At 46.3% G+C, this 144179-nt stretch overlaps 2 protein-coding genes across 2 annotated transcripts in view; both read right to left on the bottom strand.

Annotated features, from left to right (window-relative positions):
• Tango6 (transport and golgi organization 6 homolog) overlaps nucleotides 1-63298 on the bottom strand; it is a 170298-nt gene extending 107000 nt beyond the window's left edge. Inside the window, 14 exon segments of the mRNA XM_028857728.2 lie at nucleotides 3149-3607; nucleotides 10084-10218; nucleotides 22181-22372; nucleotides 26068-26197; nucleotides 29312-29488; nucleotides 31049-31161; nucleotides 46751-46833; nucleotides 50192-50354; nucleotides 51390-51526; nucleotides 52632-52773; nucleotides 55826-55942; nucleotides 56657-56806; nucleotides 56808-57298; nucleotides 63121-63298. Coding sequence (XP_028713561.1) covers nucleotides 3149-3607; nucleotides 10084-10218; nucleotides 22181-22372; nucleotides 26068-26197; nucleotides 29312-29488; nucleotides 31049-31161; nucleotides 46751-46833; nucleotides 50192-50354; nucleotides 51390-51526; nucleotides 52632-52773; nucleotides 55826-55942; nucleotides 56657-56806; nucleotides 56808-57298; nucleotides 63121-63223 — 2592 coding nt within the window. The 5' untranslated portion in view covers nucleotides 63224-63298.
• A 6754-nt stretch (nucleotides 63299-70052) lies between these two features.
• Nucleotides 70053-143071, bottom strand: LOC114683440 (cadherin-1). Its single transcript, XM_028857747.2, has 16 exons — nucleotides 142889-143071; nucleotides 141989-142109; nucleotides 93008-93231; nucleotides 85484-85627; nucleotides 85238-85393; nucleotides 84193-84337; nucleotides 83370-83545; nucleotides 82978-83106; nucleotides 81475-81657; nucleotides 80074-80318; nucleotides 79235-79380; nucleotides 77558-77782; nucleotides 77032-77259; nucleotides 75288-75418; nucleotides 74446-74586; nucleotides 70053-71965 (listed from the first exon to the last, which is right to left on the bottom strand). Exons 1-16 carry the CDS (start codon nucleotides 142934-142936, stop codon nucleotides 71756-71758), a joined length of 2652 nt encoding a protein of 883 aa, XP_028713580.1. The 5' UTR covers nucleotides 142937-143071; the 3' UTR covers nucleotides 70053-71755.
• Nucleotides 143072-144179: the final 1108 nt, after the last annotated feature.

Below are 144179 nucleotides of genomic sequence, written 5' to 3'. Positions count from 1 at the left end.
GGGAGCAAGGGAAAGACAGCAGCATGTGCTCACGTTTCTCCACTTGCTGTCTAGGGAAGGTAGGCATGCCTACTCATATACCACTCAGTGTCCTTTGCTCGACAAAGTCTTGATTTCAACTTCATGCTACCGGTGTCTACACTACTGTGGGAGAGATGAAGATGAGTCTAGACGGGATGATGACTAGAAGACATTGGGGTTGCATCTGGAGTGAAGGACACAATACAAAGTAACAGCCAGGAGAACAAAAAATAGGAAATATTCTCAAGTCTTCACAGAAAAAGAACTGACAGGTGTCCGGGCTATTCAATTTTATTTTATTTTATTTTATTGTCAACTTGACACAAGCTGGGGTTATCTGGGAAGAGGGACTCTCAATTGAGAAAATGTCTATCATCAGTTCGGCCTGTAGGCAAAGTTGGAGGCATTTTCTTGATCAATAACTGATGTGGGAGGGCCCAGTCCACGTGGGTGGTGTCACCCCTGAGCAGGTGGTCCTGGGTGCTGTAAGAAAGCTAGCTGAGCAAGCCAAGGGGAGCAAGCCAGTAAGCAGAACTGTTCCATAGTTTTTGCCTGACTCTACAGTTCTACCTTAAGCTGCTGCCTTGACTTCCCTAAATGGACTGTGACCTAGGATATGCAAGCCAAACAAACCCTTTTCTCCTCAAAGTTGCTTTTGGTCACAGCAATAGAAACCCTAACTAAGACAAGAGGTCTAAAAGGCCGAGGAAAGAGAGGAACAGAGAAGGTTATAAAATATACATGCCATGAAAGCATGGGTTTCGTTTGTGGGAAGAAAGGGGTCAGCAAGAGTTGAGATGGGGGGCCGGGCGGTGGTGGCGCACGCCTTTAATCCCAGCACTCGGGAGGCAGAGCCAGGCAGATCTCTGTGAGTTCGAGGCCAGCCTGGTCTACAGAGTGAGTTCCAGGAAAGGCGCAAAGCTACGCAGAGAAACCCCGTCTTGAAAAAAAAAAAAAAAAGAGTTGAGATGGGGACCAGGAGGACATCTGTGGGAGGGACGATAGCTAATCCTGATTGCCAACTTGATGAGATTTAGTCACCACAGAAACAAACCTCTGGGCACATCTGTGAGGGGATTTCTAGATTGAATTCAATGAGGTGGAAGACCCACCCTAACTGTGGGTGGCACTCCTCCACAAACTGGGGTCCTGGACTGAATCAAAAGGAGACAGGAAGCCAGTGAGCCAGGAACAAGTAAAGGTGGCTGCTGCTGAGGCAGACGATCTGGGCTCAGTCCCTGGAAGCAGCTCCTTACAACTGGTTCTCCGATCACCACATACTCACTGTGGTGCCCACACCCCTCACCCATCCCACTGCACAAAATACAAATTTAAATGTAACAAAAAACCCATTTCCTTGCATGATAACCAAACACTAATTTAAAAAATAAAAGGGACAAGAGTGTGGTAGTGCATACCTGTGATCCCAGAACTTGAGAGGTAGAGGCAGATGATCAGGAGTTCAAAGTCAGCCTGGGCTACATGAGACTCCATTTCAAAAATTCAAAAAATAAGTCTGGCATGACGGGACATACTTGTAAACCTAGCCCTTTGGAGACAAGTCAAGAAGATCCAGGTTTCAGGATCACCCTTGGCTATGTACCAAGTTCAAGAATTGCCTGGGCTACCTGAGACTTTGTCTCAAAAAACAGAAAAAAAGAAAAACAAAACAAGAGATGGATCGGGGCTAGGAAGATGACTTGGGTGGGGAAAGCACCCGCTGTGCAAGTATGAAGACCTGAAGATGTTCGGCATCCTTTTCAAAGCTCAGCACCGACAGGTGGAGACAGAAGGACCACAGAAGCTTGATAGGTAGCCAGTTTAACCAACCGGGAGTTCCAGGTCCAGTGAGAGACTCTCTCAAGATAAGATGTAGAGTGACAGAGGAGGACACCCAGTGCTGACGTCTGGCCTCTACACCTGCACACACAGACATACACACGCATCACACACATACACACACACACAAATCACAAGTAAGAGCCATTTTTGTGAAGTTCTTAGTAAAAAATAATTGGCAGAACTTGGTAAACATAGCAGATGAAGATTAAATGCAGTTAAAGGAAATTCCAAAGGTGATTCCAGCATGCACTATCTAAACTAGCATTCCACAGGATGTTTGCGGGATAACAGTCACTCAAAGAAGATTTGTGAGTTTCAATATTATTTCCCTGCCAGAAAAATCCTTGGAGTATGTCTTCACTTCATCTATAAGATGAGGCTAACACAACATTGCAGTTGTGAGGATGAGAGAAAGTCTCAGTAGGGTACATGGGTTGGTTCAACAAAGAGCAGGCATTATTATACAATACTTCCAGTATCGTACTAACTAAAATAAATGTTTTCCATCAGAATTATAATTTGCAGTCAAAGGGCTAGACAAATAGCTAGATCACCATCATCACTACCAAGGCTCAGAAAGGTTGAGTGTGCTACCCAGGAGTTGAGATTGGGTCTCAGACAGAAGTTTCCACACCCCTTGTTCTTACTGTAGCCCTCACTCAAGTCCCAAAGACTTCCAGAAAAGGGAAAGATCCTAAGCAGTATGCACTCGTCAGTCTAGAACATCAAGGACAACTTTTTTGTTGTGATGGACAACAAAGAGTGGAGGAGACCCGATAGATCCAATGCTGCTCTAAGAGGGACCCACTCAAGGTGAGGCTTCCCTAGGAAGGGTACCTGCCCATCTCTGCGAATTGGCTTATGCTGGCCCACTGCCTGTCCGTTACACGCTCACACTTGGTCAGTGTGTTAAAGTCCTATGAAAATCAACCTTTTTCCCCCTGACTACCCACCACATTGCTCATATATAAAAATCCTGGCACTCTATTCATGTTCAATTGAGCAGCCCTATGTGGTCTTCCACACCCTTCCTACCTCAATCTGATTTCTCAACAATTTAAGTTCCTGGAGGATAATCTAAGACAGTGCTTGACACACGGTCAATGTTTAAAAGACACCTGAATTAGGCTGGTCATGGTGGCTCATGCCTTAAATCCCAGCACTCAGGAGGCAGAGACAGGTGGAACTCTGTGAGTTCCAGGCCAACCAGGGCTCCACAGTGAGATCCTGTCTCAAAAACCCGAACTGAATGTCTGTCCATGTGTCTGGGCAGTGTGCTACTCACCTGGAGAAGCTTCTTTTGTTCCTCGAGGGCTCTGGCTTCTCTCCGCTCCACCCAGCGAGAAAGAGTACGCAGAGCAGCAGCCCGGGTTGGAATCTGGGGATCACAGGCTGATAAAAGAACCTCCCGCAACTGTTCTGTGGTTACACCTCTAGGTGGCTCACTGGACTCCTGGCCTGTTCTTGGGGGGTCCTGCTCTTGTTCAGGGCGGTTCTGAGCTACTTCTGTGGGTGTGTCATGACTGGTTTGTTGCTGTTCTTCTCTTTTCCATTTCGGGTCTTTTTTGTCCAGGGTCCTTTGGGCAGCTGTGCTTACAGCCTCAGTGGAAAAGGCTCCATGAGTAGAGATGGTAATTCGGAGATCAACAGCGAGTTCTTGGATGACAGGGTCAGGGTATGTATTAGAGACCTTCTCCAACAGAGGCAGCAGCTGCTTCAGAACTGCAAAATCACTGGACTTCAACTATAAAATGAAAATTGAAAAACAGTAAGTCAAAATTTATGTGGAAAATGTTAATAAGTGAATAAAGGGACAAGAATCATGCCATGTTCATGGTGTAATCAGCACACTGCCTAGGACAAACACTTAAGAACTATTTGTTAAATAATTACAGCTAACATTTATTGAACACTGGCCACATACAGGCACGTTTGTAAGTTAATGAACACACACATCTGTATCCCTGAGATAAAGTGCTGATTAGTTCCTACATTTGATGCCTAGAATCGTAAACCAGAATACAGTTAAGTGTAAAGTGAATAAGCCATAATCTCATGTCTGTCATCACAATGGGGAGACTGGAGCAGGAGGATTACCCTGAGTTCTAGGCCAGCTAAGGCTACATAATGAGCTATAGAACACCCTGGGATTCTGTCTCAAAAGGAAAATATAATGAACAAAAAAATCATATTTTGGAATATAAAAATTAAACTTTTGACTAACATCCTCCTTTAATACTGCTTGCTGGGACTGGAGAGGTGGCTCAGAGTTAAGAGCACCTGCTGCACAATCAAGAGGACCAGAGTTTGAATCCCAGCATCCACATGAGAAGCTACACTTTCCATGCACACCTGTAATCCCAGCTCCAAGTAGGGTGGAGACAGGAGGATTATTGGAACTCCCTGGCTTCTAGCCTAGCAGAGAGATCCTGCCTCAAAGCAGTAAGTAAAGAGTGATACAGGAGGACACTTCATACCCTGTTCTGGCCTCCACACACACACACAGGTGCACACATGTGCACATACACTCTTACACACACATACAAATAGATAATAAATGAATCTTTCAAAAAATACTTATTTCTGCTAGGTTTTTGGATGTTAGCAGTCCTGAAAGATTCTAGATCTTTTTGTTTTGTTTGGGTTTTTTTGTATGCTTGTTTTTGCTTTTTGAGATAGGGTTTCTCTATGTAACAGCTCTATCTGTCCTGGAACTCACTCTGTAGACCAGGCTGGCCTCGAACTCACAGAGATCTGCCTGCCTCTGCCTCCCGAGTGCTGGGATTAAAGGTGTGAGCCAACACTGCCCGGCTACTTTGTGGTTTTTGTTTTTGAGACTGGTTCTCTCTACAGAGCCCTGGCTGTCCTGGAACTCACCATGAAGGCCAGGCTGTCCTTGAACTTATGGAGATCTGCCTGCCTCTGCACGCCCCTCCAACACCCCAAGTGTTGGGATTAATGGTGTGTGCCACCATACCTGGCCAGATTCTAGATCTTGAAAGCACTACATCAAGTCTAGTTTAAAGCAGGTTAAAAATTAAATAAATAAATAAATAAATAAATAAATAAATAAATAAATAAAATAAAACTTCACAGGACACTGGTAACAACAGAAATAATTTTATAAAATTTATATAAGGCTCTGAAAATCTTTAACAATGTTTATAAATGAACACAATGAAGATAATTCCATTTTTAGATGGCTTAATCTCAATAGCAAAAGGTACTGGGAGACAACTAGTCCTTATCTAACTAAAAGATCATTTTAAAACTTATTTAATTTATTGTGCATGTGTATGTGCACATGTGTACTCGGGTATGCCCAGGACACAGTGCCTCTTCATGCATGTGTAGGTCAGAGGGCAATTTTGTGGTGCTGGCTCTCTCCCTCCACTTTTACATGGGTTCAGAGGATTGAACTCAGGTCTTTAGGTCTGTGCAGCAAATGCCTTTGCCTGCTGAGCCATCTTACTGACACTGAAAGATTATTTTCTGAAAAGATGTAAAATTGGGGGCTGAGCAGACGATTTGGCAGGTAAGAACACTCACTGTGTAAGCACGAGGTCCTGAGTTTGAATCCCCAGCACCCATGTAAAAAGCTGGGAATGGCCACATGTGTGCCTGCTACCTCAGGGCTGGGAGGTGGAGACAATGAGAGGCTCCACTTCAAGGGAACAGGCAGAGAGTGACAGAGCAAGACCCCTGGATCTTCCTGTGGCTTTTGATGTACAAATGGTCACATGGAGATTCAAAACTAAGGCGAGGGACATAGCAAGCTAAGAGCAGTAGCTTAGCTTGTGCAGGGTCCTGGTTGAAGGGACTGTGCTGTAGTGGGTAGCCATTCCAGCTTTGACCTGGAAGTCCCAAGCCCGCCTTGTAGGCGTGACCATTACCAAAGCCTCAATGGGGGTTGGAACTTTGTAACATGCCATTTCCCCACGCTCTAGACGTCTCTGGATTTTAGTATGTGTTTCTTGCTTGATATTGTTTGCATTGATTGTAGTTCCATCTTATCTAGGTCATTATCCCTCATTACTCCTGGACAATATTTGATAACCATTCCTTTGTATATAGTCTTGTATTAGGTTAGAACCTTCTTATTTAGACAAAAGGGGGAGGGAGATGTAGTGGGTAGCCATTCCAGCTTGGATCTGGAAGTTCCAATCCCCACTGAGGCTTTGGTAATGGTCACGCCTACAAGGCGGGGCTGGGACTTCCAGGTCAAAGCTGGAATGGCTACCCACTACACTGTGCTTTCTAAATAAGGGATTTTTCAGGCAGTGACCACCTACCTATTAATGCTTGAAATTCTGAGAAAACACTCAGGTTACCTAGGGGATAATAAGCAAGAAGCCTGTGAAAACACTATGTGTGGATCTCCTTTCCCTGTAGCAACACATGACTAATGTTCCCAACACATCCATGGTTTACTGAGGTCCGCAGATGCCCATTAAGGGAGAGGGCAGTGTTTTTAAACTTTTAAAAGCCTATGTCCTTTGATAAACATTAAAAAAGAAAAAAAGTAAAAAAAAAAAAAACAAAAGAAAAAACCAAACCTGCCTCATTAGTTAAAATTACTCTTTTCCTTTCTTTTTTCTTCCTGCCATTTTTCCATCCATTCATGCTGTTTATTAGCTGCTGTAGCAGGCTTATTAATAATGAGCAGAAAGCAGGAAATGCCTGCTCGAGAGGCAACAGCAGTTAAGAATGAATGATGTTCTATAGAGAGAGTGTCCAGCCCAGTGAAGGAGTTAAAGCAACGGCCTTTGGCAAAGAAAGGAAGGTAGAAAGAAAGAATGAATGGAAGAAACAAGGGAAAGGAACGAGACAAGATGACGTAAATAGCATGGAACAAGGGAAACTAGACAACTGTCTTTAGAGAGAAGAGATGCCTTTGGCCTCTCAGTAATAAACCTCACTATGAAATCTGGCTTAAAGGTTAGGAGTCCAGCCTTTAATATACACCCCATTGCTGCCCTGGCACAACATAGCCTCAGTTTATTCTAAGGCCAGAATGGTCTGCTCAGCTTCACCAACCAGGGCAATAGTGGGCACACCAGCTCTGCAACACCAAGCAGAAACTGCTTCCTGGGGGGACAGGAAAGACTCCCCAATGTAATACTTTTACTGATGACCAAACCTGGAATTTAGAAAATGAGTATGGAATTACAGTCGTGTTGTTAGCAATCTTAAACCTGCACTTTCTCCAAATTAACTCCTCTTCCCAGACACGATGTTTTAAGTCACCTTAATTACATGAACTAGAAAGGAATGAAGAAGGGCCCCGATGCTGTTAGATTCTGTTTCATTAGCCAGAACAATGACTCCTAACAGGGACGATGCAGAGCATGGTGTTCTAGGCCCTACAGCAAAGACTTAGAGTGATCGTCGTCACTTAACAGCACAGTTTCCAAGTGTGACTTTCTTGTGAATACAAGACAAACCTAGCATTACTATAGCTCTGCGGTTAAGAGCACCAGCTGCTCTTCCAGAGAACCGGATTCAATTCCCAGCACCCATATGGAGGCTTGGAACCATCCAAACTCCAGTCCCAGGGAAGCCTACAACCCTCTCCTGAGCTCCTTGGGCACCGGGCACACACGTGGTACACATACACACATGGAGGTAAAACATTCATATACATAAATAAAATAAATCTAAAATAAAATGTAAAAAAGAAGCCCTTGCTTGGCATGGTAGTACATGCCTTTAATCCCAGCACTCAGGAGAAAGAGGCAGGCAGATTTCTGAGTCAGTGGTCTCAGAGCAAGTTCTAGGACAGCCAGGTCTACACAGAGAAACCTGTCTCAAAAAAACAGAAAAAAGAAAGAAAGAAAAAAGAAAAAGAACTTGTAAACGCATGAATCAAGCAGGAAACAAAACAAACAAACAAAAATTAGCAAATCTTGGGCAGAAGAGGGTGATGTGGTTTTGTTCCCTTCAACTGTACAGTCAAGGAGCCCAGGATACAGTGATGGGTCAGGGTGGCTCACAGGAGGGCAGGGATGGGCATGGGCTGTGCAGGTACAGCAAGTCAGGCCTGGCCAGTGAATACAGGCAGCCTCCAACAACAGGCTTCTGGAGGAGCGATGGGGGAGTTCTGTGATTTGTTATATTGTCTGAAATAAGAACTAAATAAAAAGATACAACACAGACACATAATCCATGCTTTCAATTTATAGAAACTATCCAAATTAATATTCAATCAGAAAAACAAAACTCAACTAAGCTAATTAAATCCAGTAACAATCCAACTTAAGCTATTCCATCTGTGAAGCCTTCCTTGTTACATCTAATATGGCTCTGGAACCTTAGCCAAAAGCTTATTTTCTCAAATGACATGTGAAATATAAAATTAAGAATACTAAAGAAATCCAGGGAGAAATGGGATTCACATTGACAACTAGCCCAGATAAAATATTTCTTCTCCTTAAGAACAGGCAGGAGTGTTCCACCTTTTGACACTGAGATATAATGTTGTAGTCTGGGACACAGGCTGCTGGCTGAGTGTGCTTGTTAGAATGTTGGAGATGTAACACGGGGAAGGGGAAGGTCCTGGGTCCGATTTCCAGAAACACAGAGGGAAAAATTAAGTCTAGAGAGAGGCAAATCCCAATAGATCAAGAATCAAATCAGATTTGAATGCTCGAACTCAAAATACATTCCCCAAGGGCTCCTTGCTCACGGGTGTTGAGTTTGATTTCATAATACCTGCTCTGAGACCGCTGTTTTTCCTGTGGTCTCCAAACTTGACCAGTCACACCCACAAGCATAATCCAGCTCTGCCTATCCTTTCCCTTCGCCAGCTGTCTCCAGGGCGCTACAACTCAGACACACCGGCTTTCCACCAGTGCTCAAGAAAACCAAGCTTTTCTCTGGTTCTGAGCCTTTGTCACGCGTTTCCTTAACTGAAAGGGTTTCTTCCACCTGTTCTATACAGGCCACACTCAAACACCTATTTCTGCTTCAAGTCTTAGTGAAATTACCTTGGCTCACTAAAGACCTCTCAGCCTAGCTTAGATGTTATGTTCTCATGGTCCCCCCGCCCTCTTCTTTTGAGGCATTCCACTCAATTCTAATCATATTTTTAAAACAGTCATTCTGGGTATGCCTCCCTCCCTGGACTGTGGTATGAGGTATAAGCCATGTCTGTCTTATCCACTACCATATTCCCAGATCTTTAGCTCAGTATCTATCATGTGGCAAATATGTAATCAATAATGGTTAAATGAATAAATTAAAAAATTATAAACTAGGGCTGGAGGGATGGCTCAGTGGACTGCTCTCGCAAAGGACCTGTGTTTGGTTCTCAGGACCCACATCGGGCAGCTCACAGTTGTCTGCAAATCCATCTCCAGAGGATCTGACACCATCTTCTAGCTCAGCAGACACCTGCACTCACGTACACATAGACATACACACAATTTAAAAATAGAAATAGAGCTTAAAAACCACAAGTTAACTATGTAAAAATCACATAAGCTAAACTGGCCATGGTGGTGCACACCTGTAGTCCCAGTGTTGGGAGGTAGGAAGGAATATCATCAATGTCATATTGAATTCAAGCCCAGCCTGGGCTACGTGAGACTCTGCCTCAAACAAAAACAAAACAAAATTCTTAAAAGTGACTGGGGCGGGTGGTGGTGGTGCACGCCTTTGATCCCAGCACTCGGGAGGCAGAGCCAGGCAGATCTGTTCGAGGCCAGCCTGGTCTACAGAGTGAGATCCAGGACAGACACCAAAACTATACAGAGAAACCCTGTCTCAAAGGAAAAAAGAAAAGTGACTGGGAGCAGGCTTAAGTGTACTGCACTGTATGGGCTAAACGGTGGATCCTGAGCTAAAGTGGAACTCTGCAAAACAGATGCCATCTGAGCAGCCAAGAGGTTGCTAAGGATTTCCCACCAACTCTTTGGAGAATGAGAGCCAGAGAACTGAATGTCTGCCTCAGGCACCAAACACTATACTCAGTGTTTCCAAAATAAGCTTGTTCTTTGTAGGAAAGAGCCCTGTCTTTTCGACAGTGACATTCCAGCAGGTCAGTGTGAAGTGGCATGCTTGCCATCTATGTTAGGGATGATTCTCATTAACATACCAAGTTGGCCATCCTGGTTCTCCTGAATATAATATCATTCTTTTTTTTCCATGATGATATGGAAGAAAGGCAGCAGGTCTTCTTCCCTACTCAGAATTCAAGTTTCACTCACACTTCCAACTCACCTGAACAGCTCCTCCTAGCATGACGGCCACCAGGCCCATGCACATGCTCAGTGTCTGGGACTCCACGGTGCTCTCTGCCGCATGGGCCAGGCTGGCACATGCTCTCTGCAGTGTGGCTGCTACAAAGTCCACCACCTATCAAAGGAGGAAATCCGCATCAGTGATGGGGTAAGAAACAAATGTCAAGTCCGTGTGTCTTATGTCTACATCATCTTCAGCATCACGAGAACGTAATGACTGGTACTGCATAGCAAGAGTGCTGCTCTATGCGTTGATGTTTTGAAAGCTACAGTGACAATGCATGAGGATATAGCGCTCTCTATTCCACCCAGAACCCCCAGGAGCTTAGCAATTGCAGACGCTTCTAAGTATTTTACATGTGCAGTATCAAGTCTTTTTTTTTTTTTTTTTTTTTTTTGAGACAGAGTCTTATATACTCATATAGCCCAGGCAGGCCTTTGAACTTGCTATGTTGTTAAGGATGGTCTTGGACTTCTGTTCTTCCTGCTTTCAATTCCCAAGGGTTGGGATTATAGGTATGTGTTACCATGACAAATTTATGTAGTGCTAGGAAATCAAACTCAGGGCTTCCTGCATGCTAAGGCAAGCACTCTAGTTGTCTTTTGAGATGGGGGTCTCAGCTAGCCCAGGCTAGCCTCCAACTGGATACACAGCTAAGCATGGCCATGAATGACTGATTCCCCTACTTCCTCTACCTCCTAAGTGATGGAATTACAGGGTTTTGTTATTCTTGTCTTTCTTTTTCTAATTCAGAACTGCCAAGCAATCCTAGGGTCTTGCTTAATTCATACTAGGCAAGGGCTCTACCACTGAGCTATAAACCCAGTCCCAAGAATCCATTTCTTTTTTTTCTTTTCTTTCTTTTTCTTTTTTCTTTTTTTCTTTTTTTTTTGAGACAGGGTTTCTTTGTGTAGCTTTGTGCCTTTCCTGGAACTCACTCTGTAGACCAGGCTGGCCTCGAACTCACAGAGATCCACCTGGCTCTGCCTCCCGAGTGCTGGGATTAAAGGCGTGCGCCGCCACCGCCCAGCCCATTTCTTATAAAGAAAAGACTTCTCCCTTGTCCCAGCCAGCCATTGCATTTGACATTCACCCAAGGGAGGTAGAAACTTATGTCACAGAAAAACCTACAGATGGCTGTTTATATAAAGCTACTCTAATCATTATTCTCAGAGCTTGGTGATGACCAAGATGTCTTTTATAAGGTAAATGGATAAATAAACTGATTTGTCAAGACAATAGGAGATCATGGGCTGGAGAGATGGCTCAGAGGTTAAGAGCACCGACTGCTCTTCCAGAGGACCTGAGTTCAATACCTAGCACCCACATGGTAGCTCACAACCATCTGTAATGAGATCTGGTGCCCTTTTCTATATACATAATAAATAAATAAATCTTTTAAAAAAAGACAATAGGAAATCAGTCAGGACTATAAGTGACCTATTAAGCCATGAAAAAACATGGAGAAATATTAGTAAGGAGAAATACTACAAAGTGAAGAAGCCCACTGAAAGGATACAAGTGAGAAAGAGATGACTAGACAGAGTACAGAGGACAGGTATGATAGTGAATCTAGTCCTGGGATACTAGAATGGTAGACATGTGTAACCTATTAACTGCACAACACCTAGAGTGAACTCTAATGTCAGCTATAGACTCTGAGTGATAATGATGGGTTGGTGCAGATTCATCAATTACAACAAAGGGGCCTGGAATGTAGCTCAGGGGTAAAGACTGCCCATCTAGCAGTAGAAGGGTTAAGTCCCCAGAAGACACATGCATGTACACACACACACACACACACACACACACACACACACACACACACACACATAGAGATAAAGAAGTCACAAAGGTATTGCTGTAGTAGTAATGGGGAGGCCAGGGACATGTGGGCACAGGAGATACATGAGAAACCTCTGTATATGCAAAATCTTGTTATCTTGTTGTGAACTTAAAACTACTCTAAAAAATAAACCCTGGGGGCCACAGAGATGGCTCAGTGGTTAAGAACACTGGCTGCTCTTCCAGAGGACCCAGGTTCAATTCCCAGCACCCTCATGGCAGCTAACAACTGTCTTTAACTCTAGTCCCAGGGGCTCAAATGCTGTCCTTCTAGCCTCTGTGGAGACTTTACACATGGTACACATATGTACATTCAAGCAAACAAACATACACATAAAAAATTAAATTAAATCTCAAAAAAATATTTGTTGGGCAATGGTGGTACACATCTTTAAACCAGCACTCAGGAGACAGAGGCAAGTGGATCTCTGTGAGTTTGGGGCCAGCCTGGTCTACAGAGTGAGTTCCAGGACAGCCAGGGCTGTTACACAGAGAAACTTGAAAAACCAAAAAGTAAATAATAAACAAACAAACAAATCAATCAATAAATCAATAAATAAAATAATAAAATTATTCTGGGCCAGGGAAATGACTAGGTGGGTAAAATCACTTGCCACGCAAGACTGATGATTGTGTTCAGATACTCAGAAGGCACTGTAGAGCTGGCAATGGCAGCACGCGTCTGTGATCCCAGCACTCCTACAGTGGCATGGGAGGCAGAGACATGAGGAGGATCACAGAGTGGAAGAGTCCCCCTGGGAGGCTTCTGGAACCTTGCAGGTCAGCTTGCCTGGAGTATACAGCCCAGCAGGAAATGCAAGAGAGATCTTGCCTCAAAATCAAGTTGGAAAGGGAGAGAAAAATCAATGTCCAAGGTCACCCTCTGACCTCCACAGGCACACAGGTATACACACACACACACACACACACACACACACACACGTGTGTGTGTGTGTATACGTATTTGATCAACTACATACATAAAAATAAATATTACTTTCTGACCATTTAAAATGCTATCTTGCAGGGCGGTGGTGGCGCACGCCTTTAATCCCAACACTCGGGAGGTAGAGGCAGGTGGATCTCTGTGAGTTTGAGGGCAGCCTGGGCTACAGAGTGAGTTCCAGGAAAGGCACAAAGCTACACAGAGAAACCCTATCTGGAAACCCCCCCCCAAAAAAAATGTTATCTGAAGGAGGTTTCCTCCTTGCAGATTTCTCAGTTCTACATCTGACAGTATTAATTCTAGTAAGCAATGAATATGGAAGAAGATACCCAATTTTATTTATAAGCCAGTATCTCCAATCAATCTATAAATGATTCAGAGTCATATTCTAAGTTTCAATGTTTCTACAGACTTATGATAGTTCACACACAGATTTTATATAATAGTGTGGGCTATCAAAAACCTTTAAATAGAATTAATTTGGTCAGCATCATTTGAACTGAGCCTGGTATAATCATCTTAAGTGCAAACTCCTTTGAACAAACAACAGCAGACACACATTCACGCACGTACTCATGCACACGTGTGTATTCAGGATTTATGGCTCAAAGGGGAGACATCATTTTGTAATGGGAAGGGTGAGATAGGCTGTAATAAGCCTCTAAACACTATGCAAGGTTGCATGTTTAACTCTCGAGACAAATCACATGCTATGCTGGAATCCTCACTGCAAGCGTAAAGCTGGGAGAATGGCCTGTTAACACTTGTCTTCTGGGACAAGGCAGGAAACTGGAAAGGCTATTCAAATGTTCCGTGCACAGAAACAATGCCGGCAATTTCCACCTCCCTCTCTGACCCTGGGACGTTACTGATTTATATTTCATTTGGGGCCACCTAGTTGTGCCGCCGAAAAGGTTTTAAAGTGTGCCTTGTTTTTATTTAGTTTCTATGTTAGCACAAGAATTATTTAATTGCTAGAGTTAGCTTTTCCTAAGCTCCTTCCTGACATATTTTTTAGTGTTAAAAACATTACATTTGTTTATTCTCATGTGATGCACACACACATGCCACATGTGTGTGGAGGTCACAACAATTTGTAGGAATCTGTTCTCTCTTTCTACCAAATGTGTTCCAGGGGATGAACCCAGGTTGTAAGATTTGGTGGCAAGCATCTTTATGTACTGAGCCATCTTACCCGACCCGTTATGGACTGTTTTAAAAAGGCTGCCAGCCAGGCATGGTGGTGCACGGCTTTAATCCCAGCATTTGGGAGGCAGAGGCAGGAGATCTCTGAGTTAAAGCCTAACCTGATCTACAGAGCAAGTTCCAGGACAACCAAGGAGTACACAGAGAAACCTTGTCTTGAAAAAAACAAAACAGTCGGGCAGTGGTGGCACACAACTTTAATCCCAGCACTCGGGAGGCAGAGCCAGGCGGATCTCTGTGAGTTCGAGGCCAGCCTGGGCTACCAAGTGAGTTCCAGGAAAGGCGCAAAGCTACACAGAGAAACCCTGTCTCGAAAAACCAAAAAAAAAAAAAAGAAAAGAAAGAAAGAAAAAAAAAAAAAAAAAAAAAAAAAAAAAAAAAAAAAAAAAAAAAAGAAAAGAAAGAAAGAAAGAAAAAAAACCAATAAAATAAAAAGGCTGGAAAACAAATATGATCCTATTCTTAGGGAAGAAGCTTTCTGTTTGTATGCATGTAAAAACAAAACAAACGACTGAGAACTAGGAGAACATGAAATTGAGAGAGACACAAGGTCACGAGGGGGGGAACTGGGGGAGCTGGAGGAAGGGAGCAATGAATGATCAAAATGCATTGCATAAATGTATGAAAATTTCAAAGAATAAAAAAAATTATTAAAGAACCTGGGAAGTGTTAACTATGAAGTAAGGGCCAGGTATTAATGTATGTCATCAAAAAATCCCTTTCTCCTAAACTTCCTTTTGTTTGTGGTGAGGACACTGAGATAGGGTCTGATGTAGCCCAGGGTGGCTTGAACTACGTAGCCAAGGATGAGCTTGAACTTCTGATCCTCCTCCTTCAGTGTCCAACCAGACTGGCTTCCTAGAGCACCGCTTTTGACAGCAGCTTAGCCTGCTGTGACTGTGGTGGGCTGCCGACCCAGGAAGAGGTCCACAATGACTGAAGCCTCTTGGGACTTAGGGGAGTTTTCCATTTACCACCACCCGAGTTAGAGTCCTTGCGTTCAGCATCTCTCAGCAGCCTGCTGAGACGCACGACACCAACAGTCAGCCTCTAAGCCCTTCCACTCTGTCAGCACTTCGTCAGCAAGTTACACTCCTCCATAGGATCACTAAGAGGATTAAATGAGCTAATACCTGTCATGTGTTCAGAACGGAGCCTGGTAAACAGCAAATACCTAATGTTATTATTAAAGAGTAAAGTAATTATAAGCAGTTGACTCAGTAGACCCACAGTCAGGTCGGGAGAGATGAGCTAGAACACATCCATGAGAATAAGTCTCCTGCTTTTCAGTCAGAGTCCCCTGATTTCAACATTTAGTAAGAGTAAACCTCTAGGCTGGTGAGATGGTTCAGCAGGTAGAGAAGTACTTCCTGTACAAGCTAGTCAACTGAGTCTGATCACTGGACCCCAAGATGAAAGGAGAGCCAGGTGGGGTGGCGTACATCTTTAATCCCAGCACTCGGGAGGCAGAGGCAGGCGGATCTCTGAGCTTGAGCCCAGTCTGGTTACAGAGTGAGTTCCAGGACAGCCAGGGCTACACAGAGAAACCCTGTCTTGAAAAAAAAAAAAAAAGAGGAGAGGAGAGAACCACCAACTCCACAAAGCCATCTTCAGAGCGTAGCTGGTGCGTCTGTTCTTCCCAGGCTTCTGCGGAAGTAACCTGCACTGTTTCCCATTTCTTTGCTCTTGTTTGGTTATTTGTCTGCTTCGGAGAGTCCCTCTCTCTCTCTCTCTCTCTCTCTCTCTCTCTCTCTCTCTCTCTCTCTCTCTCTCTCTCTCTCCCTCCCTCCCTCCATCCCTCCTTCTTTTTTTCTTGAGACAATGTCACTATGTAGCCCAGGCTAGTCTAGAACATGTGGCAATCCTCCTGACAATGTCACTATGTAGCCCAGGCTGGCCTAGAACATGTGGCAACCTTCCTGCTTTGGTCTCTGTGCTAGGATTATGGGCACGCCCACGATGCTAGGCTCCTTTTCTGTTTAAAAATATCTCAACAGCTCTGTTGAGGTTCAAGGTTTGCTTCTTAACTTCTCTCCATGCAGACATTCTCACTTTCTCAGGTTGCTAATGACCTCTGTTTTTTGTAGCTTTCAATTTTTACTATCATCCTTTCTCTACTATCATCCCCACACACACACCTGCTCTGCTGATGCCTGTCTATGGTTTCCAGGGAGAGCAGGTCAATCAATACCTTGTCTTTATACTAGGCGCTCTGTGTTCTGTTTCTGTAATGAGTCTGTGTTACTTATGTCACACACACAAAATTAACATCAAAAAAAGAAAAACACCATGAAGAATCATTTCTACTCTGCTGATTATAGTGATCCAGCTCAGTAGTGTGCAAAGGATGCGGTTTCTGAAAGGGCAGACTAAGAAGCTTGCTCACTGCCCTGCACTGGCACTGGGCTCCTTGCCGGTCCTGATACACTGGGGGCAAATTCCCTCTATCTGGACATCTCAATAGCTCCCAGCTTCCCTGGCTACAGGTCTTCACTCAGAAGTAATCTCTTCACTGTGGCTCTCCATGGCCACCTACTTATCAGCCCTTTTCCTTGTTCTATTTTTCTCCAGAAATGACCACCATCTGACACATGTCATAATGAAATTATCACCATATGACATTCTTTGCGTTCTTTTTTTTTAATGTGATTATTTATTTGTTTTTTATTTCATGTGCATTGGTGTTTTGCCTGCATGTATGTCGGTATGAGGGTGTCGGTTCCCCTGGAACTGGAGTTACAGACAGTTGTGAGCTGCCATGTGGGTGCTGGGATTTGAACCCTGGTCCTCTGGAAGAGCAGCGATTGCTCTCACTGCTGAGCCATCTCTCCAGCTCCACTCTTTGCTTTCTTATTTATTATTTCCCCATATGTGAATGTCAGCTCCATGAATGCAGATACATGTCTGTTTTGTTTAGCATTGTGTCCTTAGTACCTAGAAGAGTGAGATGGCGCATAGCTCAATACATAATCATGGGCTGAAAGAACTTGAGAGCTGGTGGAGGACCCCAATAGTAGACAGACCCACTGCATGCCTCGTTTCTCCACATACCATAACACAGATACTATGCCATTCCAATGCACTCTGAATATTTACTCTCTTATTTATAAGTACTTCAATATGCATTTATAACAGGTAAGGAGATTTGGTTTTGACATTACTACCATGCTATTATTATACTCAACTTTTTAAATAACTCCTAAAGCCTGGTCCACAACTGTTACAAAAATATTTCATATAATTCCTCTCTTTTTGAGACTGGGTCTCACTGTATAGCCCTGGCTGTTCTGGAACTCACTCTGTAGACCAGGATGGCCTCAAACTCAGAGATACACCTGCCCCTTCCTCCTGAGTGTTGGCATTAAAGGTGTATGCCACCATGTCTAGCCACAATTTGCCTATAATATTTTTAATTTATGTGTGTATGCGTTTGTCTGCACACAGGCTAAGGGCAAAGAAGGACTTTAGGTCTTTTCCTCTATTGCTTTCGATTTTATGAGACACGGCATCTTAGTTCGCAGACTAGCTGGCTAGTAAGAGCCAGAGATCTGTTGTCTCCACCACCTCTTCCAACCCCACAAGTGCTGGGGTTACAGATGTTACCTTGTGCTTGCATGGTAAGCACTTCATTGACTGGGCCACCTCTCCACCCCCCAGATATTTATCTAAACCCAGGACTGGTTCCCTTATTTGTTTGTTTATTTATTTTGGTTTTTTGAGTTAAGGTCTCACTATGTAGCTCTGGCTGTCCTGGAACTCACTATGTAGTCCAAGCAGGCCTTGAACTCACTGAGATCTGCCTACCTCTGTCTACAGAGTGTAGGGATTAGAGGCATGTGCTACCACACCCAGCTTGATTCTTTTTCTTTTTTTTTTTAAATAACATTTATTTGATGAGGAAACAGAAACACATGCACTGTAGATTTTCACATTATGGATCTGGCAGATTGCTTCCTTGTGGCTTTGCTTAACATAGTATGCTAGCGTCTGCACTTCCTTCATTAGACATAGGTTCAAGGTTCCGTGCTAAGGTCAGAATCTTTCCCAAGAGCTCTATACTTCCTACTGCACTGCCTGTGGTGGCACATGACACCTGTCTGTCCATCAGTGGTGACATAAGACCAACCTGTCCATGCCAAAATATTCAGTGCAGTCCCTAAGCACCGCTATCTGCATTAACCTGAGATGTACATGAAAAATAAGATGCAAAGGAATGAAAACATGAATAAAGATGCAATGAAGTACAACAAAATTCTAATGGCAATATCTATGTAGGAAGTGGGTACAAGGTATTCACTACAAAATTCTTTCAACAAATAAATATTTCCCATTATTATGTACAATTATTGTGCTTTATACACACACATACACAAAGGCCAGGTGTGGCAGTAGACATATGTAATCCCAGCAATGGGGAGGTAGAGGCAAGAGGATCTCTGTGAGTTCTAGGCTAGCCTGGTCTATATAGCAAGTTCCAGGTCAGCCAGGGCTACTTAATGAGACATTGCCTCAGAAAGCAAAACCAACTGGTGGCGGCACACACCTTTAATCCCAGCACTCGGAAGGCAGAGGCAGGTAGATCTCTATGAGTTAGAGGCCAGCCTGGGCTACAGAGCTGGTTCCAAGACAGCTATGGCTATGCAGAGAAACTCTGTCTCAAAAAACCAAAATCAACAAACAAACAAACGAAACAATAACAACAACAACAACAACCAAAACCACCAAGGGGCTGGAGGGATGGCTCAGTGGTGAAGAACACCTGCTGATCTTCCAGAGGACCCAAGTTTGGTTTCCAGCATCCAAGTCAGTTGACTCACAACTGCCTGTAACTCCAGATCTGGGGACTCTAACTCCTCTGTCTTCTGAAGACACCTGTGCTCAGGGACATATGTACACACACTTAAAAAGTAATACAAATAAATTATTTAAAAAGAAAAAAACAAAATAAACAGCATTACTAAAAATTATTTCAAACTTGAAAAGTTTTATAATATGGGGAGGCAGTCAGTTTCACTGGGTATTTTGGGCCTAACACATATAAAGTCTTCCATTCACAGCCCTTCTAACCATTTTGGCAGACAATGGTAATCATTACCCAAATCTATGCTTTCATAAGGGTTTGCAAAATGTAATTTTCTAGTTCTTTTTTAATGGTTCTGGCTGTGATCATCCTGCAGGGTAAGTAGTCTACCAGTAATTATCCGCATTGCCAGCCCTGTGATTCTCCTATGGAGAAAAATGTCCCTTCCTTACTTATCTGATTTTGCTGGCATCTAATTACTATAGGAAAGGCAAGACAAGTGCTTTCTCCATTCCCTTTGATTATCAATTTACAAAATCCAGACCAAATGCCCTAACAATCTCTAAAGAATCCTGTGAGCTTTTAAAACCCATTTTCTGTCTTCGATGCCCCTGACCTCTGAGTACTGTAGTTGTGCTGTATGCTGCCGCAGGAGTCCCTGCAAGGTGACTCCTGACTGCTACTGCCACAGCCCCATTAAATTCAGACAGCTTCCTTGTGCATGGGCACATGAAGCTGCTGGAAGTTTATAATGTACAATCTTCGCCCTAGACCTCAAATCAACCTTTATCCCAGAGAGTTCTGAGCACCTCAAGTAGAAAACGGTAGAAAAAGTAGAAAAAGTGGACCTAGGGCACTTACTGCTACTGATTGCCATTGTCCCTGGCATTGACAGTGGACCACACTAGGAATTCCCATTTTTTAAAAACAAAAGCATTAATCATGCAGTCATTCTAATATTTCCAACTGAAATTCAAGAGTATCGGGCTTTTATGCTAGTTCTTTGGTTTTTATATGTTTTTCACATACCAAAAGTCTTCATTCCTAATAATATCAACCAAACAATTTATAACTTATTTTCTTTGTGTGTGCACACATGTGACTGTGGCATGTGTGTGCTTCAAAATAATATCCCAATATCATCGCTAGCAGTGAAATTACAAAGGACAGTTTGGTGCTTCCTGGTGGTTCTTTTTGTTCTGGAACATTTTAACTAACCTGTGCGAAGGGTGAGTTAGTGGACCACCTCATCTTTTGTCCAGTCCAACCCTACTGCTCCTTAATTAGTAGTGAAGGAAGGAGGGACAGAAGCTCAAGTCCGATAAGCTTTTAGACCACCCCACTTCCACCCAGCACCCTAAGACAGAAACAGACCTGGATGGGGAAGCCTTCAGGAACCAGATACACTAGAGGAACAAACCACCCCGCTGAGTAACATGGGGTCAGTGAACTGAAGGAGTGAGGGGCTCGGACACAAATCAGGAGCACAATTCCCATTAAACAGGCAAGCTAAGTCAGAGCTGACAGGCAGCAGCTAATGTTCTCAGCAGGAGCTCCAGCGAAATGCTGCTTAGCAACAATGACAGCCACACAAAGAGCTGGAGGGTCGGATTTCGAGTGACAATCATACCCGCTCACAAATGACTGTCACTCGCCAGCCAGGCACAGCGAATTCTGGTTAAGGGGTAAAATGTGCTTCCTGTATTGCCTGCACATTATTACCTTTACCTCCTACTTTTAAAGAAAAGGTAGTAAAAATAATAACGGCTCACTTAATAAAATTCAGGGACTGACCCACACAGGAACACTACCCTGAAACCACTGGTTTTAGGATATCTTAAAATTGCACAGGATGCTGGAGATAAACTGTGAATCTGAGGATGTATAAAATTTAAAGTGGTCTTATTAACATGTTTTTTGTTGTTTGTTTAGTTGGTTGGTTGGGTTTTTTGTTTGTTTGTTTGTTTTTTGATGCAGGGTTTCCCTGTGTAGTCCTGGCTCTCCTGGAACCTGTTCTGTAGACCAGGCTGGCCTCAAACTCACAGAAATCTGCCTGCCTCTGCCTCCCGAGTGCTGGGTTAAAGGTTGTGTGCTACCACACCAAGACTAACACTTTTTTTCCAAATTTGAATTCCAGTCATTCTCAACTTGTGTGTGTGCATGTGTGTGGCATATGCATACATATGTAAGTACATGAGCCTATGTGTATGAGGGAGCCAGAGGAGGATGTCAGGTGTCCTGCTCTATCCCTCTCTACCCTATTCATTCGATACAGAGTCTTTCACTGAGCCTGAACCTATGCTGGTGGTCAGCAAGCCCAGTAATCCTCCTGTCTCTTATAATCCTCTGTGCCTGTAACAGACCTGGGGTTACAGGCACATGTGTGAGCACACCCAGCTTTTTACATGGGTCTTAGGTATCCAAACACAAGTTCTCATGTTTGCCCTGCAAGTGCGCTCACCCTCTAAACCAGTGGTTCTCAACCTGTGGGTCGCAACCCCTTTAGGGAGGGGAGGGGCACAGGTCAACTGACCTTTTCACAGAGGTCCCCTAAGACCATCAGAAAACACAGATATTTCTATTAAGATTAATAACGGCAGCAAAATTACAGTTATGAAGTAGTACCAAAAGTAATTCTATGGTTGGGGTCACCACAACCCGAGGAACTGTAGTAAAGGGTGGCAGCGTTAGGAAGGTTGAGAACCACTGCTCTGAGCCATCACTCCAGCCCTTCATTTACAACCATTAGCCCATGCGAAACCTTAAAATAATAAAGACTTTCAGGCTGTCATTTGGGCATATTAAATCAAAACCTCTAAAAGGGAGCCAGGTAGCAGTCTATTTTTCAAAGGCTAGTTGATTTTATTTGCACTCAAAGTTGAAAGTCACAAATATATAAAGCAGTTCTAGAAGTTTTATGTATGTGAGACTCACATGAGGAGCTTGTCAAGCATATGGTGTAGTATGAAAAGAGTCAGGTTCAGCTGGCCCAGTGTGAGCTTAATTAATAGCCATCATGTTTAAGCAGAATTCCAAGAAACATGGAAAGGGTGCCACCAAATTGCACTCTAAACAACTATTTTTGAGACAGTGTCTCAGTACATAGCCCTGGCTGGCCTGGAATTCACTCTGCACACAAAGCCTGCCTCTGCCTCCGAGTGCTGGGATTAAAGGTATGCACCACCATGCCTGGCTAAGCAACATTTATTTTTTGAAAAAATGTAAAGAAACCAGCATATCAGCAGGCTGGATCCAGAACGTGACAGACAGCTACTAACCTGAGTGATGTGTGTAAATATCTGCTCAGACATTCTCTCACAGAGAACAGCCAGCACCTGCAGAACCAGCAGCTTCCGCTCCTGGTCTTCTATGAGCAGAGCCTGGTGTTGCTCTAATTCCAACAGGCTTGCAGAACATGAGGGCGTGGGTTTGACCTCTGCTTCATCTTCCACGACCAGATGAGACAACTCCTGAAGCAGGGGATGAAAGGAAGTGAAGAAAAAGCCAGTGGCATTAAGGACTTGGCAAACATATATAGAAGAAATTCACATCCAAGGAAGTAATCTGTATTTGTTACACACTCCTGTAATCTCAGCTGCCCGGGAGGCTGAGGGGAAAGGATTGAAGGTTTGAGGCCCACAAGGCTACAGAGTGGTTCAGGACCACCCTAATAACTCAGTGAGACCTGCCTCAAAATTAAAAAGTAAAAAGAGCTAGGGGCATAACTTCATGATAGAGTTCTTGTCTAGTATATACAAGTATATACTAGGTTCAACTCCCAGGACTGAGAAAACGGAAAAAAAAAAAAAGCTGTAGAGTAATATGCATGTTGTATACCATATATATGAACTTACACACACACACACACACACACACACACACACACACACACACACAGCACTGGTTTGAGGGAGAAAACCAACTCATGAAATGTGTCCTCTGACCTCCACACATGCATAGTGCAGACATATGCACACACATACTAAAACACACACAAATAAGTAATAAGTGTAAAAAAAGAACTTGACAAACTTTTTACAATATTTTTACAATTTCTCTCACTAGCCTTCTTTGAACTGAGTCCTCAGGTGATAGAACAGCCAAAGTCAGAGACCATTAGATGGCTTTCCTTCAAGGTAAGTCAGAAATCAACTCTATTCGCGGTGAATTGTGGGCTTGGGAAGCTTTCAACTGTCCTTCTCCGTTGTGAATTTCCACAGAAGGAAACCCTTAAGTTCCCGAACAATTAGCGCTTTGCTGAAGTAGCTGACAGCCTAGAGTAATGGTGTTCTACTGCGCCCCGTAATTTTCCTCCCTGGGGGATGTTTGGAAATGTCTGCAGGACATCTTCGATGTCATGATTGGGGGTTGACAAAGGCATTTAGTGAGGAGAGGTTGCTGCTAAAAATCCTACAAAGAACAAGACAACCACACCAAAGAACACACTTATCTAGGCCAAATGTCAATTTTGCCAAGGTGAAGTTTCCCTGGTTTCAAGCAGGGCTTCCTAAACATTTCCACTCACAATCTCTTTTCCCTGAGAAATTTTAATACAATTCCATATATGGTTGTACATAAAACAGGTATATTAGTCAAGCAAATAGTGGTAATAAATTATAAAGAAATTTACTTTAAGACAATTGTTTGGCATACATATGCTTTTACCCTTTATTAAAGATGAACTAATTTGCATACTAATGAGATGGGTCTGCTTGATTAATTTTACATGAAGAATTCAATATTGAATATTTGATACTGCAGGATATACAGCATCTTCAATGTTTCTCAGAGTACATCGATATTTTGATTTTTTTTTTTTTTTGAGACAGAGTTTCTCTGTGTAACAGTCCTGGCTGTCCTGGAACTTGCTTTGTAGACCAGGCTGGCCTCGAACTCACTGAGATCCACCTGCCTCTGCCTCTCAAGTGCTGAGATTAAAGGCATGTGCCACCACCGCCCAGTGACATTTTGATTTTATAAACATCAATGCAGAGAACTCAAATTTGCTTAACTATGTGATACAAAATTGGAGAATCAGTTGAGGGCCATTTCAGAACTTACTCAAAATTCTGACCTAATCAAAGGCCAAAATTCATTTAATAGTTCTTTTTAATGAAAGATCAAGTTCAGCAGCCCAGTCAGCAATTTAAAAAAATTATTATTATGTATGTGTGTCTGTGTGTGGGTTTGTTCATGTGAATGCAGACACCCAAGGTGGTGTTAGATCCTGTGGCACTGGAGCAGTTGGAACAGCCTGACATGGGTGCTGAGAACCAAATTCAAGTCCTCAGGGAGAGTAGCAAGGTCTCTTAACCTCTGAGCTTCTCTCCAGTCCCTCAACCAATAATTTTTAAAATCAAAAATTCTAACAAAATAAAATTAAAAGATAAACTAATTTAATATTTACCTGGTGAGGAATGATGGTTGGAAAAATATTAAAAATCTTTGTTTTCCACAGTTAAACCACTGTTTCTATAAGAGCAGAAAGCGCTGTAGTTGATACTATATGACAACCTCAAATCAGAGTGGCGATGTCTCAGGCTGGGCTTGTTGGCACTGGGTGGTATGATGGCCTGACTCTGCAAAGGGCATATGCTGAGTGTTCAGAACCAGGGCCTCAGTGACACTGTGCAGTCCTGAGCTGTCAGAAATGCCCTGAGCTCATTCCCCGCCTGATTTCTAATTAAGTTTTGATTATTTTGTGGTCAGATGTTTTAGTGTTGATAGATGTTTTGTGACCCACCCCCCACATTGACTTATGTGACCTCATCTGGGGTCATGACCCACAGTTTAAGAAGCCTGTGCTGGCTGGCTAGAGTTTAGCTGGCAGAGTACTTGCCTAGCATGCGCAAATCCTTAGATTCCAGCCCTAGAACTCCCCAGAACACATGCCTGTAATCCTAGCACTCAGGAAGTAGAGGCAGAAAGATCAGTTCAAGATCATCACTGGCTAAATAGTTTGAAGCCAGCCTGGGCTACATGAGACCCTTCAAAAAACAAACAAACAAACAAACAAACGAACAAACAAATCAACCTGGGGTTTAGAATAAAGCTCTTTGAGTTGGTAGTGGTGATGGCACTTTGCTCTATTTTTGGAAACAATCTCATTATGTAACCTGTGCTAGCCTGAAATTCAAAATCCTCCTCCTGTCTCTGCTTCCAGAGTGCTGCTGTTACAGACATGTACCACCACACCTGGCTGGTTTAGATCTTTAAAAAAAAAAAGATTCATTTATTTTTCTTTTATGTGTATGAGTGTTCTGCTTGTGTGTTTGTATGTACACTTTGTGTGTGTGTGGTGCCTATAGAGGTCAGAAGGAGGCTTTGGATTCCAGAAGGCTGTAAGCCACCATGTGGGTGCTGGGAACTGAACCCAGGTCCTCTGGAAGAGCAGTCAGTGCTCTTAACCAAAGAACAGCTGAAAACAAAGCATACAAACAAGAGCATCTCTCCTTCGAATATCAGTGGGCGGCTGAGATGGAGAGGAGAATGAACATGGAGAAAGCTTAGAAAAGAAATATCCCTATTCCAAGTTCTAGAAACAATCAGCTTCGCATTCCCAGCCACCACTCAACCTTAAACTCCACTCCCTTAGGACAGACTTGAGAACGAGGAACAAAGCAAGCTGGAGGTCTCCAGCAGACATCAGGCGGAGCCAATGCTATGGGGTGCAAGTTACTCCTGGAGATTAGGGCCAGAGGAAACACAGGGCACTCGGCAAGAACCGGAAAGGTTTCATGTGGCTACAGAGCGAGGGAGGGAGGCAGAACGGCTAAGTCTCCCTTCCAAATACCTGACAGCACAACCGTCAGAAGGATAAGGGATTACTCTGCGGCTGTGAAACCTGCTATTAACTTCAAAAGACTTCTTACTGTCAACACGGAGTGCAGATTAACTCTTTCCTACATCAGCAGGGCAGCTTTGTTCACGTCTAACGCTTCAATGCAAACTACCCAGCAAAGGAGTCAGAGCATCGGTCCCACGGATGATGCGTCTCTCTCTTGACCACTCCAAAGCTATCGGGAACTGAATTGCTCTTTGTCTTCTGTTCATTCGCCCTAAACTGGAAGCTAAATTTTAGGACCTAAAATTATGAATGCCTTGAAAAGTCAAAGGCTTTCTTGGAGCTGCCCCAGAATGAAGAGCTGTGACTGTGAGCTCCTACCTTCAAACAAAAGATGAAGAAGTCTCCCGCCAAACCGCACTGCTGGCAGTGGGACAGCAAGTCCCCGAGATGCTCCATCTGGCTCTGCTCCGAAGACACCTTCTGATACAGGGCTTCATCTTCATCATCGCTGCAACAGTGGGAAGAATGTTCACGTCAGCGTCACCAAACACAGCATTTTCCTCTTGAAACCTCCGTAATTTCCTTTTTTAAAAGTTTATTTTATTTTGTGTGTGTGACTACAGGGGTGCACGTGCACTGGCATAAAGCTGCATGTGGCAGTCAGAGGACAAGTCTCAGGCATCGGTTCTTTTCCTGACACCTTGTGGGATCCAGGAATCAACTCGGGTCCAGGCCTGAGCACAAACACTTCTACCTACTCTGTCAAGTCAGAAGGCTGAAACCCCATAATAACCTTCTAAAGTAACACTATTTCCATGTAGACAGACCTTGAAAATATTTTCCTTGCTGAAGAATGCAAAGTGTTTATTATTAGAAGCTAAGCTACTATACCCTGTATGATCATTTATTTCTCAAAGAGGAAACAATTCCTGAAGAAGTGGCTTTCAGGATTATCACTGAAAAATTAAAACAAAAAACGACAAGTGTGTCTAAAAAAAAAAAAGAAAAAAAAAGAAGATCACTAAAGCTGGGTGTGGTGGCTCATCCCTATACCTCAACTTGGGATGAGGCAGGACGACTGTTTCAAGTTTGAGGCCAGCCTGGGCTACACGGCAAGTTCTAGACTAGCCTAAGATATAGTAAGTGAACAAACAGCAACAATAAAAAGTATAAGCGCAGCGGTGGTGGCGCACGCCTTTAATCCCAGCACGCAGGTGGCAGAGGCAGGAGGATCTCCATGAGTTTGAGGCCAGCCTGGGCTACAGAGTGAGTTCCAGGATAGCCAGGGCTACACAGAGAAACCCTGTCTCAAACACAAACAAACAAATAAAGTAAAAAATCTAGCTCCAAAGATCATATCTAAATGCTCATAGGGAGTTGGGTTTTTTGTTTCTGTGTTTGTTTATTTTGAGACAGGGTCTCATTATGTAGTCCAGGCATGGAACTCTCGCTGTAGACCAGGCTGGCCTTGCACGCACAGAGATCCGCCTGCCTCTGTCTCCCCAGTGCTAGCATTAAAGCTGTGTACCACCATGCCTGGCTTAAAATTTCTTTAAAACAACTTCTTACTGGAAGCTTCTGCTGGGCTAAGGGCAGAGTGAAAGGAAAGTGGGGAGACAGACGGAGCTGCCTGCCCTGCCCTCGGAGAACTAGCAAGGCTTTTAGAACAAATGACCACACACACACACACACCACACACACACCACACCACACCACACCGCACACACACACACACACATACCACACCACACACACACACACACACCACACACACACATACCACACCACACACACACACACACCACACACACACACACACCACACACACATACACACCACACACACACCACACCACACACACACCACACCACACCACACACACCACACACACACACACACATCACACACACACATACACCACACACCCCACACACACATATACACGCACACACCACACACACACACCACACCACACACACACCACACACACACACACACACACACACACACAGTTTTCAATCTTTTGGAAACTCTCATTGTTTTAAGTGTCTATGGGCCTTTTTTTTTCTAACCCAGGTGTTCGTGTAACATTTGTGTGTGTGTGTGTGTGTGTGTGTGTGTGTGTGTGTGTGTGTGTGTGTTACAATGCCAAAAGGGCTGTACCCTAACCGGAGCAGACATCTAGATTTTAAGGAGTGGTTGCTTCTGGCAGTGGATGGAGATTCATTTAATCACTGGTTACTAACTATATTCTCATCAGGAAGTAAAATAATAGTTTCAATAAGAACTAAGGTTTTTCATACATACGTGTACTAATTAAACATGCCAAATACTTTAAAACTCTTATACTCAATGGGCTCAGCTAATAGACCAGCTAATATTCAACAATTCTCAGGAAGCTTCCATCTGTTCTAATAATTCTACTTTAATATTACGTTTTTTTCTATTTCCCTCATCTATCATATTCAGTGTATGTTTTACATTTTCACCAAGTTAACCATAAATATAAAGTTAAATGTAAGCACTTCCACAAACAGCGACACTTTGGATGTGACCGGAAGGGAGCAGCTGGGCCAGTGACATACTGCCTGCCGACCGCCAACAGAAGCTTAGGTCGAGAAATCAGCACCCTCCACAGATCATCGGAAAGTGGAAGTATGTACAGTACAGACTTGCGGGGCTGGGGGACAGCTCAGCTGCCAGTGTGCATGTCAATCTCCAGTGCCACAAAAATAAAATAAACTGTCCACGCTACTATATGTATTAAGCACTTCTTGCTTCGTTGGTTGGTTTTGTTTGTTTGTTTCCAGCTAGGGCTTCTCTGGGTAGCCCTGGCTGTCCTGGAACTAACTCTGTAGACTAGGCTGGCCTCGAACCCAGATCCATCTTCCTCTGCCTTCCGAGTGCTGGGATTAAAGATATGTACCACCACTGCCCAGCCTATCAAGTACTTTCTCACCCATTCTTATGAGAAACAAACCTCATTATAAAATTACCAGTTTCAGTAATCAGACAGTTGCCCTTAAGTAAGGCTGGGGAGGGGGCAAGAGAGATGGCTCAGCAGGTAAGAAAGAGCTCTTCCAGAAGTCCTGGGTTTGATTCCCAGTATCCACACAGTGGCTCATAACCATCTGTAACTCCAGTTCTAGGGGACTGGACACTCTTTGCTGCACCAGGCACGCATGCAGACATACATGCAGACAAAATACCATACATATAAAATAAATACATAAATAAATTTTAATTTTAAAAAAAAGACCACTAAGGGCATACAAATCCATTGTGCTTTCTGAATCAGAAACAGAACTGGATTGCCCTGGTGTTAAGGGTGAGCATGCGCTGCCCTTTGCTCTGATTCACTGGCAAACACTGCGCAGTACCTGGGCCTGCTGTGATGTGGAGCTGTGAGGCTCCAGTAAACCCCACCTACTATTAGCAGGCATCTTGGAATAACACCGGGAGGATCATTTAAGGCTCTGGTTTCTTTAAAGATTATACACAGAAGCTGCTTGGCTGCCTGTTTCTGGTTTCCTTTCCATCAGCGCCCCTTAGCGGTTGACTCACAGAACAGTGCAATATACCAGTTCTATCAGGCCTGGCGGCACAGGGTGGGTGAGCTCACCTAGCGGCCTCTTTGACGGTAATCACAATGCCACCGTGCGGAGCAGCTCTGAACTGACACTGGGGATGGAGGGAGGGCACCGCTTTGTCCAACCCCGAAAATCCTTTCAGGCTGGCAACTGCCTTCTTCCTTTCCAGCTTCACCAGAATCCATAACAAGATCTCTTGGCAAAGTGACCTGGCAGAAAAAGCAGCTATGAATGAACGAGCCTGTCATCGTACTCCACGCAGCTAACAAGCTATTCGGAAAGAGAACGGAAGACTGTCAGCTTCCCAAATGCTGCCCCTCACTGGCTGCTGACACAGAATTTCAGAGTGCAAACGCCCTGGAAGTCACCCAGGGACAGCCCAAGCCTTGGGTCTAGAAGCAGCTCTGGTCGCCACGTGAGCACCATGTGATTTCTCTTTCTCCTACTTCAAGTGTGCTCCACCTGTGCTGAGACACTATGAATGAAAGCTTGCACCGAAAAACGAATTAGTCTCAGGGCATCAACAGCTGGTGACCAAGAAACAGCATATCGGCAAAAGATTGATGATTCCTTTATCAGTGCCTCTAACCAGAAGAGGCTGGAATTGATACCCACACCCTCCTTGTCAGTCTTTGATGAGAATGGGACAGCGCTAGAGGGTTTTCTAAGATTTCATTCTTAGGCTGGACATGGTTACACAGGGTTGAGTATCTTTCTTCACCATTAGCCATGCTGTGAGTTACTGAGCTGACTATTTGCCGGGAACTGTGCCAAGGACTCCAGCGCACATTCTGTCTTCACAGTAACCAGTGAAGAAGTGCTACTGTTGTGTATCAGATTACATGCCAGGTTTTGTTTGCTTTCTCTTTTTCCTCTGTAATGCTAAGGATCAAATCCAAGGGTCGCATGCGCACCAGGCACATGCTCTACCACTGAGCTACATCCTTAGCCTGCCCCAAATCAAAATTCTATAGACTTCAGAAAGCATGCAACTATAAACTCTTACCATGTGGAAGAAATGCCACAAATGACTGAAAACAGGTAATACAAAATCTATCTTTCTAAAAATTAACTTGTTCATTTAATTTTATGTGTATGAATGTTTTGCCTGCATGTATGTCTGTGCACTGCGTATATGCAGTGCTCACTGGAGCCCCAAAGACAGCATCAGATACCCAGGGGCTGGAGTTGCAGTTGTCAGCTACCATGTGGTTGCTGGGAAGAGCAGGGTCTTCTGCAAGAGCAGCCATGGCTCCTAAACCACTGGGCCATCCCTCCAGCCCCTAAATGAAGCAGTTTTAAAGCAACACAGAAAAGTGTTTTCTGGATGACTGAGAAGCTCCTTCCTTTTATAATGAACACTACATCATTAGTGCCAAATCCAGGCTAAGCTGTGATATATTATTACATTCACATCCAGACTTTTCAAACTTGTTTTCCAACACCCACCAGGACATGATGATCCATCACCTGCTCCCTCCTTCCCAGAGGCAGTAAAATACAGCATTTCTTACTGATCCAACAATGGCGTGTTTATCCATGGAAATACCTTTCACTTCTATTGTATAGGACAGGCTACAGAAAATCATCCCCAAAACTACATCCAGTTCCCCTCAACCTGCAAAAACCTTGTTCTTTTCTGTATAACTGAATGAAAGAATCCCCAAACATCTTCCTGCCTTTGAAAGAAAACAGCATCCTAATTTAAAGTTCACTGTTTACAAACAAGTGGGGCTCTAATTATAAGCAACTAAGTTCTGTTTGCCTACCTTATGTGAGACACACTCTGCTTGGTAAAACAGTAGAGAGAAAAGAGCACCCCAAGGGGCGGCAGCAGGGCGTCCAGCACCACGGGGAGAGGCTCGTTGGCCACCACGCACACCTAGGGACAAGGACACGGTGAGACAACCCACAACACCGACCTCCACAGAACTCGGAGTTTCGCGTACACAGCCCTTTCTTCGAAGGCACACAGTTCAAGGCTGCACTGAACCTGGTGATGGAACTACGTTGGCTGAAAGCAGCTAACCGTGAGTGAGTTCCAGCACCTTCTCACTGAAAAACAGCCCAAAGCCAGGGGCTTCACCCACTTCCTGACCCCTTTCCTTCCTAGCTTCCGGCTGCCTCTGAGCCCCCTGATGTATCTACTCTGATCTGTACAGTAACTGTCCTGCTGCTGAAGGCTGACTAACAGTTAACTATTATCAAATAGGGAAACTGAAAACCAGTCTGAAGGACGAGGCCTTGAGCTCAGTGGTGGGGCCTGTGCTGGACTAAATCCTTGGAGCTGGAAGAAAAGGGAAATTAAACTAAACCCTAGATTAGAAACAAAACAGCTCCCTGTGGTTCACCACTTCCAGACTATGAGGCCATACGGCTGTTCCATTCTCCCCAAGTCAGGACATGCTCAAAGGATACGCTCATGGTAGCTCACAGCCCCAAACCTTCAGGAGACCAAGGCAAGAGGACCGCTGTGAGTCTGAGGCCAGCTAGGGCTAGAGTAAGAACTCTATCTTTAAGGGGGGGGACGGACATTATGGCTCATATCTATATCCCCATAGCATCGAGGCAGAATCAGGAAAATCACTGAAAGTTTAGGCCAGCCTGGTCTACACAGCAAGTCCCAGGTTAACCTGGGCTATACAGCAATCATCTTTAAGGGAGGGAAAGTGAGTTGGTGTTGGGGAGATGACTCAGTCACTTGCTGTGAGCACATGAACATCTGAATTTGATCCCTAGCACCCACACAAAAGCTGGGCACAGCCACAGGGTGCCTGTAACCCTGTGCTAGGGAGCAGAGACAGAATTCTCCCCGGGACTCACCGACCAGCTAGTCTACCCAACTCCGTGAGCCCCAGTCAGGGAAAGACCCTGTCTCTCTGGAAGACAGCCAACACTGACCTCTGGCCTCTACATGTGCATGCGCAGACATGCTGACATGTACCCATGAACACGTACACATACATACAACACACAAAAAAGTAAATGCAATAATCACGTCGGTATTTTTAAAAATTATAATAATCTGAAACTGGACATGGTGGCAAATGCCTGTAACTCTAGTACTTAGGAGACAGATGGGAGGATTGCCTCACACAAGTTCAAGCCCAGCCTTGTATATACAGTAAATTCCAGGCCAGCTAGGGCTACATATCACATGGGTGTATACACACACACACACACACACACACACACACACACACACACACACTCCCTGTGTTAGCAGCTTTATTTAAAGAACAGGGAAACTTAAAAGAGCATGCTAGGGTACAAATCAATGCCGTTACTGAGAGATGAAAGCTTGTGGAGGGCCACACGTAGACTGGAAAAAGCTGTTTTTCCAGCAAACCCTGTCCCTTTAAATTAAATGAACTCTAACTTTGCACGCTCCTCATGCCTCCTGACTCCCCTGTGGAACCTGATAACTAAAGAGTCCACTTCCTGTGCATGATCTAATTTCCATAAGCTGCAAATGAAGGGCCTTGTAGGGCTGTGTTCAGAGGTACTATGCAGGCTAATTACAGCATCACCAACTACAGGAGGTAGAAGAAGAGATCTCCCAGACAACCTAAGGGCCTATTGTCTGGCTCTGGAGCCTGTGTGCTCAGAGGTAAGTGCTGGGGAGCCATCCTTCTGCACCAGCATCTTTTGATGGCTTCATAGAGCCAACGCACTTCAAATTTTATTTTATTTTTTTGCAGTGCATGAGACAGAGCCCAGAGCCTCAAGCATGCTAAGCATGCCTTCCACCCCTGAGCCACACCCTGCACTCAAACTTTAACAAGGCCTCAATCAAGCAAATTTCTCAGAGGCATGTATCATTGTTGATCCTAAAACTTTTATGCATTTTCCAATAAGAAATCAATGATTTTCTATTTAGAAAGAAACCTGTACAACTATTTATACAAATATATTATTTTATACAAAGGCTCAGCAAAATGTACTGGGTGCCTGCTAAACGCCAGGCAAGCCTGAGGTGCTGTGAATACAGGGATGAGCCAAGTCGGTTTTGAAGAAGCTTACATTCCCATGAGGACAGAAAACCACCACTAGGGGAAGGGAAGGGCTCTAACTAAAAAGAAGTATATAAATACAGCAATAGTTCTCAGATTTAGAGACAATGTCGTCCCTTTGGCTTAACCGGATGACTGTCATTTCATTGATATTTCAAAGACTTCAATGCTTCTGTTGATACGTACACAGTTATCGCCTCTTTTCCAACATCAAACTGTATTCCTTCATGAACTGAGCCCAAGTCTATATCTGCCAAGCTTCCTTGATGGAAAATAGTATAGTTCTGTCTTTCCCTTAGTCCTGGACTGACTGGGACAATAATTAAAAATCAGGCATGGTGGTGAATGCCTTTGATCCTAGCACTCAGGAGGCAGAGGCAGGAGGATCGCTATAAAGTTCATGGCCAACCTGGTCTACATAGAGAAATCCAGGACTACACAGAGAGACCCTGCCTTTAAAAAAAAAAAAAGGAAGGAAAGAAGAAAGGAAGAAAAACAAAATCCAACTTCTTTTGTGTTCTATAAAAATTGTGCTATTGTGCTACATCTTAATGACCAGACTGGATGCTGTAGATGTAAAGCAGGCAATACTACTCATTTAATTTCTTTTTTATTATTCCAGGCAGTGGTGACACAGGCCTTTAATCCCAGCCAGTACTTGGGAGGCAGAGGCAGGGAGATCTCTGAGTTCAAGGCCAGCCTGATCTACAGAGTGAGTTCCACAACAGCCAGGGCTACACAAAAAAACCCTGTCTCAAAAAAAGAAAATATTGCCGGGCGGTGGTGGCGCACGCCTTTAATCCCAGCACTTGGGAGGCAGAGACAAGCTGATCTCTGTGAGTTCAAGGCCAGCCTGGGCTACCAAGTGAGTTCCAGGAAAAGGCGCAAAGCTACACAGAGAAACCCTGTCTCGAAAAATCAAAAAAAAAAAAAAAAAAAAAAAAAATTAAAAAATTTTATTAAATTTTATTTACTTGTGCATGTGTGTATGTATGTGTGCATGATCATGTGTGTACATATGTATTATATATGTATGTGTGTGTGCATGAGTGTGCACATGCATGTGTGCAGCATACATGTAGAAATCAGATTATTATTTGCAGGAGTCAGTTCTCTCCTTCCATATTAATTTTTGGAATTGAACTCAGTCCATTAGCTGTAGTGGCAAGCAAGTGCCTTTACTCAATTAGCCGTCTTGCTGGCCCCAACAGTACATTTCAAATGAGCCAGCTCAGGGCTGGAGAGATGGTTCAGCAGTTAGGAGCACTTGTTGCTCTTGCAGAGGACCAGGGTTCGATTTCCAGGACCCACATTGTGATTCACAACTGTCTGCAACTCGAGTTTCATGGATCCAAAGACCTCTTCTGACCTTCAGAGGCACCAAGTTCACATAACTACATGCAGGCAAAACACACATACACATAAAAAGCAAATTTAAAAAATAGTTTTTAATGACCCAGCTCATGTTCTGCCAATTTTAGGCACCTATTTTATATTTTGCTGTTTCAAATGTTTATTGAAACATCTAAACTTTCAACTTGATCAAGGTGTAACAGATTTGTTTTCTGTTCTACCTGTCCTGGTGCTAAAGATAAAACCCTGTTTGGCTGAAAGTTTGCCTGGTTACTCACAGTATTTACAGAAGTAAAGATCACTAACAAAATGCTAAGGCATGTAAAGCTGAAGCAGGGAAGGGAAAGACGGATTCTGAAGGTGGATTTTCAACTCTGCTTTAGGGTGAGTGGAAGAGCACTGTGGCTTTTCAGATGAGTTGAGGGATAAAACTTAGAGGCCAGTGTGGAGCTACGAAAGCCAAAATGGACGGGTCAAAGCAGGTTAGACTGAGGATACAAAGTAGTGCAGATGACCCTATGGAGCCTGGGATTTCTGGTCCCTTTCTGGAGATTTCCACATTCCTCTCTGACTGCTTCTCAGCTTTTGAAGGTGTCTGTTAATTTCTCCAGTCCTTCACACCTTTATCTAGGTCCAGAAGACTACTGTACAATGAAGGATAGATCCGTATTTCTGGACATTCTTCAGTATGTATACACTGAACACTACTGGCACTCTCTGCTTGAGTGGCAGGTCCCTGAGGGCAGGGGCTGGCCCTCAATTATTCCTGTATCAACCTAAGCAGCATATGCATTCAGTAGGTACTGGCACACAGTAGGTACTGCTATACACTCAGTAGGTACTCAGTAGGTACTGTTATACACTCAGTAGGTACTGTTATACACTCAGTAGGTACTGCTATACACTCAGTAGGTACTCAGTAGGTACTGTTATACACTCAGTAGGTACTGTTATACACTCAGTAGGTACTGTTATACACTCAGTAGGTACTGTTATACACTCAGTAGGTACTGTTATACACTCAGTAGGTACTGCTATACACTCAGTAGGTACTGTTATACACTCAGTAGGTACTGTATACACTCAGTAGGTACTGTTATACACTCAGTAGGTACTGCTATACACTCAGTAGGTACTGTTATACACTCAGTAGGTACTTGTATACACTCAGTAGGTACTGTTATACACTCAGTAGGTACTGACACACACTCAGTAGGTACTGTTATACACTCAGTAGGTACTGTTATACACTCAGTAGGTACTGGCACACAGTAGGTACTGTTATACACTCAGTAGGTGCTGTTATACACTCAGTAGGTACTGCTATACACTCACTCAGTAGTAGGTACTGCTATACACTCACTCAGTAGTAGATACTGCTATACACTCAGTAGGTACTGCTATACACTCAGTAGGTACTTGTATACACTCAGTAGGTACTTGTATACACTCAGTAGGTACTTGTATACACTCAGTAGGTACTGGTACATATTCTTGAGAATAACTAGAGAAAAGGCACAGTGAGCAAAAGAACTTGGTTTTTATTTTCTCAAACAATCTACTTATATGAAGAAGTTATAATGTCCTGCATCTTTTTTTGTTTAGTTGGGTAAGGGCTCATGTTGCCCAGACTAACCTCTAACTCACTATGAACTTCCTTTTTTGTTTTGTTTTGGTGGTGGTTGTTGTTTGTTTGTTTGAGGCAGGGTCTTATTATGTAACCCTAGCTGTCCTGGAACTCACTGTGTGGACCCTATAACTCACAGAGATCTGCCTGCCTCTGCCTCCCAAGAGCTGGGATTAAAGATGTGCACCACTATGCCTAGTTTTTTGTTTTGTTTTTACTTTTGATTTATTTTTTACTATGAACTTTCTAATCCTCCTGACTCCACCTCCCCCGTGCTGGGTTTGAGTGTGCTACCACACGAAGCTGATGTGCTATGCTGGGGATGAACCCCGTGGCTTCCCACATGCTAGGCAAGCATCCCAGCAACTTAGCCACATTCCCCAGTCATCTCTTTCCCAAACCTACAGCTATAAACAACTCGATAAGTGCTAATTAACTTAACAGGATTACAGAACCTCAACTCTGGAAGGAAAACTGAACATAAGGCTAGGTCAGTTATACTATATTTCTATACTATACTATATTTCTAACAGCTAGGTATTTCCAGTAGAATTTGCTAGAAATTTAGATTATAAGAGAAAGGCAGGGGAAAGGTCAAACAATCATGTGTTTCTGTTTCAGAAAAAAACAAAACAGAAAGGCACCCACACAAGCTACACTCTCATTTCAGAGAGTGTCATTACAGTCTTGTGTGTTATGTGCATGAGTGTGTCTGTGGTGCTCACAGAAGCTGTGAGCCCCCTGACAAGGATGCAAGGAATCTGACTCTGGTCCCTGCAGAGCAGCAGGTTCTGAACTGCAGAGCAGATCTTATTACTAGTCTTGAGCACAGCCCTCGGAGAGTACTCCAGCTACTGAGGACTAGGGAGCCAGGAGATAGGGAACTTGGGTGTAAATTTTGATTCTGCTACCTCTGAGGTTGCCCAAAATCATACACTGAATAAATATGGATACAATTTTTTTTTGAGACAGATTGTCCTTGAACTCACAGAAATCAACCTCCCTCTGCCTGTGCCTCTCAAATGCTGAGATTAAAGACACCATGCTTGAAGGACAGGACATTTTTGAAAGGCTGTTTGTTTGCTTGCTTCGGTATTTTTATTTCAGTGACCTTTTTGTGTGTATGTAAATGTGTCTATATGCAACATGTGCTTGGGCGCCCATGGAAACTAGAAAAGGGGACTGAGATCCCCTGCAGCTGGAATTCCAGGCAGTTTTGGAATTCCATGGGATGTGGGTGCTGGGAACAAAACTCCCGTCCTTTGGAAGAGCAGTATGTACTCAACCACCGAGCCTCTTTTTAGCCACATTTGTGGTGTTTCTGAGATAGAATCTTGCCATGTAGCTCCCGCTGGGCCAATACTCACTGACTGGGTAGCCCAAGGTGGCCTTGAATTCACAGTAATCCTCCCACCTCTGCTTCTAAATGCTGGGATTATAGCCTCACACCATCATGAAAATGCTACTTGTTTTGATGTGGGGCTGGGATCAACCCAGGGTTTCTTGCATGCTAGACAAATAATCTACCATTGAACTACAGCTCCAAAGACATTTAAATCTTTCAGGTGTTTTTCACTTTATGTGTATGAGTGTTTGCCTGAATACACATTTGTACATGCACCACATATGTGCCAGTGCCTAAGGAAATCAGAAGTGGTTCTCTGATCCCTGAGACTAGAATTACAAGCAGCTGTGAGCCATGATGTGGATACTGGTATTGAACCCAGGTCCTCTCCAAGAGCAGCCAGTGCTCTTAACTGCTGAGCCATCTCTCCAGCCCCTCTGTCTCAGCTTTTACACTTATCATATAGGTATTAAGTTTCGGCATAAGGGCCAATTATGATAGTTCATGTTTTAAGTAAAATGCACAGCTACATACAAATGTAAGCTTAATTTTATGCTTTTAAAATTTTTTTTGGGGGGGGGTATTTTTTGAGACAGAGTTTCTCTGTGTTAGTTTTGGTGCCTGTCCTGGATCTCGCTCTGTAGACCAGGCTGGCCTCGAACTCACAGAGATCCACCTGTCTCTGCCTCCCAACTGCTGAGATTACAGGCGTGTGCCACCACCACCCAGCTTAAAATTATTTTTGATACCACAATAAATGAAATTGTTGTCCTAATGTATGGCTTCATCTTAATACAATCATGATGGAGTTACTCAGAATCAGATGGAATTGAGATGACTGAATAAAACATTGAAATTTAGCACAGGCTGGATCTTGATTTTACCTGTTAAAGACTGAGCTAGTCAAATGCTGCCCTCAACTGCAGTACAGGGACCTTTTGGATAGTGGCATTCTAGAACTTTTAATGCACTTGCTGAGTTTAATTAAGACATGTGAGAAGAAAAAGAACAAGGCTGTTACCTAATATAGCAAGTACTTTGCACTGTGCAAGCTTTCAGAACATATTGCCTAAAACAGTCTTTTTTTAAAACATAGTTTCTTTAAGCCAAAAAGGAACTGACAGTTTTTTGAGCACTTATGTGCTACAGTATGCTATGAACCTACCAAAAGTTACCTTATTTCACCGGGCATGGTGGCACATGCTTGTAAAAATCAGCACTTGGGAAGTGGAGGAAAAGATGAGGAGGTTAAGGCCAGCCTGACTACATAAGACCACGTCTCAAAAACAAACAAACAAAGTTACCTTTTCATTCCTACAATTCAAAGGGTAAAAATGTCACCTAAGGTCACACAATTAAGTCCTTCATGAGGTCAGACCGGAACCTACATATGTTTGGAGGACCTGGCTTCTCCACTCCACTACAGCACAGACTCAGAACTGATAATCTAACACCTGTCATTCCCACAGCTTTAAAGGATATTTCTGTTGGTCCTTTGCTTGAAATTTAAGATCTGCTTCTAGGATGAGGCTAGCTAGTGAGAGAACCATTCCCCTAGAAAGCCTTAAAACTTCTTAAATTTGTACCGAGTGCAAATACTTACACACACACACACACAGTGGGGAGATTATTTGATTATTCCTGCTAGTCACTATTTGTGAGCTCCAGAAGAAATCACTTGAATTTTTTGGATTTTCTTTCTTATTTTTGAAATATATATTTTAGATTTATTTTATATGTATGAACAGTTTTCCTACATACACATCTATGTACCAAGTACATGCCTGGTACTCACAGAGGTCAGAAGTAGGCATCGGATCTCCTGGAAGTAGAGTTACAGACATTTGTGAGCTGCCATGGGGGGGCTGGGAACTGAACCTGGGTCCTCTGTAAGAACAACCAGTACTCTTAACCACTGAGCCAGCTCTCCAGCCCCTCCTTTCTTTTTTTACAAATTGAAAAGTTAATTTATGAAAACTCATAAAATGCACAGTATCAAGAAGAGAATCTACTATAAACTGTGGATTAAAGTAATACTGATGGTTAATGTAAGCCCACCAACTGTAACAAATGGACTACCATCAGGGAGCACGGCCAGTTGGGGAAGCTGTCTGAGGGCTGAGGGTATAAGGGGAACTCTGGAGCTAGAATGTCTCTAAATATACAGCCAACTGAAGCCGCCGAAGGATAGTGAGTTGGAAACCAGCTTGGACTACACAGCGAAATCCTGTCTCAAAACACCAAAAAGGGAGTAGGAGGGAAAGGAAGTGGGGGAGAAGAGAGAGAAGATGGAAAAAGAGGGAGGGAGAGATGGGGGTGGGGAGGGGAAAGACAGAAAGAATGAAAGAAAGAAAGTCAGACTTCCATATTCATGGACTGTAGTTTCAACCATAGGCTGAAACGTGAGGAGGTGGGTTGCCTATGTACTGAATACATACAGACATTTCCCTGATAGGACTGGAGAGGTGGCTCAGGGGTTAAGAGCACTGGCTGCTCTTCCAGAGGACCCGGGTTCAATCCCCAGCACCCACATGGCAGCTCACAACTGTCTGTAACTCCAGTTCCAGGGACCCAACACCCTCACACAGGCATACATACAGTCAGAACACCAATACACGTAAAATAAAAATAAATAATATTTTTCAAATAATTTATTTTATTTTACGTGCATTGGTGTTTTGCCTCAATGTATGTCTGTGTGAGGGTGTCAGCTCTTGGAGCCACAGACAGTTGTGAGGTACTATGTGGTTGCTAGGACTTGAACCTGGGTTCACTGGAAGAAGAGTCAGTGCTTTTAACCACTGAGCCATCTCTCCAGCCCCAAATAAACAATTTTTAAAAATAGAATTGAGCAACCATTTATGTATCATCATAGTGTACTAGGTAGTATAAGTAATCACAAAGGTATAAAATACACAGGGAAATCAGGTATGTTGGCATACTCTTGTAGTCCTAAAACTTGGGAGGTGAAAGCAGGAAGATCAGGAGTTCAAAGTGAGCCTCAGTCATATAGAGAGTTCAAGGTTATCCTGGGCTATAAAAGTCCTATCGTAAAAACAAAAACAAAACAAAACAAACGGGCTGAGGATGTGGTTCCCGAGGTAGTATGCTTGCCTACCATGCATGAAGCCTTGGTTCAAGACCCAGCATGGCATGAATCGGGCATTGTGCTGGACACCTGTAATCCCAGCACTTGAAAGGCAGAGGCTGGAGAATCAGAAATTCAAGGTCATCCTCAGCTATATATTGAGCTGAAGGCCTGCCTGGGCTACAGGAGAGAGACTCTGTCTCAAACAAACAAACAAAAAATTATATAGAAAGATATGCCCAGGCTATCTGCAAATCCTAAACCCTTTTACATGAGAGACTTAAATATACTTGAATTTTTAAAACTTTAGGAATCCTTCAGCTAGTCCCCCAGAGATTCTCAGAAGCAATTATAAAGTCTGTATTTTTTAAAAATAGTTATTCTAGATTTTTTCTAAAGGTCCTTCTCATCTAAGTTTCTATTATTCCAACTTTCTCTATAAGACTAATTAAAAATTCAGAAAGAGGAGTCAAATGCCCAATCTGACAAAGCAACTGTAATTAGAAATTCGCTACATTGGATGGGAAAATGACTTGGATAATTAAAGTCAAGATCCACCGAATCTGGAAACAGAGATAAAATGGAAATGAGGAAATACAAATAAATGAATTAACTATCTTCTAGTCTTTTCTACATAGTATTTCTTCTGCTCTTCAGAAGCTTTGGGAAATGCTACAATTAATACTTCAGGAAAGTCCTTCTCCCCGTGTGAGGTTGTGGCCAGTCTGCTGAAGAGCAGAACATGTCCGAATAGGAAAATCCGTGAGTTTCCTGGGCTAACAAGACACCTGGGCCTGTTCACCTCCCCAGGCACAGAAAACACGAAATCCCTTTGCCAGGAGCACAAAAGCAAGCAAGCACTGTGGGGCCGCTCCCCAGACGCTCATTAGGGAGTGACTCAACTGCGTCACTTGAACTGCCTGCCACTCAGGCATTTCTGGGTATAGCTAATTGACAGGATGAAAGACACAGAGCACAGGGAAGTGAGAATTGCTTAGAGGAAGTACAAGTGAGTATCTAGCATCCACATGGCCACTGAGGGCGTCCCGCCCCACCTACCAGAGCTATCACAAAGTGCCTTCTCTCTGCCGTCAAAGGAGGCAAGTGAGAGAGGTCTTCCTTACTCCCACCTGATGGGCCACAGAACAATATCAAAGCAAAATTTAAAAATCAGAAAGAGCTTAGTCTTTTAAAAATCAAGTTTAACATTTTTAAATAATTATTTAGTTTCACTTTATTTGCATCTGTGTTTTGCCTGCATGTATATCTTGTGTGAGGGTATCAGACCCTGGAGTTACAGACAGCTGTGAGCTGCCATGTGGGTGCTGGGAACTGAACCTGGGTCTTCTGGAAGAGTAATCAGTGCTCTTAATCACTGACTCATCTCGCCAGCCCCAAGTTTAATGCTTTCAGAAGGACACAGGCAGGCAATCCCTGCCTTTTAAACAAAGTGTAAAAGGCCAGGCTGGAGGCGCATGCCAGATCCCTTTGGAAGGCCCTTAAAATACCTTCACCAGGTATGGGGCACAGTCTATAATCCCAGCACTCAAGAGGGCTGAGGCAGGTGGATGAAGGGCTCAAGTCTACCTGGGCTGTGTAATAAGAAACAAAGGTAAACATGGCCTTGGAAGCTCAGACACAGAGCTGGGCTAGCGTATGGTCTGAGAACAACACCAAACCAAAATGAATTTTATGACGTGAATAATATCTCAAAATACATAAAAAAAAAAATCAATAGACATGCAAGTAAGCAAGAACCTATAACCAGAAAAGGAAATCAAAGCTAGGTAGTGGTTGTGCATTCAAGGCCAGCCAGGACTACAGAGTGAGTTCCATGACAGCCAGGGCTACATAGAGAAACCCTGTTTCTAAAAACAAAGTCAAAAAGAAGAAAGAAAGAGACAAAGAAAGAAAGAAAAATAAGTCAATAGGATTGATCTCTCCAAAACGAGGTTGGTCCCCTCAAAAGTAGATTGACTCCTGAAAAAGGAGGCAGAAGAGAAGTCCCTGTGATCATCAATTCCCAGAATGCACACGGCAGCTCACAACCATTCATAATTCCAGACCCAGGGGATCCGATGCTCTCCTCTGGCCTCCAAGGGCACTGCATACAAATGGTGCACAGACACAAGCAGGCAAAACACCCATACACATACAAAAAATGTTTTTAAAGAGAGAGTAGAATTAGAAGATAAAGACATTGAAACTATTGTAAAAATGTATTCTGTATTTTCAAAAGAGTAGAAGAAAAGATGATCAAGATAAGGGTATTGGAAGATGTAATAAATTCAAGGCGAGCATGGACTAGCATAGGTGAGAGATCCTGCCTCAAAGGGAGAAAATCATGCTAAGACCACATATGTGTGGTTTCCTTTAGGTGAATCTACAGAGGCAGAAAGGAGAAGAATGGTTGCTTAGGGCTAAGGGTGGGTGGAGGGTAAGGAATGCTAGCTAATGGATGTGAAAGATTTTCTAAAATTATATTGTGATCACGGTTGCACAACCCTGAACTGTGCGCTTTAAATGAGTGCACTATACATTGTGTGGACTTTATCTCAGTAAAGCTATTAGCAGAAGGAACAGAGAGAAAAACAGCTGGAAATGTTCCCAGATGCCTCTTGGAAACTAACCAGCCTCTTGCTACCCATCGAGTGGCTGGATCAATTCAGGCTTTCCAGATGTCTTCCTCGTTTCCTGCGTGTAAACTGTACACTATAATTTAGTATTAACAGAATGTTAATAAAGATTACACTCCCTTTGTTGCTAAATTCCACAGTGTTTGCTATTTTCCTCCAGCATACACATTTCCTCTGTCTCCCAACTGCAGCTGAGCTGCCAAAACCTTGCAGGGAGCAATTACCGTCTGGGTCGTTCCTGCCTTCGCTGCAGAGCGGGTCAGACTCAGCACCCACAGAAAACTCACGCCTGCCTCTCCTCCTCCAAGGGAAGACCCTTGTTGTTGTTTGTTTTGTTTTTTATTTTGTTGTTGTTGGGGCAGCAGAGTGTGAGATCACTGTGTGCACTGGCTGGGCTGGAACTCACTCTGTAGACCAGGCTGCCCTTGAATTCACAGAAATTGGCCGGCCTCTGCTTCCAGAGTGCTGAGATTAAAGACGTGAGCCACCACTCAGAGCTGATTTTTGAATTTTTAAGCACACATTTTATATCTACAAATTTATTAGTGTCATATGTAAAACTTAAAGCAAAACAAAAGCATTTACCTTCTTACTTGAAAGACTATGACTTCACATTCACTCTCTGTGGGCTGGATGTGGTGACACACGCCTTTAATCCCCGCACTTAGGAGGCAGACAAAGGCAGATCTCTGTGAGTTCAAGATCAGCCTGGTCTACAGAGTGAGTTCTAGGCAAGCCAGGGCTGCAAAGTGAGACCCTGCCTCAAAAAAATCAAAGTTAAAACATAAAAATAAAAATTCACTCTCTGCCCTACTAGGAGAAGGGTAAGAGCTCTGTAAGCAGTTCAGCAGAGTGGCCTTAGGGTCCAGCAGTCCCTTTCCTATGTGTGTCCAGGAGAACAGAAAACATGATACAATAATGAAATGCACAGGACTGGGTGGTATTTAAAGAAGAGTTGGGTTTTGTTGTTTGGTTTTTGAGACGGTCTCACTATGCGGACTTGCTGTCCTGGAACTCTAAGTAGACCAGGCTAGTCTCAAACTCAGAGGTGTGCAGTGCTGGGATTATAGTCATGCACAGCAACACCCAGCCCATGAATTTTGGGTGTTTTTTTTAAACATTTTAAAAATTATTTTATGTGTATGAGCATTTTGCCTGCATGTATATCTGTGCACCACATTCATACTTGGTGGCCAAGGTGACTCAAAGAGGTACTGGATTTCCTGGAATTAGAGTTACAGATGGTTGTGAGCCACCATGTGGGTGCTGAAAATTGAAGCCAGGTCCCCTGGAAGGGCAGCCTGTGCTCTTAACTGTTGAGCCATCTCTCCAGCCCTGTTTGTTTGTTTGTTTTGTTTTGTTTTGTTTTAAACAATCACTTTTGGAAACTGAAGATCCCAACAGCATTGTACCGGCTCTGGTGAAGCCACCCCAAGCTCCACCACATGGAACTTGGCACAAGGCATAATAGCAGAGGTCATGTGACAGGAAGATCATCAAGGAGGGCACAGGCTTGTTCTTCCCTAGCAAACCTCTCTAAGAGCTACCTAGGGTTCCACAAAACTACATGAGTCTCTTCTGACAGTAATGCCCCCAACTGCCTTTCATCAGGCTTATGTTCTCTGTTTTCTCTCGCCCTCGCCCCCGCCCTCGCCCTCGCCATCGCTCTCAAATAGGGTCCCATGTAGCTAGGCTGGCCTCTGACTATGTAGCTGAGGATGACTTGGAACTTTTGATCCTCCTGCCTCAGCTTCCCAAATCTGAGCTTGCTTTACATGACAGGGCTGCATAAAGGGATCGATTGACCATGTGCGTGGTTACTAGGTGCTTGGAAGGGTCTGCATTTGGCTATGCCAGGGGGAGGTCTTTTGCTCCACCCTTTGGCATTTCTATTAATAGCCCTTTAGAAGAGACAGAAGGGGCTGGTGGGTTTTGATCCAGGCCCTCCCAGTTTCTATCTGTCCCTCTCCCCTCTATATTTCTATCTAAATATTTCTTATTTCTCCCTACTCAAGAATACCCTGGGGAAAAAGTGGGGGCAGGTCCCCCCACACCTAACCATGTCACATACAGAAACATGTACATGAATGTCCAAAGCAGCACTAGTCATAACAGGTGATGAGTGATAAGCAAAAATGTGGTCTAGTAATACAATGGAGTATTATTTGGTAATAAAAAATGAATAAAGATAGATCCACCCTGTGATAGAGAATAACTTTAAAACATACCAAATGAAAGAAGCCAATCACAAAGATCACATATTATAACCTTAATTTATATGCGATGTCCAGAACGGTAAATCTATAGAGATGGAAGACAGGCAAGTGGTCCCCTGGGGCCCAGAGGATTGGGAAGTGGTGATAGAGGAATTTGGGAGTGACAGCTAAGCAGTTCTGGGAGTTTCTCCACGGCAATGAAATGCTAATATTAATTATGCTGATGCTTATACAAATCTGTGATTTTAAAAGCCATTGATTGTTATTTTTATTTCTAAATGTGCGATTGTATGTATAAGTCATAAGCTGTTAAAAGAAAAAAATTTACTATACACCCAAAGGTTTACCAACTAATTAATGAGTAAACAAAATGTGGTATGTCATGCAATAGATAAATAAATATTATTTAGCAGTAAAAAGGTACAAAAATGAGCATGTATATAGCATCCACATTCTCAACTTCAAATCACTACAGTTTCATTTCTTTCTTGCTTGATTTTTCTTTTCTTTTTTTTTTTTTTCAGAAAATAGGGGCTGATGCTGCCATTCATAAACTAACCAAAGTTCTGTCTACTGATGTAGCACAAGACGTTATTTTCAAAATAAAAAAATAGAAACACTTTTTTTTTTCAGTATGGAAGGAGACAATGATAGGCTCTCACTGTAAAGCCCTGGTCAGCCTGGAACTTGTTACATCAACCAGGGTGGCTCTGTACTTTGAATGATTCTCCTACCCCTATCTCCCGAGAGTAGGGATTATAGGTGTACACCTCCAGGGCTAGCTAGTCAGACCAACTGTTTTCTTTTTTCTTTTTAAGATTATTATTTTTAATTATGTGTGTGTGTGTGCCTCTGTCTGTGGGTATGTGCAGGTGCCTGAAGAGCCCAGAGGTATGGGATTCTCTGGAACTGGAATTACAGGCAGTTGTGAACCAAATGTCATGGGTGCTGGAAACCGACCTGTAAAAGCAGTATGCTGCATATATTTTTACCAGCTGAACCACCTCTCCAGCCTCTGCTCATTCAAATTCTTGAAGTACTTGTTAAAAAGCAAAATTACAGATACAGATCAGTGGTAGATGCTTGCTAGTAGAAGGTCTGCGTTCCAAGTCCAGAGCCTCCAAAAAGCTAAAGGTCTTCAAGTACTAAATATCAACATTTAACTAGCGACATCAGCAACTTGAATTACCAACCTTAAACACATCTTCAACACATCGACTAAGTTCTTCCTCAGTCACCAAAATAGTTCCTGGCACCATATCACTCTCTGGAATCTCTTTGAAAACAAACAAAATTAACTCCATCACTTTTCTGAACAGAAGACACTAATAAAACAAAGTTTTAATAGTAAGATAGTCCAGGTGAGACCAGAAAATTAGCATTACCACTATGCCATTTATATATGATATCCATGGACTCTAAGGTGCTACTGATGATGTCAGATCTTGTTTAGGGAAAAGAGTTCTAAAGCAGTGGACTTTTGAATGGAGTATTAAGAGAGCTGCTATGGTGGCATGTGCCTATAACCTCAGTACTTGCAAAGCCAACAGACAACACAGCTGAGTTCGAAGCCATCCTGTGCTCTATTGCTCTACAGCATGACCTTGTTTCCAAAATCCAAAAACTGGAGTTGGAGCTCTTGCTACTTTTTCAGAGGACCCAGGTTGTTCCCAGCACTCACTTGGTGGCTGGCAACTACCCATAATTCCAGTTGCAGGGATCTGATGCCCTCTTTTGGTCTCCTCAAGTGCTGCACGCATGTGGTACACAGACATACATGCAGGAAAAATGCTTACATACTTTAAAAAATAATAAATGTTTAAAAAAAATGAAAACCCAAACTTAACAGAAGTTTCTCGGGTCCCACCCGGCCCCCCATGGTCCAGACAAATCTCTCTCAACCATGGTCCCGCAGCTGCTCAGACCCAAGTAAACACACAAAGGCTTATATTAACTACAAACTGTATTGTCTATGGTTTCAGCTTCTTGCTAACTAGCTCTTTCAGATAAAGAGCTCTTCAGGAATATATTTTTATTACATATTGTGCTTTATGGAAGTTAAAAATTGGGCTGGGTGATGCTGGCACACACCTTTGATCCCAGCACTTTGGAGGCAGAGGCAGGTGGATCTCTGTAAGTTTGGGGACAGCTTGGTCTATAGAGCAAGTTCCAGGAAAGCCAAAATACTGGAGGAAAAAAAGGAAAAGAAAAGAAAGAAAGAAAAAGGGGAAGGGAATAAATAAATCAAAGAAATGTTCTCTTTTCTTCCTTTTTTTCCCCCTTAAAATAATCTCACGTAGCTCAAGCTGGCCTTGAACTCCTTATGTAGCCAAGGATGACCTTAAATCTTCTGCATCCACCTCCCAAGTGCTAGAATTCCAGGTGTGGGCCAGTATGCTCAGCTTCTGAAGTATTGGGCACTGAACTGAGAGCTTTCTGATAGCTAAGTAAGCACTCTTCCCAATGAGCTATACTCGTAGCTCAAAATCCAGGGAGAGGGAGTTGTTTTGTTGAGACAATCCCACTCTGTAGCTCAGGCTGACCTCAAATTCATGACCCTCAGCCTTTCAAGTGCTAGGATATAGGAAGATGCTACCATGGTCAAAGTTTTCTTTTCTTTTCTTTTTTTTTTTTTTTTTTTTTAAGATTTATTTATTTATGATGTATACAACATTCTGCCTGCATGTATCCTTGCACACCAGAAGAGGGCACCAGACTCATTACAGATGGCTGTAAGCCACCATGTGGGTGCTGGGAATTGAACTTAGGACCTCTGGAAGAACAGCCAATGCTCTTAACCGCTGAGCCATCTCTCCAGCCCCAAAGTTTTCTTTTTTTTAAGGTTTATTTTTTATTTTTAATTATGTGTATATGTGTCTGTACATGTGAGAACAGATTCCCACAGAGGACAATGGCTCCCTTGGAGCTAGAGTTATGAGCAGCATGGGTGCTGGGAACTGCAACGGCAGTTAGTGCTCTTAACTACTGGGCCATCTCATCATCCACCCCCCAGTCCCCCCACCCCCCACCCCCACAATGTTTTGGTGGTGGTGGGGCCTCATACATATCTGGGCAAGAGAATACCATAATGCAATGCACATGTGGAAGTCAGAGGCAAATTGGAGGAGTCAGGTCTCTCCTTCCACCCTCTGGGTCTCAGGGTTGAAATCAGGTCAATAGGCTTGGCAGCAAGGGTCTTTACCCTCCGAGTGGTCTTGCAGGCCTCTCAAAGTTGTGTGGGTTTTTTTTTTTTTCCTTTTTAATGTAAAAAAAAAATGCCTATCTTAAAGACTAATAAAATATGATCATTCATAATTGCCACATAGGGGGCTAGAGAGATGGCTCAGTGGCTAAGAGCACTGGCCGCTCTTCCAGATATCCTGGGTTCAGTTCCCAGCACACACATGGCAGCTCACAACTGTCTGTAACTCCAGGTCCAGGGGATCCAACACCCTCATACAGACAAACCAGTGTACATGAGATAAAAATAAATAAATCATTTTTTTAAAAATTGCCACACAGGGGGTTGGGGATTTAGCTCAGTGGTAGAGTGCTTGCCTAGCAAGCTGAGTTCGGTCCTCAGCTCCAGGAAAAAAAAAATGCCACAGGACTGAAAATGGGAAAACAGTGTTGCTAAGAAAGCCTCCTCTTCAGACTTTCAGTGGCCATGATTGGCAATGATGCCCGTAGGACTGGGCACATTCTCACCAGCCTGCTGGCACAAAGGCTGAGGTAGACGGATCAGAAGTTCAAGGCCAGCTGGAGTAACTTAAGACCTGTGGCTAAATTTAAAAGGGGGGAGGCATAGCTCAGTCATAAAGCACTAGCCTAGCACCACAAGGCTCTAGCTCCAATTTTCCAACACCACCAGGCCTCAAAAGGAATTAGTCACTTTCTTACTTAGTCCTTTTTGTTACCAGTGGATCACACGTGCAAAACATGTAAACAACGTTGCAAATGTAAAAACACAGGAAGGAAACGAGGTCTGGGAGAAGCCCTGACAATGCAGTATCCATGTAAGATTTCCAAGTGTGATCACTGTTCCACAGTCGAGAAACTGACCTTGTTTTCTTGACTTTCTGAAATCACCTTCACTTACTGTATGTCCACCACTTGCTCCCCTGCCTGCACAACCCACATGTGGAGGTCAGAGGACAACTTCTCCTTCTACCAGTTGGGTCTTGGGGACCGAACTCAAGATGTCGGGTTGGCAGCAAGCCCTCTACCCACCGAGCCAGTGGGCTGCTCCTTTTTAAATTGAGAGGTTTTTTTTTTTTTTTTTTTTTTTTTTTTTAGTTTTTGAAAAGACAGAAACTGACATTTTTCTTTGAAGATTTATGCTGAAAGATTTAAAAGTGACATGTCATCACGTCTACAGCTAACTTTCAAATGTTCCATAAAAAACTACATTCATGTGTGGAGAGAGAAATGAGGCAAATGTGACCAAAACGGGAACAGTTGGTGACTCTGGTGAAGTTGGTCCGAGTGACTCAAGAGTCTCTTCCTGGAACTTGGGAGAAGCAAAGTTTCCCGAGTAAAATGCTAGGAGGGAGGAGGAAAAGTGCAGGCTGCGGGACCCCAGACTGGAACCGTGTGCGTCTGAACTGGAGGAGGCACACCCAGCCCTCCCTCACCTGCGGTGTTCAAGCATCGATGGAGAGGGGCTAGCATGGGCCGGAGCAGGTGCTCTTTGGCCAGTTCCGGACGTTCCCTCAACATGGTGATGAAGGTGGTGGTGGCCACTCTCTGAAACTGGCGGGCGGTCAATTTATCTTGAAAATGGAATAAGTCCAGAATCTGCAATAAAAATCAACAGCACATAAGAGAAAAAGGCGTGTATAGTTTTAATTTTTAAAAATGTGAGTGGGTATTTTACACGTGTGCACACCTTGAATCCCAGGACATGGGAGTCAGGGGCAAGTAGATCTCTGTGAGTTCCAAAACAGCCAAAGCTATAGAGACGCCCTGTCTTGAAAATCCTGCCCCCCCCCCCAAAAAAAAGAAGAAAGGCCTGGGGCTGGAGAGATGGCTCAGCAGTTAAGGGCACTGACTGCTCTTGGAGAGGACCTGAGTTTGGTTTCCAGCACCCACATTAGGCAGCTCACAACTGCCTCGTTCTGGTTTGGTTTTCTGTTGCGGTTAAAAGACTCTGACCAAGGGCACCCTGTGGAAGGAAAGGGTTTTGTCATAGCTTACAGGTGATGCAGTCTGTCATCAAGGGAAGTCAAGTCAGGAACTGAAACAGAAATCACGGAGGAAGGAGGATGCTACTTACCGGCTTCCTCCATGTGGCTTGCTCAGCCTGCTCTCTTATACCACTGATGACCACCCACAGTGAGCTGGGCCCTTCCACAACAATCTTTAATCAAGAAAATGCCGCACAAATATGCCCACAGGCCAGGCTGAAGGAGGCAATTCCTCAGAAGTTAAGGTTTCCTCTTCTCAGGTGACTCTAGTTTGGTCAGCTAATACCTGTAACTCAAGCTCTGGGGATAGGATGGGCGTGGGTGTGTGCTGCATGTGTGTGGAGGAGGAGGAGGAGGAGGACGTGGGGGTGGGCCCCACCAGGCACAGTGGTTTGGAACTGTAACCCCAGCACTAGGGAGACTAGGACAGGAGGATCACTGCCAACCTGGGTTATGTATTGAGTTCTGGGCCAGTCTAGACTCGAGCAACCCTGCCTCCAACTAACAACATGAAAAGAGAGTCACTCACTAAACAGCAAAATGAAATACCCTACCACCCTTCCTTCGCTTTTAGAATATGAACTGCCCTGTGTGCAAATCAGCAGGCAAGGCCTGGTGGAGCGACAGTTACAAGGTGATTTCTTACCTGTGGGCAGATGTCCCTGTAGTAGCTCTCTGGGGAAAGAGACTGCTGGGGACAGGAGGCCAGAATCCTCGCGATCGAGTCGCATTTCCTCCAGTCAGCAGCCGCGGCCTCGGCCTCACTCCCGCCAGCAGCACCCGCTGTTGCATGGAGAGAGACGTGTGCTCACAGCAGTCCCCATAAGTGTATGTGAGGACACTGCCTTCAACTCTGGCGTCAGAAATGTTTCCTTTTCTCTACTGGGAACACTATTTTTTAATATTTTGTTTGTTCTTTTATAATTTCACAAATCCATACAATTTTCTTTGATCAAAATGCTCCCATTACCCTCTCTTAATCTCTTCCACCTCCCACCAAAACAATGTCCTCTGAGAAAATCTGAGCGGGGTATAGTGGTGCATGCCTGCAATCTCTCCTTGGAGAGCTGCGGGAGGACTATATGCAAGCTTGAGGCCAAACTGGTCTACAAAGCAAGTTTCAGAGTAGTCAGATCTACACAAAACCCTGTCTCTAAAGGGGAAAAAAAAAGCCAGGTGTGGTAAGGCATGTCACAAATTTAAAGCTAGCCTGGTCTACATAAAGAGTTTCGGGCCAGCTAGGGCTACATAGAAAAAAAAAAAAAAAAAAAAAAGAATTCATTGTTAGTTGATCTAAGAAGCAATTTTTTTTTATGTTGAGGCAGAAGGAAATGTGGATTTAAGTTTGTTTTTTCAAAGATTTGTTCATTTTATATATTTGTATGATTGCTTTGTTTGCGTGATGTATACGCACTGAAGAGCCTAGAAGAAGCCATCGGATCCTCTGGTAACTGGAGTTACGGATGGTTGTAAGCCACCATGAGGGTGCTGGGAGCTGAACCCAGGTTCTGCACAAGAACAATCAGTGCTTTTAACCACTGGCCATCTCTTTAGGACCTTTGTTTTGTTGTTTTGAGACAAGGTCTCAAACAACAGCATGTAGACCAGGTTAACCTCTAACTCTCCATACGCCTGAGTGCTGAGGTCATAGCCTATGCCAACACACCTGACTTGGGGACCTGGTATCCTTATAGCAGCCCTCCAATCTGTATGGCTTTGAGCAGAATCTACTGGGTTGAGCTCAGTGCCTGCTGTATGCTAGGTGTGAGGACTAAGTTGAGCGATACCTCCACACTCAATGAGGTTTAAAGGCAAAGGTCAGCGATTCACCTGACTCTGACTCAAAGGAAAACAGACACCAAAGTAACAGAAACATGTTATTTCTTACCACCTGCTCCTTCCAAAATGCCCCGGACTACTGCCTGAACACCGTTGGGTCTCATCAACCTTTCAGAGAGCAGCTGCCCACATAGACGCCGGAGCCAAGCTGGGGCCTGACACCTGAGCTGAGTCTTTACATCTGTACAGGACTGACAAAAGGCGGGGTGAAGTTATAAACTGAAACACATACAGTATGAAGACAGTGTGTGTGTGTGTGTGTGTGTGTGTGTGTGTGTGTGTGTGTGTGCTGGAGAGGTAGCTCCGTGGTGGATCATATGTTTAGTATGTGCGAGGATCACACTCAGAGAGAGAGAGAAAGAGAGAGAGAGAGAGAGAGAGAGACAGTGTGCAATACTCCCCCTACCCTCTGCCCGTTCAGTGCTAGTAGATGAGCCCAGGGCCTTGTGAATGGTAGCAAGGCCTCCCCAGTGCCCCTTTCTCTTTTACAGAACCTCTTCAGCACATGTTTGGTTTGCTGACTCTCTCTCCCTCTCAGATCCCTTGGAACTAAAGTTACAGGCATCTGTGGGCTGCCGGATATGGGCACTGGGATCCAAGCTTGGGTCCTCACGATTGAGCAGCAGATGTTCTTAACTGATAAGCCATCCCTCTAGCCCCAATCATACCGTTGCCTTTTAAAAAAAAAAAAAAAAAACAAGGTCTCAGCCAGGCAGTGGTGGCGCATGCCTAAATCCCAGCACTCGGGAGGCAGAGGCAGGCGGATCTCTGTGAGTTTGAGGCCAGCCTGGGCTACCAAGTGAGTTCTAGGAAAGGTGAAAAGCTACGCAGAGAAACCCTGTCTCAAAAACAAACAAACAAAAAAAAAAAAAAAAAAAAAAAAAAAAAGGTCTCACTAAGAAACCCTGGCTGACCTGGAACTTGCCAGACAGACCAAGAGGGTCTCCATTTCACAGGCATCTGCCTGTCTCTGCCTCCAAAGTGGGATTAAAGGTGTTCACCACCAAGCCTGACCTCCAATATTTTTGTTCCTTGAGACAAGGTTTCTCCGGGTAGCCCTAACTAACCTGTAATTCACTTCGTAGACCAGGCTGGTCTTGAACTCACAGAGATCCGCCTGCCTCTGCCTCCTAAATGCTGGGATTAAAGGCGTGCTCCACCACTGCCCAGTCTCTCCAATAATTATTTTTGAGAGAAAAATAAACTAAACTGGCCTAACAGTACAGACTTATAATCCTGGCTCCTGGGGAAGCTAAGGCAGGAGGATTCCCAAGTTCAAAGCCTGACTGGGCCACAGACCTGATTCAAGACCAGCCTGATAAGTTATCAAAACTCTCTCAAAAGAAAAAAAAAAAATGAGCTATCTTAATGCCAACATTATATATTAGAATGTTTTTCAAGCAAAAGTGCTGAGACTAGATACAGTAATAGCTCTAGTTTAAATCATTTCATTCAAAACATAAGGTACCCAAACACTTCTGTCAAAAAATATACTGTCCAATAGCTAAATGTTAGTTAAAAAACAAAAATAAAAACTCAGGCCAGAAAGAAGCCTGATGACCTGAGTTTGACTCCCAGGACCCACATGGTAGGAGAGTACTGACTCCTAATGGCTGTTGCAGGACCTCCCTCTACATGCACCCCACGGCATCCATGATCTGGCATGTACACCCTCCCCCAACACAAATAATTTAAAAAATTAATACAGAGGCTGAGGATATAACTCAGTGGTAGACTGGTTTTGTTTGTTGTTTGTTTAGAGACAGGGTTTCTCTGTGTAGTCCTGGCTGTCCTATCACTTGCTCTGTAGACCAGGCTGGTCTCGAACTCACAGAGATCCACCTGCTTCTGTCTCCTGAGTCCTGGGATTAAAGGTGTGTACCACCTCCACTAGGCATAGACTGCTTACCTAACATGTATAGGTCCTGGGTGCAATCTCCAGCATCACAAATTAAAAAGATCCAAAGCTAAGCAGAGTGGCTCCTGGCATTTGGGAGACTGAGGCAAGAGGAGAGTCATTAGTTCAGGGCCAGCCTGTGCTACATAGTGAGTAGCCAGCCTGAACTATAGAGTAAGACTCCCTGAACTATAGAGTAAGACTCTGTCTCAAAACAAACAGATGGGCTGGAGAGGTAGTTCGATGACTAGGAGGAGCATTAGCTGCTCTTAGCATAGAGCCTGGGTTCAATTTCCAGCCTCTGCATGGTGGCTCAAAACCATCCACAACTCCAGTTCCGAGAAATCCAAGAAGACCCTTTCTGACTTCTGCAGACACCAGGATACACACGGAGTGTACATAAAACACTCACGTTCATCAAATAAAATAAATATTTTAAATTAAAAACCAAAACCAAACATATGCATGTATGTTTGTATTTTTTTACGGGGCATACATATTATGCACTTAGAATTCTAGCACTCAGGAGCTAGAAGACAGAAAGATCACAAGTTCAAAACTAGCCAGGGCTACATAAAAGACCCTGTCTCAAAAACAAAACAAAAAAATATATGTGACTATATCTCTGTGTGTCTGTGTTCACATTAAATTGCCATAGCCTTTAAAAAGTGATCATAATCTTGGGAAAGTATCCATCACTCCATTAACAAAAAGGTCTTTTAAATTATCCTGAAAGTTAATGTCACTCTATTTTATAAATACCACTTAATTATCTAAAGATAAAATAAGAGTAGGGCATAGTGGCTTACGCCTGCATGTCTGCACTCGGGAGGCTAAAGCACTGTGAGTTCAAGACCAGCCTAGATTGCACTGTGAGGGTCTGGAAAAATGTTTAGCAGTTCAGAGCACTGGCCGCTCTTTCAAAGGACCCAGGTTTGAGTCCTAGCACCTATATGGAGGTTCACAACCACCAAGTTTAACCAGTTTAACTCCAGGAGATCTGACCCCTTCTGCTGGCCTCTATGGGCACTAGGCACACATGATGCACAGACATACATGCAGGCAAAACACCCATACACATAAAATAAAATGCAAAACATAGGCCATGTGTGGTGGTACGTGCCTTTAATCCTGTCACTTGGGAAGCAAAGGTAAGACAGATCTTTGTGAGAGTTCCAGACCAATCGGGGCTACACAGTGAAACCTATCTACAAAATACTAATATTATTATTAAAGATGCAAGGCTCAACTAGATGGTTTTATAGGAAACTAAAGCCAGCTAACTTTGCAGGCAAAGAAGACAGTACCACCCACCAACTCCCCACCAAGTCCCAAGGACTGGATACCTGGGGTGGTCCTCCCTGGAGGATAAGTAATTCCCGGACAGCTAATGGTTGATAGACCTGATCCAAGATGTCTCTCAAGGCCCCCCTTGACAGGGTTCTCTCCTCTTCCGTTAAAACCTAAAAGAAACGTGCACTTGACTTTAGTGGAGTAGACACAGGCAGAGAACAGAAGGACGTTTATGAAAACCCAGGAGGAGGAGAGGAGGAAGGCGTGTCCCCAGTCCCTTCTACCTGGGGGAGGCTGTGCTCTGCAAACACTCCGGGCCCTCTCTCCACCTCTCACCTGCGCTGCTCTGGGCAGGAGATGTGCTTGCCCGCTGGCGACGGGAACACACCTGCTTGCTGTCCACTGAGCACAGGCGCTCGGCCTGCTCCTCTTCTCTCCACGGGACTGAGACAGAGCAGATGTATACGCCCTGCCACGGGGCAGATGGCACCACAGGTTTCCAGGGCCTCTGAGACTGGATGAGCAGCAATTGTGTCTGACTGGAGTGCACTCACAGAGCTCCATCTTTGTTTAAGAGATCTCTCCTCACAGGCAAAACTAGCCGGGGGGGTGGGGGGGCTGGGGGGGGATGGCGCACACCTTTAATCCCAGCACTCGGGAGGCAGAGGCAGGTGGATCTCTGTGAGTTCGAGGCCAGCCAAAGCTACACAGAGAAACCCTGTTTCAAAAACCAAAAAAAAAAAAAAAAAAAAAAAAAAAGGAAAAAGAAAAGAAATTCTAGATCTTTCAATCAGCTCATTCTAAAGAACTAGGAACTGCACTTAGAAACCTCACAGAAACAAACATGCTATCATTCATTCCCCGCTCTCCCTATGCACATTTACCTCTTCCACGGGGGCTGGTGCTTTTCTTTTGGTTGGGCAGAACCCCAGCTGGCACAGACCTGCTGCAATATCCCCAAAATGGCGGCAGAAAATCAAGCTCCCCAGAGACGCATGCTGAGCCAGATCTAGGAGGACCCTGCAGCAGGTGTAGCAGTCTCCGGGTGGCATGGGGCGAAGCCTCCAGACGTACTACATCTTGGACAACAGCTCCAAACTCAGTTCTGTATCTCAGAGGGACTCCCACACCAGGCATGAGGTAGGGGCAGACACCCAAGGTGACGACAAACTGCAGAACCGACTGGACGGTCTTCTGTTGGGAGACACTAAGCGTATCCGGACTGAGGGCTGGAGCAGCTTCTGGAGTCCTGGGGTTGGGTGTACCTGGATTAAAATCGGCTGCAAGGCGGGTCATGGTTTCCTTCAAACACAGCAGCAGTAACAAAGTTTGAGAGGTGAAAGTCCACGTGATGTCGTCGGAGCTCTGCAGCCACGTGGCCTTATGGGCAATTTCATCTCTTAGGGCTTTCAGCTTCTTCCCCTGAGCATCCTTCAGAAACTCGGTCTCCAAGGCAGACAGGTTAGATTTTAGAGTCTCTAGCAGGACATCATGTTTTGTGTTCTGTAGTGAACTTGAGCCTGATCCTTTTGAAGGAGGAAAAAGAGGGAAATAATGAACAAAGAAGACATATGGCATTTCCTTCTGCATGGAACACATGCCCACTCCAGCCAGGAGACGGCCAATGAAGATGAGAAAAATTGAGGTGCTGAGTATGAGACTGTAGGCAGATGAAATATTCTTTTTGTGGTGCTGAGGATCTGAGATTCACTGCAATCTCAGATCTGTACGTAAAAAGTTATTTAAAGATTATAAAACTAGGGCTGACTAGGCCAAGTATTTTGAGCCACTAGTATTAAAATATGGTTCTTTCAGCAAATGCGCACCTAAACAGGAAATGTGAGCTTGTAGCAGCTAACCACTCAGGTCAGCAACCACTCTCTCCATGACTCCCTGCGGCCAGGCGTGAAGTACAAAGGTGAGTTAAAGCAGGAGCTTGGTGGAGTGCTGCGGAAGCCTTGAAACACAGCAGTCTGCACTGCCCTCTACTGGTAATGGTGAAGAAACAAAATACCTGAAAATGTTGGAGCCTGTGACACAGCAGTCTGTACTGCCCCCTACTGGTAACGATGATGATATAAATACCTGAAAATGTTGGAGCCTGTGGCACAGCAGTCTGCACTGCCCTCTACTGGTAACAGTGAAGAAACAAAATACCTGAAAATGTCGGAGCCTGTGACACAGCAGTCTGCACTGCCCCCTACTGGTAATGGTGATGATATAAATACCTGAAAATGTTGGAGCCTGTGACACAGCAGTCTGCACTGCCCCCTACTGGTAACGGTGACGAAATAAAATACCTGAAAATGTTGGCTCCTCTTTTTCTTCGCAGCAAACCCCACCTCCTTCCCCACAACCCCAGCTTGGTTTTGAAACGATTTCATAGCCTGGATTGGCCTCTGTCTCCTGAGTACTGGGATTAGAGGCACCACACCTGATACTAAGGCAGTTCCTGAAATGTGGCATAAGGACCCTGGTTGCCGAGAAGTCTGCAGGACAAAACAACCCCACGGCTGTCCTAGTTTGCTTCTGTTGCTGTGATGAATAAACACCACGACCAAAAGCAACGTGGGGAGGGAAGGGATGCCAAGGCAAGAACTAGCGGCAGGACCTGAAGCACAAGCCTCGGAGAAATGCTGCTTACTGGTGTACTCCCCATGGCTTGCTCGCCTTGCTTTTTAAAAAATACAACCATGCCCAGGGGTGGCACCACCCACAGTGTGCTGGGCCCTCCCACATCCATCATTAGTGAAGAAAATGCACCAGACAAGCCTATAGGCCGACCTGATGGAGGCATTTTCTTATTTGAGGTTCCATTTTAGCTTGTGTCAAGTTGGAAATAGATAGATGATAGACAGACAGACAAATGAAAACTGACTAGTACAGTAAGTAACACTGAGACAGGGCTGGGTGTTTTGTTTATGTTCTGACAAAAAAAAAAGCTTGCCTGGAAATCAGAGGGTGGAGCTAGTCACAGGGGCTAGGCAGTGGTGGCATATACCTTTAATCCCAGCACTTGGGAGGAAGAAACCGGAAGATCAGGAGTTCAAGGCCACTCTGGGCTACCCCGAGATAGAACCAGTCTAAAAGATAAACAGAGCTGGGCAGTGGTGGTGGTGGTGGTGGTGGCAGTGGTGGTGGTGCACACCTTTAATCCCAGCACTAGGGAGGTAGAGACAGGATTATAAAGCAGGTGGAGACAGGGTCTCTAGGGCCCATTCAGTCTGAGGAGGAGAAACAGGAGGCCCATTCTGTCAAGAGATTTTGTAGAGCTAAGAAGTCTCTCTGGTGGCTGCTGCTCTGCTTCTCTGGTCTTTCAGCTTTCACCCTCGATGACTGACTCCGGGTTTTTATTTAATAAGACTAATTAGAATCGTGCATCAGCTAGGGATGTCCATCAGTTCCTAAGTTTTTTCTCCAGCGTCACACACAAAAAGAGATTTAAACATGTAAAATAATGTTGCTCTTTCTCAGACATTTTTTGAATGTCATTACAAGGCAGACTAGAGGTGTATATCTGTTACTGCAGCACTTAGAAGGATGAGGCTTCAGCCGGGCGATGGTGGTGCACATCTTTATCCCAGCACTCGGGAGGCAGAGGCAGGCAGATCTCTGTGAGTTCGAGGCCAGCCTGGGCTACCAAGTGAGTTCCAGGAAAGGCGCAAAGCTACACAGAGAAACCCTGTCTCGGAAAACCAAAAATAAAAAAGGATGAGGCTTCAAGTCAAGGCCAGCCTGATCTACACAGTAAATTCTAGGCTAGCTCTAGCTAAAGAAAAAGACCCTGCTCCTAACCCCCCAATTAAAAAAAAAAATCTACCCTCACCAAAAAAAAAAAGAAGAGCCAGATGAGTGGCACAGGCATGCAGTCTGAGGACTTGGGGAGGCAGAAGCAGGTAAATCCCCAAAGTCTGAGGCCAATCTGTTCTCCACAGCAGGTGCCAAGGGTATATACCTAGGCCGTCTCAAACACACACACACACACACACACACACACACACACACACTGTAGTAGTAAACTGAACTGGTAGAGCATGTGTAAGCACAGGTCCGGAGTTTGATCCCCAGAACCAAAACAAAGCAAAAGAGAAAAGTCAGCTTGGTGGAGTGTGCCTGCGACCCCAGTACTCGGGAGACTGAGGCAGTATTGCCACTACTTTGACCCCAGCCTGAACTACATAGAGTTCCAGGCCAGCCTGGGCAATAGCATGAAACCTTCTCTTCGAAAAGTCATTTCAAGCCAGGCAGGGGTGGCACACACTTTTAATCCCAGCTCTCAGGGAGCAGGAAAATCTCTGAGTTTGAGGCCAGCCCTGTTCTACAAAATGAGTTCTAGGACAGCCAGGGCTACACAGAGAAATCCTGTCTCAAAACAAAATGAAACCAAAAATAAAAGTCATTTCAAAAAAATTAAAAAGAAAAAGAAAAAAAAGAGGGGAAAGCGGCCGGGCGGTGGTGGCGCACGCCTTTAATCCCAGCACTCGGGAGGCAGAGGCAGGTGGATCTCTGTGAGTTCGAGGCCAGCCTGGTCTACCAAGTGAGTTCCAGGAAAGGCGCAAAGCTACACAGAGAAACCCTGTCTCGAAAAACCAAAAAAAAAAAAAAAAAAAAAAAAAAAAAAAAAAAAAAGAGGGGAAAGAAAAAAAAAACAGCATCCAGATTCACACACACAGTAACTACATATACAACATACAACATAGTATAACCTTAGGGGGTGGAGATAAGGCTCAGCGGCTCAGAGTACTTATTGCTCTTTCAGAGAACCAGAACTTGGCTCCCAGCACTCATGTAAAGGGGTTCACAACCTCATGTGACTCCATTTCCAAGGGACCTAATGCCCTCTTCTGGTCTCCACGGGCACCCAAACACATGCATCTACACACTGAGACATACACATAAATAAAGATAAAATAATGTTTAAAAAAATGAAAGATTTTAGCATACGTTTATTCCCTTTTCAAACAGGAATGTTTGGGTTCTCCTGAGTTAAATGAGCATGTGTATATAACTCATCTCCATATTCTTGGAGGCTAGAGGGACCTTCCACAGGGACGTATGTATGTCTTTTTGATAACTGCTTCTGTTTTGTTTATTTACCCTTATTCTCGAGCCAGGAATGGTGGCACATGCCTGGAATCTAAGCACTGGGAAGGCTTTAGCACTAGAACTGTCTTGAGTTTGGGTCCAGCCTGGGCTACAGTGCTAGACCCTGTCCTGAAAGAAGAAAAAACAAAACAAGCAAACAGTGCTGTAGATGTAATTCAGTTGGTAGAGCGATTGCCCAGCGGGCAAGATGACCCAGGTTTGATTCTCCAGCACTGCGTAAACCAGGTGTGATGTGCACCTGTAATCCCAGCATTCCAGTGGCAGAGCCAAAGGAATCAGTTCAGGATCATCCTGAGCTTTGTGGCGGGTCTGGGGTACATGACACCCTATCTCAAACAGGAGGGAAAAAAAATCAAAACCAAACCAAACCAAAAGCTACAGTTGCTGAACGAGGGCTCTCTCCATTAGCAAGTTCAAACAGAGGACCCAAGTTCAGCTCCCAGCACCCACGTCAGGTGGCTCCCCCGGCCTGTAACTCCAGTTCCAGGGGATCTGACACTTCTGGTCTCTCTCAATAACTGCACTCACATGGACATACTTACACATACACATAATTAAAAATAAAATAAATATTTTTCCTTTTAATATGGGAGCTGGAGGGATGGTTCATTGGTTAAGGACTGCTGACTGCTCCTGAGAAGACTGGGGTTCAGGTCCCAGCACCCACAAGACAGCTCACAACTGCCTGTAACCCCTGTTCCGGGTTATCTGACACCCTCTTCAGGCAGCTATCAGCTCCTGTATACATATGGTGCACAAAAACACACTCATAGAAATAGTTACACACACATATTCATAGAAATAATATCTTGGCATTGACTGTTTTGTTGTTTTTTTTTTTTTTTTTTCAAGACAGGAATTCTCTGTGTAGCCCTGGCTGTCCTACAACTCACTCTGTAGACCAGGCTAGCCTAGAACCCACAGAGATCCTCCTTCCTCTGCCTCAGGAGTGCTGGGACACCACTGCCCAGCTGCCACTGACTCTTAATTTGGAGCAATATAGCATATTTACCATGCTTTCAGTACAGGAAACTGAAGGCTGCCACTTACTCGTTTTTACTTTGGGCAATTTCCAATGTACCTGAACCTTGGTTCCTTCCTCTGCAAAAAATGAATGTGAGCAATAACTAACTACGTAAGGAGATTGTTGTGAGGGCTGAAATGATAGACACAAACGGAACACAGTAGGGACGGATACTTAGTGGGCTTGCATCTACTATCAACTTCTTTTCCCACTAGTGAAGTGTAATGTCTGCAGCTGTAGTGCGGGACCGACATTTGAGACTGAGCGCATTCACCTTAGATGTGCCTTTACCTTGAAAATTCGACACCCCCACCCCGTACATACTGTATTTTTCAGTAGGGCCTTCTTTCTTACACCCTTCCCTACATTTCCAGATAGCATCAGAAGCTCTATTCTGAATAATCTGCCTTAGTCTGAGAAGGAGATTGGGCAGAACTGAGTTCTAGGTCCATGGTCAGCCCACTAACATGACCACGTGATTTGGGGCATAAGTTCCAAGGCAGCCTCAACTAGAGAGTGATACCCTGTCTTAAAAAAAGAAAAACAAAACAAACAAACAAAAGTTGAATGGTGATGCCTGCCTAATCCCAGCACTTGAGAGGTAGAGGCAGTCAAATCACCACACATTGGTACCCAACAGTAAAGGACAGCGCAAGGTTTCACCATTCCCTAGGTCCCCATTCAGATCCTAAATTGGGAAGGGTCAACTCAACACAAAAGATCAAAGGTCACTGCACATCCCTGGCACCAGAGTGGAAAACCCCTAAATATCTTCCTCAAATTCAGCCAAAACGCCCCTGCTCCGCATCTCTGGTCCCTTGGCATTCTGCACAAATCTCAAGCGTGCACATCAGGTCCAGAGTCCCCCAGCGGCGGAGTCCTCACATTACAGCTGTCTGGAGGAGTCGCCACAGTCCCCGCTTCCGAGCGAGCGGCGCGGGATCTAACGGCGGACCTGAGTCGCGGAACAGGGAAGCGCCCAATGGAGCGCGGCCCGTGTCTGTCAGCACTCTGCGGACCCCAGGTCCTGCGGGAGCTCCAGTTTCCCGAAGTTTTAAATGAGACTGCACAAAGGCCCAAACGCCCCCAGGAGCGGGACGGAGATCGCCGGAGGGCGCGAGGGGAACGTGTGGCGGCGGCGGCGGCCAGGGCGAGCCTAGGAGACCCGCGGCCCCGCGAGCCTCCGGTGCAGCCTCGCGCCAAGATTCGTCCTCTCACCTCCCGGGCTCAGCAGCAGCTTCAGCGCTTCCAGAATCTGCTCCAGACCACATGGCCCCAGAACCCCGCTCGGCGCAGCCGCCCTCGGCTGCGGGGCCGCCATGCTGGGAGCGGAGCTCGCCTCCTGAGACGCGCTCAGACGCCCTAGCGGACCGGCGCGGCCGCCATGTTGAGTGTGGCGGGAGGCGTGCCCGCGGCTGGGGCGGGGCCTGCTCTGTCGGGAACGCCCCTTTCTGTAACTTTTTTTTTTTTTTTTTTTTTTTTCTGGTCTCCATTATTCCCCGAGGATGATGAATGAACAAAGTCCGGTTTCATGGGTTGCTCTCTCGGAGGACCCAAGTTCAGTTCCCTGAACCTATATCGGACACCAGCCTGTAAACCCAGGTCCACGGGGATAGTAATACCTCAGATGCACACAGATGTACGCACAAGCATAAATTTAAAATATTTTTTTAAAGAAAATATAATTAACTTCTATAGAAAAGACAATATAAAGGACAAGCGTGGTGGCACACATCTTGAGGCCTAGTAGTTGGAAGCAGAAGCCAGCCTGGTCTACATAGCAAGTACTAGGTCAGCCAGAGACCCTGTCTCAAAAACAACAACAAAAAAAGAAAGGATACTATTTGTCTTGCACATGCCTCTAATCCCAGCTACTACAGAGGCTATAGCAGGAGAATCAAAAGTTCAAAGCCAGCCTACACATGTTAGTGAGACTCTGCCTCAAAAATAATAAAAAGGTCTGGAAATGTGGCCCAGTGACAGCAAACTTAGCTGATATGCACAGGGCCATGAGTTCAAGCCTCAGTACTTCAAAAAAAAAAAAAAAAAAAAAAGGATAAAACAGAAATAGTGTCTTGTAAAATAATATGCATTTCTGTAAGAAAATGCTCAAGTATTGAAACACGATAAAAAAAACTGTTCACAGTTGTGCATAGATCCAGGAGAAGTAGCTCATCCTGTGACATCAGCATTCAAAGAGGCTGAGGTCAGAGGATCAGGGCTCAGAACCCTGTCTCAAAAAGCAACAATAGCAAAAAACATTAAACTGAGTATTATCAATTTCCTTATGTGACGTTTAAAAATAAATATACACGGGGCTGGAGAGATGGATCAGTGATTTAGAGTATTTGTTGTTTTTGTAGAGGACCCAGGTTCAATTCCTATCACCTACATGATGCCTCACAACCATCTATAACTCCAGTTCTAAGGGATCCAATAACCTCTTCAGGCCTCCAAGAGGACCAGCCACACATGGGGTGCACAGACATACATGCAGGCAAAACACTCATAACTATAAAATAAAATAATTCTCTAAAAATTCTAAAAGTAGCCAGGCAGTGGAGGCACATGCCTTTAATCCCAGCACTCAGGAGGCAGAGCCAGGCAGATCTCTGTGAGTTCGAGGCCAGCCTGGGCTACCAAGTGAGTTCCAGGAAAGGCACAAAGCTACACAGAGAAACCCTGTCTCAAAAAACAAACAAAAAAATATTCTAAAAGTAAATATACACATACATGTATCCTCTGTGAATGTGATAGCTACAAACATCACCATTGGTGTATGTGTTTTTTTATTGGGTGATGGAGATTAAGGCCAGAGCCCCCAGCCCGAGCTCTCTGCCAATCAACTGCGTTATTATCCCCAGTGGTAAGGTTTTGAATGTCCTTAGTAAAGTTCCTCTTTGTTCTGTGTATATGGCTGTTACAGTACTAGAAAATTCATGTTATACTAAAACCATAACCCCCCAATCATGTTTATATGGAAATGAGAACTTAAGTTTGAATTCAGATAATGAGCAATAGGTTTTTCACCGCCATAGTTCCTGGTAGGACATTCAAAGAACTCAGGACAATGCTTTTTCTTGATTATTTTTAGTTAGCATAAGAAAACTCATTATGACATTTATACCACACACACACACACACACACTCACACATACACTCACACACACTCTCACACACACACTCAGACACACACACACACACACACACACACACACTGTCCTGAGCTTGTATACTGCCACCCCAGCGCATTGCTTCCCCTTGTCCATCTTCTTTTCTCTCACTGGTCCTCTTCCTGTCTCAGGACAATGCTGGGAATACAATCTTTAGTATATCTGCTCCTCCCCAGTCAACACCCATCTCTGCTCTCAGGAGGCTGAAGCAGGAAGAAGAGGAAAAGGGAAAAAGACACGAAAAGCCAATCATGGTCCATTACCATTGTCACTTCCCTCTCAAGACCTACTGTGTAAAATGTTCCTCGACTGTCCTGGAGGTGCATTGGGATGGAGCGTGGCTGCTGACTCCTGCCCTTCCAAATCAGAGCTAGACGTCTTGGGGAGCAGAAACACTCCACATGTAGCCATAGTCATGGGGAAAGAAGAAAAAAATTTAACTTGTTCGTCAGAGCCAGTTAGGCCCCTCATAGTCTGTCTCAGCCCTCGAGGTTCCAACCCAAACCCATCCCGTTTCCAACCTCGAAAGAGAAACCACATTCACTGTGCTGCTGAGAGAAGTTTAGAAGAACGCTCTCCGTCACTGGCAATGTTTACCACTGGGGAAGTGCTCACTGAATGGCAACTGACTCTCTCACCATCTCTCCTCCAGACCCTGTGGACAGCTTTAAGTGGGGAAACGTGTTTGAGGGGGAGATACAGGACCTTGGAAGTTACCGTGTTCTTTCATTGTCTACATTCCCTTCTGGGCTTGCTTCTAGACAATTTCCCCTCAGCATAGGCACAAGTTCATTCGGGGAAAAATTACTAAAAGTGATCGAAGGTGTTAAATATTTAGCAAGGCCAGACAGGGTGTTGCACTCAGCAAGCAGGCTGAGACAGGAGGATTGCCCAGGAATCTGAGGCCAGCTTGTTCTTCCATAGAGAGTTCAAGCCAGTCAGAGCTACTTGTCTCAAAAAAAAAAAAAAAAAAAAAAAAAAAAAAAAAAAAGAGGGGAGTAGCAAGATGACTTACCCGGTAAAGATGGTTGTCACCACGTCTGACAACTTGAGTTTTATCCCTGGAACTGAGAAAACTGACCCCTGATGCCAACATGTCCTGACTTCCACATGCACAACCATGCCCTCCTGTACACACTGAATAAATCATACCCACAAATAAATGTAATTTTTTAATTTAAGAAAAGGGGGATGGAGGAGAAAGTTAAGTCAGTAAGGGTTTGCCTTGTAATCAAGAGAATCTGAGTCTGATGCCTAAAACCCACATTAAAAAAAGCCGAGTGTGCACACTGGATCCGCACACGGGATCCCTGGGGCTGCTGGTTGGGCAGCCAGTCTAGTCTACTCAGTAAACTTCAGAACAACAAACACTGTCTCAGAAAGAAGGAGGAGGGTGATGTAGTGAGACCCTGTCTCAAAAAACAATTACCAGGACTAGAGAACTGGCTCCAAGGTTGGGAGCACTTGGTGCTCTTGTCAGGACTCAGTTTGATTCCCAGCACCCACAGTTTTAGAGGATCTGATGCCCTCTTCTGTCCGCCACAGGCACCAGGCATGTAAGTTACACATACACACAAAAGAAAACAATCTAGAAAAGAAATTAAGTAGGACATCCATACATATAAAATAAAGTGATCTAAAAAAGAAACAAAACATAAAACTACATCTGAGCGCACCCCAGTAATTTGCTATTAAGCATCCATTACAGCCTATCCTCACAAGAACAACATCTAGGAGGGGGAACCAATCCTGTGCAAAGACACATCTGTGTGGATGTTTAAGACAGACCCTCAGAGGCATTCGTGTAAAATGTGCTCCATTGCTTAAGTCACCCGACAAGGAGCCCGTTATTAAGACTTGGGGGGGGGGGGCAGCAGCTACACAAGCCATCAAAGTACACAAAGGTTGCTGTCCCTGTTTGCTCAACCCAGAACTAATAAAACTAACAGCTTTCAGGGTATCAGTGGTTGTCTTACAAGCACAGGATTCCCAGGAAAGATGCCAGTACCTAAGGTCCTTGTGGAAACTACCTTTGAAAGCCGTTTGATAGCTAGAATCTTTGCATTTCTTCACCTTCTGCAACCGTCTCCCTACTCACCCACGCTAGGCACTCTGCTACTTTTTCTCTTCCGTTGTTTATGCCTCTGATGTCATGTTCAGAGAATTAATCCATCATCACAAAGCTTTCCTGCTGTCTTCTAAGAGTTCTATCGGTTTAGTCATTCTGTTTAGTCTCAGATCCACTGAACAACCCTCAATATGTAAGTGAAGGGAAGGCTCAGGTCCATCCTTTTACATGCCATCAGCCAATCTTCACAGCCCACCATAGAAAAGCCTATCTCCATTCCCCCTTCCCAGTGGTTTTGAAACCATTCAAATATCATTTGACCAGATTTCCTAATTAGCTTTGGCTGTCCACCTGACACAGCCTAGAGATCAAACAAGAGATCACCCAGGTCAGATTGGCCTTTGCAAGACTAGAAGGAACTGTCATGACTGATGATTGTTAGGAGAGGGCCTAACCCATGTGGGCAGCACCATCCCTAGGCTGGTGAGCCTGGACTGGATAAGAAAGCCAGCTGAGGCTAAGTATGGTAGTCTACTTTTAATTCCAGCACTTGGAAAGCAGAGTCAAACAGACTATCCACAGCTACAAAGTTCTAGGTTACCTAGGAATATACAGTTAAGACCCTTCCTGCCCATCCCCACCCCCACGCCAAAAAAAAAAAAAAAGCTAGCTGGTCATTAGCCGTAAGCATGGCTCCTCTACAGATTCTGTTTCAAGTCTCTGTCTTCCCTCAGGGTAGACTGTGACCCAGAAGTATGAGCCAAATAAACCCTTTCCTCTCCAAGTTGCTTTTGGTCAGTATTTGATCACAGTAACAGAATGACACTGATACCAGTTTTATAAGATTTCTTTCTGGGCTCCTTCTTCCCAACGTAAAAAAGAATCGAGTCAATCTAGGCCTATGCAGGACAGTAACCCAGTACTCAGGGAGCTGGAACAAGATGGCAAATTCAGAGTGTGAGCTACGCTACATGGCAGTTTCAGACCAGTCTGGACTGTAGTGAGACCTTGTCTTAAAAACAAAAACAAGGGGCTGGAGAGATGGCTCAGAGGTTAAGAGCACTGACTGCTCATCCAGAGGTCCTGAGTTCACTTCCCAGCACCCACATGGTGGATCACAACCATCTGTAATGAGATCTCAAACCCTCTTCTATATACACAATAAATAAATAAATAAATAAATAATTCTTAAAAAAAAAAAAAAAAAAAAAAAAAAAAACAAAATCCAAGGGCAGTTCACACTGCTTTTCCCTTGGTTCCAGTCATTTTATTTGCTGCACTTGCTCTCTTGATACCTCTCTCTGTTATTTCTGAACCATTTCCTTATTACCTCCCAGATATCCTAACACTTCACCCTTTCAGCATTTGGACCCCAGGAATAAAGGTTTTCCGACAAAATTACATAACCATTATTGCACGTAAGAGACCTATCAGGGTCCCAGACAGACGGCCTAGCAATTGTGCTTCTCAGTGTAGTCCTAAGGAGTCTAGGACTGAAACAGATGTCCCTACACATGTCATTTCAATGGTCCAACCCAAGAGGGGCAAAATGTGGCATATGTGTCTGTGTCTAGTGGGGTATTATTCTTCCCATTAAAGGAATAAAGTTTTGATACATGCTGCAATATAGTTGTTCCTTGAAATGCCTATAACTCCAGCTCTAGGGGATCTCAAAAACCTCTTCTGGCCTTCATGGATATCTCTGCATACACACGGCATACACCCACATAAAGGAAAATTGCTCATATATAAAGTTATCAAAAAAGAGAAAAAAATACTTCTCCTATCACCAGGTTTGTCAACAGGAATATAATGACATTTGGGCTGGTCAGTTCTTGCGAGGGTTGTCCTGTGCACTGGAGGACACCCAGCAGCCTTAATGGGATGACAGCAGCACCTCCCAGCTATCTCAGAAATTAACGTGAAATGTCAGCTGCATCTAGTGACACAGGCCTGTAACTGCAGATTCAATTTCCAGTACCACAATACATTTAACACCAGGCGGTGGCGGCGCCGGCCCTTAATCCCAGCCCTTGGGAGGCAGAGGTGGGCGGATCTTTGTGAATTGGAGGCCATTCTGGTCTACAGAGTGAGTTCCAGGACAGGCTCCAAAGCTACACAACAAAACTCTGTCTCGAAAAACCAAAACCAAACCAAACCAACAAACAAAAAACATACATTTAAAAGAAAAAAGGGATACTGCTCTTACAGGACTCAATTTTGGTTCCCAGCACACAGAGAGGCTGGCACACAATCACCTGTATATGTATGTAGAGGATCTGAAACCTCTGGTCTCCATGGGCACCAGCATTCATTCACACATATTCACACACACACACACTTTTTAAAGAAACTAAAAACGATACAAAGAATTTACAAGAGTAAAAAGGCCAGAGAAGCCAGGGGCACGACTGAATGGTTGAGCCCTTGTTCAGCATGTGCAAGGCCCTAGGTTCGATCTCTAAGTCATGGAATGGGAGGAGAGCAGGAGAAAAATGATAAATGTCTCTCGGGGGAGGAGGCCACAGTCCTCCGTGCAGAAACGCAGCTTTCACTGTCGGACAGCGTTCACTGGCAGTGCTGAAACTGAGTTCACTTCTGTCCCATTGACTTCGGAACTTTCTGGTCTCCCCACATGTCACATGGGGGGGCTCTGAGCTGTGACCCCGTGAATGCATTTCCTCCCCAAGCAGAAAGACTGAACGCATGGAGAAGTTATTTCATCTGGAAGCTCCTGTCTCCATGCTTTTTTTTTTTTGGTTTTTCGAGACAGGGTTTCTCTGTGTGTAGCTTGCTCTGTAGACCAGGCTGGCCTTGAACTCAGAATCAGTGCTGGGATTCTGAGCTCACCTCCTTTGTGTTTTTGTCTCACTTGGAATTCTAGTAGAGTCAAATCAATGGAGCGTCACAACAGTTTAACAAAACTCTTTAATAAAATTTATAAAAATGTATCTTAGAACAGTTTCAACTATTTACCTTTCCACTCCCCACAAAATACAAAATTATCAGCACCCACACACATGTACACTCAAACTACATACAAGTGACTCTCTACACCGACTACACCAGACATTTAAACTACGGAGAAATCAACAGTTCTCACAGTTGATTGAAGTCATTGTTTTCTTCCAAAAATAGCTGAGAGTAAAGCACTTTCAATGAAATTCTTGCCAGTGGTTATCACAAAGCTGAGATTTGCATTTTGACTTAAAAGAAAAGAGTCAAATCAAGGCCCTCACCCACTTCCTCCCATTAGAACAGTTTTCTTTCTGCTTCTATGAGAAAATGCACAATTTCTAATAATCTCAGTTTTCTATGCATACTTAGAATTGGGCAACCTTGGTCCAATCAGTCAGCATTTTCTGTGGCTACCATCAAAAGCAGGCATTGGAAGGGCATGTCTCCTGGGCTTCGGGAATGCATGGACAAGGATTCCAGTGAGGAAACACATGGTGAGATCCCTCTATTCTTCCAGAAGTTTCCTGAGAAAGAGGCCACGCCACCTGTGCATGCTCACCACCAGTGTGCTAGCTGGCCAGGCTCAGTGACACACTTGCCCCCAGGTCAGGCTCTCCCATTCGCTCTCCTCCGTCTTGGGCTGCGGCACTCTGGGCACTGGTCTGACTCTCAGAGTCCATCACTCTTTTATGTTGGCGTGAAGGAAACATAAGAACCAAGTGGTGCCTGAAAACCCTCCTATGTGTTCCGGTCAAAGCTCCCCATAGAGGACCAAAGCGACATGTCCTACTAGGGCTTTCACCTAAGAAACAGGGACCCCGAACAAAGAATGCCCATTTCAAGTAAGTACTCTGGAGGTGAGGCAGGAAAACGATGCAGGTCTTTGAAACACACAGTATCAAGTTCAGTCACACCCATACCAAGTTACCTGGCTGTCACTATAAAAGGACCCAGTCATGTCTGCACGTGGGCAGGGCAACAGAATTCAGGAGCATAAGTGGGTATTAGAACACAGAACACAGATGTGGTACTTGTGGGGAAGCATACAATTTAAAATTTTTAGTGTGGGGTGAAGAGCTTGGGGTGGTAACTCTGGGGCAGAACACTAGCCTAGATCCCTAGCTCAAAAACAAAACCAAACCATTTTCTATACACAACGAAACAGAAATAGGGCAGACTCCCTCCCCTGCCTCTTAAAAGGAAACCTGCCAGCGCTGGCTGACCCTTCTGAGGCTCCAACTATCATTTTGAAATAAGAAATTTGAGCTGGGGCAATCGCTCAGTGACGGGAGTGCTTTGCCTCACACTGTAAAGTCACAGATTCATCCCCATCCATGGAAGGGGCGCACGCGCGGGGTGGGGGAGGGGGCGGGGCGGGGTGGGGTGTGTGTGTGGTTAAAAAAAAAAAAAGGGAGAGGGTGGGCCTGTAACTCAGTGGCGGAGTTCAATCAAATCCCAGCACTATAAAAATGAAAAACCGATTTCAAGAACAAATGAAAACCTCCCTAACATCCAGTGCATCGGTAGCGTGTGACCACTACACTAACTGCATCTCGGATCAGTCTCTCGGGGAAGGAGCTGAAAGGCCACTGGCAACATCATCCCGCATCTCCCGCGGCTCCACCCCCCCCCCCCGGGGGCTCCTCTCTGCGCTCTAGTCGTCCTCGCCGCCACCGTACATGTCAGCCAACTTCTTGAAACGATTGCCCCACTCGTTCAGATAGTCGTAGTCCTGGTCCTGATCCGACTCGGAGGAGTTAAGCGAGCTCAGGCTAGCCGCCTCGGAACCACTCCCCTCATAGTCAAACACCAACAGAGAGTCGTACGGGGGCGCTGTGGGGTCGCTGTCGGCCGCCTTCAGATTCTAAAGGGAAGAGCAACAAATCTGTTACTCTGCATCCGAGGTAAGCAACGCCCCAAACATGAAAAGGCAACAGGGAGTAGGACCCCCCTCAAGGGGCAGGCATACACATCAACACAGATGGACAAGCCACAGGATGCTTTTTCGCTAACTCAGGTTGGTAAGTTATGTGTCAGCAGGGAGAGATGGGCAGCTGCCTGCCAGGATGGGGTCCCCAGAAACCGGAGCAAGGATCCCATACCTCCAATCAGGATGGACAGATGCTAAAACCAACGACAGTGGTCAGACTGTTTACATAGATAGCAGTTCAACCTGAAGGTCCTCAGAAGATGGATGCCAAACTATCATTGTTAAATGTTAACTCTGAAAGGTGAAGGATCAGTAATTTACAGTCATCCTCTGCGAGGTACTTTGGATGAAAATGGTCCCCATAGGTCCCCAGGAATCGGCACTATTAAGCTGGTGTAGCCTTGTTGGAGGAAGTGTGTCACTGTAGAGAGCAGACTTTAAGGTCTCTTAGGCTCCAGCTATGCCCACTGTGGGACACAGACTCCTTTTGCTACCTTCTGCACATCAGATGTAGAATTCTCAGCTCCTTCTCCAGCACCATGTCTGCCCGCATGCCACCCGCCATGAAGATAATGTACTAAAGCTCTGAACTATAACCTAGCCCTATTTATGTTTTCCCTTTTAAGAGTTGCCTTGGGGGGGCTGGAGAGATGGCTCAGAGGTTAAGAGCACTGGCTGTTCTTCCAGAGGTTCTGAGTTCAATTCCCAGCAACCACATGCTGGCTCACAACCATCTGTAATGAGATCTGGTGCTCTCTTCTGGCCATGCAGACACAGCACTGTATACGTAATAAATAAATAAAGCTTTAAAAAAAAAAAAAAAGAGTTGCCTTGGAGTGGGAATGGTGATTCATGCCTTTAATCTCAGCACTCAGGAGGCAGAGGCAGGCGGATCTCTATGAGTGCTAGGCCAGCCTGAGTGAGTTCCAGGTCAGCCAGGGGCACACAGAGAAACCTTGTCTCAGGGAAAGGAAAAAAAAAAAAGTGTCTCTTGCCGGGTGGCGGCGGCGGCGGCGGCGGGGGCGGCGGCGGCGGCGGCGGCGGCGCACGCCTTTAATCCCAGCACTTGGGAGGCAGAGCCAGGCGGATCTCTGTGAGTTCGAGGCTAGCCTGGGCTACCAAGTGAGCTCCAGGAAAGGCGCAAAGCTACGCAGAGAAACCCTGTCTCGAAAAACTAAAAAAAAAAAAAAAAGTGTCTCTTTACAGCAATAGAAGCACTAAGATGCTCTGCTACGTAGTTCAAGGCCAGGCTGGTCTACATAGGGAGTACAGAGCCAGCCAGGGTTACATAGGCTTTGAACACTTGGTCCCCAGTTAGAACTATTTGGAAGGATTAGGAGGTGTGGCCTTGTCAGAGGCGGTGTGTCACTGAGAACAGGCTTTGGGTTTTTAAAAGACCAGCCATTTCCCATTAGCTCTTTCATCTCTCTCTCTCTCTCTCTTTCTGTCTCTGTCTCTGTCTCCTGCTTGTGGATCAAAATGTAAGCCCTCAGCTACTGCTCCAGCCATGCATGCATGCACGCCTGCTGCCACGCTCCCTGCCATGATTAATTATGGAGTCCAACCCTCTGGAGCCCCACATTAGACTCTTTCTTCTGTAAGTTGCCTTGGTCATGGTGTCTCAGCACAGCCACAGAAAAGTACCTAAGATAATGGAGCAGGAAGGTAGAAGAGTTATGTGTTATATACACAGCAGACTAGACTGCTGGGCCCAGCCTTCCCCATGCACAAAGTGCACCTCCTACTGTCTGCTTAAGCTTTTTGATCAGAGAGGAACATGTTTCTGACACGCACATAATGTATGGGTATGTTACATGATGGATGCTGTTTTCATGGGCCTTAGGTAAACTGGGATACATTTTGTGCATAGTATACATGTCATGTATTTGTGTTTACATGTGTGAGCACATGTGCATGTTAAGGCCCAAGGTCTTCATCAGGACATCATCATAATCAGGAGTCATCTTCAACTGTTCTTCACTGTACTCCCTGAGACAAGGTTTCTCAACTGAACCTACAGCTTGCTGGTTTGAGATGATCTAATCTGGACCCCAGAATAAAAGGAGGCCACCATGCTCACTTAGCATTTATGTTGGTGCCTTAGATCCAAATTCAGGCTTGCTCAGAAGATGCCTTACCAACCTGTTGAGCTATTGCCCCAGGCTCCCCAAGACACGATACCAAATAGCTGTAATGAATGCAGGGAAGCCATTCATAAAGCCAAACTAAGTCTACTTGGTAACTCCTTCTAGGTCTACTAAAGCTTTGCAAGTAGATCTTGGTTGTCTCAAGGATCTGGACAAGCAGACACCAAAAGGCAAGAACTCAAAGGTTCTCCTTGGTGGAATGTTTTTCTCCTGGGATCCTGAGTTAACAGATGCACTGTGCCTTGGCGCACAGCTTTGCCTACTTACTTCGTCGATGAAGTTCCCGATTTCATCCGGATTGGCTGGGCGGGGACGGTACTGGGGCCTCAGGAGGGTAGGAGCCACATCATTCCGAGTCACTTCAGGTCGGGCATCCAGGCCCCTGTGCAACTGGCTCAAATCGAAGTCCTAGGGAGAAGGGCAGAAATATGCCAACCAGTGAAAAGGAAGCAGGCGCATAGGCGGGGCTTGTTTACTTCGTGGAATCAGACTGTGTTACAGGACAAAGCCAAACTACCCCTACCCTGTGTGGATTTACCAACACGTGCCCCAAAGCATATGAAATGGCACTTTCCACATTAGAAGTCTCCTGACTCACAATGACAGAAAAGAGAGAGCGTGGGGATTCCATAAATGCAAACTGTTGTGTCTTATTCATTTCACAGGACATGACGATTGAGTTATTACTTGGCAGATTTTACTCAGTCCTCCCCCACTACAGCTAATTCAGGTAGTACCCTGCCTGTTAAAAATGGGCTCTGTCATGTGAGGGGCTTCAGGTATCAAGACAGCACGTGATGATGGCCTACTGGACCCCAGATTAGGTTTCCGTGCAGGAGACCTGGACACAGGGTGCAGCTTAGGGTCTTTCAGCCAAACTCTGCCTAGATTAGCTGAGTCCTCAGATTCACAGATGTTGTGAGCTTCAGTGTAATCAACCAATGCTCCAGAGAACACAAGGGTGTCTGGGAAGACACCTGATGTTTTGTGTACCACTGAGATCATAGGGTTCTGTGCTCCAGAGCAGTACTGTGAGGACGATTCACTGAAACAGCAGTGTCTGGCACCTCCAATCAGACTGAAAAGGTTTTTGCATCTTTAAAACCCACCTGGTCCTCTTCTCCACCTCCTTCTTCATCATAGTAATACACATTGTCCCGGGTGTCGTCGTCTGGGGGCAGCAGGGGCTCTTTGACCACGGTTCTCCTCCGTAGAAACAGTAAGAGCAGCAGGATCAGAACTGGAGACAGAGGAAGTGGGGGGAGAGTGATGAGCATCAGGCAAGGAAGACCAGAGGAAGCAACTGTCACGGGCACCACAGCCTTGCAACTCCAGGAGAGTGGCAGATGGGTAGATACTTGAAGGAGGACTTCCTCAAGTCCAGCCTGGGCTACACAGTAAGTTCCAGGCCAGCCTGGACTACTGTGGTGGTATTGTGTTCCCCAAAATATTGTGTACCTTAATAAACTTATCTGGGGTCAGAGAACAGAAAAGCCACTAGTTAGGCAGTGATAGCACACACCTTTAATCCTAGCATTCCAGAGACAGAAATCCCTCTGGATCTCTGTGAGTTCAAGGCCACATTGGAAAAAGCCAAGCATGGTGACACACGCCTTTAATCCCAGGAAGTGAGCCTTTAATCCCAGGGAGTGATGGAAGAAAGCAGAAAAGTATATAAGGTTTGAGGACCAGAAACTAGAAGCATTTGGCTGGTTAAGCATGTGGCTGGCTAAGCTTTCAGGCTTTGGAGCAACACAGTTCAGCTGAGATTCATTCTGGATGAGGACTCAGAGGCCTCCAGTCTGAGGAAACAGGACCAGCTGAGGAACTGGCAAGGTGAGATAGCTGTGGCTTGTTCTGTCTCTCTGATCTACCAGCATTGACCTCAATAACTGGCCTCGGGTTTGATTTTATTAATAAGAACTTTTAAGATTCATGCTACAGACCACAGATGAGACCCCCTCTCAAAACACAACACACACAAACAAGAAACAGGTTGGCCATCCGGCTCCTAGCAGAACCTCTGCTTTAAATGACTAATAGGAGAGTCTTCCCAACTTTAGCCAAGTCTAATAAACTATTATCTACTGGGGGGGGGGGGAGAGGTTAAGTATAGCTTCAGGAAAAACAAGAACAAAAAGCATTGATCATAGAAACCCTCGGGGCATCAGCACCAAGCCCAGGACACTCGACAGGTAAAATCGGATCAAGGACTACGGACAGAAATGCCAGCTTCCTTCTAATATCTCCATTCTCCATCTTTTCAGCCATGGATACTCATTGCTCATCCTACCCACCATCTCCACTGTCTCCCAAGCATTCACTGGGCTCATAGTCACCCAGTTAAGAGCAGGAGCTTCGAGGTTGCCCAGCAATTTGGTATGGCTGCACTTGAGCAATGGGATGTGAGTGGTAGTGACGTCTACAACCTGAAGTTAGGTGGTCTCAACTTCCTCTCTCACCTGCCCTCCAAGATGGAGCGGGGTAAGGGGTATCTGCCAGCCTTGACTGTGCTAATGAGAACAATGAGTGTGCCGAGGCCTTGTTGCCACACATGTGGTCCTGCAACCTCAGCAGCACTCAGAAACTGATTCAAAATGCAGCCTCTGAGGATCCTCACCAGGCACCCTGGGTCTGAAGTCTCACTTTACCGAGGGGCATAGGTGACTTGCATGTACTCAATCTTGGGATGCACAAAAAAAAAAAAAAAAAAAAAAAAAAAAACAGAAGGATCCTGGGTCCCATTTCACCTCATGACCAGTTTAATCTGTACCCTAACAAAAGCTCTTCCTAGGAAATGACCCTTCCCAGTCTTAGAGATCGCAGGCTGAGGCACCTGCCTGCTGCACTTACTCAGCAAAGCCAGGATCCCTCCAAGAATCCCTAGGATGGCAGGAACTTGCAATCCTGCTTCCACGTAACCCGCCCTCATGCAGTTGTTGACAGTCCCTTCACAGTCACACACAACGATGTCCAGCGTGGTCACCTGGTCTTTGTTCTGGTTATCCATGAGCTTGAGACTGATTTTGTAGTCTCCCAATTCTAAGGCCTTTTTTGGCTTCAAAAGGAGAGATTCTTGGGCTGGGGAGAGGAACACAAAGAAAACGATGAGAGCAGGGGAAGGACAGAACACAAAGCTCAGCGGACCCAAATGTGTAGGGAACCAAAGGCACGCAGTCCCGGGTGAAGGAAGGGTTTGGGGTTCGCAGTACTGAGCAGCATCTCAGAGAAAAAGGAGCATACAGGGACTGCAGAAGGACCCGGCGTAAGGGAAGGGAGAGAGAGGTGGGTGCATCTGGAGCTAGAAGGGAGATCCTGAAGTGGGAAGGCAGAAGCCAGGCAGGCAGAGGGGCTCTGGAAATGGCGCTGGACTTCACACCTGGGTCATTGTACTCGATGGTCCAGTTGACGCTGGCCCCGTGGGTTAGTTCAGCGGTGAAGGGGGATGTGTTAGGGGGAAGGTCTGGATCGATGATGTTGATGACATGGGGCTGTGGGTTCCTCTGGCAGAACTGCATGTTTCGAGGTTCTGGGATGGGAGCGTTGTCATTGACGTCCGATAGGACCAACAGAAGAGTCCCCGTGCCGGTGGCAATTGGCGAACCTAGGAGAAAACAGAAAAGCCGTCACAGCTCAGGGACATTATCACCTTCCAGCAGGCCAAATTTTGTCTTAGCGTGTCTGCGACCCCTCAGCAGGTTCCTCACTACCCACACGGCCTCTGTCCCACCACTTGTCCACCACAAGCTCATCGGATTTTGTGTACAACGACTGGGTTGTTCCTCATATCAAAGGCAGCTCTCTTCTTCCTGATACAACATTATTAATCCATTTAAGTTTGGGGGTTTACTGTTTTTGCTGTTGTTTGTTTTCAAGACAAGGCCTTACTATGTAGCCTTTGGAATTACAATCCCCCTGCCTCAGCCTCCTATAGAAGCCTGACTCCAGGAGATTTTTTTAAAAAGATAAGTGTAATAGTACTTGCTTAGAATCTTGTTTTTGAGACAGAGTTTCTCTGTGTTACAGCTCTGACTACCCTGAAACTCACTCTGTAGACCAGGCTGGCCTGGAACTCAAAAGATTCACCTGCCTCTGCCTCCTGAGTGAAGAATTAAAGGTGTGCAATCACCAAGCCCAGGACACTCGACAGGTAAAATCGGATCAAGAACTACGGACAGAAATGCCAGCTTCCTTCTAATATCTCCATTCTCCATCTTTTCAGCCATGGATACTCATTGCTCATCCTACCCACCATCTCCACTGTCTCCCAAGCATTCACTGGGCTCATAGTCACCCAGTTAAGAGCAGGAGGCTTCGAGGTTGCCCAGCAATTTGGTACAGCTACACTTGAGCCAATGGGATGTGAGTGGTAGTGACGTCTACAACCTGAAGTTAGGTGGTCTCAACTTCCTCTCTCACCTGCCCTCCAAGATGGAACAGGGGTAGGGAGGTAGCTGTCATACCTGGTGCTTGCTTGGAATCTTAGAATTTCACAGAATGAGGCAAGGGAGAGTCACCTCAAATTTGAGGCCTTCTGGGCTACATGTGAGTCCACAGTGAATTCAAAACTAGTCAGGGTTACAGTAAAACCACGTCTCAAAAATAAAATAAGGTTATAAGAATTAAGTAATGTTGGTGGCTGTGGTAAAGTAAAGCAGTGGGGGCCCACACCTTTTACCCCAGCACTCAGGAGGCAGAGGCAGGTGAATCTCTGAGTTCGAGGCCAGCCTGGCCTAAAGAGTAAGTTTCCAAGAGCTGCACAAGGAGACCCTGTCTCAAACAACAACAAAAATTAAGTAATAATATGTTCACAGCCATGAATCTGGGATACAAACCCAGGTTCCAGCAGGAAGGAGTGAGTTTTGAGTGCAGAGGGACAAGAGAAAAGGAAACGCTACTGGACCTAAACCTTGGAATTTTGTTACCAAGTATTCTTTGATGGATAAAAGAAAAGGAATGAAATCAGGACTCCAAAAGAAAGGCAGAGGCAAAGGAGGCAAGCAGGCTGGAGAGTGATGGAGCCCAGGGATCGGATCGGGCCACACGGTGTCCGTACCGTCATCTGTGGCAATGATGAGGGCTGTATAGGTGCTGTTCTTCACGTGCTCCGAGTTTTCTCTGTCCATCTCGGCCCGAGTGGAAATGGCACCGGTCTCTGGGTTAATCTCCAGCCAGTTGGCCGTGTCCCTCCAAATCCGATACCTGAGGGCACAAGCTCTGGCTTAGAGAGGGGGCAGCAAACAGGATGGAACCGAGGTCACGGGCTCTCTTCACTTGTTACACACACACACACACACACACACACACACACACACTTGGTGTGTATGTGAGTGTGCCCTAGTGTGTGTACGGGTACCACATAGTGTAAGAGGTCAAAAGAGATAGCAGTTCCCCAGGAACTACAGTTACATACAGACGGTTGTCAGCCCCTGTGTGGGTGCTGAGAACTGAACTGCGGTCCTTTGGTGGGGGCTGAGGGTGGGGTGTTAAATGGGTAAAGGTACAAGCCTGCCAATTTGACCTTCCTTCCCATTGGCTGTGCACATAGAGGTGATTCTTCAGTGAAACTGCAGCCATCTTAATTTGTTTCAAAAACTACACAATGTTCCCACAATGGTCAAACTCGTCAGGGACATATTTCTCAGAATGTATTATTACATGACAAATGACTACATTTGTACTTATTTAAGTTATATGTGTAAACAACAACAAAATAGCTAGGCAGTGGTAGCACACGCTTTTAACCCCAGCACTCAGAATCAGAGGTAAGCAGATCTCTGAGTTCAAGGCCAGCCTGGTCTACAGAGTGAGTTCCACAGTGAAACCCTGCCTTGAAAAACAAAAGTGTAAATCTATACCAATGCCCACTCAATACTAGCCATTGGTCCCACTTACGTAATCTTCTGTTCCATGAATATGTCCGGCTCCCGGGCAGTATAGGATGTGATTTCCTGACCCACACCGAAGTCTTCAGGCACCTCCACTCTCTTCTCGGCAGGCACAAAGATGGGGGCTTCATTCAGATCTAGCACATCCACAGTGACTGTGGCCGTGGAAGGGACAAGAGTCCCCTCAAAGGGGGCCACATTGGCCACTGTCACATGTAGAATGTACTGCTGCTTGGCCTCAAAATCCAAGCCCTAGAGAACAAGATGGGGGAAGAGAAGAAGTTAAAACTAAAACACCAAGGGTTGGCTGTATGGCTCAGGGGTGACGCACCTGCCCAATGTGTTCAACCATGATTGCCATAGAACACATAAATAAGCTTTTTTAAAAAATGATTAAGAAAAAAAAATTGGGGGGGGGTGGCTGGGTGGTGGTGGTATATGCTTTTAACCCCAGCAGAGGCAGGCGGATCTGTGAGTTCGAGGCCAGCCTGGTCTACAGAGCAAGTTCTAGAACAGCCAGGGTTATACAGTGAAGCCCTGTCTCCAAAAACCAAAAAAGAGTTTAATTTCAACTACCACTTTTGATTGACAGTAGTTCTCAAACGCCGTTGCTCACTTTCTGAAGAGGGCATTAAAGCTGTAAACACAGGCTGGAGAGGTGGCTCAGAGGTTGAGAGCACTGACTGCTCTTCCAGAGGACCTGAGTTCAATTCCCAGCAACCACATGGTGGCTCACAACCATCTATAATGAGATCTGGTGCCCTCTTCTGGCCTGCAGGCGAACATGCTGTATACATAAATAAATAAATAAATCTTAAAAAAAAAAAAAAAGCTGTAAGCACTCTAGGCATCTATTAACTTTTCTAAATTCATCAGTAAGTCACACTCACGTTTACTTTAGACATTCTTTGGGACATTTTCCAAAGATTTACAGGCGGTTGTAAGTGCTGGGTACCAAACCTAAGTTCGCTACAGTACAAGTGCTCTTACCCACTGAGCCGTTGTCTTCCTCCCCCAGTGGGTCTCACCTTCCCAGTGCTGTGACCCTTTAATACAGTTCTTCATGGTGTGGTGACCCCCAACCATAAAATTACTTCATAACTCTAATTTTGCTACTGTTGATCTTAGGCGACCCCTGTGAAAGGGTCGTTCAGCCCTCAAAAGGTCTCGACCCACAGGTTGAGAATCACTGCCTAGCTTCAGGCTTTAGGACAGTCTTCTAAAGAGCCACACTTACTTCACTTCTAACAAGCCAGCAAAAAGGCCAAGAGAGTTCCTACAAGCCTCAGAAGGTCAGGACCATCCTCAGACTCTACCCTTCCCCTGCCGGTGCTGACACACTGAGAAGACATTATAAGACGAGAGAGGCCCGGATGCTAGCACATCAGTCACCAAGCACCATACAAACCTTGGCTGTTTTCAGAATGCCATCATTGGTTGTGGGGTCCGTGATGACAACAAACTGTTGTTCAGGATCATTGATTATGGTGTACACGGCCTCCCACGCTGGGGTATGGGGGGCATCGTTGTCAGTTACTTTGAGGGTGGTGATAACGGCATTGGCCTCATTCTCAGACACTTGGCCCACGTACTACAGAGCAAAGGGAAAATGGAGTCATTAGTGACAAGGTGATAGTAATCATGGAACCAGGACTCAGGCTAAAGGAATGAGATCCAAGTAGGTGGGACGAGTGAGGTCAGGAGAAGCACAGGACAGAGGGATCTGCCCTAAGGGTAGGCCTTCATTTCCCTCAGTAGATCAACTAGCAGCCCGAGCACCCTCTTCTATAAATAACTGAAGTAGCTTCCGAAGGCCCTGGCTACAAGAACCATCTGTTGGCCTCACTGTCTGCTAACTGGGATCTTAAGACACATGTGCCATTTGCCGCCAACCCCCATCTACTCTCCTATCTCTATTAGTGACCACGGAGAAGCCAGGCAGTGGTGGCGCACGACTTTAACCCCGGCACTCAGGAGGCAGAGAGGCAGGAGGAGCTCTGTGAGTTCAAGGCCAGCCTGATCTACAAAGAGAGTTCCAGGACAGCCAGAATTGTTCTGCAGAGAAACCCTCTCTCAAAAACAAAAATAAAACAAAAAACAAAAGATAAATGATGAATGAGCAATTATTCCCTGGACCTTTTGTGCCACAAGAGAGAAAAGGTCAACCCTGCTTTCTGAAACTACACTATTCAGGCCTCTGTTAACCAACCATTAAATCAGCTTCTAACTAATTCAGTAAAATATGATCTTCCCTCAAAACTAAAAAGCTGAGCATGGCACTACATACCTGGCTGACAACCTAGGCTATAAAAGGCCATGTCCCAAAAATTTTAATTTAATTGAAAATGTGTGTGTGTGTGTGTATGAAGTTTCTATATCTAGCTCTTAAAACCTTCTCCTTGAATGCATTTGATATTCTTGGCTTTTAATAATTCTTTTTTTTTTTTTAAGGCTTTTAATAATTCTTATGAAGCTGGGCATGGCAGCTTACAGCTGTAACCCAGCATTTAGGAGGCGCACTGTTAAGCTGGAGGCCAGGCTGGGTCACACAATAAGATCTGGCTCAAATCATTCATCCCCCAAAATAATAACTCCTATAAATCATCTGTAAGTCCCACGAGACTAGAAAACCTGACCGCTCTGTGTGCTGACACGTCTCCAGTGTGTGACACAGGGTGGAATAGGAACTTAGAAAATGGGATGGATAAGTGAGACCCAGGAAGACTAACTATAAAGATGCAGAATTGGGAGATGAGTTTGGAAGACTTCACAGACGGCAGCTACTCCAGTATGTTGGCTTCTACGTTTGAAGTTCCCATTCACTAACCTGGGGATTCACCTCTGCACCGAGGCAAAACTTAGCTCGTGAACACTGAGTTGCCCCCACAGGACCGAGAGGCCACAGAATTACCGTGCTGGGGTTGAAGATGGGAGCGTTGTCGTTAATATCGACGACGGTGATCACGGCTTTTGCTGTTGTGCTCAAGCCTTCGCCCTGCAGGTCAGCAGCTTGAACCACCAGGGTGTACACAGGGTAACTCTGCGGACAGCAAACGTGTGGAATCAGAACCCGCTCCCACAGCCGCCCCCAGCCCGGTGCAGCCCCTGCATGTAGAAAACTGGACTCTTTCACCCTCTGCCTCACTGCCCAGGCTGCCTGCCTCCAGTCACAGAGCGGCTGGGCAGGTATTTAGATGCAAAGCTGAGCCGCTCACACTAACTGGCCGCAGGCTCAGCAGAGGGCTGCCCTGTCCATGAGACTTAGTATACGTTGGCTTTCCACCCTCCTGAGCCATGACTGACCTCTCGGTCCAGCCCGGAGGTGACCACACTGATGACCCCTGTGTCCTTGTTGACAGTGAACATGTTTGGGTGAGGCAGCTCAGGATCTTGGCTGATGATGGTGTAGGCGATGGCAGCATTGTAGGTATTCACATCATCGTCTGCATCGGTGGCGGACACCTGCATCACGGAGGTTCCTGACGGTCAAAGGAGAAGACATTTAAATGGGCTGCAGGTGCTCCACTGAGATCTGCTCCTGACTGCTCAGAACCATCCTGTCCTAGGAGATGACCACACTTGGTCACAGTTTTTATTTCTAAAATTCTCATCAAATTGCCAGTGGAGGGAGCACTACACCAGACCAGCCATGTTCAGGGAACTCAACTTTTCAAAGCCTGTAATTTAGGTGTGAGAAAGAAAGAAAGAGAGTGCTGGGAATAAATTAACTAGAATATCCCTACCAAGTCCTTCTCTGTTCCTCCTGCTAGTTCTTATCTTATTTTCTAAAGATATTATTATTATTATTATTATTATTTTATTATTATTATTATTATTATGTGTGTGTGTGTGTGTGTGTGTACATGCAGATGCCCTCAAAGGCCAGAAAAGGCCATCACATCCCCTGGAACTGGAGTCACATGTATGCACCCCCAAGCCCTAGGAAGGTTTTTCTTCTACTTACACGTTTCTACAGGTAGAATGTTAAAAATGCACCCCCACATCCCACCTCATCTCTTACAGTGACTTTCAAAGAACATGTCTGAACATCAGGGACCTGACCCCAAGTTCTAATCCCCAAGACCTGGTGTCTTTCTAGGCACTCAGTTCCTTGTGACTGGTTTACCTGGAAGAGCGCCCTCCGTGACAGTTCCCTCAAAGACCTCCTTGATGAACTCTGGCTTGTTGTCGTTCTGATCGGTCACTGTGATCACAATCTCCATGGGGTCCTCCACTGCTTGCCCATTTGATGACACAGCATGGGAAAAGAGCTGCAAGAGCCACGGGAGGGTTACTTAGCCCCTGAGCAGAAGGAGAAGAGCTGGACGAGGGAGTGTGGCTACGGTTTCTGCATTTAGCCTCTACTCCTTCCGCTGTGAGACCGCCACGAGAGAATTCCACACCATGTGCTGCTGCTTAATGAACTCATGATGAATCCAGTCTCAAGGCGACTGAGAACACACCCACCAGGCAGAATGCCCATTTATCACACAGAGACTCACTTCAATGGGGATAATTTCCCTCTGGCTCTTCCACTCTAGTGTCTCCCTGAAATGTTTCTACATTTGGCAACTACACATTACCTTCCTCTTCCCAAAGCTCACACTGTAACCAAGTCCCAGAAGTGGATTTTGCTCCCTATTAATGTCATCAGCATACATTTCGTCTAGGTAAGAAATTCTCCAGCCCCAAGAACTAGTTGACATCTTTTCATATCTCTGTCTCTGTCTGCCTGCCTGCCTGCCTATCTCTATGTGTTCACATGCACTTCCATGCAGTTATCCAGTGAGGTCACAAGAGGGTGTCAGAGCACACGGAGTTGGAGTTCCAGGTGGTTGGGAGCCACCTGATGTGAGTGCTGGGAACTGAAGTCATGATTCTCTACAAGAACAACAAATATCCTTAACCATTGAGGCATCTCTTCAGTCCCACTTTGACAACTTCTGTCTATGCTCACGTATGATGTGAGGAGTCCCTGCCTTTCCCCTAGAAGAAAACAAAACAAACAACTAACCATCCCAAATTGCTGTCTAGTCCTCACTTTATCAACATGTTAAGGATAAGTTAAGCTACTAAGGTCCAGAGCATCGGACCTGAGAATAAAACTTGGGTTGCTCCCCCAACTTGATGACTGTCGCCCAATGGTCAACAAGTATCTAAGAAATACTCACAGTGTAGTTGGCAATATGTTCTCTATCCAGAGGCTCCGTCACTTTCAGCCAGCCTGATTCTCTCTCAATCGTAAACACACCAACAGGGGGTCTGTCTGCTCCCTGGCCAGTGATGCTGTAGTAAACCATGGTTTCCTTGTCCCTGTTGGATTTGATCTGAACACAAAACAGAAAAGAAACAGAATTGGCAAGGAAAGGTCTTGCCATCGGGTCCTCCCAGTTTCTCTTCTCTCAGCCCTTCCCTACCTGAACCAGCTTCTTAGGAAACGGGCCCTTCTCATTTTCTGGGCAGCTGATGGGGGGGATGACCCAATCTCGTTTCTGTCTTCTGTGACCCTGGTGAGAGCTGGGAAATGTGAGCACTTGCGGCTGGGATCCGGAGCTAGGGTCCTAAGAAGAAAGAAGATGAACAAAATGAAAGAATTCCGAAGGCATACAGGATTCCCCGTGCGGTCTCCCCCACCGATGTCTCCCATCTGCTGCGGGTGGTGTACATTTGAATTTAATGACTCGTTGACAAATTACATATACCATCCAAACCAAGGAGCCAGAACAAAAGCCAAGTAACTCCTGTCAATGCTAATGTTTGGACACTGACTGCCCATGATGGTCCCTATGCCTGAAAGCTTGGCTCCCACCACAGTGGCTAACGAGAGCTCTTCAGATCACAGGGGCTATGGCCTTGAGGTATACGGTGAGACCCCAGTCTCTTCTTTGGTTTTGTATCATAAGACAAGTGGTTTATTCTCCTACATGCTCCACTCTGATGTGTCCTCTAGCCCTGGCTAGAGGACAAAATAACAGTGTCATTTGGTCTTAAATCTCCAGAACCAAAAATCCAAGTCAAACCTATTTTTTTTTTAAGTTAATTGCCTCAGGAATTTTGTTATAGTATGCTATAACTAATGGAATGCTATATATATAACAGAATGCTAACTAACAAGGCCATACAATCAACACTATTTTTTTCTTTAAATTCTTTTCTGTGTAGGCCAGGCTGTCCTGGAACTCACTCTGTAGACCAGGCTAGCCTCGAACTCAGAGATTCACCTGCCTCTGCCTCCCAAATGCTGGGATTAAAGGTGTACACCATCACCACCAGGCTGATCTTTTTAAATTCTTAATATCCATAATTCAAATAACCACTGTGAATACACAATTTGTGGGTGTGAACATTTGAGAATTGTATTTAAAGGTTATTTCAAACTTTAAAGGACATAATTCATGTCCTTTAAAAAACATTATACTCTGATAATATCAGAGGTGATTCCAGTAACTAGATGTTTGGGAGTTCTGGGCTTCCTTTCTTTTGTTTTCCTAGGGACATAGTTCTCTAAAGTGGAATTGTCAATCTTGTTTAAGTTTGGGGAATTGCTACTAAGAACTACTTTGAGATCGATACAAATGTGTTAATCTTTTTGTTTCCTATCTATAAGGGTTCCATTTGTTCTAACAGAAGCTGCTGGGATGGGAAACAAAAATAAACTGGAGTCTGGTATTGAACAGTTCCAATGTGCAATAAAGATAATTTTTTGCACACTCAGGGAAAAAAGAGAGCTGAAGACGAAAGGAAAATGCCTCCTAAATTGTTTAAGTGTTTAGAATGATTCGTGGTAACAAAGTTCTGTAAGTTTTCACCCTCTCCCTTCACAGGGAGATTCACTTACCAACACAGATCACAGCCTGCCAAGTTCTAACCAAGCCCTATTTCCTGTTTTCTTGCTTGTTGTTTGGTTTGGACATTTTTAGAAACAGTCTCATGAACCCTAGTCTGGCTTCAAATTGTGTAGTCAAGGATGATCTTGAACTTCAATTCCTTCTTCCTCCACCTACCAAAGGATGACGGCAGATACCACCATGCTGTTTGTGTGATGGTGGCGAATAGAAGCCAGGGCCTATGCATGCTAGGCAAGAACTCTACCAACTGAGCTACATTTTCACATCTGCAGCCCTCCTGGTTTTGTTTTTTGTTTTTCCTTCTAAGATTCAAAACATTAAAGACAGACATCAAATGTGACCAGGTGTTCTAGACCCAGCCCCACATTCCTGCCGCACAGATAAACACACACACCTGCCACACTCTGCATCTGTCACCTACAGAAGAAAGCCAGCATGGGCTAAGGGCCGGCTCTGGGACTGACTGCCTAGCTCTTAATTCTCAGTTTAGTTCCCCATCTTCCTCCAGAGGGGATCACATAACTTCTGGGTGAACTCTCCCAATGTCTAAAGTGGGGATTTGTTTTGTTTTGTTGAGATAGGGCCTGCCTCACAGTGAAGTCCTTGCTGGCCTCTAACTCATAGAAATCCACCTGTCTCTACTTTCCAAGTGTGGTATTAGAGGTGTGTGATACCACATCTGGCAAAAATTGAGATTACGATATTGGTGCCAACGTCCTAGAGTGCTGGGAAGGACTAAACGATACTTGTTTACATGTAATAAAGTATCTAGAACATTGCCTGAAACACGGCAGGTGCTCCGGAAACGAATGGTTGGAAAACACTGACATATTATTGGGGGGGAAGGGAATTAACTCCAGTGCAGGAAGAATACAAGAAACCGTCCATCAACAGTGCACCCTAAGCCTTCAAGTGCCCATCTGACCCAGCCACGGTGAATAACTGGACACGGCTAAATGAACACAAACCCAATGGCAATATTGAGAAGGAAAACAAAGGCCCTGCCTTGCCAAGCTGCAGGGTATTTAAAGAGACGGTAATAAATGGTGCGTAACGTAACATGAACTTCCCCGTGTGAGAGCAAAAGGAACCAGGCCTGAACACACTGAGCACGACCCTCCCTCAGAAAGCCTAACCAGACAAAGGGAAGAACTAGAAAGTTAGATGTGTGTGTGCTTGCATGCATGATTATCACAGCAGGGGTGTGTGACCAGGGGACAATCTCAGTCTCTAGCTGTTTGTCACTGCACACTGCACACCAGGCTAGCCGGCCTGTGTCACTGTCCTGGATCTACAGACCCACACTCCTTCATCCGGCCACTGTGTGGGTTTTGGGAATTGACCCTTAGGTCGTCCTCTTGCTTACAAAGCAAGTGCTGTATCTTCTAAGCCTTCACTTCAAAATGTGTTGTGCGTGTGTGACACAAGGTCTTGTGTTGTGTGGCTGAGGTTCACCTGGAACTCACAATCCTCCTGCCTCAGCCTGAGATTACAAGTTTTGTGCAACCATTGGAAGACATTCTTCCATTTTCTCTTTGGACTCTGTTTTTTTTTTTTGCTCACCTGGGTTTGTTTATTTGGTTTTTTTTGAGAGAGGGTTTCTCTGTGTAGCCCTGGCTGTCTGGGAACTCGCTCTGTAGACCAGGCTGTCCTCGAACTCACAGAGATCTGCCTGCCTCTGCCTCCCGAGTGCTGGGATTAAAGGTGTGCACCATCACTGCCCGGCTTAGTTTTGCTTTTTTGAGACCAAGTTTTATGCTGTAGCCCAGGCTGGTCTAGAATTCACTATGTACCTCAGGCTGTCCTCAAATTCAGAGCAAATCTGTCTTAGATTTCTAAATGCTGGGATTACAGATCGAGGCGGCACGCTGGGTCTTCGTTTGTGAGACAGGGTCTTGCAGTATTTAGTCCTGGCTGGCCTCAAAGTCATGCAAATCCCTGTCTCAGCCTCCCAAGTGTTGGGGTTACCCTTACACCCAGATTTTTCCTTCCTTATTAAATTCAAAACTTAGGGCCGAGAGAGACGGCTCAGTGGTTAAGAGCCTCAACAGTTAAGAGCACTTGCTACTCTTGCAGAGGATATGGGTTCAATTCCCAGCACTCATACAGAAACTTAAAACCATCTGAAACTTCAGTTCCAGGGGATCCCTTTTCCAGCCTCCACAGGTACCAGGCACACATGTGGTACGCACATATAGATGCAGGAAAAACAGCCATGCATATACAATAAAAACAAACAAATCTTTAAAAGAATTTTTTTTACCTCTCTTTTTCTCTAACATATACCTCAGTTTTGTGCCCAGGAATATACAGAACTAAGAAGATGCATTTGGGCTCTGAGGCGATAACTGACTGGATGGCTCAGTGGGCAGAGCAATTGCTATGCATGAACGGTGGTACACACCTGTAAGCCCAGCACTGGGGACGGTGACAGAGAGATCCCTGCGGCTCACCACCATCCAGTCAGCTCGATCAGCAAAGTCCAGATTTAGCAAGAGAACCAGCCTCAAAAAATATAGTGGATACGGGGTATGGTGGCACATCCTTTAATCCCAACATTTGGGAGGCAGAGGCAGGTGGATCACTGTGAGTTCTAGGCCAGCCAGGGCTTCGAAGTATGACCTTATCTCAAAAAAAAAAAAAAAAAAAGGAGAGTGAGGAAGATTCGTGACAAAAATTAACATTGACCTCTGGCCTCCACACACATGCACACTAACACCACTTTTTTGTTTTTGTTTAAAAGGCTACACTTAACAGCTAGATGTGGCTAATATAAGTGGGATTAGTGCTTGAGAATTCCATAAAATTCATATTGTTAAGTCACTTAAAAGGTAGACAGACAATTAAGCTATGTAAGAATTCTTTTTCTCCAGCCATTGTGTTGCATAGACTCCTTTAATCCCATCCTTTGGGAGGCAGAGGCAAGCAGATCTGAGTTCAAGGCTTGCCTGGTCTACATAGCAAGTTCGGGGACAGGCAGAGTTAAATGGTGGGACTCCGCCTCATACACCTCCATGTCGCCTATCTCCCCATCCCCAGTGAAGATGGGATAACCGGCATTCCAGCAGCTAACTTGGACCGTGAGGTAGCCACAAGAATTAACCACATGTGGTACTAGTGGTACACTCCTATAATCCCAACACTTGAAAGGCTAAAGCAGGAGAATCAGGAGTTCAAGCCCACCCTGGGCTACATAATGAGACCCTGTCTATAAAATAGTAACAATATGAAACAAAGCCACGTGCTCACTGCGGTGCACACTTGTAATCTCAGCATTTGGGAGGCTGAGGCAGGAGGGCTACAAGCTTAAGTTCAGCTTAGGCTAAAAGTCTTGGAGTAGGGGCATCGTGTGCCAAGGATAGCAAAACAAAGATAAGGAGATGCCAGGTGGTGGCGTACTCCTTTAGTGCCAGCACTCAGGAGGCAGAGGCAGTCAAATCTCTGTGAATTCGAGGCCAGCTTGGTCTGGTCTACAAAGCGAGTTCCAGGACAGCTAGGGCCATCACACAAAGAAAGCCAGCCTGTCTTAAAACAAAACAAAACAAAAAGCAAGCAAGCAAACAAGCAAACAAAAAACACAAAGGCAGACACTACCACCTCAGCCAGCTTGGGGGTTTCTGTAATGCACACTTGAATCAAATCCTGATACTGCAGAAATGGAGACAGAGTAAAGTCAGTAGAGGCGAAAGTGTGTGTGAGCGTGTGTGCGTGTAGGAAAAACAAGTCCCAAGCTGGTCTTGGTCCTAGAAGGCTCCCACAGTCAACTGCTGGCAGGGAGGGACTTTCTGTGCTGAACTTGCATGCATGGCTGGCCGGCGGAGGGCTTGAGTCAGGAAGCCATGGCTAATGTAATTGAACGAAGTTCTTTACTCCTCTAATTGCATCAGAGAGGAAAAACTAGATCAGGGGGTTATTAAATTCCGTGAATCTCAAGAGTCTTCAGAGAACAGAACAGGGATCAGCCTTAAAGGCTTTGGCATGCCACGGATAGGGCACAATCCACACTTCTGAGGCAGGAAGCAGGATATGGCTAGAATGTCCCCTGGAGAGACACGATAGGAAATACCAAGAGAGCATTTTCAAGATGGGCAAAGGCATTTGGCTTTTGGTAACAATCTCCAGGGACATTCATGACCAGAATCTAGACAACACACACAGTCAGTCTGTGTATCAACCTCTCCGGTGTTCGCTGGTTTTTTGGACTGAGCCAGACCTCACAGCAGACACCGCAAACACCATGGGGAAGAATCTGATACACGTGACAGTGGACAGAAGACTTAACACTGTTGGCTTGTTTACATTTTTTTTTTCACCAAGACAGAGTTTCTCTGTGTAACTTTGGAGCCTGTCCTGGAACAGTGTGCCACCACTGCTTAGCCTTGTTTATTATTTATGTATAGATTTGCATGAATCTATGTGCACCGTGTGGAGGTCAGAAAAGGGTCCTGTATCTCCTGCAACTGGAGTTGCTGTGCTCTGGCATACCTGATGTGGGTGTTGGGAATCAAACCCACGTCCTCTGCAAGAGCAGTGAACGTCCTTAACTGCTGGCTGCCTCTCCAGCTGTACAGAGGGACAAAGACTTCCCACTGGTCTTCCCCAGCACCTCTCCTTATTCATTTTGCCTCCAGGAAGGCTATGACAACAGCTAGTGTTGGATGAGAATCGGACTCACCCAGCCCTCCCTCCACAGCTCAGGCTCACATCTGTGCTCAGCCTAGTACAGATAGAAACGATGTCTTATCAAAGGCAGATACGGTGGGACATGCCTCTTATACCACACGTGGGAGGCAGAGGCAGGAGGATTGGGAGTTTCAGGTCACCCTGGGCTACATATCAAGTTTGGGGACAACCTCAGCTACACAAAATCATCTTTCTCTTATTTGTTTATTTCAGAGCCATCTTTCAAATAAAACAAAAAGGGGGTCAGAAAGAGATTTTTAAATTTTTTTTATTTTTTATTTTTTATTTTTTTTAGTTTTTTAAGACAGGATTTCTCTGTGTATCCCTGACTGGCTATCCTAGAGCTAGCTCTGTAGACCAGGCTGGCCCCAAACTCACAGAGAGCTGGGATTAAAGACGTGCATCACCACCACCTGGCTTAAAAGATTTTTTTAAAGGTATGTAGAGCTGGGGAGGTAGCTCAGGTGGCAGAATACTTGACTAGTCTGCATGAAGTCCGTATTTAATCCCTAGAACCTCACAAAACCAGGTGTGGTGGCACAAGCCTGTAACCCTATCCTGTGGGAGATGAAAGGTTAGAGCGAGTTTGAGGCTAGCATGGGCTATAAGGGATCCTATCTAAAAGAGACAGAAAAAAAGAAAGAAACTCATATCAAACACGTCAGTACACGCCTGTAATCCCATATCAAGAAGCTGAGGCAAGAGGACTGAGTTTGAAGCCAGCCTGGGCTATTTTATAGCAAGACCCTCACCTCTAACTAAGCAGACTCCCCCTAATCAGTATCTCTAAATAAGAAGAGTGTAACAACTGTCACATAGAAGTACACTAACCAGAGGATGTTCTGGCTGTGTGTGGCTATCTATACCCCTTTATAGAAGGGACCTGAGCATCCAGAGTTTGATATCCACAAAGGAAGAGGGGACTCCTTGTGGATATCAAGTGTGTACATACGTTCTTAGTGCTTTGTGTGTGAATTCACTCAGCCCACACAGGTTAAATGATTCCTCTGTGGTTACTGGGGTCAGAGGTTAGAGAGAGCAATAGTAGGTTAGCAGTCCCAGGCAGGGTCCATGTCTTCCTCCTTATCCTACACTACCAGATCCCCATAACCCAACAGCAACCCCCAGACCCCCACAAGAATGAGTTCAGTCAGAAAGACTGTCCTCAACGGGGGATACTTTTGCCACACCTACCCCCACCCCCAAGAGTCACGGGCAGTTTCTGGAGACAGTTTTAGCTGTCATAACTGACGGGTATTCCTGGCATCAAGGATGCCACTTAGCATCCTACAGAGTCCTCCCACAAAATTATCTTGCCCAAGAAGTCCCCAGTGCCAAGGCGAGGGGACCCAGATCAAACAACAATCTGAAAACTATCCACACACACATCCAAGGAATACCCCAACCTACATGGTGGTGGTGCCGGTGTTGGTGGTGACCCACGGACTTCAGAATCACTCTGGTGGAAAGCTTCCTGTGAGTAGAGTCCCAGGCGTGGACAAGAAAACTGGTTTCCAGCTTATGAAGCTTTAGAGGCCGACTGAGCGTGATGACACCATCCGTAGCCACTTTGAATCGGGAGTCCTCGGAAAAGTAGGCTGTCCTCGGCCGACCAGTGCACCCTTCAAACTTCACTGTAGGACAGAGATCACAGCAATTAAGACACTGGACAGCTAGAGCACAGATACAGACATTCCTTTTCGGATTGATCCACCCACCAAATCATATGGAGCATGCACCAGCTCAACAAACCACAAGCTGACAATGAGCAACCTGTACCCAGGGGGCCTCCTCCTCATCATTAAGATCTTCCCAATCGAGGGCAACTGATCTTTGGAGGCTGGTTTCTTTTTTCTCATCTAACTGTCAGTGAAAATATAAAGTAACCGTTCATTTTCAGAGTGAAATCAAAAGAAGTGGTTCAGTATGAAAACAGACCACGAGGGGGGGGATGTCTCATCGGATCAAAGTGTCTACAGTTCAGCCTGATGCCCAGAGGTCAGACCCCCCAGAACCCAGGCACAGAGCAGGATGTGACGCAAAGAATGGTGATGCGCATCTGTAAGCCCAGGACTCCTACACCAAATGGAGAATTGCAGTAGAATGCTTTCAGGTGTGTTACTAGCCCGCTAGACTACAGTTCATAGCCAAGTCTGCAGAGACAGGAGACCCTGCCTCAAAACTTCTCCAGAAGCCCCAGGTTCAGTTCTGGCCATGTTATAGTGGCTCACAACGCTCAGTAACTCCAGGTCCAGCAAATCTGATCCCCTCTTCTGGCCTCTGCAGGCACTACATGAACATGGTACACTTGCATGCATACAAAATACAAATAAGTAAATCTTAAAAAGAACACAGAAGCTGGGCAGTGGTGGCACACACCTTTAATCCCAGCACTCAGAAAGCTGAGGCAGGAGGATCGCAATAGGTTTGAGGCCAAGTGAGCCACACAGTGAAACTGTTTCTTAAAAAAGAAAACCAAATAAATAGTGTAGTGCACGCCTCCAATCCTAGCACTTCAGAGGTGGGAACAGGTGCATCAGATGCTTCAAGTCATTCTTGGCTAAACAGCAAATTCGAGGCTGCATGAAACCCTGCCTCAAAAAAACAAAAACAAGAGTCACCAAGATGGCTCAACAGGGAAGGTGCTTACAGCCAAACTTGACAACCCGAGAGCAATTGCTAGAAACCCCCAGAGAGAAAGAGCTCAGTCGCAGAAGAGAACTGACCTCTGTGAGCTGTCCTCAGACCCCCGCAGGCATACCATGGGACGCTCATGCGTCCACACAGAGAGAAATGTAATAGAAAGCCTCGCGGATAGAGGTTGAAAAGGACAGTTCACAATTAAACTCAGGAATTAGCTTACTTTCCACCTTTTCTAACAAGTGCCCATCACTCCTCACCATGGAATTCCCATTTCATCTCAACATTCTCTTATGAAAATTCCCACTCCTGTGCCCAATTTACAAAAAGCCAGGCACCTCTACATTCTCTGCTCTGGACCTGGGTGTTCTGCCTGTCCTGCAGTGTTCATTTCTTCCACCAGAGGTCGCCCTGGTAAACACGTCTGAAGCCAAAAGCCCTATGCTTGCCAGAGAAAATATAGACATGAATGTCTTGTTTCAGTGGTGAGAAGGGTACAGGTACCACCATCAGTCCCACTGGCAAAATATGCTTCTTTAACATACATACTTTGGAGCCAAATGATAATTGCAGAAGAATCTATGTGAACTTAAACTCTTCTTTATTATGAGAGGAATACCTATGTATAGGTGTGTGTATGTGTGTGTGTGTGTCTGTCTGTCTGTCTGTCTATGCAGTCAGCCTTGGTATGGTTCTTCAGATGCTGCCCACCCTGTTTTGTAAGACTAAGACAAACAAGCAAGCCAGGCTGGCTGGCCAGAGAGCGCCAGGACTCCATCTGGTGTCTCTAACTCCCCATACTGAGATTACAAGTCCCCCACCTTGTGAGACTTTTTTCATGGGCTCAGCAAGCACTTAACTGACTGAGCCTAGTTCCCAGATACCACTTTTAAAGTCCAAATTAGGAACCTTTAAAGATGCTTTTAAAGAAACTCTCCCAACCCACAGCACAAGTAATGGGGGGATGGGTCATATCTGGGGGCATCAATCCAGGCAGTCAAAAACCACAGGAACATGACTGGACTTGCCAGGGGTGGTGGCTACCGAGTGGAAATGGCTTGGTAATAACGTGGTGCAGGCGTTTAACTGCTCAAGGCACTTCTCGGTGGCTCGGCCTCACTCTTGGAGAAGTGACATCCCAGGTATGACAGAGAGCCCCAACCTGAATTTCCAGGTGCTGGTTAAGGCTCATTATCTTTCAGTAAAACCAGATCCTCTGGGCTGAGAAATAATTACAGCAAAGTTGGAGGGGCTCTCCAGCCCCAGGAAGGTTCTGAAAGTTGCCTTCCATCTGGGCCAGGGCTGGCCCAGCTCAGCCATGCAGAGATCTGAGAACACCAAGAACACATGGACATTTCCACATAGAAGGTGCTGAACAGAGAAAGCCGATAAGGGACTGAAGTCAATCCCACTCGGCATGACACCTTGCCTTACAGGGTTATGACCTGCGCCGGTCCACACAGGAACTAGGACTCTGCGCACCTCTAAATGGGACAACCACAGTAGTCAATGGTCTCAAACTGGGTGTGGTGGTGCACACCTGCAATCCCATTACTGGAGAGTCTGAGGCTACCCTGGCTTGCACACCGAGACCCCTAAAAACAAAACAAAACAAAAACCCTACAATCTAAACTAACAGTTTCAGTTACCCTTTGCCAACTGTTTTACCCACATTTTAAGTATTTGTAGGACAGTACCATACCAGGCTCCATTCTAAGCTCTTAACAAATATTAAATCACACAAACCCAGAACTATATGCAGCTGATGCTCTTGGCATCCTCTTTTTTTCTTTTCTTCCTCTTTTTTGGGGGTGGGGTAGGGGTGGGTCTATGCAGTCCTGACTGTCCTAAAGCTCACCGTGTAGCCCAGGCTAGCCTCGAACTCACAGAGATCAGCCTGTCTCCACCTCCCAAGTGTTGAGATTTAATGGTGTGTGCCACCATGCCTGGCACATCCTCTTTTTACAAATGGGGAAGTTTAGGCAGAGAGTAAGTGAGCAGGGCTCAGGTCTGGACCCGGCAGTCTGAGATCTCATGCCCCGACTGCCCTTTGTGCCTCTGTCTATAGCAGGCCCTTGCCCTGGGTTCTTTGCCTCTTTTTCCTTTTTAGATTTACTTTTATTTTTATATTCATGGGTATTTTGTGTGTGTACATATGTCTAAGTACCACATGCATACCTGTTCCCAAGGAGCCAGAAGAGGGTGTCAGCCCCTTGTAATTAGAGTTACAAACAGTTGTGAGCTGCCACGTGGTTACTAGGAATCAAATCCGGGTCCTCTAGAAGAGCAGCCAGAGATCTTAACCACTGAGCCATCTCTCCAGCCCGCCTTTCGTTATTTAAAAGTGTTTGTTGTTTTTTTTTTTAATAATTTTTTTTAAATTTTATGTGCATTGGTGATGATATCAAATACCCTGGAACTGGAGTTACAGACTGTTGTGAGCCACCATGTGGGTGCTGGGAACTGAACCCGGGTCCTCTGGAAGAGCAGCCGGTGCTCTTAACCACTGAGCCATCTCTCCAGCCCTAAAAGTGCTCTTGTAATCGTGTTTTTTTTACATTGAGTTGTTTGGCATGTGTGTGCGTGCGAGCGTGGAGGTCAGAAGATAACTTGCAGCCATCGGCTCTCTCCTCTGTGTGGGTCCCAGGGCTCAGACTCAGGTTGTCGGTCGGCAACAAGTGTGTTTGCTCACTAGGCCTTGGTTACTCTCTAGCCCGGTATCATATGCGTGCACAGGGTGTGTGAGGGTGTGTGTGGAGGTCAGAGGGCAATCTTGTGGGCTTAGCGATTTCCCGCTGCTTTTGCATGGATATGCCACCAAGCTGCTGAGCCATCTCCCATCTCATGGTGGGGTGGGACGGGGTGACTTCTCCGTGCCCCGACCCCAGCCTTGCTGAGGCACCATCCGGCATGGACTTTCTTTTCCCGAAATTATACACTGCTGAGTTCAGAGCTGGGTTCCATCACCCGAAAGTGAGGGCTCTTCACTGTCATCCAGACCACCCTACCCCACCCCCATGGCCGGCAACTGAATCCAAAGCTTTGCACGTGCTAGCCTGCAGTGATGGTGCCTCTCTGCCTGGGCATTAAGGTAACTGGAGAAGACTGACAGAAGTAGGGTTGAGGTGGCCTTTTTTCCTTTTAAAGATTGATTGATTTATTATGTTTAGTTTTCTGCTTGCGAGTGTCCCTGCAGGCCAGAAGAGGGCGCCAGATCTCATTAGAGATGTTTGTGAGCCACATGCTGGGAATTGAACTCAGGACCTCTGGAAGAGCAGCCAGTGCTCTTAACCTCTGAGCCATCTCTCCAGCCCCAGGCTTTTTTCTTTTCTTTCTTTCTTTTTTTTTTTTTTTTTAATTTTGTTTTTCCAGACAGGGTTTCTCTGTGTAGCTTTGAGCCTTTCCTGGAACTCACTCTGTAGACCAGGTTGGCCTTGAACTCAGAGATCTGAGTGTTGGGATTAAAGGCATGCCACCACCGCCTGGCTTTTTTTTTTTTTTTTTTTTTTTTTTTTTTTAAGATAAAATATATTTTCTTCTGGAGACACAGCTCTATAACAGAGTACTTGCCTAACAATTACCAACAATGTGGGGCAGGGGGTTGGTCTCGATCCCAACACTTAAAAAGCAGATCAGGAGTTCTGGGCTACACAGAAGATTTGGGCCAGCCTGGGCTACATGGGACTGCCTCAAACTGCCCACCCAAGGAGTGAGGGGGATGTCTAATTGTTTCTTTGCTGATTACAATTAGAATGAATTCTTTCTTTAAACGACAAAAACTAGCAAGAACATCTTTCTAGCTGTGTGTCTAACTTTTGCATTCATCAGCACCCGTCTTCCAGCCTACTTGGAAGAAGTAGTAGTTAAAGGCAGAGAAGCCTGGAAGAGACAGCTTAAGTGTGATACAAATAAAGCCCAAGTTGATGAAAGCCTCTGGTGGCAGCGGGTGACTGTGGGCCTCAGCAACATTCTTTTCCTGTAATTGCCATCATGCCAGGGCCAGTCTCGCCTGAAGGATCCCATTTCTTCCTCCACTGGGGTGGCCGTCACTGGAATGTGAGTGGGTAGAAACAAAACTCTCGAAGAAACCTCTGAACACTGCAAAAAATGCTGGGGCCTAAGGACCCGGGGCTGTCACCAAAGGCAGCTGGCCACGGTTGATGGGTGCTCCAGTCCCTCAGAAACAACAGCTTGAAAGCAGAGCTCGCTGCCACACCACACACGGGGCGATGCAAGGCCCCAGCCCCACCCTGGAGAAGTTCCACAGCCAATGCCCTGGTGTTTAGCTTTGCTCTAAGGACCACTTAGACGTATACATACTTGGCTCAGGGTTACAAACATACGATCAGAGAGGCTTCCAAGCTCCTGGGGGCCACACTGCCACTGTGTACCCCAAACTACAGCTGCATTTTCTGACTCAAACACTTAAGATGGAAGATGAGAAGTTTCACTTGGTGGATGAAAGGACTGAGGTGAACAGTCTCGCCTTCTGTGGTTCAGTAGTACTGTGTCTAAAGTCTCCACAGATGTCAACACCCCGAAAACATCTCCCCAGGTCCATCATTTCCTTAGATGGCATTGGGTAATGCTGGAACATCCTCCCTTAATGGGTGGCCACAAAATTAGAAAGAACTACAGGCTTGTGAATCAACCACACTCAGGAGAATATGTCACCATAGCTCAAAAAACAGGGCAAGGGCAAGTTGTCCTTCAGTCTGTCCACATCTGGGGTATGTTGCCGAGGACGTATGGGTTCACTCTGATAAGTCACTATTTGCGTCCATCTCTGGATAGCCGTGGATAAGAACTACATTCTACTCTTTATTAGATACAGCAGTCCTGGGTTAGACATACCTGGTTAAGTGTATACAGTAGGAGACATTTAGCAACTCTCGTTCATAAATGAAATAGCCGAGGCTCAGAGAGGTGAAGGGGTGTGGCCAAGCTACACTACAAGTCTATGAACAGATGAGGTTGTGGTCTGGGACATTAACTTCTCAGGGTTTAACCATTGGGCAGTCTGTCTACACCATGGGAGTCATTCAGGACACTTGGTTAGTTGAGTGGAGATTTATTTGAGGTAGCTAGTTACAAGGACAAGAACAGTGAAAGATCATCCCATAGACACAGGCCTCAAAAACACAAGAGTACTCAGAGGGCATTCAGGGGCCACACAAAGGAGGAAGTCTGGAACTTAGACTCTGGAACCTTCCACAAAGCTGGGTGCACACACCTTTAATCCTGGCACCGGGAGGCAGAGGAGGCAGGAGGATCAAGAGGCCGCACAGCATGCTGGAGCCCACCTTGGACTCTAGTGAGACTATCTCAAAAACAAAGGGAGGGAGGGAGGGAAGAATAAATCTCCGTCGAGAAATACCCAGCATGGCACAGAAAGGAGAGCCCAGCAAAAGCAAAGACGAAGGAGAATTCACTCAGGCTCCCCCCGCCCTCACTTCTGGGAGTAAACAGGAGAAAGGGCAATCCATCATCACCCAGACTGTCCCCAGATGTGTGAGGTCATTAGTGCTGACTGTGGACACCTGCCCAGTTTCTACCTGAGCTAATGTGTTTCGAGTTCCACAGTAAACACCAGTGAGTGCCGATCACAATCATCGGGGTGAAAACTGCCATCAGTCTCACAAACGGGGCATCCTGAGTCAGCCAACAGCCAGGTTAATATTCTACATCTTGGTGAATGCGGCTAACCGCATTCCAGGGTTCGAGTCCCCGCTTTTCTTTCTCACCTCCAAGTGTCAGTTCTCCATCTGCAAAAGGCAGATGTGCATGCCTCCTTCAGGAATTTAAGGATTCCTTCCTCAAAAATGTGTGGGTTTTCTCTTTCCTTTTGGGGGGTGTCAGGGGTCGACCCTAGGCTCCACATGCTAGGTAAATGCTCTATCACTAAACTACATTCCCAATCCTTTTTAATTTTTAATTTGAAACAAGGGCTCACTAAGTTGCCCGGGCTGGTCTTGAACTCCCTTTGTGGCCTTCAGCAGGCCTTGAACTTGTAATCAAGCCTGTTGCCTTAGCTTCCCCAGCAGCCGAGAGTACAGTGTAGCTGAAATTACAGGTCTGTACCTCCATGCTTAGATGGTCAACACATACAGAAAGCTCTCACTCTCTGCTTCACTGGAAACTGAATAACAAGGTCTTTGTCCTCCCAAGATTTGTGACCCCGTGCAACAGAGGTAACAGACAAACACAGCGGTTAATGTCAGGAATGCGAAGTGTAAGAAACAGCCAGACGGTGGAGGCGCATGGGTTTAATCGGTACTTGGATCTCTGTGAGTTTGAGGCCAGCCTGGTCTACAGATTGAATTCCAGGACAGCCAGTCTTGAGAAGGAAGGAAGGAAGGAAGGAAGGAAGGAAGGAAGGAAGGAAGGAAGGAAGGAAGGAAGGAAGGAAGGAAGGAAGGAAGGAAAAAGAAAAATGTAACAGAGGAGGTAAGGTGTTCTGAGGACTGAGGTGGAGGGGACCAGTTTAATGAGGGGTAGCAGGGAGGCCCCAAGAACAGCAGAAGGAATTAGCTAGGCTCTGACTACGTGCTCAAGCCAGAGTGTGGCCCAGGGTGGTGGGGGGCAGTTCCAAGGCCCACCCAAGCACTGCATGTCTAGCACAGCCAGGGTCTCCGATGCAGCACGGGAGAGCCAGGTGAGAACACAGCAGACGTGGGCCATTGTACCCGAATTAATGTAGCCTGTGGGTCCGCTCGAGCTCACGCCCAGCGCTGGCTCCTGCTCCTCCAGTTCAGGAGAGCTAGGGCCTCCCATCTCCCTCGTCCTTCATGGAAAAAACAAGAAAAAGAAGAGCCAGTTGGAAAGCATTTCCTTTTGGACAGCCCCGAAATGCCCAGTGTCTGCAGACAGAACCTCCCGAGGCTTGATCACAGCACAGCCCTGCGGGGCTCCACTGGATCAGCGGGACAGTTGCCCAGCACTGGGTTTCCACGTCCCTAGAGGCACTGTTTGGTGAGGACTCTCCTCTCAACTGTTTTAAGAGAAATGGGAATGAGGTGAAAGAAGGTGAGGATGTGGTCCTTCTAGCTCCCACTGTGGGGGCCAGCCTGCCCCAGGCACCGAGACGGTCCCATCATCACCTGCCGCCAGGTACCCTTCCGTCGTCAGCTAAGCGACACAGGCACGCCTTCTCTTGCCCGGACTCTGTCTGTCTGTCTGTCTGCCTTCCTCATGTCCCCACTCTGAGATGGCCTTTCTCTCTTCCACTCTTCCCCTCCCCCACCAACCCCCTGCACTAACTCCGCTGTGTGTGGCGTGGTCTCTTAGGGGCACACCTTGGCAGGGCCCGCCAAGGGTACCGTCCGCTTAGCTGCATTTTAATCCTTCCAGCCCCTACCTACCACAATGGGAAAACTTATTTGGTCTCCTCAAGAAAAGGGGGGTGGGGTGGGCAAAAATGGGATGGAGAGATGGCTCAGTGGTTAAGAGCACTTGTTGCTCTTCCAGAGGATGTGGTTCAAATCCTAGCACCCATGTTAGCCTTTAACTCCAGCTTCAGGGGATCTAATGCTCTCTTCTGGCCTAGCTGACAGGAGCAGACAAAGAGATGCATACCGGTTTTTAAAGGGGGGGGTGGCACTAAGGAGAAACGCTTTGGCCTCCACACTAAGTCAGAACTGTAGTGTCCTGGCTTTTAGCCACAAGCAGACACAGTCCTCACTGCCTAAATACAGGGGTGCTAACTGGCATTGACGCTGGCTGGAACCCAGGGGACATTCCTGTGGCTGTTTGGACGACTCTAGGACCTGTTTGCTTATTGATCAGAAAGAGGAGGCCACCCACTTTCCCTTTCTGTGGGATTTCTTGGGGCCAGGGAGGGCCCTGTTCTAAATTCCAAAGCAGTGGACTCAATCCTTCACCCTCAAGTCCTGTTGTCTGTCTCCCCAAAGGAAGAGGCAGTCCTGAGTACTGGTGTGCCAGGCACTCCTAGCCCTAGGCCTTAACGCAGCATTGAGAGCTCTCAGGCTTTGGTCCCACTTGGGAACTAAAGCATGTTGACCAAAACGCCTAAAATCTCTACCTGGGATCTAATGCACAGAGCACATACTCTCCTGGGTGCTTTGAAAACTGCCTGAGCCTGGGTCCTAACTCCAGCTAACTTAATACAGCTATCCAGAAATGAGAGAGTCCAGGAACTGATATCTTAACATTTCCCCCAAGCTCCTATGTGAGCAAAAAAGCTCTAAAACAAACAAAAACTGTTATTACATCAATCATAATAAGCACTTTACAAACCATCATGAGGAAACATTACTCAGCAAAGGCTCAGAGAAGTTAAGTGCCTCTTCCAAGCACACACAGCATAAGTGGCAGAGTAGGGCTCAAACTCTGGCTGACCCAGGAACCCACACAGTCCTTCTCCACAGCCCAACCTTCTTTCTGGGTTTTGGGGTTTCCTTCACTCCCCTGCCTGATAATGGGAAGTGAGAACACAGTGTCTGTCGTTCCAAATGTTAACATGGACTGTCAGGTCCTAACACGATGGGAGAGACAGACACCTCTTCAGACACAGTCGGGTGTCTGTTTTTTGTCCCAGATCAGGGGGCTTGGTTCGGTTTTTAGCATCAACAGCAATGCCCCCTGTACATGTGGGTGGTGGTGGCGGCGGTGGCGGCAGCGGCGGCGGGAGATGTTACAAGATGACACCCTGCATTATATGTCAAAGCAGAGACAAGCAGATGCTGAATAAAACACAGTGTAGCCACAGAGTGTTGTTCAGCAATGAAAAGAAATGAAGCAAAGGAACCTGCTACTTCATGGATGACCCCAACACAAAAGACCATGCCCTGCATCATTCCATCTGCTGTATGTGAATGTTCCAAAACAAAAAAAAAATCTACAGACAGGACTCGGGGATGGCAGGTGGGGATGAATTTCTTTTTAATAATCAAATATATATTTATTCATTTTGCTTTATGTGTGAATGTTTTAGCTACCTGTATGTCTGTACACCACATGTGTACTTAGTGCCACCAGGTCATAGGAAGGCATCAGATCCCCTGGAACTGGTGTTATGGGTGGTTATGAACCACCATGTTGGTGCTGGGAATTGAACCTGGGTCCTTGAAAGAGCAGCGAGTGCTCTTAATTGCTAAGCCATCTCTGCAACCTCCTTAGTGATGTTATATTTATTTACTTGTGTGTCTGTTTGCATGTGTGGGGTGTATACATGTCATGGCACATGTGTGAGGTCAGGAGACAGCATACAGGAGTCAGTTCTCTCTTCTCCCGTGTAAGTTTGAGATAGGAAACTCAGGTCATCAGGCCTTGAGGCAAGTGGGTAAAGACTCACTACGGAGTCCTCTCACTGGCCCAGGGGAATAATATTGGGGGTTTTGCTAAAAATATTGTTTTATTTTGTTTTTGTAAAGCTTTGTCTTCTTGAAGTTTGAGAACAAACACAACTTCTAGATAGGGTCTCTCTGTGTAGCACTAGCTGTCCTGGAACTTGCTCTATAGACCAGGCTGGCCTTGAACTCACAGAGATCTGGATGCCTCTGCCTCCCAAATGCTCAGATTAAAGGCATGGGCAAACCCAACTTCTTTTTTAATCTAGCTTTTAAATGTTTGTGTATGGCTGCACGTTAAGTATGTACACCACACGTAAGCCTAGCACCCTCAGAAGAGGGTGTCCGCCCTGGAACTCAAGTATAGAGATGGTTGTAAACATCTGTGTGGGTGCTGGGAACTGAACCCAGGTCTTCTGCAAGAACAAGAACAAGTGTTCTTATCTGCTGGGCTGTTCTTATCTCCAGTCCCCAATAGAAATGCTTTACAGTTGATGCGGGGGTGGGGGGTGGGGGTGGGGGTGTGACTGAAAACTCTGTGCATATACCAAAGGCATTTGATTCAACATTCAAGGGGGTGTGATATTTGATAAACGAATCTCCCCTCCCCCCTTCCTTTTCTACATTTGCCCATTTAAAACAAAAGAAAACAAAACATAGGGACAGGAGAGCTGGCTCCATGGTTAAAAGTGCTTACTGCTCTTACAGAAGCACACACAATACACATACGGTTGTGTTACCAGGATGGACAAATTATGCTATAGCCCCTCATGACTCCACAATAAAGAGGGACATAATACTAATAAATGCAGCAGCATAGACGTCTAGAAACATTTTCCTTTTGCAGTGCTGGAGGTAGAGTCCAGAGCCTTGAGCATGCTAGGTCAGCACTCTCCCCTTGGCCTACATCCCCAGCTCTTCCAAAGGCATAGGTAAACCTTAACGACACTAAGTGTTAAGCCACTTATCATTTATATGACTCAGAAATCTTAAAGGCAGCTGGGTATGGTGGCACAGTCTTTAATCCCAGCACTTGGGAGGCAGAAGCATGTGGATCTCTGAGTTTGAGGCCCGTCTGGTCTACACAGTGAGTTCCAAGACAGCCAGCGCTACACAGAGAAACCCTGTCTTCAAGAAAGAAAGAGAGATGAGAGAGAGGGGTGGGGGAGAAAAGAAAAAGAAAGAAAAGCTAGAGACAGAAAGTAGGCCCATGGTAACATGGGACTGAGGCAAGGTGGGTATTTGATTGCCAGTAGATCTAAGGGGGGACTCATGAGTAAAGCAAATCTAAAATTGGATCAGGGTGATGGGTGAACCCCTGAGTACACTTATAAAAATTAACATGCAGTTACACTGGGTAAATTGTAAGGTGTGTAAATTACAGCTCAATGAACTTGAAGAAATATAGTTATTAGGGTTTCATTTGAGGAGTACCCCGTGAGCCAAGGGCTACACACCCAACAATATCACAGCTATGAAAAAGTGGAGAACGAAGAGAGAAGCCACAAATATTCCTTAATTAACAGTAATTACAAGAGCAACTAGGAGCCAGCTGTGGTGGCACATGCCTGTAATCCACAAACTTTGGAGGTGGAGACAAGAAGATCAGGAGATCAAGATCACTGTCACCTGCATAGAATTCAAAGCTAGTGTAGGATACATGAGATCCTGTCTTCAAAAAAAAAAAAAAAAACAGGCAGGTCAGAGAGAAGGCTTGGCTAGCAAGAATGCTTGCTGCCAAGCTGCAGACCTGAGTTCAATCCCTGGGATCCACACAGTGGAAGGAGAGACCCAAGTCCCTACAAGTTGTTTTATGACCTCCACATCCCACCACGGCACGTGTGTGCACACATCTACACAGACAACACAGTAGCCGTCTTGATGTATAGGTATTGAGTGAGCACCTCGTGTTGGCTCCTGTGCTGTTGGGGAGCCAGTTGGGTGTTCTGGGAGTTGTTTTTGTAGTTGTTATTTGTTTTTGTTGTCAAGACAAGATTTCTCGATGCAGTAGCTCTGGCTGTCCTGGACCTCACTATGTAGACCAGGCTGGCCTTGAACTCAGAGATCTGCCTGCCTCTACCTCCCAAATACTAGGTTAAAGGTGTGCATCACTATGCCCTGTTAAGGTTGGGTTTTCTAATCAACTTTTGTCTGGTGGCAGCTGAGAGTCACAGAGCCAGCCAACCATCAATCTAGGGTCATATTTTCCAAGCACAAGAGAACACAGAAGTGTCCAAAGCCATGTGAAAACAGGGAAAGCTGTCACGGAGTTCAGAACTTTCGTTTGAGACGGCCTGTGTTATGCAGGCTAAGCCTTTAACTCCTGAACTCAGGTGGTTCTCCTGCCTCGGGCTCTGGAGTTGCTGAGACTCCAGGAAATCCAGGATATTTGGTTCATTCAGTAACTCAAGAATGAGATCTGAAAACCTCTTCTGTAGAGAGTGAGCACGTGGCCTACACTCTCACCAAATGTGGGCTGTGCCGGGGAAGCGTAGACCCTCCGCCTCTGACCTTTAAACAAAACTTCTAAACAAACCCAAAGAATGGCTAGAAGTCCAGGCTGCAGGGGGAGGCATTTCTCAGTCTCCAGGTCACATGCATCAGCAGATGACTCCATGACAAGCGCCCACTTGTCCACCAGAGCTTACAAGAGGCAGCTTTTTCTTTAATGGATGCTAGCATCATTTTTCATTATCCAGAACAAGCAAGCATTGATGGGAAAGGCAGCTGCTTCCAAGAGTGTTTGCTAACCTTGCTCTGCCTGCCTGGAAAGGTAATTACTCAGGAAATAAACCCCACAACAATGCCCAGTCCCTTAGAAAGGTGCAGGGGAGAGTATCTCAGCTTGGGGTGCTCATTCTAAGAATTCCAAGTCAGAAAATATGAAAAGAGGAAATGAAGAGGAACAGCTTGCCAGAGGTTCCGGGTTCAAACCTCAGTACCACAAGAAGGGGTGTGTGTGTGTATGTGTGTAGTGACAGACAGTAGTGATTTTGGTGATTCCAGCATTGGAAAGCAGAGGCAGAATCATGAATTAGATGCCAGAGTGAGCCTGAAACCAGCTGGGTTCCACTGTAAGATTCTGACAATTAACAGTGATTTAAAAAAAAAAACAAAAACCAGCACGAAGGCCAGCCAGTAGGTATCAGATGCAGGCTTCAGTATAAAACAGTGCACATTCACAGGTCACATACTCAAGATGCCACCGTATGAATGCTGTGGCACCTGCCCTAGCCCAGCTCTTCAAACCTTTTACCTCCGTGGCTGCAGCTCTTTCAAAAGACTCCATTATCCATTTACCTGGTGTGCTCCCGGTTTCCAATGTGATCAAGAATTGGAAACTTGCACACATGCAAATTCCCCATTCAAGGTTCCTCACTAAGTAAGGCATTGTTTGCAGTGCACAAGCGTGGGAGCCAACCCAGGTATCCATCAGGCCAGAATTAACTAAATAAATGATGGCACTTTCTTGGGGAAAATATATGCAGTTATAAAATAAATAAAGCTGTGTATACCTGGTTGTTGAAATAACATCAATACATTATGTTAGGGCTGGCACAGTGGCTCACACGCCAGCAATAGGAAAGCGGCAGCAGGAAGAGGATTGTCAAGAGTTCCAGGTCAGCATGGACTACACAGTGAACTCCAGGCCAGCCTGAGCTAATAGAATGAGACCCTATCTCAATAAACAAACAACCAAATGCTCAGGACCTGGGAGCAAGTCACAGGCCAATCAGAAGGTCCCACATGCCAACCCCCTGAGGATCGAGACCTTCCCAAGAATTTGTGCATCACAGGACCCAGGAGCCCTTGCAGGGGAGGGCATCTGCTACAGCGGTGAGGTGGGTGGTAGAGTCACACATGAGCAAAAGAGGAAGGGGCACCTCAGGCAGCTGGCAGCAGTCTAGAGAGAAGCATGATAGAAACCAAGTCTGGTGACTGGATCCTCCTACAGTAGGTTGGTCGAGTTCCCTGCATCTTCCTAGGTAAGCGTTCTCATCTGTAATGCACAGAGGCTGAACTGAACTAGCACATCCAGATGTGGCTCAAACGCCCGGGGTGCTGTAGCAAGCTAGCTAGCTATTTCTCTCTCTCTCTCTCTCTCTCTCTCTCTTTGAGGCAGGATCTCACTATGCAGCCAAGTTGGCCTTGAACTCTCAATATAGAATTCTACCTCCTGCCTCTGTCTCCCAAGTCCTAGGATTATAAAAATGCGCTACCACATCTGGCTCAGTACAATGGTTGGAGGCATCCTGGCTATGCTTACAGATTTTATATGTGTGAATCCTTCCTTCCTACAAAGCCCATTTACGAGATTTCATTCCAAAAGACTCAGACACTTGCCCAAGAACAGCTCAACAAGGAAGTCAGGGCAGGCCTATTCTCAATGGTAAAAGATGTAAAGAGCATGGCAGCAGGCTTGCGCTCAATAGAAAAGGATGCCGAAATTCCAATGGCAGCAGCTAGGCTCTTCATGATGGCAAATGTCTACATGGTGAGTTCCAGGGCAGCCAGGACTGCATAGAAAAAGACCTTGTCTCAAAACAAAGAACAAGGGTGGGTGGTGGCACACCCCTTTAATCCCAGAACTAGGGAGGCAGAGACAGGCGATCTCTGAGTTCGAGGCCAGCCTGGTCCAAGGCATATACAGAGAAACCCTGTCTTGAAAAACAAAACAAAAACAAACAAAAAGGCTGGCACGTAATATTCAACAAAGCACTTCCCTAGCATGAAGGAGGCCCTGGTTCATGCCCCACTACTGCAAAAGGGCTTTTTCTATATCACTTAAATTGGTTTGTTTGGGGGTGAGGGGATGGCTCAGGGGTAGAGCACTTGCTCTGCAAGCCAGAGGGCCTGAGCTTGAATGCCCATCATCCACATAAAAAGCTGGGATACCTGTGCATGCCTGTGACCCCAGTATTAGAGCGGACAGAGATTGGCAGGTCCAGAGCTCACTGACCACCCAGCCAGCCTCACCAACACACTTCACACTTAGTGAGAGGACCTTGAATAAGGCTAAGAAGGAACACAGAAAGACACTTGATATCCTGTGCTGGCCTCCATGTGTACAAGCATGGGTACATGCCTCCTCTCGTGTGTGTGTGTGTGTGTGTGTGTGTGTGTGTGTGTGTGTGTGTATCACGCACTGGGTGCACACATAATTTAAATAAGTACATAGATTATTCCTTTCCCTGTCTTTACGTAACGGACGTTTTCCTTGTCTTTAATGAGAGCAGAACTGAAAGAGGAACCTGTGTTTAGTTGACTGTAGCCAACAGCAACCAGGGTGACATAGCTTCCAAACCCTGGATGTGGGTCTCAGATGCATTACCGGGGGAAGATCCTCAGGACACGGGAGCCTGTGGGTCTGCCTGATTCTCTGCGGTTTGATAAGAACATTCTCAGGGCTGCAATCTAACAGCATAAATGATAGATGATGTTTTTCTCCTTCCAAGAGTCAGGCTTTAAGAGGGACTTTGACCCCTGGAGCTGGTCCCAGGGCCAAGGGGGTAAGGACAGTGGCCCTCTGCAAAGGGAGGAACAGAAAAGGACAAGAATCAGGAACACTAGGATTATGTGGCTGACTCCATGGAGAAGGGCCAGTCACAAGGGCACCAGAGGGTAAGATAAAAACCGGCAGAGACCAGTAACAGAGGCAGCAAGGAGCAGGAGGATGCCTGCGCTGAAAGCCAACCTCTGATTGGACCAGCCCCCTCCTGGAGGCCCCTTGCTGTTAGTACAGGTGGCTCCAGCAGGTGCCACCGCCTGTGGTGTGTAAACACAGAATCTGGATAAATCTGGACTTTGGCCTGAACTGTGCCTCTAACTACCTGTGGGGCTACCAGGAAAATTCACTCATCCTCTTTCTAAAATCGAATGTGGATACAGTAGCCCATGCATTGGGGAGGCTAAGGCAAGAGAATGCATTCCAGTTGGAGGCCAACCTGGGCTACATAAAAGATAAACATAATGGCCATGGATCAGAGTTTATGTCTGTAACCCTACTCTTGGGAGTCGGAAGGGGGAGAGGATTGCGACAAGCTTGAAGCAGCCTAGACTGTCTGAATTCCAGGACAGCCTGAGTTACAGAGTAAGACTGTTTGAATCAGGAAAATCTGGAGGTTCTACAAAGTGAGCGACTAAGTATCGATGCTGTTGTTGTTACATTGCAGTGGCCCAACTTGCAGAATGAGAATCTTCCGCAGCTGCCTCAAAGGCCACGCTGCAGGGAAGGTAGCTGAGCAGGCTCTAAGGGAGCCTGAACTTTTTGAGGAGGCTGGGATGCCTGCAGGGCTCCCCGGCCTCAGTACCCGCCGCCCTCAGCGTTGGTCATCCCTGCCTACAGGTGTGGCTGCCCCTGCCTGTGGGAGGTGTCTACACAGCTCCGCTTTTGGGAAACTGATCCTTCCCCACCCCTCCTCATCAAAGCTTTGGTACTACCGGGAACAGTGTCTACCCATGTCAGCCACTCCCTTCCCAGAGCAATTGGAAATAAGTCTGTGATCATAAAAGGAAGTGTCCTGGGTAGCTATTCTGTTTTCCTGACCCTCCCTAAAGCTTCAGGAGTGAGTTGAGCCAGGGTTTACTTAGGTTAGTGAATGGACAGAAGATGTGAGCCCCTGAAATGGTAAGAACATGGACGCCCGTTGGAGGCTCCAAGGCCTTGAACTGATGGTTCTCCAGAGGGTCCCAGACTCTCAGAAGGGATCTCTGCATTGGAAATATCCATAAGGGGTTAAAACGGATATTTTAGGGGACTGGAGAGATGGCTCAGAGATTATCCAGTGTGTACTGCTCTTCCAGAGGACCAGAGTTGGGTTCCCAGCACCCATGGTGGGGGGTTCACAACCAGTCATAATGACAACCCCAAGGGATCTAATACACTCCTGGCCTTTGTGAGCACCTGCACACATGTACACAAAATAAAAATTAAATCTTTTTTTTAAATGGGGTGTTGTGGTGTTGAGGATAGGGGTGGGTGAGAAAACGCTGGAGACCCCCACCGTGGCCGCAGTGACTGGCTGCTCCCAATACCTCCGCCCTTTAACCCACATCCTCGATGCACCTGCAGATAAACCCCTCCAGACCCACCAGCATGGCTTTGAACTCCGGATGGGAAGTCTGTTCTGAGACAGTCCAATAGTGCAGCCCATGACACCCCACCGGGCAGGGAGAAGACCGAAGTGCTGACGGGCGCTGGCGCTGGCACAGGCCCACTCAGAAGGGGTCTGGGGGACTTGGACAGTGCAGGGACTGGAGTTGTGACTAAGCTGGCTCCACACCTTGGCATTGTTGGCTCGGGCAAAACTTAAAAAGGCCATCTGGATATTCCCAAAGGCCTTCATTTGCTTAAGTAAAACCAAAGCCTTTGGGTGTTAATTCCCAGAGAAAGCCCTAGCTTCTAACAAGATACACAGAGTGGGTGGGGTGGGGGTCTGGCCTACAGGACAAAGCCTTCTCCAATCAGTCCCACAAAAACTATGCATTAACCCTGGATGCGGGGACCGACGCTCTCCATTGATGCCAGCTTTAAATACTTTCCTTCTTAATGGACCTCTGTTGCTGACTGGGCACCTCAGGCCGGTCAGTCTCAAGCTTTCTCTCTTGAACACCCCCTCTCAGGCCATCATCACAGGCTCATCTGCAAACCCGCCGGCCTGAGCCTGCCTTCCGGTTACACAGCATGTCAAACGGATCTCCCACAGGCAGGCAGGTCGCTGAGACTTCTCAGAATCCTTTCTGGTTTTCAGAAGGCTGCAAAGCAAAGTCCCTCACAGGAGGCAGGGCCAGCAAGACTCACTGGGTGAGGTCATCTACTGAAAGCTAGGACAGGTTGGACGGGTGGCTCACACCTGTAACTCCAACTCTGGGGGACTGCTAAGAGTTTGCAATCACTTTGGACTACATAGTAAGTTCAACGCTCATCTGGGCTGCATAGTGAGAACCTATCTCAAAGGGGAAAAAAGGAGTAAAATAAGGACTGGCACGATGGCTCAGCGATGCCAAGTCACATGCCGGCAGAAGACCCCCTTAAGTTTTCTGACACAGCTCCGCTTTTGGGAAACTGATCCTTCCCCACCCCTCCCCATCAAAGCTTTGGTACTACGGGGAACAGTGTCTGGGGGAACAGTGTCTGTCCGCGTCAGCCACTCCCTTCCCAGAGCACTTGGAAACAGGGCTGTGATCATAAAAGGAAGTGTCCCGGGTAGCTATTCTGCTCCCCTGACCCTCCCTAAAGCCGCAGGAGGGAGCAGAGCGGCTCCATTTCCAGCACACCCCTTGCCTCCGGTTCTAGGACTGCAGGCCCAGGCACCAAATCTAGATGCTAACCATCCCTCACACAGGAAGCCAGAGCAGGACTGCCGGAAGTCTGAGGCCAGCCTAGTCTATATAGTTGAGTTCCAGGCCGGCCGGAGAAACAACTCTCTACTGAATTCCCCACTTTGAGGAAAGGAGTCTGTAGAGGGCAGATGGCGTAAGAGAAGCGTGCAGATCCGGGCTTACTCGCCTTGACCCTCCAACTCCAGCACGTCTAACTCCAGCATCTACTTCAAAGCCTTTTTTTATTCCTTGTGAAAGCAACATTCCGACACCATCAGAAACTTCAGATCCAAAAATGCCAGCTTGGCTTTAGTACAGGGAAGGGACATATAATGCCCTTTCAAATTACAAACCTGAGCTCTGTCTGCGGCTGTTGTGTGCATGGAGATAGCTTATATGAAATCCATGTGCTTAAAAACACAACACCAGAATCTTGACTCCTATAATCCAGTAAGATGCTTCCAGGCTCATGCCCCAAGTGGGAGAACAAAGAGGGGTGGACGGCTGATCCAAGGCTGATCCTCTTCCCTACACCCCTGACTGTACAGAACCAGAGGTCAAGCCTGGAATGCCCTGCATTTAAGATGCTACACTAAATAAAGCATTCTTGGGATAATTGGGGTGTTTGAATAAGGCCTAGACGTCAGATGATACTGTAAATTCCTTGCCTGTGTGAACGGTGTCCCAGTTCAGAAGGGGCATCCTGTCTCTTGGAAAATGGAGCTCAAGTAGCTAGACGTGTCAGCGGCATACTTTGTTTTCCTAAATACTGACTTAAATATTGTTGTGGCTGCCGAGACGGCTCAGCAGTCAGGAGTGTGCAGTGTTCTTGCAGAGAACCCAAGCTTGGTTCCCAGCACCCATGTTAGGTGGCTCACAACTACATGTAACTCCAGCTCCAGGGGATCTGACGCCCTGTTCTGGCCTCCACGGGTACCCGCACATACATAAACATGTTCATAACCACACACATACACATGATTTAAAAAATAAGATTAGCCGGGTGTAGTGTTGTATGACTTTAATCCCAGCTCCTGGGAGGCAGAGGCAGGTAGATCTCTCAGTTGGAGGCCAGCCTGGTCTACAGAGTGGGTTCCAGGGCAGCCAAGGCTGCACTGAGACCTGTCTCAAAAAAACAAAACAATTTATTTAATTAAAATAACTTTAAAAAATTAAACTTGTTTATATGATAGCACATGATGCTTCAATACACATTGTGTGATACTCAACTCAGGTACCTCTATCTATTCAGGGTACCCCTACCTTCCACCTCAAACATTTACTGCTCCTTTGTAGGGACGTGTTCAGTACCCTTCCTTCTGGCTTCATCTGAAATGCACTGACCATTCCCATCACCCGCAGCCACACTCCTGCGGGTGGAACGCCTGAGCTTACTTCTCCTAGCTGGCTCTAACGTGCCTCCTGACCCACCTTTCGCATCCTGCTAACCTCCTCCTCTCAGCCTCTGACGAGCTCCATTGTGAGTGCTTCTAACCTCTGAGTGCAACAACCTTGCAAATGACTGACACACAACAACAAGCTTTGCAGGATGAACTGTAAACTGAGGTGGTTCCTCGCACTTCTGAAAAGGTTTTTATGACGGAAACATTTGGGGATAGGGGAAGGTCCTACAATAAATAGGAACTCAAAGTAACCGTCCAACCATGTACACATTGAGAACATGATGGAGGCTGACATGCATGAGGACCCGCTGACTCAGCTGCCCTGGGCATCTTCCCTATGCCCACATTGTCCTCCAGCTGCTGCCCAGAGCATATAGACTTACTTGAACACAAAATGGCAGGCATCCACTTTGACTGCAAAAGATCTGAGCTGCACTGATCATCTCTAAATATGTCTAACACACAACCAGGCAGGTGACTGTAATGCCAGCACTGGCAAGTAAGGCAGCAAGGTTGAGAGTTCACATCCAGCCTGTCTCATAAAGGCCTGTTCAAGGCCGGGCGGCGGTGGCACACACCTTTAAGCCCAGTACTCGGGAGGCAGAGGCAGGCGGATCTCTGTTGAGTTCGAGGCCAGCCTGGTCTCCAAAGCGAGTTCCAGGAAAGGCGCAAAGCTACACAGAGAGACTCTAACTCAAAATAACAATAAAGAGTCACAGCAAAACTCAAAAATTAACACATATTAATAAAAAAAAAAAAGAAACCTCTTATAATGCACAAATAATTGTATTAGGAGCTACCACTGTATTCCCAGTCCTCTATACCTTTTTAAAAACATTCATTTATTTATGGAGGATGTGCTGTAGTGTGCCTGTGTGTGTCGGGACATTTGGAGGCATTGGTTCTCTCTTTCCACTGTGTAGGGCACAGAGACTAAACTTGGGGAGCAGAGACTGTCTCCTGCAGATTGATTTCTACAAATACGAATAGGAAGGGGCCTGTGACGGACATTACATGTGGAGGAGAACCCCAGTTTAATCCAAGCTCCTCCACCTCTCCACTGTGTAATCCTGTCCCCGGGGCCACCCCTTTACTTCTCAGAACCTCAGTTCACTTCATGAGAAATGGAAATGATAGTTCTTCTACAGCATCTGTTTGGAAAGTGCACATTCCTCCCATCACAAGATACATAAGGGACAATTTAAGTGTAGCCCAGAGGTCTGCCTCACTTAAGCATAGCCCAGAGGTCTGCCTCACTTAAGCATAGCTCAGGTCTATTTTGCTCATGGCGTGATTTCTTCTTCAAGAAACACCAGGTGAAAACAGAAAATTACACCCAGCTGCAAGCGCACAATACAAAGCAGTAGCATGCACAGCCTCAGTTCATGAGGCGCACGAGACACCACACCCACTCACATTTGGTGCTAAAACTTTCCGTTGATCTCTGATAACCCTTGTCCCATCCTTGGCTGTACAGTAACAGCTACAGAACACATACAAAATCCTTGTAAGGTATCATGTTAAAGTGTGGTGTTTACTCCTGCTTTATTATTTTTAAAGAGACAGGGTCCTGAGGCCTGGCGTGGTGGCACATTTAGTACCATCACATGAAAGGCAGAGGCAGAAGCAGAGGCAGAGACATCTCTATGAGTTCAAGGCCATAGAGAGTTCCAGTGCAGCCAAGGCTACATAGTGAGAGAGCCCTTATCTCAGAGAAAGACTCACACACATACAAACACAGAGAGACAGAGACACACACACAGAGATACAGAGAGAGAGAGAGAGAGAGAGAGAGAGAGAGAGAGAGAGAGTCCTGCTATGTTGCCCAGTGTTCACTTGAACACCTAGGTTCAAAGGATCTTCCTGTCTCAGACCCACAAGACACTGAGACCGTAGGTACCACCACCTGCCTTCTGCAAGCCAAACACAAATGCTGAACCCCAAACTCCATTTTCCTTTCTCACAGTCTTGTGGCTTGTGTCAGTCAATCGCCATGGTGACTTTTAAGGAAGCTGTATGAGGTTTCAATAGAAGGAACCATAGTTCCTACCTTGCTGGAGACTATGGGGTAAGGCACGGGTAAGACCGGACACCGCTGAAGGGTAGCCCAGAGCTTGGCCCATTCTAAACACTGGCCGACGACATAGGCTATTTATGTTCTCCCACTGTTTGCAAACAAAGTTTAGTGCATAGAAGATGTTTATTGAGGGCTGGAATGTGCTCAACGGTAGGACACATGCACACCATGGAGGAAGTACTGGGTTCAATACCCAGCACTGTCACAAAAGATACGAAGTGAAAGCTAGGGTGGCTACTGCAAGCCTACACCCCCAGCTACTCGGTGGGGGCAATGGATGAGTACAAATCCTTATCCAGCCTCGGCTACAGAGTGAGCACAAGGCCAGCCTAGGAAGCTGAGTAAGACAAAAGAGTAAGAAGAGGATGTAGTTTAGTGGCCAAGTGCTTGTCTAGCCTGAATAAGGCCCTGCATTCGATTATCAGAACTTGGGTGAGGGGCTTCTTAGTGAACAGTTACTGAACCTGCCTTGAAAGGCTCATTCACCTTAGTGGACCGATTAAGAGGCTTACCCTTCTTCCACCAGAGGTGGGGATGGAATAGCAACTATCAAAAGCCTAAGCTAGAAATGAAGCTTCAAGAGTTTGGAGCCACACATGGCACGAAGCACAGATGCTAAGAGAGACTTCGAGCCTGTCGGCAAAGGCTGTCGGGTCAGGTGCAATCAGAGCAAGGACATCAGCCACTGGTTATCTCCAATGCAGGCCCAACTTTGTGATAAGGAGCCTAGGGTCTGTGTCCTTGTCTCAAGGCCACAGCATGGGCTATAAATTGGCTAGAAGTCAGCTCAAAGGTTAACTGACTTGTGTTCAAATCTCAGGTCCACTCATTACTACACAGTCTCTACACATCACTTCGCCCTTCTGCCTCCATTTCCTCAACTACAGACCAGAATGGGGCAGAACTGGTGACTCTCACCTAAAATCCTAGCACTTCAGAGTGCTGGAGAGTTTGAGGCTAGACTCTGTCTCAAAAAACAAAAACAAGACCTGGCATGGTAGCACACGGCTTTCACCCCAGCTCTCAGGAAGCAGAGGCAGAGGGATCTGAGTTCTGGGGCAGCCTGGTCTACAGGAGTTCCAGAACAGTCAGAGCTACATAGAGAAACCCTGTCTCAAAAAACCAACAAAACAAAACAAGACCAGCTGGGCATAGTGGCACACATCTTTGATCCCAGCACTTGGGAGGCAGAGGAAGGCGGATTTCTGTGGGTTTGTGGCCAGTCTGGTCTACATAGTGAGTTCAAGGACAGCCAGTGCTACAGAGAGAAGCCCTATCTCAAAAACAAACAACCCCCCACCACACACAAATAATAAATTAACATGTCAGAATAGTGACAATTCCTATCTTCTAAGGTGGTAGATAGGTTGAACAAATTAATCCAGGAAAAGCCTTCTACACTGTGACACACAGGATGAGTGCTTGGGAATACTGACTGAAAATGAGCAGGAATTCAACAGCAAGGAAGGTCAGATTCAGCTGGAGCCAAAAGGCAGGATATTGTGGGCAAAGCTAATCCCCATCACACATGCACCCTAGATCCTTCTGACACAAGATGCTGTGCTGAGCCATGCCCAGTGAAGAATGAGCATTGTTCTGGTCTCCTGCACTTTGTTTCCAAAGGACCCAAAGGCTGCTGGGCTAGAGGAACCACACACACACACACACACACACACACACACACACACACACACACACACCAGTGCCCCACCCTGTGCTTGGCCAGAAGGAAGAATCAGTTTGAACAGACTGTTTCACATCACTTCATCTTGGTGGAAGCTGATAGATAAGGAGGTAATTACGCACCCTTCAGGAGAGAGGTCTGGCCTCTAGGTAGCCCTCCAACCTCATTTCCACACCTGTGCACCTACAGACCAGCAAGGATCTCAGTCACGTGAGCTTCTTTCTCCCTTTGCACAATCTGCTCGTTCTGCTCAAGACTCCCTGTCCTGGTTGGTCATCTACCGGAAGCTTCTTCCTCCTGTTCTTTTCAGGGAGTCCTTCCTCCATCAGAGGATCTTTTTTGCCTTTTCTTTTGCAGAATACTCTTGACCCCCAAGATTGCCCACATGCTAAGCACATCCTCTGCCACTGCAATATACCCCTCCCCAATTTTCTAAAGGGGGTGATGAATAATATTCTTTTTATATTTGATTTTTTCCCCCGAGACAGAGTTTCTCTGTGTAACAGCTCTGGCTTTATATTTGGATTTTTAAAAATCTCTGGCTGATTCCTGAAGTGGTGACATACACCTTTAATTCCAGCACTTGGGAGGCAGAGGCAGATGGATCTCTGTGTGTTGGAGGCCAACCTGGTCTATATAACAAGTTGCAGGCCAGCTAGAGATATACAGTTTCACTATGTCTGGGCACGGTTCAACTGAGACAGGATAGTTCAAGGACAATCTGGTCTATGCCAAGACTATTGTGAGTGTGAGAGAGAGAGAGAGAGAGAGAGAGAGAGAGAGAGAGAGAGAGAGAGAGAGAAGAAGAAGAAGGAGGAGGAGGAGGAGGAGGAGGAGGAGGAGAAGAAGAAACCTATTGCCTTCATGATTATGTGATTGTGTCTCTTAAAGCCTAAATGTATGGCCTGTGAGGATAAAATATCTTCATAAAATTGCATTTACTACAAAAAGCAGTTAATGGGCCATGGTACAACTGAAAGCCGTCTTATCATGAGGCTCCTCAAAAGACGGCAAGCACCCAACCAACAGCAGACACAAAATGACTGTCATTTTGAACTACACATGGACTCACTTAAAACTATCTGTAAGGCATTTGTAGGTGCACACTAGTAGTTGTTATTGCTATGTAAATGTAATAGATGCAGAAATAAAAGAAATAGCTATGTATGTATGACCAGGCGGTGGTAGTGCACACACCTTTAATCCCAGCACTGGGAGGCAGAGGCAGGTGGAGTCTGAGGACAGCCTGGTCTACAGAGTGAGTCATGTATCTGGAGGCTCAGTGGAAGAGCACTTGCCCAGCATGTGTAGCAAGTAAGATGCTGGGTTCGATCCCTAGCACCTAACTCAGAGGGGGAGAAATCAACTGAAAAATCTACTATCTGAGGCAGCATTCCGAGCCCTACAAGGACAGCAACCAACAATACAGAGCAGGCTGCACCTTCAAGGACCCTGTGCTGGGGGAGGGGATGTCACAGGGTAGAAGGAGAAAGCAAATGCATAGTATTAAGTTTAATTATAATAAAGACTATGAAAAGGGAATTCTATGTTCTATTATGAAGTGGACCCCAATATGGGGGAATCTTTAGCAGCGAGTTCTAATGAGCTATATGCCAGGGCAAAGGTGCCCAGCAGAGGGAATGGTAAGCACCATGACCCTGAGGCAGCAGAGTGCTGGGTAACAAATAACGTTAGTAAAATCTCCACCATTATATATTGTTATGCTATAACTTTATATTGCATTATACAAGAGATCTTTCTCCTAGGGGGACAGATGCAAAAACACTTCTCATGGAGGGGGTGACACACATGACTGAAATCTTTGTTCTCTTACATATCGACAGTGTGTAATGTTGCCCCCACAAGTATTAGCTGTCTAATAAAGACAATTGCAAATGGGAGGTCTGGCACATTAGGAGACAGAGCTGGAACTGCAGCAAAGCAAGAGCTCTCTCTGGAGGAGCCAGACTCCCCACTAATGCCCAGAACATTGAAACCCAGGGGGAGGGCTGATCAAATTTCCCTCTTTCTTTGGCCGGTAGGAGCATCAGAGGCAGATTTGTGGTCTACTTTCTGCAGAGTCTGAACTGTATGGCAATCACTTTACCACTTATCTCTATCTTTCATCCTCATTTTCCCTTTGTTCCCTCCCTCATGCCTGAGATACAGGTGCAAACAAATTCTTCACTGGAGCAAGAGAGGAATGGAAAAAATGATGCAGTACACCAGCGGGAAGAAGTTCCCCGTGAAGGCTTAGAAAGAGAATGTTGGCAGCAGGGTGGAGAAAATCCCCATTTCTAGGGAAACCCCAGCTTTCCCATTTCTGGAGAATTGGTGATTGTCCTTGTCACTGTTCTATTGCTCTGAAAAGACATGGTGACCACGGCAACTCTCATAAAAGGAAGCATTTAATGGGGGCTTTCTTACAGCTTCAGAGATTCACTCCATTACCAACATGGCAGAGAGCATGGGGGCACACATAGCCCTGGAGCAGTAGCTGAGAACTACAAAATGATCTGCAGGCCAAGATAGACAGACAGACAGACACTAGGCTTGACATGGGCTTTTGAAATCTCAAAGCCCACCCCAGTGACACATTTCCTTCACCAAGGCCACACCTCCTAATTCTTCCGAATGGCGCCACTCCCCGGTGGTGACTAAGCATTTGAATGTATGAGCCTATGGGGGCCATTCTTATTCAAACCACCAGTGGTTTGAAAGGTCTGGCTCACCAGGCTCCATCACAAGAGAATCCAAAGAAATCACAAGACTTCCAAAGAAATACAGTGGTATCACGGAGGACCAGAGCTCCAGGCCAAAGGGAGAAGACCTGTTACCCCAGCACGCCAGATCAGCTCAAGGCCCTACTAGCTAAATAGTGAGTTCAAGGTCAACCCAGGCTACATGAGACCCCTGTCTCAAGAAGAGAGAGAGAGACAGAGGCAGAGAGTAACACAGAGGAAGACTCAGAGACACAGAGATGGAGAACTAAAACAGACCTGTGACTGCTTAACTTGTTACAAGCAAAACCCATAGATGTGAAGAACCCTCAGGTTCATGACTAATTGCCCTTTCTTAAATATCAGGAGTACATTTAAAATCAAATATCTGAAATACATTATGCATTCACTGGACCTGCTGTCAAACCCCAGATGAATTAATCATAAATTAAATCAGCACCCCCCACACACACACACACACAGCAGAAAAGCAAACTCCCCATCTACGGCGGAGAAAGTCCCGAAATTCTTGGCCCAGCCCAAAACTGAAACTGCAGCTGTCTTATCTCCATGTTGGATCTGTTCTCTGCTCGGTTTGAGTTTCACACTGGCTTCTCCCAGACAAGAGCAGGGCTCAGCCATGCATTTTAACACGGGGCTGGACAACTCATAGACTAGGGAGCTGTGTTTATAGATGCCTAAGTCCAAGGCCAAGTGAGTTAATTTGTAAAGTCACCCGCTGGGGTGATTAACCAAACCACTCGCCCAGTAAGAAGAAAGTGAGGCTGGAGAAGGCAGGGGTGCCTTGCCGTCCACGCTCTCTTCTCTAAGGATGCTGGAATTTTGTCACACATCTTGCGTAGTCTACCTGCTTACATCTGCTTTTCAGAACACCGGGCGGCTCTCAGCACCCAGGAAGCAGAGGCAGAAAGACTGGCCACAAGATCAAGGCCAGCCAGTCTACATAGTGACTTCCAGTCACTCAGAGCTCATAAAGGAGTGGAGATGGATGGGGAGGAGGGGGTACAGTTTGTAGCCATTATTTCCCTACATCTCTTCCTTGAAGAAACCTGAGATTCATCCCCACTTTAGACCCGATTCTGCTTTAAGGGTGAGTCATAACACCTTCCAAGGGGAATTCATATCCCTCAGGGAAAATGCACGCCCATAAATGGACACAGGAGGATCCAGAGGTCTGTGTTATCCTTGGCTACATGGCTACCTAGCACACTTGAGAGGGGGAAAAGTGCTTGATGCATAATCATAAGGATCCCAAGAATCAATGTTGGGTGGGCGTGGAAGCGCCTCAGGAAGGGGACATAGAGGCCCCTGGAACAAGCTGAGAGCTCTGGGCTCAGCATACAGACCCTGCCTCAGTGAGTAAGGGAGTGGTGAGAGAAGACCCCAATCTCAGGCTCGGGAACATTTGAATGCAGGCATGAACATGCATGAATACACATATATACACATGCAAGGATGAACACTGTAGACCATCTGATCCCATCTAATACAGAGACAGAACATACATGTGCACACACACACCTTGTCTACAACTTTAAGCAGCTTCTCCTCATGCCAAGTCCAGAGCCATCTGGGGAGAGTTTCTAGATAAAGCATCAAACCCTCAACCACCCACAGATCCCTGGCCTCCATTCTCCAAGATGGACAGGCCCCACGGAGACTGCACTTTTGGGGAATGGGGTTGGGATTGGAGTACAAGGTCTCTCTATGTAGTCCAGGCTGACCTTGATCTCAAGAGATCTACCTGCCTCTGCCTCCTGATAGCTGGGATCAGAAGTGTGCACCACCACCACCCTGCTAGAGTCTGCACTTCTAAGCTTGGGTTTGAGGACTTATGTTCTGGTCCCAGATGATCCTCACAGTAGGACCCAACAGCACCAGTCCAAGAGGCAAAGGCAGACAGACCTTTAAGAGGTTAAGGCTATCCTGGTCTACCTAGTGACTAGGCTAGTAAAGACCCTGTCTCGAGAAAGGAAGGAAGGAGAGTCCCAGGTATAGACTACTTGCCTAGCAAGAGGCCCTGCATCAATCTTCAGTACTACAAAAATAACAATGAAGCTAAAATGCACAGTCCTAGATAGCCTTCACCCCAAATATATAAATCAGAATCCCCAGGGATGGAGAGCTGGATAACGCAGGGCAGTTTTCCTTAGTTACCAGCATGATGTTCAAGCACACTGAAGAGCCTCAAGGGGTGGTGTGCATGCGTACCTGAAATTCCAGCAGAGGCTGATGGATGTGAATTCAAGGGCAGCCTGCACTGGGGGGTGGGGGGATGGGTAGGGCATTCAGCTCAGCAGCAGAGTGCCCGGTATGCAAGAGGCCCTAGGCTCATTCTCACAATGACGACAAGCAACTCGGTAAAAGTAGTGTTCCCCAGAATTAGCTGAAAGCCCTTTAACAATTGCTAATGAACTACTCAGCATTTCCAAAGATGGGGCCAACAGACCAGAGGGAGGGAGGTTGACTCCCTCCCCCCATTTTGGTCCCCCCAGTCACCTGGCTCCTTGTCTCTCCTCTAGGTTCCCCTCACCCTTCCACCTACACCCCAGGCTGCCTGTAAAACAGGAATGTGAGGAGGCCGAGAGGACTGCAGCAATAAAGGAATTGGAGGTGCAACCCCCAGGGTGTCCCCCCGTTAGCCTTTTGTCTCCCCTGCAACGGGGAACTGGTATAATCTCCGACGCTGCCCCTTCGCCCCACCTTTCCCCACCTGTAATGCAGAAGCCAGGAGGAGCAGGTGGCTCACATTTTCACAGGCCTTCTGTAGAACCCCAGAGGGCCAGCACAGGGTGGGCAGTTCCGTACACTTAAGACTGGGTACAAATGAGGTTCGAGCCTCTTGGCTGGTCCTAAGTGCTCAGAACAGCAGCAGCCACCACACCAATTTTCCTCAATGCAAAAAGCATAAGGAGCACCCTTTAAAACTATGCCGGGTTTTGGGATTATCTTTAGGAAGCAAATAGCCTCGATGGTGATGGAGAGAATAATGCCCTTCTCTCTCTCCCTATTAGCCCAGGCTAGCTTCCAACCTCTGAGCCTCCTGCCTTAACCTCCTGAGTGCTGGGACAACTAACTGTATTGTGCTAATACACCCAGCTAGGAATAGAACCTTTTAAAGCTCTCATCGCTGTGGAAAGGGGTGGTAAAAACAAATAAGAGGGCCGCCAGAAAGACAGCATCAGCAGCGCCCTCATGTTGTTTAGAAGAACAAAGCTGGAAAAAAAAAATGTAAGAATCCGATTTCCCTGTAATGCACCTCTCCAAAAGTCGTTAAGAGATGGAGATAAGCCTCCCGTCTCTGGGGTCCCTGAGGCCCAGTTCACACCTCTCCTAACTGCTTATTGAACACTTGACACACCAGATGCTACTCTAGGGAAACAGGAGAAGCCAGGGACCGCAGCGCCTGGGAGGAAGCCAAAGGAGGAAATCAGAGAGGGCGTCCTGGAGGAAGCGTCCACGGAGCGGACCTAACAGGTCTGTCAACTGGGCAGGGAGCCCAGCCAAGTGCTGCTGGAAAGGGGAGACAGAATGTGCCAGCCGGTGGCAGGGAACCTGGCAGCACTATCAGGAATGTGAATCAGGGGCCCCACCCTGCGCCACCTGGATCAGAAGCCCTGGGGAGGGCACAGCTCTGACCAGCCGGGAACCTGAGCAGTCAGAGGCTGGTGTCCAGGTCATTACCTAGTAGACCACTGTTGGAACAGAGGGGGAAGGTCAGGCTGGAGGGGTCAGAGAGCCAGTCCTTGCAATGAACGGGTGCCAGGCCCTCTGCGCAGTGCCACCCACCTCTGTGCTCCTCCGTCTCCTGCTGCCCGAGGCCCACATGAATCCATGCACAGCGGCCTTCCTGCCCCTTAGCTCAGAGGCACTGCCCTGGCTGTTCTTAGGCCGGAACAACCTTCCATATTCTCCTGTCTTGAGTCTTTGCTTAAATGTCCTCCTCCGGTGAGGACTTCTCAGACCTCCCCAATGCTCTCCAGGTCCCACATCAGATCTATTTTCCCTAAACATCTGCCACCCTTACATTCAGTGTTTTATGGTTTTGTTTGGTCAGGTGTTTTTTTTTTTTTTTTTTTTTTGATTTGAGGTTTTAATTTTGATCTTTCAAGACAGGGTCTCTCTGTGTAGCCCTGGCTATTCTGCAACTCACTTTGTAGTCCAGGCTGGCCTTGAACTCAGAAATCTGCCTCCTTTGCCTCCCTAGTGCTGGGATTAAAGGCATTCGCCACCACCATCTGGCACATTCGGTGTTTTATACGCCTGTGTTTACTGTGGGCTCCTGCCGGCTCTCCAGGGCCCTAACTCCAGAATGCAGATATCCTGATCTGGTTCTGCTGCCCGGCAGCCTCTGAGCACTCGGCCCTTACAGCTCTCCATCATCAGCACAGGATGAAGAAACAAGATGGCTGCGAAGAGAGGATGGTGTCACTTGCTCGGATGGGCTCCTGAAAGAAGAATCTAGAAGCGGAGCTGGGGAGGAGGAAGGAGGAGTGTTGGGTAAGCACCTTGGGGCAGTCACAGAACAGCCCCAGGCCGGGTCTGACCATGCAGGCCTCTCATGGGACAACACCCTTCCTCCCCCAGGTTTCCAGCTAGCCTGGGGCAGAGAGAGGGAGAAGTCCTGCTCCTCCAGATCTCCAGGTTCTCCCACCCTGCTGGTGGCCTAACAGGTCCCAGCCCTATGACCTGGTAAGGCCTGTCAGCCACCAAGACCAAGCTTCCAACAGGAAGTTTGCTCACAGATCCCGCCTCTTTTGTCTGAGTCATCGTTCAAACATCCCATTGCCCTGGAATCTGGGGGGGGGCTCCTCCCCCCTGCCTTGGCTTATGGCCCTCCCCTCTCAGCAGGCACAGAGGCTGCCTCTTCCTTCTTGCTCTGGAGAAGCGCCTGTTGCTCCCCCTGAGGCTTCAACAGCTGCTTCGGCCCACACAGGCCTGGCCCCACCTGCATTCTCAATGTGCCCATTGTCTGATCACTTGGCACCCCAGCACTTTCCACCACCTCAGATCCATCTCCAGACCCCCTCGGGACACGGGAGGCTTGTGACCAACACAAAACTCCCAGGAGGCCCTCACGGGGTGTAGAGGAGGATATATGGTGATCTCTCTACAGAGAAGGGGGTGAGTGTTCCCACAGACTGACAAAATTACCCAAATGATAGGTAGGGAAGCAGTTTTTATATTCTCATTTATGGAAAACTCCAATTAAAAAATAAAACAAGATAAACAAACAAAAACAAAACAAAAAAAAACAGGAAGATGTCCACTAGAGTCACACAGAGTTGGTTACAGGGGCCACTGAGTCTGGGAAGGAGTCTATCCTTTGAGACTATCCGAGTTTCCTATCTCTCTGATCATTATTTGGATTTTAGTGGAGAATTTTAACTGTCCCTCTCATTTGCCATTTTGGTTCAGACTTACAGAATTTGTTCAAATTTTATAAAGGAGACTAAAAATATCTAAAGAGGACAAAGTAGTTGTTCATGCAAAGCCTGTAACGGCGAGCTGCGCATGCTCCATCTCCTCTCCCCGCCCCAGGCATCTGTTTTAACTCTATGCTGCTCTAACAGCAGAGACCTTCCCCTCCATTACTACTGCTGTTATATGAATGTCCTGCAGTTGCTTTCCTCCCACTGTCTGGGACACTCAGAGTTAACTGAGTACTTCACCCTACCTCCCACCACCGTGGTGATGAGAAACTCACAGGTAGTAATTTGGAAAAGAAAAACAATAATAATTAAAAGGAGCCAGAAGAAAACTGAAGCCCTTCCATCTCCAATCGCCATTCAGATTTCAAGTGGAGCCCAAGGGGGCCAGTAACACCCTTTTATTCCAGGTTTTAAAAGGGACGGGAGCTCGAGGCTCCAAGTAACCAAAGGACTAGAAATAGGGAGGAGCTGTATAAATGGACCCCAGGTTCCTTCCCAGGAGCTAGGGTGCAGATACTCTCAGACAGACAGCCGCCGAGGACTGGGAGGGGTAAATGTAGGCATGGCAGAAGATGTACCTTTTCCATGCAGCTCTACTAGATGGGGGATCCTGGGTAGGTGAGCAGCTTTAACAAGCTTTCATTATATTAGTTGGAAATAGATTGTCTATATACTAAATATTTCAAAGTTGGTGCAAAGATTCAAAGTCAAAACCACACATCACAATTAGTTCAGTATTCAGTCAACACACGCCATAAACACTGTAGCTATCATTGGGTGATAATGTTACTAGTCTGGTTCTGACACTTGGCCAGTCCTTCTGCGCTCCCTGAACTTGCCAATTTACAAACTGAGAAACTAGATGACGGGACTAGAGAGATGGCTCAGTGGTTAAGAGCACACACTGTCCTTGCAGAGGACCCCGGTTCAATTCCTGGCTCTCACGTGAGAAGGCTCACCACCACCTGTAACTCCAGCTCCAGGGGCATCAGGTGCTTCCGGCCTCCTCAGGGCATCTGCACTCACGTGATTGGGTGTTTACTGAAGTACTCCCACGGCTCAGGTGGAAGAAAGGATTAGCAAAGGAAATGGAGAAATCGTAACTAACCTCCAGAATCGAAAGAAAATCGATGGGGCTGTAGGAGGAAGTTTCTAAACACAGGCTCCCGTCACCACTCCCTATTTGGTGATGGCAATCAATAGGCTATGGCTACTGCAACCCCAGGACACAGTGGCTTACATCTGTAGTCATGCCAGGGGTGCTGAGGACAGGACATGGGGAACATTGAGGCCAATCCGGGCTACACATTGAGTTCAAGACCTGCCTGAGCTACAGAGGACCTGTCTCAAACACACACACACACACACACACACACACACACACACACACACACACACACACACATCCTCCATTTGCACCAGGCACGGAACACACAAGTTAATGAACGCTAGCTCACTGGCTCCCGTGAGGGAGGACTGCTTAGCCCCTCCCACAGGTAGAGTGGCTCAGGGACTGAGGTTAAGTAGTTTGCTGAGGTCAAATGGCAAGGAGGGGCGGCTGTCCAGGCTGCCCAGGGCCCTCTCCACCCTCCAGGTTTACCTTTAGTCTCCGTTCATCCTGTAATTTCACTGAAAAGGAGCAAATGCTGAAGTCACGACCTTGACATCTGTCCACCCTGTTGATAAACCTCACACCTGGTGACCTGGTTCCCTGGTTCCCTGGTTCCCTGGTTCCCTGGGATTTCTTTCTTCCTTTCTTTTTTTTTTTTTTTTTTTTTTTTTTTTTTTTTGAGACAGGGTTTTTCTGTGTAGCTTTGCACTTTTCCTGGAACTCACTCTGTAGCCCAGATTGGCCTGAACTCACAAAAATCCTCCTGCCTCTGCCTCCCGAGTACTGGGATTAAAGGCGTATGCCACCACTGCCCGGGCTCCCTAGAATTTTTTTTAAGACAGGGTCTCACCTGTAAAGTATTTATTGCCTTCCCCAAGTTTTAAGTACTCCTATCCTTCAAGTGAAAGGATTGCTGAGAGAAGGAAAAAGGAGAAATCATAACTAACTCCAGTGAAAAACCAGCTCAGATACACAATCAGACTCCAGTCATGAGCTCAGAGACTCCCACCTGCAAGGTGTACAAAAGGTGTGTGCTCTCTCCCTCTTCCTCTCCTGTGAGACACTCTCACAATGTGGCCCAGACTAGCCCTAAACCTCCAGGCAAGTACCTCTTGCCTCAGTCTCCCCAGCGGCTGAGATTACGGGTGTGGGTAGGAGATTTCCTTTCAAATGCAGATTAGAAAGAAACATATCCATAAACAGGATTTTCTCCAAAGTTTAGTCATGATCCCAAGCCTGGGAGCAGGGTGGTCATGAAACTGGCCACATGAACTTTATCAAGTCGCTGCTGAACCCCAGCTGTTTCCCCAAAGCTCCTGAGCAAGAAGCTAGAGAAAGAGCCCAGTGAAGGACCTGGAACACTTAACCCTAAATGGAATGTCTCCACCAAATCCTTCCCCTTAGGGCCCAGGGAACCCAGCAGAAGTGGAGGAAAGACTGTAAGAGCCAGAGGGGATTGGAGGACACCAAGGAAACAAGACTTTCTAAAGACAGTTTGAACAATGCATGTGTGAACTCAGAGACCAGCGGGGTCTCCATGGGTCTGCACCAGATGGGGTCCTAGAGCTCCCATCCCTAACCCAGAAGCTATCTCCGATTGATAACCACTTGCAAATGAAAATTAGTTTTCTTTAAGGGTGTCTCACCAGGGAAACAAACCGCTCTTAAGGGTAGGCCCTAGGCCCAGCAGTAGATGGCCAACACAAATCAGCATCAATGGCGTCTTTGGAAGCCGTCTCTCAATGTTGTGTCAGGGCATTTTAAAGCCTCACAGGTCCTTTACACACATATTGTGGCTTCCAGTTTTGTGTTTTTATGGAATTCCTGTGTGCGAACGTCTGTGTCTCTGTGTTTCTTGAGCTTTTTCTTCCCTTGGCTTGTTTTCTCCTATTCCAATTTGTTTGCTTTCGTTTCATCTTATCATTCCTTAGATCTCTGTTTTGTTTTGTTTTTTTTTTCCTGTGTAGTTTTTGTGCCTGTCCTAGATCTCACTCTGTACCCCAGGCTGGCCTCGAACTCACAGAGATCCGCCTGGCTCTGCCTCCCGAGTGCTGGGGTTAAAGGTGTGCGCCACCACCGCCCAGCTAGATATCTGTTTTCTAATGAGAGAGACGAGAAGAGTGTAGATCGGGATGGGACGGGATATGGGGAGGAACTGGAAGAAGTTGAGGGAAGGGAAACCATAATCAGAATATATTGTATGAAAAAAAAATCAGTGTACAATAATAGGAAAGAAGAAGAAGAAGAAGAAGAAGAAGGAGGAGGAGGAGGAGGAGGAGGAGGAGGAGGAGGAGGGAGGGAGGGAGGGAGAGAGAGAGGAGACAGGAAGGGGCCAGTATCTCCCAGGAAGCGTGGGTAAGGACCAGTGAAGTACCTGCTGCCCTGAAGGGTGATGTCATGGTTGATTCAATCTTTGAAAGAGAAACCTTCCCAGGTGAGGCCTCTCTATGACTCAGGACCCTGCCCACCTGTCCGTAAGTACCTAGGCATGTCCACTGCTGACTCAAGGGGGTGACGTTTTCTGGTAGGAAAGCCACACTTTCCCACAGACAAGTTGGTCATCGTGTTCCCTTTTCAAAACTCCCACACAACTGTGGTGAGGAATTCGTGGGGGAGGAGGTTGGCAGTCTGAAGTCTTTGTTGGCTTCCACATCAGTAGTGGGTCACCAGGGCAGCGCCCAAGAGGTTGTGATGGAGATGGACAAAGGTGCCCCTCTGCCATGAGGAACTTTGGGGAACCAGACTAGAGCCGTTTTCCTTAGGCAACAAGCCAGGAGGTGGGGTGGCTGGGAAAGAGCATTCGATTCCTGGTGTGAATCTGATACCCTTTTAAAGGTGCCAGGGCTGTTCCGAGCCCTCAGGAACGTTCAGCAAATGCTACCAATTAAGTACTTGAAAGCATGGGAGGTCAGCACTCACAAGACCCAATGTAACTTTAGGTAATGTCCGCTGCTTTTGATGGTTTTGCCATACTGGGTTTAAATCGAGGGCACAAGCCGGCGGTGGTGGCTCACGCCTTTAACCCCAGTGCTCGTGAAGCAGAGGCAAGCAGATCTCTGAGTGTGAGGCCAGCCTGGTCTACAGAATGAGTTTCAGGACAGCCAAGGTTACTCAGAGAAACCCTGTCTCAGAAAAAAAAAAAAAAAAAAAGGAAAGAAAAATACACCTAGGGTCCATGTATCTAAGGCAAACACTCTATTACTGAGCTATATCACAACAAATTTTTGGTTTTTATTTGTTTTAATTTTATTTCTGGGTGTGTGCTATGCATGTAAATGTATATTTACATTAGAAGCCCCTTTTAAGGTCAACCTTGGGTTTTCTCTTTCACAAACCATCCACCTTGGTTTTTTTTAGACTGGATCTTCTCACTGGGACCTGGGGCTTCTGATTTGGTAAAGCTGGATGACTAGTGAGCCTCAGAAATCCTCCTGCCTCTGCCTCCTCATTACTGGAATTATATAGGCTACCAAACTAGCTTTTCTATTTTTTATTTATTTGTTCGTTTGTTGTTTTTTTGTTTGTTTTTTGAGACAGGGTTTCTCTGTGTAACAGCCCTGGCTGTCCCAGAACTCCCTTTAAAGCCCAGGCTGACTTCAAACTCACAGAGATCCACCTGCCTCTGCCTCCCAGGCACTGAGGTTGAGGGCATGTGTCACCATGCCCGGCTATTTTTTATTTTTATTAAGACTTATGTATTTTTGTTGTTGTTGTTGTTGTTATATGTTATTGTTAGGGTTAGGGCTGGAGGGATGGCTCAGTGGTTAAGAGCCCTTATGGCTCTTGCAGAGGTACTGGGTTCAGTTCCCAGCAGCCATATTGAGCAGCTCATAACTGCCTATAACTCCAGTTTGGGGGATCCAATGCTTTTTCTGGCCTCTGTGGACAATGCACATAACACACGTGTTATCCATAAACTCACACAGGCACATAGATACCTATACACACAAATAGAAGTAAGTAAATCTTTAGGAAAAAAATCCAAGCAATAACAACAGTTCACTCCTTCCCTCCCTCCCCCTCCCTCCCTCCTTTCCTTCCCCTGTCCTTTTTCCAACACTGGTGACCCATCCCAGGGCCTCACACTTGCCAGCCAAGTGTTCCCCCTTTGAGCTACACTTCTAGGCCCAAGACAATGTTTTTAATTAAGTATTTCTCAAATATTTCATGGAGCATTCTTACTCTAAAAATGTGAAATTCAAAAGTAAGTGGTAGTATATGTCTTTAATCCCAGCACTTGGGAGGCAGAAGCAGGCGAATCTCTGTGAGTTCCAGGCCAACATGGTCTACATTGCCAGTTCCACACCAAAGACTACATAGTGAAACCTTGCTTCAAAAAGAAGTGAATTGGTGCCCTGTATTTTGGTTTGGCACCTCTAGCTATGAAGCAGAGTGATGTACCTTACGTAAGGATGTAGGACTCTACTCTCTATGGATATTGATTGATTGGATGGATTTTTAGCCCTGAGAACTTTACCTTGGCTGCTCTAATCAAGTTAGCTTTGCATTTTTATCTTCGAGCTTTCTACCTCTCTCTTCAAGTTCCTTCCAAGATGCTAGGGCCTGCCAATAACTAGAAGGTCGTGAACAATTAATGGGCTGCAGGATGGAGGTCAGAGGGCAGAGCTGAGCCTCCTTCAGGGAGGTGGGGCCTGACAACTGCAAAGCAAAGAGGTGTCCTGTGTTCCTTGAGATCTCCATCTGCTTCCTTACACCCCAAGTGTGGGGCCCAAGTGACTCATCTGACCTTTAGACTCTCGGCAGCAAGCTACTTTGTAACAAGACAATTAGGTAAGGTTATACTGTAGCTGTGCAGGGTTCAGAGAAACTAGGGGGTGCCAAGAAGAAACACAGAGCCTGAGAACAGCATCCCTTCCTCCTCACGTGCCTACACTCTAAGAGCTCATTTTGTCTTTGTGTGTGTGTGTGTGTGTGTGTGTGTGTGTGTGTGTGTGTGTGTGTGTGTGTGTGTGTGTGTGAGATGTAGGCAGGACCATGATGCTCATGTGGAAGTCAGAAGATAACTTTGGAGTCAATTTCCTCCTTCCACTTTTACATGGGTTCTGGAGAATCAAACTCAGGTTGCCAAGGACAGATACAGCAGCAGGTACCTTTATTCACGGAGCCATCTCACCGGAACCCACTTTATATTAGAAAAACAAAGACACGCATATTTTCTAAAAAGAAATGCACAGACCATATACACCCTCCTCCATTCACTCACTCCACAGATGTGGACTGAGAACTTATTATGGCCTAGCCTCTGTTCTGCCTGGAATATCGCTCAAGAACAAGCAATACAGAAGGCCCTGACCTCCTAGGATGTGTGTTTTTATGGAAGGAGACTATGAACTGAGGAATTCAGTGAGACACACGACATGTTCATTGGTGAAAAGGTGCCAGAGAAGGGCTGGGGATGTAGGTGAGCTGTAGAGCCCTGCATAGCATGTGCAAGGCCCTGCATAGCATGTGCAAGACCCCGCATAGCATGTGCAAGGCCCTGCGTAGCATGTGCAAGGCCCTGCGTAGCATGTGCAAGGCCCTGCATAGCATGTGCAAGACCCCGCATAGCATGGGCAAGGCCCCGCATAGCATGTGCAAGGCCCTGCGTAGCATGTGCAAGGCCCTGCGTAGCATGTGCAAGGCCCTGCCCTGCGTAGCATGTGCAAGGCCCTGCGTAGCATGTGCAAGGCCCTGCAGCGTTCAATCCCCATCACTGCCACCAAAAATGGGGGCGGGGGTACAGAGAAATAAAGCAAAGGAAAGTCCTCATTGAATGGGCAACATTCTAGCAAAGCTTTGCAGGACACAGGTGAGCAGTGCAGACATCGCAAACAGGTAATATACAGGGTGTGGTCATACATACTTGAAATACCACCACTCCCTTGCAGGAGGGTCAGGAGTTCAAAACCAGCATTGGCCTGAAATACTGTGGTGTTCTGGGTACAACCAGGAAGCAAAACGGCTGCACAACGTAGATACAGGGAAAATGAGGACCCAAGCCATGGGGCTGTGGAAGGGACACAGTACCAGAGCCTTGGAAGTCATGGACAGGATTTTTATTCTGTATGAAACAGGGAATCCCGGGCAATTTTAAGTAGGAATGACACTTTCTAGTTTAATTTTTTAAAAAATTCATCACTCTGACCTGACATGATATCTTTACTCTCAGCACTTTGAAGGCAGAGGCAAGTTATCTCTCTATGAGTTCGAAGCCAGCCTGTTTTACATAGTGAGTTCCAGGCCAGCCAGCCAAGGCTACATAATGAGACCCTGTCTCATTAAAAAAAAAATCACTGACTACTGGGTGAAGAAATGAAATTACTGTTGGGATGCACAGAGCAGGGGGGGGGGCAGAGGACCAGAAAGAAGCTGCTGCAGAGATCCCCTTTGGAAACAGATGGGTCTGCATGCCAAACCACAGAAACAGGTGTTAGTTTAGTCTTGAACTTGTCAGGGTAAAATAAATCTGAAACACTTTCGGCTTCTTACAAGCTCTCCTAATTACAAAGCTACCTAATTATTATCTAGGACTCGGCCAATTATCCCACAGGGTCCTGTGCTGGCCGGCATTTATGAGCTGGCTCCCGGGGAACAGGTTCATCTCCAGGTACACCCCACGAGGTCCTACAGGTAGCATCTAGGCATTGCCCTCCCCCGCTTTCAAGAGCTAAGCGCACCCCCACATCTGTCTGGCGTTCGTGCCCTAAACCAAGTCCTAGGGGGACATGGCTTGTTAGAGGTAGGGAATGCTTCCTACCTTCCCAAGGCAGAATGGGGGTAAAGATCTTTCTTTCTTTTTTTCTTTCAGGACCCCCAAAAATGAAAAAGACAGGGTGTTCAGTTAGCAGTATTTGCATGCGAAGGTCAAAAGGGTGAGGCAGGCCTGGTGGCACAGGCCTGCCTTCTCCGTCAGGTACTAGGAGGTGGGCTGATGGATGAAGTCGATGCACAGAGCAAGCTCAAGGTCAGCCTGGGAAACAGTGAGACCCTGTCTCAAATGAAAAGCTTTTAAAAAGCAAAAGGATAGAGAGGTGCTGGGTGCGGCGGCGGCGCACGCCTTTAATCCAGCACTCGGGAGACAGAGGCAGGCGGATCTCTGTGAGTTCCAATCCAGCCTGGTCTACAGAGTGAGATCCAGGACAGGCACCAAAACTACACAGAGAAACCCTGTCTGGGGGAGGGGAGGTGTAGCTCAAGGGCTGAGGGTTTGCCTACGATGCAGGAGAACCCTAGTTAAGCAGCAAAGGGGAAAACGGGCTGTGAAAACTGTCCAAGCAAAAGCAAAAAAAAAAAAAAAAAAAAAAAGGCCCTTCAAAGGCAAAAACTCAATTGTGCTGTCACAAAATCAATGAGGCTCAGAGACATCATCTTCCCAGGGGGAGGAGGGAATCCCTTCCCTCAGGAAAGGAAGTGGGCTCCCTTCCCCTTAGCAAGGGAAGTAGGCTCCATGGCACATCTGAGGTTTGGCAACAGGCTGTAGAGAACTGGGTTCTGCTTCCGATTTTCCTCAGTGCTAGGGACCAAAGCCAGCCAGGCAGGGTAGGCCTCACACTTGGTAGGCTCAGACCTGACCACTGAGCCACATCCCAACACTCTTCCTGCCGTTTCCACACAAGAGAAGCCTGTTCCGGGGAAGCCCTGGGTGAGGAGACAGGCTGAGAGGATGGCTCAGTGTCAGCCATATGTAAACATTTATTCCTATTGATATATATTTTAAGCTTTTTAAGCCAAGTGATAATTTGCCTAAGAGAATAGGAGAAAACCCTCACCACCGGACAGAAAAGCCCAAGGTCCTATGGGAGCCTTTTCTGTGACTTTCCTTTTCTGTGTCTGGCCACGCCCTCCTACTCACCAAGGCCCGGCAGGGGAAACTGACCACTTCTGCTGGCCCCTCCTCCCAGATGCCCTGTGGAAGTCTCTCGTCTAAGCAGAGATTTTTCTGAACCTCCTTGAGGACAAAGGCTCCATCTCTGGTGCACTGGCTACATCCTAGGTCCACTAGTCCCACTGACCATGGGAGTTCTTGGATCCTGGGCCTCAGGGCAGGTAGCCGGATGCCCACACCCTGACTGGCACCAGCTGTTTACTCATCAAACACCTGTGATCTAACTCCTGGGCTCGCAGTGAAATGAATGTGTGCTGGATACCTGGAGAGCATTAAAAAAAAAAAGCCAAGTCCATCAGTGTGGAGTCATGGCCTTTAAAATCCTAGCACTTGGGAAGCAGGCGGGCAGATCTGTGAGTCTGAGGTCCAGTAAATTCACCGGAGGGTAAATCTGTATTTGTGAATGGCCCCAGGTGACTCAATGCTTGTCTATGGGGGGGAGGGGGTGAACCATGGTCTCAAAAGCTGGCCAGAAAGCATTTTGCAATGGGTCAACAGATAAGTATCCTTAAGCATGAGTATTAGGAAATAGTTCTGAAAAGTGAGGTTTGGGGAACAAGGAACTGGAGGCCATCCTGACTTTCCCACCCCCAGCTACTCTACCCTCCTTCCGCGCCAGTTTAGAACCCTTTCCGATCCACCGCAAGCCCATGGCAGCCCCGCTCCCAACATTGTAAGGAAGAAAATGCCATTGGATTTCCTTTTCTAACAAAGGCGAGCTCCTGGTCACCTGTTTGCAGAGCAGTGTTTGCTTAGAACAGAAGCAAGGAGAGGGAGGAAACTGGTTTGGCGGGTTTGCTGGGCGGGAGAGAGCTTAGGGGAAACTTTCAACCAGCTCTTGAACCAAGCATGTAAATCATGGGAAAGGGAAAGTCACAAACCGAGGGCCCTGCAGAGGGTCCTATGCTGAGTATTCACTGAGCGTTTGCCACATGCCCCTAAGATACAGATGTATATGGTTATCTTCACATTACAGATGGGGAAACCAAGTCTGAGAGAAGAAAAGTCTTGGCAGGAGATCTTCATCTGGCCTCCAGAACCTTCTAAGACCGACTGGGCTTTGGGTAGCATACACTAACTAATTCCAACCCTTGAGAGGTATAAGCAAGAGGTCCAGAGATTTAAACCAGTGCTACCTGATGAGTTCAAAGCCAGCCTGTAAACAGGGCCTGGTGTGGGGTGGCGCACGCCTTTAATCCCAGCACTCAGGAGGCAGAGGCAGACGGATCTCTGTGAGTTCAAGACCAATCTAGTCTAATTAGGGAGTTCCAGGCCAGCCAAGGCTACATAGTGAAACTCAGAAATAAGTAAATAAATCAAATGAGAAAGAAGAGAAGGAACAATTTTCTTTTTAATTGACCAAAGAAAATCACTTAAAAAAAGACTCACTGCTCATTTCCGATCCAGGCTTGAGGTCTCCCTTCTATGGCTTCAGAAGCTTTCAAAGGAAAGTACTTGGTTCACAGTATCCCCAAGGACACCCTTTGGGCCAGGCTCGGCTTCCAGAGAGTGCTGGCCAGAGAGGTCTCACAAGAACATTAGAGATTCCAGACAACCTACTCAGCCCTGTTCATTTGCCCTCTGGGGCCGCTCTGGGGACACAGAATGGAGCCTGAGAGGAAAAAACTCAGTCAAGGTAGCAAAAATGGATTCATACATCCATTCCTTTGTTCAAAACAAGACTAGAAGGCCTGTTGGGTCCCCAAGAAATTATTACCCACTTTTTTTCTCCATTTCCTCTTCTTCTTACCCTACCTAGCCTGAAACTCACTACAGAACCAAATTGTATATATAGACATATTATTTATTTTATGTGCATTGGTGTTTTGCCTGCATGTATGTCAGTGTGAGGGTACTAGATTTCATGGACCTGGAGTTACAGGCAGTTGTGAGCTGCCATGTGGTTGCTGGGAATTGAACCTGGGTCCTGTGGAAGAGCAGCCAGTGCTCATAACCGCTGAGCCATCTCTCCAGCCCGTCTTCAAAACTTCTAACAATCCTCCTGCCTCATGTGCCTCCATGACCAGCTTCTTTTTTTTAATCCTTCCCTCACCACCCCCAAAAAAAGACAAGGTTCCACAGGTAGCCCAGGCTAGCCTCAAATTTGAGATCCTCCTCCTGCCTCAGCCTTCTCAGCACTGGGATACAGGTGTGGACCACCACACCTGATTTATTTAATGATTCTTTCTAAATTTCTGAAGCAATTTATGGGCAGTAGGAGAGACTGGAGTCTGACCTCGACAGACTGGACTGTTTTTTCAAACAGTGAAGGACACTCTCCCTCGGGCAAGGGGTGTCTAAGAAAGGCAGAAAGGATACTTGGGGCTGACACAGGAAGTTTGGGAAAACAACTCCTGGAGCTGCGTGCCGGCCTGCAGTTTCTCCCTTCTGGAGCTGTTTGTCCAGATAAGGCTGTTTTCTCTCTATAAACTGTCTTGCCCAGGCTATCAGGATATGGGTCATAGTGGGAGACTGAGTTTGGTAATGACAGTGATGGGGGAGGGCCTGGAGTTTCACTCTAGGACCCTAGTCAGGGTGTGGAAGAGTATTCAAGACCTTCTTTCTTTCCTTCTTTCCTTCTTCCTTCCTTCCTTCCTTCGGAAGAGGATCCCTAGCCCTACAGAGCCTGGAACTTGCTATGTAGACCAGGCTGGCCTTGAACTCTGCCTTCTCAGCTTTTTAAAACAACAACAAAAACTATTTTGTGTGCACATTCATTGCATGAGTGTGGGTTAGAGGACAACCCTTGGGAGTCCTCTCCCTCCTCCCGTGGATCCTGTGGATCAAAATCAGGTACTCAGGCTTGCTGGCAGGTGCCTTTACCCACTAAGTCATCTGACTGACGTGTGTGTGTGTGTGTGTGTGTGTGTGTGTGTGTGTGTGTGTGTGACAGGGTTTCTCTGTGTATCCCTTGATGTCCTGGAACTCAGAGATCTGCCTCCTGAGTGCTGGGATTAAAAGCGTGTGCCCCCATGCCCGGCTCACTGGCCCTTCTTATCTGTGCTTTCTTTACATTCATGAATTCTTCCCATCCCCATATCTATGTTCAGCCATATTCCCCAGGGTTTAGCCTAGTGCTGGCATAAAACAGCAACTCAATATGGACAGCCAGATGCCCATACTGCAGCTAGCACCAGGGATTAATTCGTCATATATGCATTAATGTATATAACATAACAAATGTATGTGATTTTTACTACTTATGTTCAAACCTGAGTCTTTCCACACTTTCTCAGTGACCTGCTATAATGATTTCATTCTTCTCCTTAGAAAACTTTATGCCCTGAAAAGAGACCGGGGTGAGGCAGAATAAAACCCCAAAAGGCTGAGTCTGGACTATGATGGGTGTCTCTTGCTGATTTTAGGGTTTTGGCAGCTTCTGGGAGATTTCAAGAGCTGATTGTCCCCACACCTGTCTTATCTCGGGCTGCTCTTGGAAGGAAATGTGTAATAGATACCAAGGTGAGCATTTCAGCCAATAAAAAGCCCCAGAGAGTAAACAGGGATTTCCATATCCACCTGGCAGGGAGGGCCGGGCAGCAGCTGAGGCAGCTTTCCTTAAATGGCCTGGCCTAGCCTGCGACCTGGCCGCCCACACTCCTCAGGAGACACAAAGACAAGGGCAGAGTGGCAGCCCTGAGTCTCCTTCCTAGGAAGGCCTACATGCGACCGTCACAGGCATGAGTAATTAGGGGAAGTTTAGGAGGCTGGGGGTGGGAAGTGGGTATCTTATGATGTAAGGGGATCCTAGAGGAGTTCCATGCTTGCTTTGTCACTGTCTCCGGCAGCTTTCAGCACATCCTTCAGAAAGGAGAGGAAATGGGTGTATTTAGTCCACACTGGTGGATGCCTGGGAACTAGGTCAATTCATCAAAGGACCAAAGCCCAGGCCCAAAATACAACGCCGTTTGTCCTCCAGACTTGGTAAAGAAGGCTATGAGAGGAAGCCATCGGCTTGTCAGCTGTCCTTCTCACTCCATAGAGATGTACCCGTGTGCATTTGTCTAGTACTCTGAGAGGCGAAAGTCTCATCACCCGGGTCTCTGAAAAGTTTGTGTTAAGAAAAAGAAAAATATTCCACACTCTAAAGAAGCTTAAACTAGACTTGGCGGTTGTTGTCAGTAATCCTAGCATTCAGGAGGCTAAGGCAGGAGGATCACCGTGAGTTCAAGACTAAACTGGGCTATACTGTGAATTCCATACCAGCCTGGATTAGACCTTGTCTCAATAAACCACAAGTGTTTCATTCAGCAGCACTTAGACTAAAATTGGAATGGGACAGAGATTATCACAGCCCCCAGAAAGAATGACATGAAAATTTGTGAAGAGCTCCCTATTTAAAAAACAAAAGAAGGCGTGGTGGTGGTGGTGGTGGTGGTGGTGGTGGTGGTGGTGGTGGTGGTGGTGGTGGCACACGCCTTTTATCCCAGCACTCCCGAGAGGCAGAGCCAGGCAGATCTCTGTGAGTTCAAGGCCAGCCTGGACTACAGAGTGAGTTTCAGGAAAGGCGCAAAGCTACACAGAGAAACACTGTCTCAAACCCCCCCCCCCCAAAAAAAAAAAAAAAAAACCACACACAGAACCGGCTTATAAACAAACAACAAAACCCAGCATGGTGGTACACACTTGTAATCTCAGCACTGAGGAAGTGGAGGCAGGAAGATCACAAATTCAAAGTCATCCACTACTACATAACAAGTTCCAGGCCAGCCTGAGCTACCCAAGTCTGTCTCAAAAACGAAAACAAAAACAAACAAACAAAAAACAGAACAGACAGAACTGGTATCTGCCTCCTAGCATCAGAAAACAGAGGCAGGGGAATCTCGATGAGTTCAACATCGAGTGAATGATCGAGTGAATACAACAGGTAAGGAAGCTACATAGTGAGACCCTTTCTCAAAAACAAAAAGCAACAAAACAAACAAACAAAAAACAGAACCAATGAACAAATCAGCCTAACTAAAGAATATGCTTAGATATGTGGGGGGGGTTTGTTTTTCGTTTTTTAAGATTCTGCATTTCCGAAGCCAGTGAAAGAATGTACAAGGCTGAAAGCTGGGGAGTCAAGCTAACGGGGCCTGGGAATGATGCCTGCCAAGCGCCAAGTCCTTTGTTCAATCAAACCCTATCTGTGACCTTTTAGCCACCAGTGTCAGGTTTATTTCCAAACTCCGGGGCAGCAAACTTCAGTAGAGCCTGGAGCCAATGCCACGATCTTCCATTTCCCGGGGGAGGTCCAGAGAGAATGACACCACCTTCCTAATCTAGACAACTCTTTAAGTCACAAAGCAGTTCCTGAGGTGTATAATGTGTGACTTCTGGAAAGGCACGTCTGTCTGACCTCCAGCGATTGCACACTCCACTGGAGCAAGTAGAGCCCTGCTGAGCCGTGATGGAGCCTCAGCCATAAAGGGAACTGGAACCAGCCACACGGAAGCTTGTGGGATGCGGTGTGGAAGCTGCCTCTTCCACCTAAACCACCAGCCAGGACCCCTCCGCCTCCCACCGCACAGGCTCCATCTCCATTATCACCAGCCGCCTCAGCTCCCCCACCTCAAGGTCTCTGTCCTCAGCCTGTTTTACAAAGGACCCTGTTTCCCCAACACAGCAGACACACATGCCCGTCCTTCCTTCCTTCAGTCCTTCTTCCCTTTCTCCCTCTCTTTTCTTTCTTGTTTTTTAGACAGAGTCTCATCTCATCTCACTCTGTAGTCCAGGTTAGCCTGGAACTCACTACAGAGACCAGGCTAACCTCAAACTTATAACGTTTAGCAATCCTCCTGCCTCAGCCTCCCAAGTGCCGATTATAGGTGTGAACCACCACCACACCAAGCCTCAGCCTCAGCTCCCTCTTGCTTTCACTCACTTGTGTTTCTCCTCTCTCTCTCTCTCTCTCTCTCTCTCTCTCTCTCTCTCAGAAAAAAAGGGAATCAAAAAGAGAAAGACTAGTTGTAGATGCTTCAGGCAATACAGAAGCCAGTCAAGCCCCTGAGTCCCTAAAGGACCAGAAGGTTGTCCACCCTCCGTAAGTTCTCATTTTCCCTTCAGGTAAACGAAGCCCTTGCTCACAGCCGGGGGCAAAAGTGAAGAGGCGGCACCGTGAGTTGTAAGTGGTATTATTATTGATATGCAGTGGTATTAGTGACTGGACACTAGAGCTTAGACGTGCACAGTGAAAGCAGACCAGTGCCAAAGTGAGCCTATACTCCCAGCACACACAGAGCCTGAGGCAGGAGGATCAAATTGTGAATTTCAAACCAGCCCACTCCATACAGGGAGGTCCTGTCTCAAAAAACAACAGACTCACTAGACAGTGCCTGGCTAGCTTGTAGCAGGCTTTGGGTTTGATCCCCAGCTCTGCTAATGCACACAAAGACCATCCTAACTAAGGCGCAACTATGTGTCATCCGCCATAGGAAAACAAAGCCACCAGCCCTTGGGTTGGGATACCTGATATATACTTACAAATTCCATGTCTAACCCTGCACGGCTCAAGACTGAGTGGTGTCCACCTCTTTCCAGAAACCCACTGGTACCCTTGGAAACATCCTAGGCCACTCACACCGCCCTAACCTGTCCCAAAGTACCACCAAAGGACCTCCTGAAATACTCTCAGCAACCCACCAGAGGCCCAGATTATTCCTTGGGTGTAAGTAGACAGGCTGGGCCATCATTGACCACTTCAACTTCAGGGCCACAGGACAGCACTGCCTTCCTCAGCCCCTAGAAACCTCCACAGAACCAGCCGGGTCTCAGAAAAGCGAATACAGCTAACCAACCGAGCTGCTGTTTCTCTGTAAAACACATCATCAAACCTGGGCACAAGTTCCAAAGTTCACAACAGAACTTTAGACACCACCACGATTGCTGCAGATTTTCCAGGTATGGCTGGAAGAACAAACTTGGTCAAGGGATTCCCAAAAGGGGATTCTGAGTGACTTCTTTTTGTATTATTTCTTTTTTGTTTATCATGAGAGAGGAGGAGGTGGTTTTGATACATAAGACGCACCTGGAAACTAGGGAAGCCAGTAAAAACAAAACAAAAAACAAAAAAAAAAAAACAAAAAACTGGCCCTCTTGCCTTGCTCCCAGCCATGTCCAACAGGGAAACAAAGAAAATTCTAGATTATCACATTGAGATAAGACCTGAAATATATTGAGCGCTTGCATGTATGAGTCAGAGCTACCATCTTTTTCTTAAAGTAAAAAGCAACGAGGCTAGCCTGGTCTACAGAGCAAGTTCCAGGACAGCCAGAGCTACACAGAGAAACCCTGTCTGGAAATACCCCCCCCCCCAAAAAAACCAATACCTGTATCAAATATTTTCATCTCTATGAACAAAAGCCACAAGTCACCAAGAGCCTGTTCCTCAGTGACTATCTAAATAGTGGGAGTCAAATCCCGGTTCAGAAGCCTGTCCTGCTGACCCGTGAAGTCACCTTTGGGCCTCCGATTGCTCATTAAATGGGAATATAGACCAACTGGCCCTAGCCCAGCAGGTTTTGGCGGTCTGAAATTATGGCCGGCTCCACTAATAAGTCGGAGAAATACCGATAACCTCTAAATACCCTTGGCCCATCCCTGCCCCTGTATAAATAGCACAGCCAGACATATCTACCTTGATCAACCACAATCGATAAATTTAGACTCCCAAATCAGCCTAAATCCCGAAGCAGAGTTTTGTCCATTCCATCCCACCGCATGGGAGCACGATTTCTTGGCACCTTCCCCACCCGACCCCACCCGACCTAACTCTGCCCAGTTACACCAGCAGAGCGCCCTTACCTCTGCCTAGGAGGTGACCTCTCTCCAGGTGCCTCCCCGGCACCAGGAACGTGTAGACCTCAGCACTGAAGCCGGGACTGCAGGGCTCAGGCTCCGGCTCCTGGCAGAGCCACGAGGAGACCTGGGGTGGAGAAAAGGTAGGCAACCTGGTGACTTGGGGGAGCCCACACCGAAACCAACGACGTAACCCTTCCCTCGCCTGGGGCGTCGGGATTGTGGGAGGACCCCCCCCTTGGGGCAGATAGGGACGCCACCCTCTCAACCCGAAACCAGCCGCCAAACTCCAAGAACTCTTGGGGGAGGGGACTTCTAGGGTCGCCACCTCGCAGCCTAGACTACCTTTCCTGCCTGGCTCCATTTGCATCTCACTGGAGACGCCTTTACTCTTCTGGCGGCCACTTTCCTTAGACCGCAAATGGTCTCAAGGAACACGCTCAGACTCCTCTTTCTTACTCCAGAGAGCCGCCATCCCCAGCCTACCGTCCCTTCTGTACACGGCAGGTGTTTCTATGCTACTAAAGTCCCTTTCCTTATCTCGGATCGTCCGCTCTGCTTCTGCCCCCCCAACCCCTTTTTCATGCGGGCCCCCATCTTGCTCCACACCCCCTCTGGCCGCCTCAAACCGGGACCCTGCTCAACTCGGGGTCCCGGGAGCTCGCAGCGATGGCGCGCCCCCACCTGGGAACCTGCGGGAGAGGCTGCCACTCCGCGCTTGCCTGGACCCCCCCTCCCACTCCACAGCACTCAGCTCCGCGCCGCGCAGCCTCCAGGGAGATCTGACCCTCTGGACCCCAACTTTCTTGGGAGAAGGAAAGCGGGAGGGCAGCAGGCAGAAAGGCAGAGCGAAGCGGGTGGTGGGGCCGGAAGGCGTCCTGCCGGGAGTCAGGACACTCCAAGTACCTGCAGCAGGAGCAGGATCGCGGAAAGGCTGCGGCACGGGGCTCCCATGGCTGGCCGAGCGGGCGCCGAGCAAACACGGAGCTCGGGTGCGGTCGGGCAGGGCCGGGTTAGGCCGGGCTGGAGTCTTAGCAGAACTTCCCGGGAACTCACTGATGCGCCGCGCCTCGCCACTCCACTGAGCCAGGCAGAGGCTGCCCCAGCCAGGTGAGCCCGAAGGCACCGCCCCCGGCGCCACTGATTGGCTGAGGCCGCACCTGCAGGTGGCAGCCAAGGAGCCGCACGGCCCTCGACTTCCTCCACCCTCAACTGCAGTTGGTGGCATGGGGCCGGGCTTAGGAGACTTCCTCATTTCCTAGTCCACGTTCGTTCGAATCCCAGTCCAGCCTTACTGTGGCCCTCTGAGACTTGGATTACAAAGGACTTTACTCTTCATCTAGGTTTTTATTTCGTTTTTCTTTATTGTGTTTGGTTGGAGGAGTTTGTTTGCTTTGGTTTACTTTGTCTTAAGGATTTTTAGAAAACATTTTAGCGTGTGTGTGTGTGTGTGTGTGTGTGTGTGTGTGCTCTCAAACGCAGCCCGTGTGGAGTTGACAGCCTGCAGAAGTCAGTTCTCTCTCCTTCCACCAAGAGGGTCCCGGGATTGAATCCCCATCTTCAGCCGTTACTGACTGAACCATCTCTGCTGTTTTATTTTGTTTTATAGCCTGAGTTGAGTTTTGTTTGTTTGTTTGTTTTTTGTTGCTCAGCCCAAGCCGGCCTGGAACTGTCTTAGCAGCCTAAGCAATCCTCCTGCTTCCGCCCCCCCCCCCCCATCGCAGGGATTGCATAAGTGAGCCGCCAGACCAGGCTCATCTGATCATCTAATTTTCTAACATCGGTCCCCCTCCCTTTCGAGACATGGTTTTGCTATGCAGCCCAGTACGGTCTTGAACTCACTATTGTCCATTCTCAGCTTTCCCACTTTGGGGATGGAACTATACAGATACCCACTACCATGCCCCACTAAAATCTGTTCTTTTTACTTCAGCTCTCAGCAGGTTAGTGAGGCACGGAGTAGACCCAATGGATTAGGATCCCCTGAGGCAGGAATTACAGGGACTTTTCCAGCTGCTCGATGGATGTGGGAGCTGGAAAGGGAACCCTGGTCTCCTGGAAGAAAAGCAAGCTTTCTTAACTCCTATGTCATCTCTCCAGGCCCGTGTTTGTCTGCTTATTGAGACAGGGTCTCTCTGGATGTTCTGGAACTCACAGAGATCCACCTGCCTCGACTTCCCAAGTGCTGGGATTAAAG

The sequence above is a fragment of the Peromyscus leucopus genome, chromosome 5, assembly GCF_004664715.2.
Source record: "Peromyscus leucopus breed LL Stock chromosome 5, UCI_PerLeu_2.1, whole genome shotgun sequence".
Classification (NCBI taxonomy): domain Eukaryota; kingdom Metazoa; phylum Chordata; class Mammalia; order Rodentia; family Cricetidae; genus Peromyscus; species Peromyscus leucopus.
Note: the sequence above shows the minus strand (reverse complement) of the source record. Positions and strands in the feature narration are given on the sequence as shown.

What these genes read in the sequence shown, in the direction of transcription:
- LOC114683440 (XM_028857747.2), bottom strand. Translation starts at nt 142,936, where the DNA reads ATGGGAGCCCCGTGCCGCAGCCTTTCCGCGATCCTGCTCCTGCTGCAG. An exon ending in TTCCTAAGAAGCTGGTTCAG is followed by an intron (nt 85,394 to 85,483) that starts GTAGGGAAGGGC and finishes TTTTGTGTTCAG; the next exon opens with ATCAAATCCAACAGGGACAA. An exon ending in CCATCTTCAACCCCAGCACG is followed by an intron (nt 81,658 to 82,977) that starts GTAATTCTGTGG and finishes TTTGCTCTGTAG; the next exon opens with TACGTGGGCCAAGTGTCTGA.